The following is a 116,491-nucleotide window of genomic DNA, read 5'->3' on the forward strand; positions in this document are numbered from 1 at the left end:
TTTTTATTCTCTGCAGCATACATACAAGCGTTGATGGTTTTTCTTCTTTAGCCGTCTTATGAGGTATTATTACAGCATTGACATTCTTAGAAGATCTTTATTCTTTGCAGCATACATGCAAGCGTTGATGGCTTTTCTTCTTTAGCCGTCTTATGAGGTATTATTACAGCATTGACATTCTTAGAAGATCTTTATTCTCTGCAGCATACATGCAAGCGTTGATGGCTTTTCTTCTTTAGCCGTCTTATGAGGTATTATTACAGCATTGACATTCTTAGAAGATCTTTATTCTTTGCAGCATACATGCAAGCGTTGATAGCTTTTCTTCTTTAGCCGTCTTATGAGGTATTATTACAGCGTTGACATTCTTAGAAGATCTTTATTCTTTGCAGCATACATGCAAGCGTTGATGGCTTTTCTTCTAAAGCCGGATGTATTGTGTCCAAGCAGCGAAGACGGTTGTAGGTGATCACTTTGCTGTTAAGCGAGTATATTTTCCGGTAAGCGACCACATTTCTTGATAGAAGACCACATTTCTCGAGGCGTATGGTGTCATCGATCTCTCTATCCATCTTCGCTGATTGGATATTGAAATCAAACACTAATAATTAACAATCATCGTCATATAGTAAGTTTGATCTCCGATCTCATGAAGCTCGAGATACCTGTATTACTGAGAACAAAGTAGGCTTCTGTGGCGAATATCTGCCTCATTCAGTCATTCAGGGTTGTATTCTGGCTTACAAGTATAGACTACGAAAGGTATACCGGGTGCCTTAATTGTCTCCCCACTTATTAACTTTATTATGAATAGAGATGGAGCAATTTACTCTGGAGGATGTTTATATGACCAACAGAGTTTTTATTTTCTTCTTCGTTTTTAGTACCTTTAAAATGAGGTGTCATTTGCTAGGGGTTCGTATTTAAAAATTTTACTCACCCCCAAAATACCCTACTTGGGGGGGGGGGGGAAGTCGAAATTTTCATACATCAACAAACTGCTCAGTTGGTCATGTAAACATCCCCCAAAGTAAATTACTCCATATCTATTCATAAGAAAGTTAATGGGGGAGGGTGAGAGTTTTAAGGCACCCGATATAATAATAGTACTAAAATAATGGAGTTGAATGACACACAATATTACATTCATTTCCAAACAAACTTTGAAAGCTATAAGCAGACTTACACTCCATAAGCTCAGTTCTAACGCAGGGTCATTTTCTTCTCCAATTGTTTCACTACTTCATTCTCTTATTATCCATAAACTTTAAATATACGAAACTGGGGAATCCATTTTTTCCTTAATAACATTTTTTTTCTAGAAACATAGTCGGTATTTCATCTTCCTTTGTAAAAACATATATAACTCGCCCCCATTCTAACGGTTTTCTTTAACGAGTCTGTGTCAGAAGGTGTATTTCCAACAGACTCAAACATCAGGCAAACAATTCCATTAGCAAAGCCTGGTGTTAGCTTTCGCATACCCATATCCATAACTCCAGTAATCTCAAAAGCATTTGAAAAAATTATTTAATTCCAGACTTATTAACTTTCTTAATAGAAAAAAATACTGTATCCATATCAGTTTGATTTCAGACCTGATTCCAATATTTCATCTGCAATAACCTTCACTTTAAACAAATTGTATCTTCACCGGTCTGGTGAACACACTCTGATTTATTTGGTAACTTAAGCACAGCTTTTGATGTATTCGCTCATCGCATGTTGCTAAATAACTTGAATGATATGGGATAAGGGGTGTCGATTGGCCGTGTTTAATGTGTTTAAATAACCAGCAAGGGCAACACTTATCATTCGGACTACTCATTAGTCAAGACAGGTATACCCCAGGGCTCAGTGGCAGGACCGTTGTTTTTTCTACTTTACATGAATGATCTCCGTAAGCTTACTTAAGTGGGACTCCCACATTAACTTGGTAGTTAAGTATCTTAATTCTGCAACTTTTGCCCTGAGATAGATGACTTTCTAAATTAGTCTCCAAGGAAACTTTCAGCTTCTTCGAATCAAACGTTAGCTACGGTACAATATTCTGGGGTTTCTGCAGTGCTTACTCGTTCCGTAGGATTTTCTGCTTCCAAAGGAGGGTATTAGGAGTGTCTGATGGCTGGACCAGCGTGACAGCTGTTCATCCGATCAAGTGGTACTCTCACCCAGGCATGCTTCCTCATTTATCACACAGTAGGTTTGTGTTTAAAAACAAACATAGCTTTTAAATCCCCAGTAATAATTATAGCACTAGGCATAAGGAAAAACTCTTGGTCGATCGAGCCAGTAGGTCACTTGCCTCCTATCTATAATTGATTGCATAGACTTTGATTTCGTTTGTGTTATCAGTAAAACTAATACAAATGCAATTTTACGAATGCTTATATTATTTTAATCTAATGATGCAAAAAGCTGTTTAATGCTCAGTTCTGGAACTAGTTACTATTAAAATGGCAGATCGGGCAGAAAGGTGGTGGCAAGTAGCCTACTCGTCATTGCTTGGAGGGCAGCGATCAGTGCAACATAATGGAGGCGTAGTGACCGATTGTTAAAACGCGTTTTTTTCGGGATGATCTAGTAGAATGATAAGGATTATAAAATTTTACTTGTAAAACATTCCAAAATGTTGAAGGCTCTTGTAATTTTGATGATTATATATGAAAAGAAAGGGAATTATCCAGCTACATATTTCAGCACACGTTTCGTGTAAAATTTGTTTCACACGAAGGGATGGTTGGCCTGGCTCAAAGATATCTGACACTCCCGGTCACCGGCCACTCTCACTAGCGCCACCGGGTCACGGTCACGGTGACTACGTCACTGTGTCACTGCTACCGCCCTGTCACGGCGCCGCGCCGCTCCCGACTACTCCTGTTCCGCTGTTCCACATGCGCGGGGTGGCGCCAAGGACCGGTCCTGGAATTGGAATGCGACCGACACTGGCGCCCCGGCAGCTCCGAATGTGAGGTCAATGACATACCTTACCTGTCAGTGAGTGATACACCCCTGTCTCATCCGGTTCAAGACCGGGTTCTCGCTTGTCATCGGTTTGCAGGAATCGACACAATTCTGTTGAGTTTATAGCGCCTGATTCCTCTTTGGTGTCTCGCAACAACAATGCCACGGTACTGTAGATTAACATTGCACACCATGACGTTACTTAATGAATTACTCGAACTATCGAAATGTCGACATTCTTGGACCGAATTTATATATACAGAAATGGGAAAATAGCACAATATTTTAGTAGCTTATGTGTTAATCATTACCTTATAATTTAAGGAATATGAATCAACAATATATGCACATTTACAAGAATAAAATGACGACTGATAAATGAAGTAATTATTTCGGAAATACAAGATTGTGTAGTAAAAATAATACTGACTAAATTATAAAACAAATATAAACGAATAATATGAAAATGTGTAAATATTTAATCACATGAACATTTAGACGTCATTGGATTCATAGTAATAATATAAAATGTAAAAAACGTCTGAACTCTGCTTCAGTACTAACAATATTTACGGTATACACACAAAAAAGGGCGGAAGTGATCAATAATTAACAGTTTCTTGTACTTAATGTGTTTACTTGAACACTTCCAATAGAAGCCGGAATGATATTAGCTATTTGGGATGAGCAACATTATTAATTACAATCTACTTGACAGCCATACTCGCAGATCGATCATTTGTACTGTAACAAGCTAGTTTACTCAATATTAATAACAATGAGATACATCGAGGAATGTATCCCTCAACAGAAAATATTAGAGTAGTGAATATTGTTTCTTTTTTTGGGCCATATCTAATATCAATACGCGCAATGATGCAATAGTAATATTGAACAATTCATACGAAACGAACGAATATCGATACAAGGGTATTCGATACGTACCCCTATCGATATTCAGGTTTCCGATGTGTATCAGTGTCGCTGTGAGTGTGTACGCTAACCTCTCATTATTCAGCAACCAGGGACAAACAGTAATCACCACCATTATCACTCGAAGGAATAATATAACTCCCAAGAAAAACTAATCTGTTAGCGAGACAAACCATGGCGTAATATCCCATCAGCAAAATTGTAAAGATGGAATATACAACAGGTGTTGTGTAGTATAAAGTGATGCACTTCATTTTGTCAGGGAATAATACATAATTTACGTATACTGTAAGACTAGGTGTTTCTTTTTATGTACCTAATAAAATGTAATCACTAAATAGCGATACAACTGTATCGTATCACGAAACACTGTACCTTTCAGAACAATAATCTAAGTATTTTTTTCTGTTTGCAAAATTGGGAGGCTTTGGACTCAATCCATGATTCCTCACGGTACATTTGATTATAATGGCACATCGGTGTTAATTTCATTAGATTGTGTTTAACAAAACGTTGATATAATGTTCTAGAGCAAATTTCCACTTAGACCTTTTAATTTTCGGTAAGAACGTCTTCATGCCCTATAAAAACTCAGGAGAAAAATCAACTACGAAGCGTAATAGATCTGCTGATAATTATAGCCATTTAAAATCTGTGAAACCGCATTCTCTAGCATAGCTAAATTTGTTTACCATTTAAATTACCACATGATTTATGGTTTTCTATCCTAATCCTCTTTACAACTTAAACAGGTGTAAATTGGGAACTAATGTTTTAATGGGCTAGCCGTAAAAGTATTTTTGTCCGACATGACACCCATAATGATTTTTTCTGTTATTGTAGAGTTTAAGCAAATTTTTCAGTTTAAAATTACCGCGCCAGGATGCATATATACATACAATTAAAATATAACATATCCATATATATTTTAGTCTATCGCCGTGTTAAATAGTTATTCAAAGACATCCGTCAATATAATTGCATTTTTAAACGGACAGTTACAAAAATCTATCCAGTTCCTCATGGCAAAAATGAAGAAGGGGTCAAAAGAATAATTTTGTTTCTCAGTAACATATTTTTTCATAGTTTGGACGAATCTCCCCAACAATTAGACACGTTTAATAAAATGTTAATATCAGCGGTAGCTAAAGATTTATAGACCTTAAAAGTGGTGAAATTACAGTTGTATGCTATCTACTTCTTTGATGGGTGATATAACTATTACTTATATGCCAAAAGTTAGGTTTTAAGTGTGTCCAGGCAAGAAAAATATAGAAAATCTGAGTGAAAAATTACCATTTTCATTATTTTTTAACCCTTTTTGATGGCCCTCTCATATCTCGACCTTCGCGCCGAAACTAGCTTTAGTAATCCGATCTATTTCTTTCCTAGATTAAGAAAATTATCTCTAAAGATAAACTGGACTCTTGTCTCCTAAGAATATCTGTCCAGTCAAGTGCATTATTAAGTAAGGTGATTCTGTCAAGGCCACACGCAGCGTTAAGTGGCACAGACAAGAGGACTGAGGGAAACGTGTGGGGAAAGACAATTAATTAATTAAAAACAACATGCCAATCCCAAGATAGCTTCGGTTTACGAATGTAGAACAGCCGGGGAGTTACCGAGTACTCTAGCCAACTCGGTTTCGCTTAATCTACTGATTGTTATCTTTGTGTTAACTTTCCTTTTGCTCCTCGCTTCGGTTGTAGACAACAGGTGTAAGACTAGCTTTTTCACTGGTTTTTATTTAAGGACTTGTAGTTTGTGATGAGATCTATTACTAAACAGCTCAGCATTCTACCAAAGAACATAATGTGCTACTTATTTTTGTAAGCAACTTGAATCGTGTTTTTAAATTTAATTGATAAAACAAGATTATTTTGATAACGCATATACGCGTCACCGATAAGAAACTGGCTTTACCGAACAAAGTTTTTACCACACAATCCTCATATTGGTGCCAAGATTATATTTTGAACTGCTCCCTCATAAAGCATATTATATGTATATCTTTATGGAAATAAATGTGGTTTGATTTTATATGATTACCTCAGTGTTTCTACATTAGACACATAATTATTAGGCTGGACATTAATTTTAGTTTGCAACTTTACTAAAAAAATCAACTAAGGGATATGACCCATCAAAAATTGTGTAGAATTAAAAAATCTCTTAGGCAACGTTTTAAAACATTTCCGGAGGTTAAAACCCTTCGTTATCACCATTACGGAGAAAATGCTGCATTCCTAGTCATTTTCAGCCGCACATCACTCAACTAGTTTTATGAAATGCTTATGGGATATTTGCTCTGCGGATAGGTGACAATCCGTGTTTAATTAAAATTCAGGTAAATATTTAAAAAAGTGTACTACGTGGTTTCCACATCACAGACAACAAAATATCGGAATGATCGGTCATTGAAGGTTGCTCTTTTTAGAAGTACAAACACATTACCTTTGTGCACGGAACCTAATTGTCTCTGAGAGTAGAATTCATGATAAGATTGACTTTTTGTGCCTAACATTCTTGTTATAAGCTTTGAATAAACGTATACTCTTATGAACTTTACACATTCTTGAGATAAATTTGCGGGAAACAAACTTATTTCCATGGCTTCCTTGTAAAAATTGTTCAAATACACCAAGAACTCCTTGTGATTTTTATCAATTTTTATAATAATCATATTAATTTTCCAAGAACTCCACATCGGGTGTGCACCACCTACACCAAGCCACTCTACACAAACATAAGCACGCTGCTTTTATTCTGTTATCGTACAGCTGACGTTGCCTCAAGCATTATTTCTACGCGTAGACTAGTCAGCTGTATTAGGACAGGACAGCTGTCTGGACCTCTCTCTAGCATATCGCTCTAGATCAGGGTCAAGGTTAGATTGTGGCGCGGGCGACATCTGCAATATTGTATCTGCTGACAGAGCTGGAACCGGGCCAATTACTGTGGTTGCTCCTGCGCACAACGTAACGCAAATGACGACTATGAAGGAGCTTGTTGAAACAATCTTTAGGGGAAATTAAACCGTCCAAACTTACATACTGTTTAAATATTTTTCAACATTTTATGATTTTTATCATACGCCTGCTCGGCATTGTCAGGAACCCAGCGATGTCGTAAACAGATATACTAGAACCTATGGAGGATGACATTATTTCATATTGTACAGAAGAAAAACAACACAATACTCTGTAACCTATTTTAGCGACAAACATGTTATATACCAATACTACTCTAGCTATACCTATAGTATACGAACTACAGCTGTAACCTAGAGTAGTGCACATTTATGTACTCTAGCTAAATTATAAGGTAATGATTAACACATAAGCTACTAAAATATTGTGCTATTTTCCCATTTCTGTATATATAAATTCGGTCCAAGGATGTCGACATTTCGATAGTTCGAGTAATTCATTAAGTAACGTCATGGTGTCCAATGTTAATCTACAGTACCGTGGCATTGTTGTTGCGAGACACCAAAGAGGAATCAGGCGCTATAAACTCAACAGAATTGTGTCGATTCCTGCAAACCGATGACAAGCGAGAACCCGGTCCTTGAACCGGATGAGACAGGGGTGTATCACTCACTGACAGGTAAGGTATGTCATTGACCTCACATTCGGAGCTGCCGGGGCGCCAGTGTCGGTCGCATTCCAATTCCAGGACCGGTCCTTGGCGCCACCCCGCGCATGTGGAACAGCGGAACAGGAGTAGTCGGGAGCGGCGCGGCGCCGTGACAGGGCGGTAGCAGTGACACAGTGACGTAGTCACCGTGAACCGTGACCCGGTGGCGCTAGTGAGAGTGGCCGGTGACCGGGAGTGTCAGATATCTTTGAGCCAGGCCAACCATCCCTTCGGTGTGAAACAAATTTACACGAAACGTGTGCTGAAATATGTAGCTGGATAATTCCCTTTCTTTTCATATATAATCATCAAAATTACAAGAGAATTCAACATTTTGGAATGTTTTACAAGTAAAATTTTATAATCCTTATCATTCTACTAGATCATCCCGAAAAAACGCGTTTTAACAATCGGTCACTACGCCTCCATTATGTTTGCACTGATCGCTGCCCTTCAAGCAATGACGAGTAGGCTACTTGCCACCACCTTTCTGCCCGATCTGCCATTTTAATAGTAACTAGTTCCAGAACTGAGCATTAAAACAGCTTTTTGCATCATTAGATTAAAATAATATAAGCATTCGTAAAATTGCATTTGTATTAGTTTTACTGATAACACAAACGAAATCAAAGTCTATGCAATCAATTATAGATAGGAGGCAAGTGACCTACTGGCTCGATTCGACCAAGAGTTTTTCCTTATGCCTAGTGCTATAATTATTACTGGGGATTTAAAAGCTATGTTTGTTTTTAAACACAAAAAACTACTGTGTGATAAATGAGGAAGCATGCCTGGGTGAGAGTACCACTTGATCGGATGAACAGCTGTCACGCTGGTCCAGCCAGTCAGACACTCCTAAATACCCTCCTTTGGAAGCAGAAAATCCACGGAACGAGTAAGCACTGCAGAAACCCCAGAATATTGTACCGTAGCTAACGTTTGATTCGAAGAAGCTGAAAGTTTCCTTGGAGACTAATTTAGGAAAGTCATCTATCTCAGGGCAAAAGTTGCAGAATTAAGATACTTAACTACCAAGTTAATGTGGGAGTCCCACTTAAGTAAGCTTTCGGAGATCATTCAATGTAAAGTAGAAAAAACAACGGTCCTGCCACTGAGCCCTGGGGTATACCTGTCTTGACTAATGAGTAGTCCGAATGATAAGTGTTGCCCTTGCTGGTTATTTAAACACATTAAACACGGCCAATCGACACCCCTTATCCCATATCATTCAAGTTATTTAGCAACATGCGATGAGCGAATACATCAAAAGCTGTGCTTAAGTTACCAAATAAATCAGAGTGTGTTCACCAGACCGGTGAAGATACAATTTGTTTAAAGTGAAGGTTATTGCAGATGAAATATTGGAATCAGGTCTGAAATCCAAACTGATATGGATACAGTACTTTTTTCTATTAAGAAAGTTAATAAGTCTGGAATTAAATAATTTTTTCAAATGCTTTTGAGATTACTGGAGTTATGGATATGGGTATGCGAAAGCTAACACCAGGCTTTGCTAATGGAATTGTTTGCCTGATGTTTGAGTCTGTTGGAAATACACCTTCTGACACAGACTCGTTATAAGAAAACCGATTAGAAATGGGGGCGAGTTATATATGTTTATTACAAAAGGAAGGATAGAAATACCGAAAAAAGAGAACAATGTTGTCTAGAAAAAAAAGTGGTTAGTTAAGGAAAAAATGGATTACCCCAGTTTCGTAATATTTAAAGGTTTATGGATAATAAGAGAATGTAAAGTAGTGAAACCAATTTGGAGAAGAAAATGACCCTGCGTTAGAACTGTAGCTTAGGAGTGTAAGGTCTGCTTTATAAGCTTACAAAGTTATGTTTTGGAAATGGAAATGTAATATTGTGTGTCATTCAACTCCATTAATTTTATGTACTATTATTATAATCGGGTGCCTTAAAACTCCTCACCCTCCCCCAGATAACTTTCTTTATGAATAGATATGGAGTAATTTACCTATTGGGGGAAGTTTACATGACCAACTGAGCAGTTTTGTTGATGTATGGAAAATTTTCGACTTCCCCCCCCTCCCCACAAGTAGAGGTATTTTGGGGGTGAGTAAAATTTTTTAAATACGAACCCCTAGCAAAATGAAACACCTCGATTTATAAAGGTACCTAAAAACGAAGAAGTAAAATAAAAACTCCACATGTTGGTCATGATAAACATCCTCCAGAGTAGAATTAGGCTCCATCTCTATTCATAATAAAGTTTAATAATGGGGAGACAATTAAGGCCACCCGGTAATACCTTTCGTAGTCCTAATACTTGTAAGCCGAGAATAACAACCCTGAATGACTGAATAGAGGCAGATATTCGCCACAGAAGCCTACTTTGTTCTCAGTAATACAGGTATGCTCCGAGCTTTCATGATATCGGAGATCAAACTTACTATAATTAAAGAACAAAGAAGACGATGATTGTTAATTATTAGTAGGTTTGATTTCAATATCCAATCAGCGAAGATGGATAGAGAAGATCGATGACACCATACGACCTCGAGAAATTGTGGTCATTCTATCAAGAAATGTGGTCCCGCTTACCTGGAAAATATACGTCCGCTTAACAGCAAAGTAATCACCTACAACCGTCTTCGCTGCTTGGACACAATAACATCCGGCCTTTAGAAGAAAAAGCCATCAACGCCTTGCATGTTAATGGCTGCAAAGAATAAAGATCTTCTAAGAAATGTCAATGCCTAGTAATAATACCTCATAAGACGGCTAAAGAAGAAAAGCCATCAACTGCTTGCCCAATTTGTATGCTGCAAAGAATAAAGATCTTCCTAAGAGATGTCAATGCTTGTAATAATACCTCATAAGACGGCTAAAGAAGTAAAAGCCCATCAACCTTGGCATGTATGCTGCAAAGGAATAAAGATCTTCTAAGAATGTCCAAATGCTGTAAATAATACCTCATAAGACGGGCTAAAGAAGTAAAAACCATCAACGCTTGTATGTATGCTGCAGAAGAATAAAAATCAAACTAAGTAATGTAAATGCTGTAAAATACGAAAAGAATAAGTAATACAAACCATACACAAAGATTTAATTAATACAATGTAAATAAGAAGAATCAATAACTTCTTCGGAGCACTACTCAAATATTATATAGGATCCGGATGTTTTTTAATCACATATTATACAATAACAAATGGATACAAAACAATGAAAACATGATGATAACCTTCTAATTGCTACCAATTTGATCTTCTATACAAATGATGTGGCAACTTCATACATTGTAAAATACCCATTCTGTCAGCTAATCTTTAACATACACGAGGTAAACTGCAACGAAATCATCCGGTATTATACAGCTCGTTTTCTTTTAATTCCCTCAGAGTGGCAGGTTGAGCAAGAACAATGACGTAGATCCTCGGAAACAAAGCAATCGTTTGCAGCTATCAATAATTGAGTCGTGGGTTAAAGATAAACGTGGCACAATCACAATAACCTTCTACTTTGACTCAAATTCGCTTAATGTTTTAATTTTATTAGCACGATGCGTTTTCCAACTGCTAAAAAGAGAACTTAAAGTAAAATATGACGGAAGATTTGAATACAAAAGTAAATAGTAAAGACTCGTGATCATTAACCCCCCCCCCCACCCCCCCCCCCCCCCACCCCCCCCCCCCCCCACCCCCCCCCCCCCCCACCCCCCCCCCCCCCCACCCCCCCCCCCCCCCACCCCCCCCATGGCAAGGTGTTTTTGGTGTCTGCATGGTATACAGGGTGTTCACAAAAGGGTGTCACAAACTTCTGTGGATGATTGTATTCATTATTTCGAACAAAAAATGACATATAGACATAGGTTGAGAAATTTTTCGTTTAGCTGCTAGCTGCTATTTTGTATCTTTTACAAAACAATTATCACTACAACTAGTTAAGCTAAAGAAAGCAAATTTAACACATAGGTTTGGATAGATAACAGAAAAGTAAAATAAATTGTGTTATTTTCTTTAATATTTAAAAACTGGCGTCTGTTGAAAATGTTTAAATAAGTGAAATAACAAAAAAATATAGTTATAAAAAATGTACTAGACACCAACCATTTAAACTTTTTTTTTGTAGTAGTGTACTTTGTTTTGAGTTATAAAGCTTGTGAATATAAATAAGTTATCTTTATAATGTGCATTCATGCAATGCTAAATTACCAACTATAAGCTTCAAATTGTTTGACAAAGTTTTTTTTTTTTTTTAAGGATAGGGACCGATCTCCTTTTAAGCCTTATTCTGTCCGTCCTCATGGGCCACAGGCCTGTGCGAGGATCTTATCAAACAGAATAAAGGGGAGAGTCGATACAGTACGAGGTTGATTGTACTGATAAAAAGTGCAACGGTCACAGACAGGATTTGAACCTGCGCTATCTCTAACTCAGACCCCAAGTCCAACGACTTAGACCGCTCGGCCATCGGCACTCCATCGGCATATTAAATGATGCCAAATCTGTAAATTATTTTTTAGGATTTAAAATAATTAGCTTAGATTAAATTTAAATACAATACTTTTTTATTGCAATACTGCAAAATTTCCATGTATTAAAATATATGCAAGTATATTATTCAATTATATTGGTAACATAAAACCCTTTGTCAAATGTCAACTGACACATCAGTTCTCATGTTGCAACAAGATTAGCCTTGAACTCTTCCATCTGCAACTGCTTAGTAAAACTCAAAGAAGACAGTTTAAAAAGAATCAAGAATCTTAATTTTGTCGTTGACATAATACATATTATGTATTGACAAAGTCATATTACAGCTTGAATTAGCTACAGTCAATTTTTTTTCAATAATTTATGGCATAAAAAATTATAAATATTTGAATATATCATTAGCTAACAGGCATGGGTTTTAAGTTTTACTAGGTTATAATAAATAAATATTGCACATCAAAATAACATACATAAAAATAAATTATCACAGACAAAATAATTATTATGAAAGACAAAATAGCATAAAAACACTGAAGTTAAATAACAAAAAAACTGCACATAAAAGTTTAAATATAACATATACAACAATATTGCACCAGCTCAGAAATTTAAATGTATCACAAGTATCAATATAGGCATATAGCTATCTAAAAAATATCTATTTGTTTCAAAAGCAAAAATTCTTGAACTGAATAGACTGGGTTATTCAACAGCCATTCATACAATTTTGTTAATAAAAACTTTTGATTGTTTAAGTAATTGCTAATTTTAATATATTTATTAATTTTATTATAGATTTTGAAAAACATTTCTACGTGGCTATTGAGTGTTTTTCCTAGCCTGGAATGCGTCCTTGAAATATTACTACTATTTCTGGTGTGATAAGAATGCACATCATTTTGAAAAGATAAAAGTTCATAAATATACAAATTAATTATTGTTGGAATTTTTAATAATTGAAACAGCGGCCTGCAGTGGGCATCATCTACTGCATTTGCGAGAATACGAATAACCTTTTTTTGAATAATTAAAATCTCTTTTGTTCTACTGCAACCACCCCAGAAAATTAAGCCATATCTATAGATACTATAGAAAGATTGCAAAATAAACCATTTTTAAATATCTCATATCAACAAGGGCTTTAAGATGTCTAATCACATAGACAACTCTAGATAGCCTAATTGACACATGATCTACATGGGAATTCCATTGAAGTCTGCTATCTAAATGCATTCCAAGAAACTTGACACACGCATCTTTGGGTTGTAAATTTTGGTCAAAAGGCCTCAAAATAAAGACTAAGTGTTGGGTTTTATCAGAATTCAACTTGAAATGATTGCTTTTAAACCAGATTTCCCCCTCATTTACAGCACTGTTTATTAGATGGGAAAGTTCACCTATCATGCCAGCGGCTGCAAAAAAGGTGGTGTCATCCGCATATAAAATTGATTTAACTGGATATGAAATATTTGATGGTAAGTCATTTATTGAAATCAAAAAAGTAAGGGTCCAAGCACAGAACCTTGAGGTACTCCATGCTCCACCCTCACCCTGTTTGACCAATCTCCATTAATACAAACAAGCTGTTCTCTATTGGTTAAATATGATTCAAAAAATTGTAGGGCAGATCCTTTAATACCATAAATTCTAATTTTAACAACAATTCCTGGTGATCGACACAGTCAAAAGCCTTGCTCAGGTCACAAAAGGCGGCCAGAGCAAAAGCCTCAATCACATTTCGCACCAAGTCATCTATGGCATTTAGGGTTGACTTGCCACTACGGAAACCATACTGTGATGTGCAAAGCAGATTATTATGTTCTAAGAATTCATTAACTTGATCAAAGATAAGAAGTTCAAGCAACTTAGATATAGCAGGTACAATTGAGACTGGCCTATAGCTTTCCGGCTGGTTTTTTTTTGGACCCTTTTTGTAAATTGGGCAGACTCGAGAAATTTTCAGTCCAGCAGGGAAAACACCATTGGCTAAAATGAAAAGAAAAATGACTTTATTAGAGGCGAAGTTAGGACTATAAAGTCCTCTCTACCACTTAACCTCATAAAAATTAAACTAACATATATATGAATACATTTATAACTAAAACTTATTTATTTACACTATATATTAAATGAATCTTAAAATAAAAACAATCATCAATAATTAGTGTAACTATATACAAATTTACAATAATATCGCAAGACACACACTCGCATTCATTCAACTTGCATGCAATTGCCCTAAGTATCGCACACCAAAGCCGCCAATCGCTATACTCCCTGAGCCCCCAGCATCAAGGCCCTGACCTCCGCCCCAAAGCGAGCGCGCTTATCGATGGCTCTGATGTTCACGGGTAAAGCATTCCACAATCGACAGGCAGAAACTGTAAACGATTTGCTAAAGGTAGTTGTTCGATGAATTGGGATAGATAATAAGGATGTACCCCTCCTTGTACTTCTTTCACTTATTTCAGACATAAATCGAAAGTTGCTAAACATATGTTGAATACAAAAGTCAATTGAAGTACTATGGATGGAACTATTTGCTTTAATAAATTATTTGACATATTGTAAAAATTGCAACTATTTGAATTTTTTAATCTTTTAACTGTTTTTAAAACATCTTCTTGAGTAATTAATTTCCAAGAGAACTGAGCAGGAGTAACATTTAATTTTGACATATAACAGTGGGGTGTTATATTAGGATTAGTGGCACTTTGCCTTAGTTTTTTAACTGAGTTTATGCAGAAGTCATTAAAAATTCTTGGGGTGAGATTTCAACTCTACTATTGCTAGTATGACCTTGAGTGTCTTTTTTTTATTAAATCCTAAGCTGCCTTACACTTATTGTTACTACCTTCTATTTTTTCTCTGTAATAAGCCTGCTTGGCTTCAGACATAGCTTTTCTGTACTTTAGTTTAGAATTGGCAAGCTGTTGTTTCAAATTGGACGAAGGTGTCTCTTTCAGAATTTGACTCAAAGCAATCAAATTATTTTTTCATACATGTTAATTCTTTTGTATACCAGGGCTGTTTTTGAAAACCATCTGTTTTTGATTTTACTGGGCCAGAATATAATTTAATAAGATTGCAATAAAAATGTATTGCTGAGGTAATTTTAAAGAAAAATTTTGAAAATAAATCAGTGGTGTTGAAATTATTGCTGAATACTAGGTCCCAATCAGTACAGAGAAGCATTTCTGCCACACAACCAAATTTCCTCACAGGTAATACCATTTTAAAGAAGCCAAAAGACCTCTCCTGTATGTTGTTTGCTTCAGATACAATAAACTTAATAAGCAAATTAAATAATAGGGCATCATGATCAGAAAAAGGAAAGGAGATAACTTCACAGATCACCCTTTCAGTAGCTGGAAGTCTATTACAAAAAATATTATCCAGACAATTTTGATTTCTGGTTGGTAAATAATTCATACAGTGATAATTATGTTGTCTTAATAAATTCAAAAATGTTTTAACACTATTTTTGGTACATTTGGTAATGTCAAATTCTCCGTTAAGGTCTCCTCCCACCACAACTGTGGAGTTGTGCCACTTGGAAAGAAATAATAGTAAACACTCTAACTGTTCTAAAAAAACCGTGAGGTTGCCATCGGGTGACCTATATACGGAGACAACAATTAAGTTAAATTTATCTATGAATATCCCGGAAACTTCAAAATGCATTTAGTCACATAGGAAACCTAAATCTAGCTCTTTGGTGTTAGAAGTTAGATCATTCCTCACAAATATTAGAGAACCACCTCTTTTAAATTTTGAACGACAAAAGGAACTTATCAGAGAGTAGCCTATAGGATTTTAAAAACTAACCTCGTCATATTGTAGCCAATGCTCTGAGATGCAAACAACAGACACTTTTAGGCCAAGTAAAAAACCCTCCAATATAACAGATTTATCCTTGAGGCCTTGGACATTTAAAAACATTAAGTTCATACTGTTGTCATCTTCTTGAGTCCTTGGAACATCATCCGGAGACTGCGGTCTTAGCCTTCGGTTTGGGTTGAGCTCTGCGAGTTGTCTTCCATGGGTAAAAAATGTTCGTTTGATGAAGTCCCGTTGATGACTGCTTCTTTTCGAAGAACTCCCTTGAATTTCTTAAGCAAGCAGCCACTAGGCCATATGTCAGCGTTGAGCACTTTGTCCAGGTCCAACAGAGTGGCTTACAGTGGCATACGAGAATTTAAGTCAAGGCTGAGATCTGCAGAATCTCAGAGCGGACAGCAGTGGTACAAGAGTGTTTAACTTAAGGCCAAGGCATGTTATAACAGTGTTTAATGATCTGCAGATCTCAGAGAGTAGTTTGTAGTGGCATACGAGAACTTAAGTCAAAGCTGAGGCATGCTATGACAGGGTGTTATGATCTAAAGAATCTCAGAGTAACATACCGGTATACAAGTCAAAGTTGAGTTATGCTATGTCAGGGTTTCATAATTTGCAGAATCTCAGAGTAACATACCGGTATACAAGTCAAAGTTGAGTTATGCTATGTCAGGGTTTCATAATTTGCAGAATCTCAGAGTAACATACCGGTATACAAGTCAAAGTTGAGGTATGCTATGTCAGGGTATCATGATCTAAAGAATATCAGAGCAGACAGCAGTTGTACAAGAGTATTGAAGTTAAGGCCAACGCATGCTATTACAGTTTTTAATGATCTGAAGCAACTCATAAAGAACTTTTTGTTGTGTATGGACCCAAGATAATGAATGAAGGCATTATTTAGGAATGATTTTCGTTCTTTATAAAAATGACTGAACAAAAGTTCATGACGAAGAAATAAATAGCAGGTTATATCTGGTCATTTAATAGATTACAAAACATAATGAATTACATCAGCTCTGGACTTTCTTATGCGCTATGACCAATAAGGAGAATCTTTTAAACAGAAATATGATCGGAGGTGAAACTTGAGTCAAGAGTGTGAATCCTGATACTAAAGAACTGATAAGACAAGGCGTTACACTCCATTGCCACACAAATTAATCAAATCACGGCAAGATTTTTCTACCAGAAAGCTTATGGGAACAACATTTTGGGATTTAAAAGGAGTACTGCAGGTGGAATTTGGTATTTAATACACAATTGTAAACTACAATACTATAAAATCTATATCAAGCGACTCAAAAAAAACCCCACTGTCTGCACCACAATGTCTCTTAATGTGATATTTTTAGGCACCCATCTTATAGCCCAGATTTGGCTCTATGTGCTTTGAGGATAATGAGAAATCAAAAATGCAGTGAATGTATAGCTCAGGGTACAAGGGGGATGTTTTAACAGAAGGAATTTTAAAGTGCATAGTTGCATATTCATGGAAAGTATATTGAAAACTAAAGGAAAGTCTTAGTTTTAGAATGTATAATCTACTTTTGAGGGTTTATACAAAAAAGAAAAAAGGTTACTTTCCAAACAGTTCTCATAATAAAACCAACTCAGTTATTGGTGGTTTTTATTCTGAAAGTGATCATGAAATGTTTAGTTATAGTGTAATTACTTTATAGTTGTACATTTATGAATAACATTTTCTTGTTTTGAGCATTTCTATTTATTTCACCAATATGTACTAAAGTGAACAATGAAAAGACTTGAGGTCAAATAGTACAACCATTTCTTCATTATACTAGGAATGAACTCACAAAATAACTACGTTTATGTTGATTTAACTGTCATAAGAATCTTGAAATCAGGTATTACAACTATTTCATAATTATTGTGAAGGGATATACATACCAAACTTCGTTTCTGTTGGACTAAGGCAGTGCTTCTCAAACTTTTCATATCAAGATTTGAATAGTATTAAATACCTTTTATTTCTGTAATACCTTCCGTGACAATATCCTATCCCCTCTCATACTTAATCTCCATCCCCACCCCATCAGCTTTCCTCAATAGTTTATTTAAGACAAACAATAAAGTATTGTGACCTTATAATTCACATTGGTATCAAATTTTCCTTATGCATATTATTGTAAAACATCATAAATATCTTAAGTAAAAAATTTTTTAAACTAGATACTATGAATGGTCTTGGAAAAAAATTTGAATATGTAGAGTTTAGGGACTTTTCGAAAAATAATATGAGTGTTTTTAAGAATGTCTTGTCCAATGAAAATTGGTTGACAATGTATTTAGCTGATGTAGATAAAAAGTTTGAGGTATTTAACAGTATTTTTCAATACAACTTTAACTTAATTTTTCCTAAAAAAAAAGTAAAAAAATATCTTGGTAAAAGTAAATGCAGCTGGATTAGTGACAAATTGATTATGGAACAGAAGGATATTGTTGAGCTTACAAAACAAGCTAAACGTAGTGGTAGTGAAGATTTCATGAAATATTGTAAATTGAAAACCAAAGATTACAAAACTAAGCTAGTTAATGCTAAAAAAAACCTTTTATGACAGACAAATTAGAAACTCAGATAATATCAGTAAGAAAACATGGCAAATTATAAATAAAGAGATTGGAAAAAGTTCTAATGTCCTAAAGGGTTCTATAAATTGTATAAAAAATGATAATGATGTAATAATATCAGACCCTTTAAGCATCTCAAATTGTTTCAATAACTATTTCATAGATGTAATAGGAGATTTTAATCCAAAATACAGCTAAGGAACCACAGTCCGCAAGTCATTCAGTGCAAAATGTTCTAGATCAAAATCTTATATACAAAACCCTTTTCGGTGTAATCCGGTAGATGAAAAGGAATTAGATAGAATTATTTCATCATTAAAAAAATAAATCATCGTCGGCCATGACGAAGTTCCGCTGAAACTAATTAAGTATGTTGGTAAGTCCTTGTTGAAGCCTTTAGTTCATTTAATTAACTCGTCGCTTATAACTGGAAATTTCCCTGAAGTTTTAAAAGTGTCTAGAGTAATACCAATTTTTTAAGAAGGGAGAAAAATTTAAAATGAATAATTATCGTCCGGTATCGGTTTTACCTTCCTTGTCAAAAATTTATGAGCGAGTTATGTACAGTCGATTAGTAGATCATCTAAAAAACAATGATTTATTTGATAGGCAGCAGCATGGATTCCGTAAAGGTAAATCCATTACTTCAGCTCTGCTAGAATTTACGGAAACTATAATAGATTCTATAGACAAGGGGGACAAGTCCATAGGGGTTTTCATGGACCTGTCAAAAGCATTTGACAGTATTTCTCACCAAGTCCTTCTTGACAAACTTAAAGTCATGGGTTTATCAAACCTTTCTCTAAAACTGGTTTAGATCATACCTCTCGGACAGATCCCAGTATGTTGAGATTACGTCAAAACAAAATACTCTAGTAGTAAAACATAAATCTAGCACACTAAAAATCAAGCATGGAGTACCTCAGGGTTCTATTTTGGGACCATTGCTGTTTTTATGCTACATCCAAGGAATGCCCTCAATCTTAAACAACATTAATGGTACAAAAAGTAATTTGATCTTATATGCTGATGATTCTAACTTAATTGTGACTGCTAAAACTTATGAAAATCTGGAAATAGCCCTGTAAAGAACAATTAAAAAACCATTCAAACTTATTTTCAAAGAAATAGTCTATTTTTAAATGGCTGCAAGACTAATCAAATGATATTTTCCACTGTACAAAGTAAAGATATTTTAGAAATACCAATTTCAGTTAAAACAAACTAAAATTGAAAAAATTAATAGTATCAAATTCTTAGGACTTAATGTGGACAATAATCTTAGCTGGGATGGTCACATAAAATATTTAGCGAGCAAAATTTCATCAGGGCTCTACATCTTGAGGCGCATGTCTTTACTGTGTAGCACTGAGACATTAAAGTCAATCTACTATGCACACGTGCATTCTCATTTAGCTTACGGGTTGGCCATTTATGGTGGAACATCTAAAAAAAAATCTAGACACAATTTTGATACTTCAAAAAAAAGCACTAAGAACAATTCTAAATTTAGAAGAGAGAATCTCGGTAAAAAGAAAAATTTTCCACTTTAGAAATCCCAACAATATATGAATCAATACATTTTTAGAGTGCATTATGTGTGTAGGAAGTAATCTTGACAAACTAGATACGCGTAGTAATATTCATTCTTATCACACTAGACACCGAAACAACCTAGATTTACCCCAACACAAACTTAGTTTCTACAAAAAGAAAGCCACTTATATGGCATTAAATTTTTAAATCACCTGCCGACAAATATAAAGAGCAAAATCTATGAAAAGGGCTTCCGGTGTTTTTTAAAGAAATATTTGCTGCAACGCCCCTGCTACTCATTGGAAGAGTTTTTTTTCCTAAATCCCAATAAAAATATTTATATTTGAGATGCTTTTTGGTAAAATAATAGGACTTAGTATAATCTTAACTCAGAAATGTCATTTTTTATTTATTTGATTTAAAATAATGGCTAACTAAATTGTAGTTTAGGTTAAATACATAATTTATGTACTATTCTACATATATGACACTATTCTTTGTATGTATGTACAAACTGAATAAAGAATTGAGAATTGAGAATTGAGAATGCACTGTTACTTGTTCTTTTTTAAACTTTATTATTAGACCTGGAAGTGAACAGCTCAAAACCTCTAGAAAGGGAGTTTCCAAGTGACAACCAATGAGAACTATTGTAGAATAAAATACACAAATGGTCAGATCACATGTCCTTACAAATATTTAGCTTTTCAGTTGCGTTTTTATGTAGTTGATTGCGCCAACCATGATCTTAAGTACATCGTTCAGTTCCTTACTGAGATGGGCAGTGGCCAATGCTCCTCTATGGATCATGTACCGAGTCCAAATCGGACTGGTCTCTTTTACCCTAATGAGAGCTCGAAGCCTCTTTTTTCAATCTCCCATTTAACTGCCACCTTCACATATTCCAAACACTTTTGCCACATATAACGAAGAGCAATGATGGGAAGAGTTGATTCAACACTAATTTTCAGTTTAGCTCCATTCCACCTTCCACTTAGTACAGCGTCTGAAGTCACGACGTTGTGACACATTTGACTCCTGGAATCAACATCCATCCGAAGAGAAAAAAACAGTCTGTAACAAAGAAGCTCAAAACGAACTCTCTACATCTTTTCAACATTAGAGACACCTAACTATAAAAACATTTAATCTACATGAAGTGTTCATCAATCATTGTATCATCAATGACACATGCCACTCGATGTCATGGAGATTCATAATGTTAGAATTACCTGTAGTGGATTCCTTAATTTGTTTACAGACTAAAATATCTTCAACATAGATGTTGTTATTAATAATTCTGACATAGCATGTGAAACGGATATCTTTTACTGCCAGTAGCCTTGTCAAATTGTAGTACACTCCTTGCCCTTTAGAGATAACTTCTGATAGCTAATGTTCTTTGTTTTCTATCTGACTGTACTATTTGACAAGGGTTTAATTTGTGCTTAATAGCACATCTGGGTGGAAAGACATATTCTGTTGTCAAGGCAACATATTTTAAGAAATAGTGTTGTATGTTCCTGATTCTCTTAGCAGAACACTCTTTGTGCGATTACATAGCAATCTCTTTTGATTATACTTAATTTTGATTAATTTAAAAGTAATTATGGAACGTAGATCTATTAATAGCAATAAATAATTCAATATGACATAAACCTAGTTTAGCATGACAGCAATAATACATTTTTTTTACATGTTATTTTGTTAATCACTCACTCAACCGTGAGACCATTGGCAGGATTTCACAGCGCACATGTTGAGAACTGGCTTAAGGGTTGATAAGTCATATAGATGAAGATTGAAAGGAACAAAATGCTAATTGCTGTAGCAAAATCTGTTATTTTTTAAAAAATTTGAGTATATTTCAAAATTATTTGTTGATAGTTGTGTTTTATTTTTCATTTACTGAAAATGTTGATAGTGTTCCTCCACTGCCATTTCAAGTGTCCAACAAAAACTACTGGTAAGGTTATATTTTCTTTGAAGTATGATATTCTCAAATAGTTTATTTTCCACTATTAATATAGCCTTTGAGCAACTACAATACTATTCCTTACACCTTGCTTTACTTGCTGCTTTATCTATAATTCAACATAATAATATTACTTCATTTCACTCCAGGGTCCTAATATTTTACCGAAGGTTTTGCTATTTACAATCATAGTGACGGGACACATCTAATATGTATTACAGCTTAATTTTCACACTAACTTTTTGTATTTTCAACTGCTTTATCATGACTTATTTTTTTAAAATCTTGATATACGTTTATTTTGTTTCACAATATTATTAAGTGATATTTTGTTATGACAAATTAAAATGCATTTAAAAGCAAACTATATATACATCATTATAAAAATATGACACTGGGAAATTGAAGGAAAAAGGAAACTCCATTAAAAACCCACTTTTGAGTTGTTAAGATTTCTTTATTTTATAAACTAAAGTCAATAGTTTAACAAAAAATAAAGCGTTGATCAAGAGTTTCTTAAATACATTCTAGATACATCAATTGTGTGTCAAACACAGCCTACTTTTCGAGCTATCTTCAGGCTCATGTTTCACATTTCATTTTCTCGTGAATGATGCAATATATACACACAAGTTTTTATACAAGCTTTTACAATTAATTATACTTATATATATACTTTTGCCCACGTAAATGGTAATTCAGGTTTCCAAACAATTGACAAAAATTACGAGTAGCTAATTCAGCACTCAAGCAACAGTGTTTATGTAAAATAAATTGCTTTAAGAAACAGTTAAAATCTAATTTCGTTTGTTGTTGTATTGGAATTTGCTTCTTTAATCTTGTGCTGTAAAATTCATTTTTAAATAAAATTGTACCTAATTAATGCAAATTCCTTGACAGCACAATCTTGTTTTCTCGGAAAATTTCTAATAGTACTTGGTATACAAAGTATCTATGTAAGTTGAGAATTGAGCTTACAATCTACAAGCCAATTATCAGGAGAAAATACAAAATTGTGTATGGGTGTTTATTCACTAAATAGTTTTGTAATATTTTGATACTAAAACCTGATTTTTAAAACCTATTTAAAAAATGCAAGTTTCTAGACTGTTTCGCCTTAGTAGGTAAATAGACTTTGTATAGCAGCAAAGACATTTTCAGTTGTTCAAGCATATTTGCAAACCACTGTGTGCTTCACTTGTAAACAATCTATTTGATTTTATATATTTATGTTCTATATATTACTATATTTGTAGTAAAACTGATTAAATGAAACATTTGTTTTGCTTCTTTCTACTTTTCATACAGCAAAGGCGCAGAAAACAAATAAAGCGCAAACAAATGTTTTAACAATAAAACAAAATATAGCCGTTCTGGCCCAGAAAGTTTACAAAAAAGTTATGCTTTTTTTAACTTTTCATAAAGGTTACAAGTATATCAAAAATAAGGTGTTCACAAAAGTTAACTTTGGCTTTCAATAAATGAGAGCTAAGGGAAATAAGCCAATTTTAGCACATTGCTCTAAGGGTTAATTGTTTACTAAAATGGGAATTATTGTTCTCCAATTGGTGAACAAGTTATCCGTCTCTCATGAAAACTAACATTTTTCTGAACACAAGCAATTTCTATTTCACAAAATTTTACACAACCCAAAATAATATCTAGATCTCAAAAGGTTATTCCAAATAGACTAATGTATTTAGTTTCAAACTAAAATAATTCATTTTACTGTGAGAAATTTACATACAAAGTGGATAATGCAGTACTTGTTGAATTTTGAATATACTTATCCACAATATGTACTTGGTGAATATTTACTGAAATAGATACTTACTCATTGAAACCATCTTTAAAACATTGTTACCTGAAAGAGTGCACCAAGGCAAAACTTTAGAAACATCTAGAAACCATAAAATCTTTCTGAAAGCAAATATTTAGCTACCAGTCTTATTTTTGGCAGTTTCAAAACAGACTAAGAAGATTTTGACAACAACAAAAGTAAAGCTTTTGAGTAACAAATTACTCTTAATGAATAACCTTTTACATAGTGTTGTGACATCAATATTAGCGAATAAATAACGACTAGGCATGAGAAGCTTCCTTACTACCACTAATCATGCACAGTTGAATGATCCCTAAAGCATCAGTAATGCAATTCGGGCTAATTCAAATTTGGATACAAATCAATGTTCACCAATTCTCTCAACTTACAAAGATTAATTAATAATTAAATTAAAAATAAACGATAACATCAGTTAAGTTTGTGAATTTTTCGATACCAATCTCAGTACAACCTATGAATGATTTTATGTCGAAATAAGTCCAAACCAATGAGGGTCTTTATCACAGATGGGAAGATGATCCAAATGCTTATCTAAGCCTTCCCAATATTCGTCAATATACCAATGGTTTCATAATATTTTCAAAAGATCAACATTTTTCTTTTCGAAAATAAACAATTTATACAGACAAACTGACAACAACTAATAATCAACTTAGAAATGTAGGACATCAGTATGTCGGAACATAATCTATGAACAACAATTCATGTTCTCTGTCAAAAGTATACACATTTAAAGTTCCTGCCACCAACATAAATAGATGGGTTAAGTCATAAGCACTTAAATTTATCTTATTTAGAATAAAAATCACAAAAACAAAAACTTTCATCGGTTTGATTGTACAAACAAATTACAAAGTAGGAAGCTTAAAGCCAACATTTTGTTTACCTTAAAAGGGTGGCCACTCATCCAGGAATGAGCCGCAAATCTCGTAAAACCGGGAAAAAATCTAAATATTTTTTCTCCCACAGAACTTATAAAAGGAAATTTGAATCTGAGGCTGACATATCGGTCAGTAGAGTAATTTAGACCAAAGTACTTCAGCAATAACTAAAATTGTAGCCTCCGAAGAAGAAGGTAGCCTCAATTCCAGTCAGAAGAAGGTTGAGGTTATATATAAAGGACTGTTCTTTTGTATGGTTGTGTTAATGAGATGATGTGGTTATTTCAAATCGAATACAGAAAATGTCATTTATATAAAATGCATGTACAAATAAAAAGCATCAACATGTTCTGTGGCCTTAACCCCACAGTTAATGGTTGTGTTATTATACCATTATTGGAGTTGAAAACAAATACCAATACTTCTGCATCATTTTAATTAAAGTTTTTTCTCACAAATACAATAATCACATTTTGTTACCAGAGTCCTATGGTTACCTAACAAAGTTACTCCTAGAATGATATTGTGAGAACAATTCAATATATTGTTTCGGATGCATAATCCTGCAACTGGCTTTAAACGATTATTGGTGCATTAACTACTTTTAAAATTACACTAATCTATTTTCAATGGATTAACTATGTTGTAATATTATCCCTCACAACAAGTTTATTTTTAATTTGTTTGAAATAAAACATATGTAAATTTAAAGATAAAGATCCAAGGTTTCACATTATGCCATAAAACATTCCATAAGTACATTGTATTTTTTATTACAACATTTGAAACTTGGACGTTCACATTTCTGATTGCGATTTGTTCTCGTAATTACTGTACGAGAAATTAATACAAATTTGGAGTGGTCACCCTGTTAAGAGATTGTGACCTCATTTTTAAGAGATCACTTTTTAAGATAATTACAATTTCTTAATGAAAGTAAAACACCGGGAGAAAAGTAACTAATTCAAAAATATTAAAACTTACACTACCTAGAATACTTTTATAAATCACTACAATTTTTTTCATAATTCACTAGCTTAACTGTTAGTAGAATATAGTTTGGCTTTGCGATAAAAACTATAATAACAATTAAACCTAATAAAACAAAACAATAAAATAATTTATCATTAGAAAAAAATTTATACTTTATGATTATGTACTATAGTAAAGCTTACACATTTGCTTTGATAGCATGGTTAAAGCTGAACTGATACAAACACAAACAGTGATAAGTTATTTTTAATCAAGAACAAAACAAAAACAAATTTAACTAACTGTACACATACTTACAAAGTAATAGGAAAAGTAGAAAATAATGTCTTTATGTTACAAATAACTTCAGTCTTACTGTATTCACATTTACTTTCAACAAACTCACTTTATCAGTCCAGTCCCTTTGAAAATGAATATTTATGCTTTATAATTATGCAACATTAAAATTAAGTAGTGATGGCATAGTCTAAATAAACATTTTAATATTATATAATATAGTGAATGATTTATATTTTAAGTCCACGACCAATTACATGTAACTAATTCACTTTGTAATGTACTTATAAACTACTTTTTGAAATCAATCAAAGATATATTTGTACTAAAAGTATTATGTAAAAACGTTTATAACCGAACACGAGTTTTAATTGCTCAAGCTTGGTTTATCTAATTTGTTTGTAATTTACAGCAATAGAAGTCATATTCAGCCAATAAATTATTAACATTTTTATTTAGTAAATCAATTCACACTAAAATTCCACAGACTTTGAAATAGATAGAAGATAAGTGAACACTAAATATTTTGTGTTTAAAACGTCTGGACTGTAATTATTGATCTGATGTGATAATTTGTAAGAGAAAGTCAGATATCCTGCCCTCAGTAAGTTCTGACATATTTACATATTTACAATGTCACTAATACATGAGTCAACCTTTGTTGTTCAGCGCTGCGTGGCGACTGGACTGCTTTATTCCTATGTGGGAGGGTGAGATTTTCTTCTGATACGCAGTCGAGATCATCGTAGCACGAGCTATTAACAGAACACAAAATTACATTACCTTCCTTTCAGAAGGCAACTTTTTTTTCCAGTACAAGGAAAACAGATCATTGTTGATTATCCAACAAACAGAAGAGATATTAAAACTATTGACAATTACTGGACACAGAAAAATACAGCATGAGATACGGATTAGGTTTTATAAAATGCCAACTCATAGAAAAATAAAAGTTGGTTTTGCCTATTCTGCTTCTCTCCTGAATATACTTATTTTTTTAAACAGAAGTCTTGTTCCAATATCTGTTTTATCAGAGCCTGTTTCTGTGATAAAAATGAGTGGGCTTGTCTCTTTTTACAGTGCCTTAATAGTGTTTTTCATTTAGCAGAACTTAATTTTTGTATAATATACAATAATACACCTTTTAACACTGTTTTTAAGATTTTATTGTGTACAATGTACATTTCGAATTCAATGAATTCATCTTCAGGTACTTGTACGTTAGGGTGAAACTCATTTTACCAATTAAACATTTATTAATTAAGGTGTAGTGCTGCTGATTCTATTTTTCTTAGCAGGTCATTCATTATCAGACAAAGTAACATCTATGAGCGATTTAAAACACCAGAACTACTCAAACATTAGCAATGACAATTAACTTTGACTCATACCATCAAATGCCTGTACAAAATCTAGAGGAGCTTAAGCAACTGAGACCGTGCTTAAAACTGTGCAAAAGCTGGTATATTACCTATGTTATGGAACATATGAAATGAGGCTAAGTATTCTCAATAATAACATGAAGCTCATGAGACAATTTTCTGACAAAGCTTGTATTTTCAATAATGCATCTGGCAAGAAAATTAAAAGTGACAGGAAAAGTCTTATTATGTTGGCGGATGTAAGAATGGACAAAAACTTTCCAACAATTATATTTTGTTAGGCCGCATTATGAATAAGGTTTGTGACATGTATTTACTATGATCTTTTCTAAAGTTAGTCACAAATATTAATGCTGACTAACAGCTAATTCTAATTTAAGCCTACCCTTGTGATCAACAATAACAAAAACTTTTATGTACAGCCAAGCAAATCAGCTTTGATCCAAAACTTGTCTTATCCCATTGGGATGTGAGAAAGATGTTGCCTGTGTAAGGGAGGGAAATGACATGAAGCAAAGGGGTCCAAATTTGACTTAACACTTCGTACTATGGGCCTATACTATACATGACTCAGTGTGGCTCCCTGGGGCTTTATTCAAATTAAACTGTTGACGAGTGCAGCAAAACATACCCAAATGAGTGCGCACGGCATTTGCCGTTTGGTCCCGTATGAGGCACGGCATTTTCCGTTGCAGACTAATGACTGTCAATTCGTTCTCACTGACTTACTGTGACGTCTAGCGGAGATTTTTGGAACTTTTCAGTTGTTCCTAATAGTGTCTCTGTACAGCGTTGCTAGTCCTGTATCGTGGTGGCACCTGGTGATAATTTAAAAAACTATTTTACGGAGGCGGGACACAAGACCCACTACGCCTCCAAGGTCGCCATTTTATAAGGCCACTCCCCCAGAATAAGCCAAAGAAGCGAAAACTACTCAGGCAGTGCTATGTGTGCATGCAAACACACTACTCGAACTGGACAAAGAAGAAAAGAAACCAGCTATGAATGTTCAACATGTGGTCGCCCTTTGTATATATCCTTGTTTTGAGCAGTATCACATATTAGCAAAGTTTTAAAACGAAGATATTGCTTTTAACAATCTACGATGTATTTTTATATACATTTAAACTATAATAAACAAGTTTATTAACATTTAAAAGTTTTTTTTGTTTTACTCCCTAACAGTCTGTCACTGGTCAATGAGTCACTCAGTACGGACCGTCATAGGGGCACGGCAAATGCCGTGCGCACTCGTCAACAGGTTAAAAAATACCAGTGTTATTTCAGCAACTGTATACCATGTATAATTTTAAAGGCAGAGATATAAGTTTTTGTTAAATGTATACACATATCAAGGTTATTCGACAAGTAAAATTATTGGATAGACTTGAATATTATGTAAAATTGTAATTAAAAAAAATAATAGCTTAATAGCTATTAATAGCTTGTTACTACAAATAGCTGGCCATTCACACTTAAGAGTTTATAATAATATCCTTTGCTTCAATATATTTTATCAGCAGCTTTGTAAAAGACTTGGTAAAACATCATTAGGACAATTTTAAACACTACCAAGCAGACTGACGGAGACTGTGATCAGACTCGCTTGTAGTAAGATGAAAAATATACATATTTCTTTACTAAAACGTGATCAAAATGTCCAAAAATCAAGACATGAAAAACCAATAAACATAACCAGAAACCTTGAATCAGGAAATAACAAAACCCGAGCTGTGCTCGGGAGGTGGGTACAAAATGTTAATTGAATTACTAGAGTACTCTGTTTAGCATTAAAATAAAAAACTCTCTTTTTTATAAAAATTTTAATTTATTTTCTCCAGTTGTTTTAAAAAATCAAAACCCTTGAGATCCAAGAACAAGCACATTTATTACCTGAGTTCCGTCTACTGACTCTCGCAGCACGTGCTCCCATATCCCGGGTCTCCTTTTCTCTACGCTGCAAGATCTCCTCCATGGCAGGAGTGTAGTATTGAGGTTCCAAGGGGCTGGGACAACGGCTGTGGGACATACAAACGGTAAGTTCACAGGTATCTCTATACAAAAATATAAACAATATTGTTACAAAGTGAGCATGAATAAATTCAAAAAATAAATATTTATATTTAAAAAGTTGACATTTTCAAATAAATAAAAATTATTAAATACATTGTTGACATTTATCATTGAATACAACATGAAAACTTTGAATTTTGGTACATAAAAGTTCTTAAATCTTTAGGATCTAATATCAGCAATTTAAAAAAATAAAAATTGACCTAAAACAATAAATAAACATAAGACTTGTAATCGCTTACCACGGACAAGTCCCTGAAAATAGTCTTATGACTAGCAATAGAGAAACATAGAGATATAGTTAATGTGATAGGCAATACACATTGCTGGTGTACTTACTCGTGGTGCTATTGACATCTCATCACCTGTAAAACTGAAACAATCAGTGACGAAAGCAGAACCAGTGACCTTTACTTACCTGCCCTAAAAAGCAATTGTAACAACACGAGCAAAAACCAGTGTTTAATCCTTACAACACGACTTACCTCGGGCAAACCTAAACCTCAACACTTACCACTCTCGTAGAAACGAATAATGAAATCCAGTAGAATATCAGGCTAATGAAACAAGGGCTGAAAAATACGGAATTTGAGAAGAACTTTATCTGACATGATGTCCAAGTAAACAGCGACAGGCTAAGATAGGCAAGGTATTGAAATTATATCAACAAATTAATTCCACTGGGTTTACAATAGCAAGAGACAACACAACACATAAAAAAATACACAGCGACCAAACTAACCGTTATGAAAATGACACAAAGAAAATCACATAAAGAAGAACTACCTGACGTGCCTCGGATTCTAACCAAAATATGAATTGAGACTAGTAAATGTTAAAACCTTCTCTCCAAACCCACAAATTAACCAGAAATAATTTAGAAATGTTAGCAATAAACAATTAAACGTTGCAGATATTCAGATGAAATTGTTTGTTGATGAGAGGATGAATCTGATGCACTTACCTTGGATTGCCATTCCTGCTATCAAATTATCAGGAGAACTAAAACCAAAAACCTTTTTTAATATTTGAGAAACCAGGCAAAGAAACCATTCTAAATAAACAATAATAGTCACCTTTCTATGATAATACACTTAGAATTCATACCTTTTAAAAGTTTATAATTTTAGTTTTAACTCCATGACAGGTTTATTTGTTATAAGATCAATATTTTAATTGAAGCTAAATTCCAAACATTTTTCCATAGAAATATTTTACTGCAAGATGATTTCTATGCTTGCTCTCTCAAAACAATTGGAAGCTTCTTGGGGAAATTTAAAAATAAAAAACGTATTCACAAATAAATTTGTTTATTTGATAAATAATAATGATATAAAATTTGGATTATACCTATTAATTGTTTTATAAATACCCCAGAATCTATCAACATTAATTTACAAAGGTAAAATACAAGTGCTACTATCATAACCGCAGGCCATACCTCTCACTCTTGGCCCGTTTGCCAGACGAGGGAGCAGACTCTCTTGTGCGATCCTTCATGCGCGATATGACCTGCAGCATCGCGGGTGTTGGATTGTCCAATGGATCACTGTTTTCTGAAGTCTCTCCTCTGAAATCATAAACAAAATGTCATAATAAAGTCACAAATTCTTACTAAGAAACTCCAAGAACTGCCTACCAGTGGCACAAAAAGTGCCATGCGAACTTGTTTATATGCTGTTTATAACTTGTTTTATTGTGTGAAACACAGATTGTGAAACTCATCATGAAAACCTCACAATAAAACCACATTTATAATCAACAATACAATAAATTACAAGTAAACAATCATACGTATAACAGACATGTGGTCAAAAATTATATAACAACTAGAAAGTTGTATTGACTAACAAAACAATACTGATTGTATCACATCAGCTGGTTTACATAAAACAGTTGGTTTTGTTGTTTCCAATATCTTATCTATTTAAAAATAAATAGAATTCAAACCTTTTAACCCTCCAAGTGTTGTTCGACCAAATTTTGTCGGTTATTTTCCATCCTGTAATGTTGTTCGACAAAATTTTGTCGGTCAAACATTCCCTTGCAAATCACTTATTACAATATATTCCGGCAACGTATCGATTCGATTCATGCACCATTGGATTCGGGGAGAAAAAGCCTAAGGAATACTATAGTTTTATTCCTCTTTGTATTGTAGTTGCAACGTACCAAGTTCGTAGTTTGGAACGTAAAAGAAAACGATGCAGTTTATTGTGACTGAACGAACGTTCCAGATGCCCTGTTGAGGTCACAACTCCAGAAATCATTGAAAAAATCCAGGATATGCTGATGGATGATAGAAGAGTCAAGGTGCATGAGATTGCTAGTGCTGTGGGTATCTCGAGTGAACAGGTGTATATTTAGCACCAATATTTGGACATGAGAAAACTGTCTGCTCACGATTGACCAAAAACAAATCGAGTGAATTATTGTACTTTAAGTTTTGTTTCGTCACTGATGAAATACAGATACACCACTATACTCCTGAGACTAAAGAGTAATCTAAACAATGGGTTGCCAAGGGGGATGCACCAAGAAAAGTAAAGACTATTCCTTCGGCCAGGAAGGTTATGGCAACCATCTTTTAGGATGCACAAGGAATAAACTTCATCAACTATCTAGAAAAGAGTAAAACCATTACTGGTGAGTATTATTCATTGTTATTGGTGTTTGAAAACCAAGTTGCAACAAAAACATCTATGACTGTCCAATAAAAAAGTCCTTTTCCATCATGACAATGCACCAGCTCATACGCTGCAGATGCGGCAGCAAAACTATTGGAATTAAGAGAAAGACCTATTGGAATTTATGATTTGGAAAAATCATTCCACATCCCCCTATACCCCAACTAGACTCAGTCGGACTATTATTTGTTCCCTAATATGAAGAAATGGTTGGTGGAAAGAAGATTTCCTTCAAATGGTGAGGCGATAGCAAAAAAACAAATAGCTATTTTGCACACTTAGACAAATCATATTATTCAAAAGGGATCAACAAGCTAGAACAGTGTTGGACAAAGTGTAAAAACTTACAAGGAGACTGCGTTGAAAAATAAAAGTGTATTGAAAAAATTAAGCAGTTTTTATTTTTGCACAGACTTATCAAATGATCTTCATACATTCCTAGTCAAAAAATCCAGACTCTTTCACACAATTTTGCTGTATTATGATAAAACTGCAACAATTTCTTTTTCATTAGATATTTTTAATGACACTTTACAGCTATCAATTAAAAAAAATTATATTACACGACTTTGTATTGTTTTCAGACCAACTGTTATCCAATCCATCATTACCACCATAATTATTTGTGGTTGGGATTAGGCCTAGGCTATCATAATTGTCCCTGTCTATTACATTTTTCAGTCCCTAACTCAGCAATAACTTAAAAATCAGAAAGATAAGACACACTTGGTCGTATATTGAATTACTGACATGAACGCATCTGAAAATACACTGGTCAAGTGTCTATAACAACAAAAGCACAAAAACCAGCAGATGACAATTGTTTTCTAGCTGTCATGTATTAGTACCTGAGAACACTGTGCGATCACAACACCAACCGGAAAGCTCACAGACTGTGAAAATGAAGTAAAAGTGATGCCAGATACCATCCGATGTACAAGTTCGTAAGGGAATCCTTGTACTACTACAAAACCTGATCAAAAACTCCTGGCCGTTATTTTGCAAAATGCTTTGAAAGGTATCATACTCTGTTAAAATGCAAAACTTATTAACAGCAGGTAAGTGTCATTTTTATAGCTTTATATAGTAAATTTAAAACAAACTAGTATAACATTTAATACTGTATATACGTTTTTATATAATGTATCACTACTTTACTAAATATTTGATTTTTAATGAAAATATGCTAAAATAAATACTGACTGATGGGACAAACAGGTAAAATAGAGGACTAAGATTATAATTTTACTATCTACTGTTTTCCTTTACTCTCAGTGTTGTTTACAGAGGATATAATGAATGTCATTTTGTTTTGTACTATTTCTGTGATCACAAACGCAAAATAATACAATTAATATAACTCTAAACATTGAATCTTCTAGAACAACATTATTTATAATTTCCTAATCACTTGAGTTGCAAGTATTTGAATTAAAGAATATATTTTATTGAGTAAAGAAGGCAACAGCAACAGTTAGGTTATAACTATGGTAGAAAGAAGGCTTACCTTTACTATATTGAAAGGTTTCTCTCATCAAAAATCTACAATAAACAAACTACATAAAATTATATAGATTCCATTTCCCGTTCTGTTACATTTGTTCCATTTACCATTGTGGCTATTTTCACATTATTAAAAAAACTATCTTACCTATCTGGGCTTTGAGCTTTGTGGACTGGAGATGTGTTTTGTTGGTTATTGGCTCTATAATTCTTCTTCAGCATTTTCTCAGGATCTCCAGCCAAAACTATAGCCCAATTGAACTCATTCTTCGACCTCAACATTGGAAGCGTATTGGCAGCATTACGCGTCATCCTGTCAAGCATTAAATAACATAACATTCAACGAAGAAGCAATGCGTAACTAATTTTGGGCATAGAAAAAAGACGTAATTGTAAAATAAATCCATGTACTTGGAATATTTAAATTGACTTGATAGTTAAACACAAGATTGATGAAATATTATATTTTGAGTAGTATCACTAGTAATTCCTCCATTACATCTGGCAACACTGCACGACAACCCTGGCTTGCATTGATATGTCTTTTACTATAATAGACTGAAAACTATTCAGATCAAAAGTTGTGAAATGAAAGAAAAAAAAATAAATGTGCATACATTTAAATCTTTTATGTGCCATGGTTATTGGAAAAGTTCACAAGACGGAAATTAAAATATAGCCTTAGAAACGTGTTTAAAACACCATTACACAGTCTCGTAAAAACCAAACTACAAAATGGCACACTGGACTCAAAATCTTATGTTTACAGTACATGTTTTGTGTGTTAAACAGTACTTAGATGAGATACAAACTACTACAAGTAAGAGATTTGAGTAAAGGCTCAGTGGAAAGTTAGCAACTGCTCATTGTTACTAGTACAAAACATGACAGAAATGGGTTGGATCTAATATACGAGGGGTATCCAAAAAGTAAGTTTCCCTGTTCTGTAAAAATACGCGTACGTAACACAGCGTGCAGCTGTGGGCGGGGATATGTAGCGCGGTTCGGTTGGCAACAGGTGCGCCAGTCACTGCCCCATTGTCACGCTTCTCAGTCAGTTGCTGCCCAAACATCATGGAGACTCCACTGCGTTCTGCCGCCAGTTGCGAAGTCCGTAGTGTTATTCGTTTCTTGACCGCCAAAAACGAAACTGCCGTTGAAATTCATCGTCAGTTGTGTCAAGTGTATGGTGAACATGTTACGTCCGTTCAGATGGTCCGTCGTTGGCGTGCAATGTTTTTGGAAGGAAGAGAAAATGTTCATGACGACGAGCGTAGTGGCCGACCGGCCAATTCTCGGCAACCTGACGTCATTAATGCTGTACGAGCAGTTATTGACAATGATAAGCGAGTGACTCTCGATGAAATTATGGATAAACTGCCGTCAAGTGTTGAAGTTAGCCGGTCATCTGTGCACAATATAATGACAGAAGATCTTCAGCTTGCAAAAGTGTGTGCAAGATGGGTGCCTTGCTTATTGAGCAATGCCCATAAACAACAACGAATGGCTGCTACCCAGTCTTTCTTGCGATTGTTTGACGATGAAGATGAAAACCTTTTCAGTAGAATAGTCACTGGTGATGAAACATGGATTCACCACTCAACTCCAGAGATCAAACGCCAGAGTATGGTGTGGCAAAAAAAAGGAGAGGCAGCTCCACAAAAAACCAAAGTTTTTGAGTCGGCAGGAAAGGTAATGGCTACAGTTTTTTGGGACTGCTGTGGAGTGTTATTGATTGACTATCTTCCTCGTGGCGAAACCATAAATGCAGAAAGGTATTGTGAAGTTCTCACCAGACTTCGGCGGGCAATACAGAATAAACGGCGTGGACTTTTGTCGCGCACGGTTCTGCTTATTCAAATTAACGCCCGACCACACGCTGCTCGTGCAACAATGGAACTTTTGAGGAAATTTAAATGGGATGTTTTTGGTCATCCTCCATACTCACCAGATCTTGCGCCTAGCGATTTTCATCTGTTTCCGGAGCTGAAAAGACACCTTGGCGGTCGGCGATTTGCCAACAGCGATGACCTTCAAAATGAGGTGGATACTTGGCTTAAAAATTTGGCGGGTGAATTTTGTGATGCTGGAATAAAAAAACTACTTCCTAGATACCAAGAGTGCTTAGAAAGGAATGGTAACTATGTAGAAAAATAAGGTATGATGTAAAAAGTTGAATAAATGTGTTTCAGTTATTTTTTGAGTCTTTTTAACTTTTTCATAATTAATGGAAACTTACTTTTTGGATACCCCTCGTAATATATTGCAAAAAGTATATGTTTTCAAATAAAATTTATTTAATTTTTAATGCTTACACAAAATTAACAGAAACCAACAACTTTCTGGTGAAGTCATGTCACTTTGATCAACAATGATAAAATATGAATTAACTAGGTAATCTAAACAAATTATTGGCTGAGTGTTCACAAAACCTATCACTTGAGAATAAATGTTATTTCTGTCTGTCCGCATTATATCTCAAAAACTAACTGACCTACGATGTCTCAAAATAGAACTGACCTATAGACTTGAAATTTTGCAGGAAGCTTCATTTCTATATTAGCAACACTGAGTTTGATGATGATAGTAACCCCATGGGATTTGGCTTAGCATTAGCGAATATTTTTACATTGGACTATTGAGTAACAACAGTGGCAATGAGAAAAGCAGAATAAATTTATAAAAAAACTGTATACAATCATATAAGATTTTATACAACTGACACTTTAATTCACAGAGTAAAAAGAAAATATAATAGACTGGAGTCAACGTTAGAAGTCGGTGACAATATTTGATTTTAGTGCACTCTTGTGTTGTAATACCCTCACTGGCTTACAGGAACTTTTTTTATTTTAACACTACTATAAAACGTAACTTACTAAAAAAAAAATGTTATATACATGTGGCAAGATATCTTGAGAAAGATTTTATCTTTACACTTTGAATTTTGCATGAAACTTCGCTTCTACAGAGACAAGAATGATTTCTATGATTGTGCATGTCCAACCATGGAATAATGGTAAATGTCCGTAATCTAGTTATACTTCAAAATTTGATCTTGGCCAAGAACATGTCTGTCAAATGTCTACTTTAACCCAAATTCCAGCATATCTAAACTTCAACAACATGAAAATCATATAAAAATCTTTTGAAACAAATTTATTAGATTCTTACCTGTTTAAGTTTTTGATAACACAAGGCTCTCTAGTAGGACGTACACATTTTTTCTTGACACAAACTCCTTTGTTTTCTGGCTCATAGTCAGGTTTTCTCTGAAAAGAATCAATTTATATAACTTGTATTTCATATAAACTACAAGAAAAATTGTTAAGCATCAAAGGATGTAATATACTAATATTTTGTTTGAAAGGCACAAATTTCCAAACATGTTAGTTAAAAAGTTAGACAAACAAACTTCTGTCCAAAAGCATAACATTTTTATTTAATTACCTCAAGCAAGTTTATCTTACAAGTTTCCAATAAAAACATATTTTAATAATATTTATAGTAATCTTAAATATAAGATTATAAATTATAAGACAAAACAGATCTTGAATCTAGGCCCCTTAATATAACCATAACTATTCTAGTTGGCTGTATAAAATTATATTTTCTAAAGCAATGTTTTAGTAGGCTAAGTATACACTAGGTTCTTTAGAGATAAAACCTTTCTGTGCAAATAATATTAATTTAATAATTTTAGTTTAATATTATCATATGCTGAAATTTCAAGCACTTGGTAGTTATTTTTTTTTAATTACTACAAAATATGCTGTAAACACTTTATTTTCAGGTTTATTTTATTTATCATCCATATCTTGTTTTTCAATATATTTAATTTTAAAAGCCATAAAACGAGTCATAATAAACACTAACTAAACAACTTCGACTCTCAGAGTCCCCAAATGTAGGATATCACATAAAAGCTTAGCTGGATACCCAGAACCACATTCTACAGAAAATATTTTTTGTAATTTGTATCGATTTTCAAAATGGTTGACTATTAAATACATTTAAGTCAAATTTCATGAAAAGTAGTAAGTTGAAAAAATGTTTGGAGACAAAACTTTTAGTATTATTCAATACAGATGTATCAGTAAAAAAGTTTGCAAATTTTAATTGTTAATGACTAACATAATGTTTTAATGTGCTAATAATGGAAATCACGTTTTAAGATTAATAAAAACTGATAACATTTTTTTATGGAGTTCATAATTAAATAGGAAATAACTCAAAAATATACAATTTCTAAATAGGAAGAAATGTTTTTAAATTTATAAATGGATAATGGATATTATTATTGTGATTAAGAATTATTAAAGAAAAGTTCCAATCAACACTATAATCTAGTGAAAAAATAATAAAAAGATTAGACAAAAGAAAATCAAATTTATAATTATGAGGACTCATATTTAGAAAAATTAAAACAATTTTTATAACTTTTTAAAAGCTTTTAGGCAAACGTTATTAACAAATCTTACTTTTCTATTGCCAGACATCTTGGCATGCGAATAGAATGTGAGTTTTCCATCATCTTGGAAGCCACTCTCCCTGATCCCCTCCCTAAACAGCCTCTTGCAGTACTTGTAGTCTGGCTGAGTCTCAAATCCCAGGTTAGCCACATAGCGTAGATAATGGTGCAGAGCAGCTGTAACAATCACACCAAACTTTAACACAATACTTATTGTTTGCTTAGTAACTTAATGTTTACAAGTGAAAATTGTTTCTATACTGTTATACTTTAACCTTTCACAAAATATTTTGTTAATATAGATACTTCATTTAACCCTTCAACACATAATATGGATGTGACTATATATAACCATTAGTATGTTCTTCTAACACATGTTGAGTTGTACTATCTTGCAGCCAATTTTTAAATTATTTTGACTAAGTAACCAGTGTTTGTATATGATGTGTTTTCAATTTTTTACATTTGTATGATTTGTTTTTATAAAGGGACATCCTCCCACAAATAGTCATCATTCACATAAAAATGTTGGATTGACAAAGGAAATACATAACCTAATTTAATTGAATAGTCGGATATCAATCTGGGAGTAAAGAAATGTATAAATTAGCAATTAACTTCCCTTGGATAAATAAGTATTCCTGTTCCAACACATAACAAAATCAATAATGGTTATATGGAAAATCCCCACCCTCACACTCCATTCCATCTCACCATGCTAGGTCAGGAAGCGTAGAACATCCAATTTGTTTTAATTTTATTTACAAGAATGTTAAATTTTTATTTAAGTTTGCTCATTAGGTTTGTACATTGTGTATACATTTGGTTGTTTAGGTTACTTTATTGATTTATTACATTGTGTATACCATTGTATATAATGTGTTATTGTAATATTTTCAAAAATAAATCATATTCTATTCTAATTGACGCAATATAAGAATTAAATTGGCAACAGCTGGATTGAATATTTAGGGCCTTCAGCGAACACTAGTAGAATTTTCACAATTAACATAATAAACACATTATTTATCAGAAATGACTGATTGTACATGCCCCTCCATAGAGAAGGATGAATTAAAAACTTATCATTGGAAGCTCTTAATGTGCAATCTGTGTTGATAGATTGTGGTAATATACAATCTTACAATTATTAAATTAAATTTTGAGGTTAGTATCATAACTGAGTTTACCTGCCAATTAGTCAGAGCTTATTACAATGACGACAAAGTAAATGCATAAAAGATGCAAACTTATAAAAAGTATCTATTTTTTATTTAAACCAATTTCTATGTATTCATTATTATATTAGTTATAACCACATATGATGCTCACATAATTGGACAACTGTCAAGGTTATGAACAGTTCTCAGAAGGTTAAACAAAATCAAGTACCTGGAGGCTGGGAAGGTTTGAAACAGTTGTTGAGGAAGGAGGGTATGTTATGCATGGCCTGAGTCTTGCTGTCCTTGACCTGCTCAGGGTCAGAGTTGCCCTCCCAGGGCAGCCGGCCACACAGCCACTGGACCAGGTTGTACCCCAGGATCTCCAAGTCACCTCTCCTTGAGTGCACTGCAAATAAACAATATTCTTTATTAACAATATCATTAAGATATGTTACAGTGTTGTTAACAAAATATACTGAAGTCATCTACAGACAGCAGTCAATGTTAATTGTTAAAGTACACATTATGTCTATATTGTTGGAGGGAAACAATTATTTCCCTTTAATGGTAAAACACATATTATTGAGATACAACAATATTCTTACCATCCTACTACTGAACTTCCTACCACAAGCAAATCATAAAAGAATTTGTATCTTTGTTATACAGATATATTTCCTAAAAACATAAATCCAGATGTTTATACAACTTCCTTTTGAAGGTGTTTATCAATTGACCTACTTTAAATATTAATTTTAACATAATCTTCTGGCCATTCAAAAGCCTATCAAATATATTATTATATTTTTTACAAACTGGATAGATTAGTCAAAACTTTCTCAACCATACAGCAGGTGGGAACAATTTGTGGCATTTTACTATCAACCAAATCATATTCAACATAAAAAAGCATCTCCTTGTCATGCACAAGTAGCACATTGGAATGTTCTCAGGAACATACATATCACATATATTTTGCGTTTAATTAATTTTTGACAAAAACTTACATTACACTTACTATTTTGTCAGTCCCAGATTGGTAATAATAGGGATAACTTTATAAAACTCTTTTTCTCTTACATTTTTTAAATAATATTTACACCAACAACCATCACTATAAGCATCGTAACAAAACCGGGCAAAGACACAGAACATATACCAGGGAAAAGATTATATATCTGGAACGCAGCTTGAGAAACACTGACCAAAATTTGCTGTAGAACATTTAAGTCTGGTAGAATACTCATTATATCATTATTTATATATGTTTTATTTTTAACAAATAAAATTACAACGCCTTCACAGGTGAGGAATTTTAAAATGAATTCAACAAGTCAGAAACAAAATGAGTAAGACACAATAGTGTCAGTAACATGTCTAAAGAAACAAATGACCAAACAAGTTACCAAACTGTTAATTTTGAGACAAACATATTGAGATGTCTCAACCATATAAGAGTGGGACAAACAACCACGGATCCAACTTTCACACATTAAAAAGTGATTAAATAACTGAAGAAAAATAAAAGATAAACATGTTCCAAATAGAAATTACTCTAAATAATTTGAATGTTCTATGGTATGGTAAACACAAAATCATTTTTATATGTTGATGATACTACATTCTTAAATACTGCCGATAATGTGAATGAACTTAATTTACTATCTCAAGCCACTATAACAGATGCTGCTTCTTGGTTCAGAACAAACGGATTTTTACTTAATGAAAATAAAACTCAAAAGATGTTATTTACATTAAGAAATATGGACAGCAATAATATTGACAAGACAGGGTTTCCAGGACTAAATTTTTAGAAATCTACATTGATAATAAGTTAAGTTGGCAGGCTCATATAGATTATATATCCTCAAAATTATCAAGAGTTATATATCTTTTAAAACAATTGACAAGTTGTGTACCAAGTCACTATCTGAAAACAGCGTATTATGCTTATTTTTAATCAGTTTTTCAATATGGTTTAATTTTATTTGGCAACTGTTCTAGGATCGATGAAATTTTGATTCTTCAGAAAAAGCAATTAAGAGTTATAACAAAATCGGAAACAAAAGCTCACTGTAGACCTTTGTTCACTCAATTAGAAGTGCAAACAATCATCAATTTATATATATATATATATATATATATATATATATATATATATATATTTGATCTGATTACTTTCATTCTGAAGAATCAAGACTTGTTAAAATTTACAAATGAAATTTTGACCACAATACTCGTAATAAGAATAACGCAGTAATTGAGTATCACAGACTGATCAAATCTTTATCTAGTCACGTTGTATTGTCTGTTAAAGTGTACAATAAGGTTATTCACCTTATAAAAGAACATTCAATGAAGATATTTAAACAAAATTTTATAAGTGGTTACTCAACAATTCCTTTTATTCTTTAAATGAATTTTTTTTATGTCTGTGATCAATTTTTAAACTAAGAATTTATTTTTATACTGTGCAACTGTACTTAATTATTGATTGACGTTTTATAATAAGTGTTTGTCTAATTTTATTAATAAATAAATGTATGTTTTGTTTGTGTATGTATAAATTATATTTTTTATATTATTATTTTGATCTCTAGTTTTCATAGAGATTAAGTTTGTTAAGATTTTATTAAGCAATACATTTTTTAACTGTTTTTTATTTATTGACTTGAGATATCTTGTTGTAACTTTAATTATTCTTATATTGTTTATTTAAGTAGGTTAGTGACGTAGCAATACTGCTCAATATGAATGAATTTGTCAATGCTTTTGTAAGCCTGAACGACAATAAAACATATTCTTATTCTTATGCTTGTTTCCTAAAAAATTAAATCAGATTTAAATATAACTTCTAGTTTATTAGGATACTCCTAGCTAGTAAAGATACTCCAGGAAAATTTATATACATAATATATTATTTCAAACTACAATGCTATTTCACTTAATACATTAAAAGGAACTCATTAAATAGTTCTTAAAACCCAACTTAATCATATCACACTAACAGAAACAAAACTCAAAACAAAATATAATAACATGAAAATCTCCCTTACCACCAATATGTGCATCACGTGAGGTGAACTCGAGCGTGCCATCGTGAGCACGTCGTTCATCATGGCGGTACTCCTTGTGCCTTCCATCACGGTACAGGTAACGTGTGGCCAGCCCGTAGTCCAGCAGGTAGACAGGTGCCTGCGTGTCCAACCCCAGTAGCAGGTTGGACCCCTTGATGTCGGCATGAATGTACTCATGACAGTGGATGTACTCTAGGGCGTCAATCTGCAACAAGACAATCTTCCCTTCAATTTCCTCTTTGAAGTTAAAATTTTCAACAATTCAAAATTGACAGTGAGTGTTCAAGACAAGTATTGAGCACGGACTGGACAAGAACCAGCACCAGTCACGGTGGACTGCTATTCCAGTCCTGGAAATAACATAAATTTGAGTCTACACGGGTTCCTTGACACTTTCAATCAACGTTATAGACATCCAGGAGTCATCTTTTAGTGAATAACACAAATAAAATTAAAAGGAATATATATATATATATATATATATATATATATATATATATATATATATATATATATATATAATTACAAGGAATATATTTTAAAACTCTGTTGTTGATGTCAACATTATATATATATATATGTTGTAAAAAAGCTGAAGATATCTCAGATATCTGCAAATCGATTGTAAATTTATCCAACTACATACCTAACAAAGCTGAAATGTCTGTGCTTTCTAAAGGATTGACCTTCTCACCTACTCCTACATTCAATCATATTGACTTAGTAGCTGATGCTCTTGCTTTCGCAAGAGATGTCCGTGTCAAATTTTACTTCTCGCAAAACCAAATTCCACTTCAGTCTCATATACATGAATCGATTATGAAGTTCAAGACAAATTCTGAGTGGGAACCTCCTAACCTACCACCTGATCATCCTGTGGAACAGTATATTAACACCATAATATCAAATATAGCAAATCCCACATTTGGTGATTCACTTCCAAAAAAACAAAACCTGAGTTATAATGAAAGAAAAGCAATCACTTCATTAAAACATAATAAAAACATAGTAATTTTACCTGCAGACAAAAACAACTCGATTGTTATTCAAAATATCACTGACTATACGTTAGAGGCTGAAAGACAACTCAGTGATACTACTACATACAAATTATTGTCAAAAGATCCAACTGAACAATTTAACACAGAAATTTCTGAATTTTTGAAAATGAAAGGCCCAACTCAAAATTTGTCCGACCAAGAAATCAATCTATTAACACCAAACTCACCTAGAACTCCAGTTTTCTACACGCTACCTAAAATACATAAACCGATTCGCCCTCCGCCTGGACGACCCATTGTTTCCAGCTACGATTCACCAACAGAAAGAATTTCAAGCTTCGTTGACGCTCATCTGCAACCTTTGGCCAAATCTTTACAGTCACACATAAAGGACACCAATCACTTCATTGACAGACTTTCTGAAATACCCCAGCCCCTGGACGGTGAACTAATTTTGGCTACAGTTGACGTGGAATCATTGTACACAAATATTCCTCATGACGATGGAATAAGAACTGTAGAACATTTTTTAAATTTAAGACCTAGGAATTCAAAACCTTCTACTTCTTTTTTATCTGCCCTAGTAACCTTTATACTTACCATGAATAATTTTAGATTTAAAAACAAAAATTACTTACAAATGAAAGGAACCGCAATGGGAACCAGAATGGCACCTTCATATGCAAATTTATTTTTGGGATTTCTTGAACAAAATTTTTTAACATCTCAAAATTTAAAACCGTTAGTTTGGTTCCGATTTATTGACGACATTTTTATTATTTGGCAACATGGCATGGATAGTTTAACACATTTTATTCAACAATTAAATTCATTTTCAGTTTTAAAATTCACTTTCAATATTTCTAAAAATCTTGTTACGTTTTTAGATGTCGATGTGTTTTTAGACCAGGGACACCTAAAAACGAAAATCCATGTCAAAGATACAAATCCAATGCAATATTTACACTACTCAAGCTGCCATCCTGGTTACGTTAAAAAATCTATTCCGAAAAGTCTAACTATTAGAGCAAACAGACTCTGCTCTAATAAACATGATTATTATTGTCACACTGAAAAATTAAAAAATGTTTTTAGAAATAGAGGGTATCCTAACAAAATTGAAACAAAAAGCCTCGCTGCAAAACATGTAATTTAATAATAAGTTCAAAACATTTCTGTAGCAGCACAACGAAAAGGAATTATCCGATAATTGGTAAAATGACTTGTGAATCCAGCAATGTTATTTACCAATTGTCATGTAAAGACTGTCCGAAGGACTACATTGGTCAGACTATAACTCCATTGCACATTAGAATGAACAAAAATCGCAGCGATACAAATCTTGAAATTAAATCAAATCCTATTTCGGCCCACGCAATGGAGCATAACAAAAAATTCGATGAATGCTTTTCTCTAAAAAGTATTAACAAAATTCAGAACCCCCATAAACTTAAAATTAATTATTTAGAAATAGCTCATCAGAGGGTGCTACAAACTAAACATCCGGATGGTCTAAATTTGAGATACGGATAGCAGTATGTATAAATTACACGTTACAATTTTAATTTATAGTTTTATATTCCTTGTAATAAGCAAAATTATTTACTCTTTGTACGTAATTCAAAATTAGTTTTATTAACATATGATGTTTCTTTTGTTTATTATTTTTTGTTGATATATTTGCTTATTTACCTACTGTATATCTCTTGAAAATGTCTTATGACGAAATATAGAGAATTTTTATGTTCTTTTCTTCTATTCTTTTCTATTCTTATTGAAGATATATATATATATATATATATATATATATATATATATATATATAATTACAAGGAATTATATATATATATGTTTTACTACTTTCTCAATTTATTGAACCTCCACAATCAACCCACTACATGGCTGATGATCCAATTCTAACAATTATGGGTGAACTTTAATACAGTATATCGTTCTGGTTAGGCTCAAAGTTAGCATTCAAACTAATAACCAAAGATTATCTATTTGGTGTTTCTATTGGATCTATGGTCAGAGGATTGTCCTGTAATAGGACAGAATGAGATAAAAACATTACAAACATAATTAAATCTAAATTATTTTTTTGTAATATACATGGGAAATCAACATTTCTTATTAAATATCAATTCATGAAAGATGATTTAAATGAATTTTCATACCAAAATCTGAGATTACATAATAGTAATGAAATCAGACCTAGTTCGACTTATACTGTAAGCTTGGCTAAGTGAGAACACTGACCTTGTCTTAGACAGGATATTGTGTTTCAGTACTCTATGATATAACAGACTTCATGGTTGTTGGTGCTTGGGCACCGTGAAATCTACAGTAGCATGCATTCACTCATCTCACCTTTTGTCAAAATGAAATAGTAGCTAGTCAAATGTACACTTTATTTTCCCTTGTTATTTTCCTACACTCCGTGACTTTTCCAGCAACAAACTCCTCAAAACACAAGCATCTTTCCAAAAGCAAATTTCTTCATTCTCACACTTTTTATAACATAACTGTTGGTGAGTTTTCATTTTAACTTCTAGAGATAAGATATCAAAACAATTTTATTAGCGAATATAATTAGTTTTTCCAAAACATACCAGTCTGTGACCTTGGAATTTAGGTATCCTCTTATGTGTAATGTGCTCATGTTACTGTCACTTTCTGTTTTGACTTTGATAAATAGATTTTCAAAACACTCAGTGAGAGATTAAAAACTGTACACTTCAATAATGGTACTTCATTTAAAAAGTAATAATAACAATGTTGTTGTATTTTGAATATTTCTTGCGAACAAAAAATAATAATTTCTTAATTTTTATAACCTTTTAATGGGTTTTTAAAACTAAAATTACATTGTTTTGCTGAATTTCTTTACTGTTTTTTTAAAGCAGGTCTGGAATCAGGATTCTAGAGTTAGATATATAGCTTGTTATCAAACAAGCTATATCAACAGTTTTAGTGTCATTTTCAACAGGTTTTTTTTATTTTGTTCACCAAGTCATTTTCACTATTTGTGTCCGTGTCATCATCACACAAATGAAACCAATCATTTACCTGTGAGTTGGATATTTCCATGATACAATAACAACTAAAAATAAAACCATAAAATACTCCAGGCTGGGTGAATGCAACAACACACGGTAGCTGTCTGCCCTGGCAACTACAGCGAACTCACCAAGGTGTAGATACTCATGACAGAGGGCTAAGGAAGTGCTGATATCGAGTATAAAACGCCAAAACTACTTGTCAGATGTGCGGTTTACATAGAAATGCTTCACATGGAATTGCATAAAAACCATAAAGGGTTTATGTACTTTGAGGTACTTTTCATTTGTTCTGTTTCATCAAAAGTTTTAAAATATATTCCAACAGTTTTTTTAATTACCCATACATATTGTGTAAAAACAAAATTATCACCATTATATATTTATCCTTTAAAAGATTTTTTATGGTCCTGGTATTTTATTTAAATGATCCCTCAGATACATAGTTATCAAATTACAATTTAAGACGTTACATTCAAATTAATGGACGAATGTAAATAGGATAAAATTAACTGCAGATGACTTAATAGGTTGGTTAGATACAATTGAATATACAAAACAAACTTCTGACTAAACAAACAAACTTACTCACAGAAGGATTTTGTTTTTTTTTTTTTTTATTATTACAGTTGACAAAACGTTTTGTTGTTTTATAAGTGTTAATGGGTGTCCAAAGACACTTTTAAAGTTTCTGATATAGATATATTTCTGAATATCCTAAACAATATAGAAGTTCATTAAATATGCTGTTTTCATTGTTAACAAATTGGCATATGGTGTAAAATTAATATATGTAATCCTATTCTCTCAGTATTGTAGTTCCAATCTCGTCAATAATATCCAGTTATGCTGTGAGAAAAGGTGTACAAACTTCAACAATACACACCTCTTTCCTTTTCACGCATTTACATAGCTTTTATCACGTTATTTTGCAAAATAAAACGTACAACCAATGACATGTACTCACAATGTAGGAAGCCAGCGTGAAAGCAGTCTTGATGTGAAATCTTCTGCCATGGCGGATGAATACTTTTTCAATGTCAATACCAAACCTGGGTAAGACAAGGAAACGGTACTTCTCTCCTCCATAGTGATGCGAGCCAGTGCCCAGATAATACGGCATCCCCAGTGCTTTCATGTGACGTCTCGCAACCCACTCGTTTACTGAAATCATTGCAAGTTATTTATACTTTAATGAGGCAGACAAAATTGTCATTATGGGTAGTTATTATTTTATTAAATCAAAATATATAGTATGAGTGAATAAGGGACATAATTAACCTGAATATGAACCTGAATGAATGAATAATTAACCCTTTGACTAGTAATCCTGTAGTAAATTCAAAAGCACACTGTGTGCCGCCAACAGTAATACTGATAGTTGTGTGGGAAGCGCTATGGAGCTAGTTTTCACAATAATCTTACGTGATGATTAATCTCTCACTGGAATACATATGTGATCTAGCAGAATAGATAATAAACACTTTCCAGTAGTTTTCATCATTTCCACTCTAACAGAAAATATAATAACTTTTATGTATTATTATTCTAGGAATTAATGAATAATTCCATTTCAGGAATTATTCTATTCCTCCATAAACAGACATGAAACTTCAATAATGTTTAATTGAGTATTTTTCATAACATTTCCTACAGTAAACCAAATCACGTTAAAAAACATAATTTAAATGTTTAGTCACTGTTTAGGGCACTCTTAGAAAGAAAAAAATCCACCAGTCAAAAGGTTAAATTAAAGTGAATAAAAATGATATTTTTTCAACTTACTCATGTCCATCTGTGCAGTCCTTATATAGAAATTCTTCTCTACAAATAAAGGCCCATTGGAATGGCGTTCCTGAAAAAAATGTAGTTACACTGTTTAATTAATTACATAAACAAATTAATAGTATAAATTTTAGCTATATTTAGACTATTTCTTTCATTTAAATGTGTTAAACTTAAGATACTTTCAAGTTATATCAGATTTCTACTGCCAATGATGTTCAGAACACTGGTAATCTTCAACAATTAATTACAATGTCAACAGAATTTAACACCAACCAGTTGTCTCACTAAATGTTATTTGGTTAAAACACTCCATTCATTAGACAAGTTAAAAGAAAGTATAGATAATTGAAACCAAAATACAAACTGTACAATATAATCAAATGTTTAATGTTTTACATAAACACAATTCTTTCCTAAAACTTTACATCTTTAAAATGTTTTACAAGCTTAAACATTTTTGAAAATGTTATATTTAGACCTTTTTAACACAGCACAGAAATATTCAAAAATTAAATTAGTTCTTTAAATACAGTTATTTACCTATTTCATTATTAAAATGTTATTACTTAATTTATACTTACAACTTTAATGACATATTTGGCATCATCTTTGACTGTCTTGTTTATTTCATCAGAGGCTGAAATAAGAAAACAATATCATTAAAATAAATTAAACAAAACAAAATATTGATAAAGAAAATCCCTTCCATTGTATCTGCTGAAATTCAATAATTTCATTAATGTTTGAATTAAATATACAGTTTGCTAATATTAAGTTTATATTGAACACATACTCCAACTTACCATAAAGAAACTGTAACAAAAATATGGACCTATTATTTTAATACAAATTAGATGATCAACATATATATATATATATATATATATATATATATAATTTAAGAGGGATTTTTAGTCATATACCCTTACTTTAGACTAAAAGATACATAATGCATAAATAGGCTGAATTGAACAGGTCTCAAATTACCCAGATCTCATAAATACAATTTTTAAGATTTAGCTAGTACATTATACCAGCTTCTTCTTTCTTATTGGAATACATTACTTAATTGAAAAACAAACACTACAGGTAATCATCTAATTTTATTTCTGTGAGGCCTTTCGTTTTCAAAGAAAACATCATCATACATATAACTGAAATAAAAGTTGTCCAACAGATATAAGAGCTATCACAATTTCCTTCACTGGCAATAAAAAACAGATACAAATTTTATAATTTAGTAAAAAACATAGAAATTGAAGATGACAAATACTTGTGTCTTTTGATGTTACTTCTCTAAACTCTTAATGTACCCATGAAGACGGTGGTTCTTTTAGAGATTGGATCAATCTATACATTTAACACGTAAGAAGTTAAAGTGTACATGCTTCTCAATATTCTATGTTTGAATCAAAATTGTTTTCAATTCCAAAACTTATTGCCAAACGGATGCAACAGCAATGGGAAATCCTTTGTCTTGTTTCATTGCAAATATTTTCATGAGTCACTTCAAAACTTTAGTTAAAGAGTCTCTACAATATTTTCTTAGAATTTGGATTTATTATGTTGACGATATATTTGCAGTGTTCAACAAAAATGAAAACCTTGATAACTTTATAAATCAACTAAATACATTTTACTTCAACATTTAATTTACTCATGAAATTGAATCCAACAACTCACTTCCCTTTTTTTAGTAATAAAAAATACAATTTCAAAACGATTAGAGTTTGATATATATATACCATAAACTAACCCACATAACTTTTCTATAACAAATTAATCAAATCATCCACCAGTACAAAAACTAGCAGTTTTTGCTATTCATTGATTTAGAGATTATTAAATACTCACAAGAGATTTAAAAAAAGAACTTCAGTATATAAAAATGTTGCCATTTTTAATGGATAAAAACGGATTTAGTTGATTACATGTTTAAAAAACCTAAAAAGAAACAAGATAAAAAGTCAAAGACTGTAATTATAAAAAAATGTACAAAAATCATTAAAAAACAACATTAACATATAAAAAAAAGTAACGTGAAGAAAAATTGAATAATCCTAAAGATGCTGAAAAAATAACAATAAATAAGGTATCCATAAAAAAATGTGATGACTGCATTAATACATTGGAGAGAAAAAAAAAAGAAAAATTCATACAAGACTTAAAGAACACTGCTACCACATTAAATTCAAAAGAGAAGAAAAACTTCAGTTGCACACCACTGTATTCATATTGGGCACATTATATCAAAAGAAAAGCAAGCTAGACTTATTAAAACATGCTGACAAAACAAGATATTTGAATGCGTATCCTATTACATTATTCAAGCAAACACAGAACATTATTTACTCAGTCAAGAAGATGGGCCAATACAAAATTCCATATTGCTTTCGACGATTTCAAAAATAACTTTCAAAATTTACATAGTATAATTTCAAGTTATGATTTATCTTTATTTTACACACTACGCCACACAGGACAAATTAATATTAAAATCACATATGTCTAACTGTTATTAAAAATAAACAAATTTTCTATTGCAATTTGCCCCAAGAAGAAGATAGCCTTGCTATCGAAAGACCTCACAAAATAAAAAGCTATAAATATTCATTCTTGTGTTTTTCAATGTAGTAAATGAAATTAAGAATAACCAATACAAGCTCCATATTCAACAGCACTAAGTTACATTCTTAAAATATATTTTGTATAATCTGAAACTTATGGATTGCTGTACCTAAGTAAATCTCTCCAAAGCCACCGAGTCCAATGGAACGTCCTAGTTTCCAGGTTTTTTGCGCGGTGTCAGTCAACAACTCTCCCTCGATGATGGGATCAGGCAGGCGCACACCATTGGGTGCAATCCTCTTCTTGGGGGGCTCCGGTACAACCAACACAGCCTTCCTGGGGGCCATATCGGTCAACGGTGTGAACTGAACACTGAGAACAAGCACTGACAAGATTAGAGTGTTGTTTCACACTCCTTTTTACAAACTTTATATCTAATACATAATTTTCAACAAAATCAGGTAATAAATTGTTGCTAAATAAACTTATGGTATGGATTCTTCTTCTTTTATGGGGCGGCGTACTGCAATGCACTTAAGCCTCAAGGGCCTTTTGCGCACCTCGGAAGCACACCACGAGGCCTAACAGTCTGATTTCAGTAGTTCCACAAACCGCCGAAAACAACCTATCAGGTCCTCCTGGAAAATTCACCACCCTTGTCCAAACTACCAAAGATGGCATACCGCTCCCTTGCTATTGAAGGACAATCAAAGAGCAAGTACTTTAGATCGAAGCAGTTTAACTCATTAACCATTTCGGGACTCATTAAAAGTGCTAATTTCTCAATCTGGTTGTATTTAAATTTTCAGTTAAAGTACAGTGTTGTATACTTAAAACTAACACTTTTCATTTTGAAAAAAATAGAGAAACGCATGATTTTTATAATGATTAGACTTTAAAATATGTAGAGTAAAACAAGATATAAAACAATCATTTTTGTTACACCATTATATTTTTACTTATATTTTAATACTTAAAACAAATATAAATCCCATGTTTAGTGTATATTTGGTCATTCTAAGCAATATATGGGTCAACCTCGATTTTTCTCATATTACAATATAATGTTCCAATAGTCAATTAGAAAAGGAAATGACTAGAATTTCTTGCCGGAAAGCAGTTATAGGAAGCAGGCAACCACCAGACGGTCATATATTGCTTAGAATTACCTATTAGTGATCAGGGGCACTGACGTGATCTGGGCTTCAAATTTGGAACTACTAGAGTTAAATTTTTTTCTAAAAGAGCAAGCAGCGCGAAGCGGGCAGGCATCGTGCGTGATCTGGGTATATACTGAATTAATTTCAGTCCGCGTGGCGTTATCTTGGCGTTATCAGTCACTGGCGGCCGGTCCTCATCAGTTGCTATCGTGATGTGCAGCCATTCGGATGTTAATCCTTTTTTGTGTAATTCGTGCGAGTTTACGTTAGCGTCATTTATAGTTTGTTCTGAGGATAGTGTAACTTTAAGAAATTTTTTGTACGACCACGGAGTTTTACCACGTAATAAAACATGTCCGAGTTGCGGAGGTCAAATAACCTTAAATGAAACGGATCACGTGTTTCGATGTTGGAACAGGATAGAAAAGACTGATCGTAACCGGAAGAAAGTGAAAGTCCAGTGCAAAAAGTATGTGTCTCAGTATAAATTAACTTTTTTCGAAAACCATAATCTCACAACGCAAACAGTGTGTCGATTTGTGGCTTATTGGGTGTTATTAAAACCACCACGACATGACCTGCTAAGACATGAACTCGACCTGTCTCATGTTGCTGTAGTAGATTGGAGTAGCTATCTCAGAGAAGTTTGTGTGATTATTCTAGTTGAAAAATCAGAACCTATTGGAAGGGTGGGCAAAACAGTACAGATTGACGAGGCAAAAATCGGTAAACGTAAATATAATCGCGGCCATATTATTGAAGGGAATTGGGTTTTCGCTGGTATTGAGCGTGAAACAAAACGTTGTTTTTTCGTTCCTGTACCAACACGCGGCCAAGAAACATTGTTACCTATAATACAAAAGTACGTGTTGCCGGGAACAACAGTAATCAGTGATTGTTGGAAAAGCTATAATTGTTTACAATATAACAATTACCAACATCTTACTGTTAACCACAGTTACAATTTCATTGATCCCGATACCGGCGCACACACCCAAACCATAGAACGTTTGTGGCGGGAAGTTAGAGGCAATATCCCAAGGTACGGCAACAGAAAACATCATCTTGTTGGACATTTAGCTGAGTTTATGTTTAAAAGAAAATATTCAGATTATAAAACTAGAGTACACAACATCTTTTGGGCAATTTCACATGTCTACAACGGTGTCACAACGTACGGTGACCGCTGTGAACAACAACCCATTGAGCCAGACTCCAACTCCGACGTTGACGACTATTAAGGTTAGTTGTTGGTTTTACTTTGCTTTCCGGCATGTAATTATGTGTATAAAATTGTTTTACATACATTACCTACATTATATTGTAATATGCAATAACAATTTATCAGTAATTTTTAATAAAAAAAAAGGATCACGCACGATGCCTGCTTGCTCTTTTAGAAAAAAAATTAACTCAAGTAGTTCCAAATTTGAAGCCCAGATCACGTCAGTGCCCCTGATCACTAATAGGTAATTCTAAGCAATATATTTATTTATTTTTCAGTTTTACATGACAGCTACAGGACATGATATAGCACAAACAAAGTACAAAACCTTCAATTATTCCCAAAACAGCCATACTAACTAAAATTAATGCACTCTTAATATGAACTTTACATAACAAACTAAACTAAACTAAACTGCTGGCAGTTACACAAATTAATATTTAAATTTCTTTACACAACATAAATAAATTAACTCTAGAATTAGGCTCATCTTATTTTGGTAGCTCTTTGATGTTCAGCAATGTATGAACTTAGAAGTATTGCTTTAGAAGTAGACTCATGTATGTCAGTATCATCAGTTTCTTCAAAGTCATTGTCTCCGACAAATGGTAAGGGGTCACATACTTTAGACAAACCAACTAACGATTTTATAACTTCGAGTGTCATATTTTTGCTTAGTAACACAATAAGTACATGTTTTATTATCGATTTTATAATTTTGTAACTAGAACAATTTATAATTGAGCACATAATTTGCATTACTAATTCCTTAATATGTTTTTTCTCAGAAGGAATGACAGTGAATAAAGCAAGATGAATGTCCTTAACAACTATTTTAACAATATGTGACACATATGTTGTCAATGTTACAGTTGATGTATTTTTAAGTTTTACTGTTGACTATCTCATGACAAACCAATAAATATGGTACCATACTCATGCAATTCCACTGTATTAAAACTGCATTTATTGTAGCCCAACTAAAATCTGTTACTACACGACTACATATTGGCCACTGATTATTGTTAATAAGGAACTGTTTGTAGTGCAGTAGCCAAAAACCAATACTTGCTGCTGTGTGTGAACTACTTATAAATTCACTAGCAGGGAGAACATTGTCTAAAATTCTGAAAACCAGTGCATAGTACAATACTCTTTTCTTTTCACCTTTGGTGGGCTCATAACGCACAACTGTACCAGTAGCATCTAAATGCATTAGTGGATCATTGTCGAGATCGTTGGCGGCTAGAGCCTCGGACTTTACTTTTCTAAATACAGAGCAAGACTTGGCATCCTGTATGTTGTTTAATAACAATCCATCTACATATGCACCCTGCATACAATCCAAACGAACAGATTTTGGGTTTTTCATTAAGAGTGTATTTTTTATTTTGTCTCTATAAATTCCACTAAGCTCTCTAGTCTTCTTCTGATTGTGGATACAAGAAGCTACAGATGTATAAACCTTAAATTGAACATCGTCTGAATTTACAACTTTCAAACACATTAACTTGAATGTTGTGTCATTATTGTGACCACAATAAGCATATATAGATAAAATGGTGTTGTTTTCTCTTTTACAATAGTTAACATTACGCACAGCCTTTACTAATGTGGAAAAACTTTTTTGATATAACGCTAGGATACACTGTTGATATTAATCTTCCTTTATCATCCTTCATGGCTGACCAAGTCTGAGAATCTATCAAGAAACTTCCAATTAGCTTATTACAGTTTTTAAAGATTCGTTTTGTTTTTGGAAGTGATTTGTTTAGTTTTAAATCTTCCTCTTTTTCAATCTTAAAATTAACTGTTACCGGTAATTTATCTTCTAGATCTGATTTCATGTCGAGTAATCTAGGTTTGTTGTTTTCAATTTCTAAACAGACTTTGTTTAACTCTTTGTTTGGATTAATCTTAACGTTGTTTGTCTTATTTTCATATTTAAAAGGACAAGGTGTGCTTTTAGGACTCGCTTCACAATGATTTACACTATTTTGAATTGAAGTATCTGGCAACGTGGTACTAAAATGTAGTACATTGTTGCCTTCCAAGGTAAAATGATTGCAATCATAAGAACTAACTGATTTTTCAAGCTCATGATACGAATTACATGATCCTGCAAACTTGACACTTCACTGTACTGTTATCCATATGACTTTAAAATTTATGTTGACATATTGTTTACTGTTACTTTTAGTAATTTATAACATATTGACGCCTTTGTATTTCTCTACGAAATTCCAAATAAAGAAAAAAATGATTGTTTCCTTGCTCACCTGCATTTGGCTCTACATTAGACGAAATGTTATTTTTCTGTCTGACTATGTTACACTTTATTTCATCTATATGTTTTCTAATGAATCTTATGAAATTATTTCTATGTTTTTTTGAGTCGACAATTTGCAGAGAATTAAAAATCTCTCCAACACATTTTTTCGCTTCCTCAGTATTGCCATTACATGTGCAAATATCTTCTACGCCAACATTATTCAAGATCAGTTTTCCAGTTATTACACTTATTTTCTCATTAACTGGTGTTTGTCTCACATGAGCAACTGATTTACGTATATTATTAAGTTCCTCCCACATTTTGTATATGTATATATATATAAACCTTGTTACCAATGTAATGATAGACTTGTAAATGTACTAAAAATGTATTGTACTTGAGTTCGATTTGTGACAGATACAGGTCTATTGTTATATTTTACATCTCAAACCTAAAACAATCATAAAAGATGTACACTAAAATTAAAACGCATTAATAATTTTGTTAAATATTCTCCATGTCCAATATAAAAGTGCTTAATGGAAATTGAAATTTTCTTTTTAGCCTACTAGAAAGTTTGGTAATTATTTACTTTAGTCACTTTAAACTTTTAGCCAAAATTTCACCTTAAAGTAAGAAAATAAATGTATAGGATACTAGTACAGTAGATATAAAAGGTAGGAAAACCTAAATAAGGGTAGGGTACGATAAGCGATATAATCAATCGATACTGATAAATTATTTTGAACAATTAATTATTTCAAATAATCAATACCAACAGCTGTGAACACTTTCAAATAATAGACTACACGTAAGGTAATATTTCAATTTTACATAAGTACAATTTTAAACAGCAGTCAGTTTTAGAAAACCATACATCATTGCTTTGAAAGAACACCATTATTTAACCATTATTTAAAGATAAAAAAGAAATTCCTTAAATTATTCTATTTAACATTTTTTAACTAAGAACCATTTGAAGCACAATTATTAAAAAACAACTGTAAAAGTAAGAACAAAAATTACAATTTTACATTTCAATATAAATCTACAAGAATCTAAATTGAGTTTTAAGAACAACAATTACATTTTAAAAAGCAACTATATTATATATGCTTAACTGAACCAAACATCGTCTTGTTACTTTTTACTTAATCTGCAAAGTTAATTTCTTTGCTGGCGTTGCATATAACAACTTACTGAAAAAAGCAAGTTGTTTGAGTTTTACTTTTGTACAACTAATAAAGCCAAAATAATAAAGAATTACAACTTTTCATTCAATATGATATCAAAACTCCGATATTTGTATATTTCTTCCGATATCACGATAATATTGGATAACTTATATATCGATATCAATATAGGACATATCGAAACAATAGTATCGATATATATTGATATCGATAATATCGCAACACCCCTAAGTCTCCCGTTCTTACAAATAAAAAGCTCAACAGGCTTAGTCTTCATTACTACTAATATGACGGTTAATGCATGCAATTTTCTGTTAAAGTGGCTACAATATGTATGCGAGGATTAACCTAAATAGGCTCTACCATTTTCCAGGTGAATTGATTTAATAGATTAGATTTTTAGCACATAACGTGTACAACCGATGCCATCCATAGCTTAGTTTTTGTAAAATAGGTGTAGCTCCGAAAATAGGTGCGGCCTAAGAATGAGGCTTGTATTTTAGTATAGTAGACCATGTAGTGAATGTGTACAGAAAGTTTTATCAAAATTAGCTTGTACGTTTTTGAGGTATGGCCATCCATAGATTGGTTTTTGACAGCACTTGTCCTGTAAAATAGGTGTGGCTCCGAAAATAGGCGCGGCCTAAGAATGAGGTTTGTATTTTAGTATAGTAGACCATGTAGTGAATGTGTACAGAAAGTTTTATCAAAATTGGCTCGTACGTTTTTGAGATATAGCCATCCATTGATTGGTTTTTGACAGCACATAGACTGTAAAATAGGTGTGGCTCCGAAAATAGGTGCGGCCTAAGAATGAGGCTTGTATTTTAGTATAGTAGACCATGTAGTGAATGTGTACAGAAATTTTTATCAAAATTGGCTCGTAAGTCTTTGAGATATAGCCATCCATAAACTGGTTTTAGTCAGCACTTGGCCTGTAAATTCGATGTGGCTCCGAAAATAGGCGCGGCCTAAGAATGAGGCTTGTATTTTAGTATAGTAGACCATGTAGTGAGTGTGTACAGAAAGTTTTATGAAAATTGCCTCGTACGTTTTTGAGTTATAGCCATCCATAAATTGGTTTTAGTCAGCACTTGGCCTGTAAAATCGATTTGGCTCCGAAAATAGGCGCGGCCTAAGAATGAGGCTTGTATTTTAGTATAGTAGACCATGTAGTGAATGTGTACAGAAAGTTTTATCAAAATTGGCTCGTACGTTTTTGAGATATAGCCATCCATAGATTGGTTTTTGACAGCACATAGACTGTAAAATAGGTGTGGCTCCGAAAATAGGCGTGGCCTAAGAATGAGGCTTATATTTTAGTATAGTAGACTATGTAGTGAATGTGTACAGAAAGATTTATCAAAATTGGCTCGTACGTTTTTGAGGTAAGGCCATCCATAGGTTGGTTTTTGACAGCACATAGACTGTAAAATAGGTGTGGCTCCGAAAATAGGCGTGGCCTATAAATGAGGCTTGTATTTTAGTATAGTAGACCATGTAGTGAATGTGTACAGAAAGCTTTATCAAAATTGGCTCCTACGTTTTTGAGGTATGGCCATCCATAGATTGGTTTTTGTCAGCACTTGGCCTGTAAAATCGATGTGGTTCCGAAAATAGGCGTGGCCTAAGAATGAGGCTTGTATTTTAGTATAGTAAACCATGTAGTGAATGTGTTCAGAAAGTTTTCTCAAAATTGGCTTGTATGTTGTTTAGGTATGGCCAATGGCCATCCATAGGTTGGTTTTTGACAGCACATAGACTGTAAAATAGGTGTGGCTCCGAAAATAAGCGCGGCCTAAGAATGAGGCTTGTATTTTAGTATAGTAGACCATGTAGTGAATGTGGAGAGAAAGTTTTATCAAAATTGGCTTGTACGTTTTTGAGGTATGGCCATCCATAGATTGGTTTTTGGCAGCACATAGACTGTAAAATAGGTGTGGCTCCGAAAATAGGCACGGCCTAAGAACGAGGCTTGTATTTTAGTATAGTAGACCATGTAGTGAATGTGTATAGAAAGCTTTATCAACATTGGCTCGTACGTTTTTGAGATATAGCCATCCATAAATTGGTTTTAGTCAGCACATAGACTGTAAAATCGACGAGACTCCGAAAATAGGCGCGGCCTAAGAATGAGGCTTGTATTTTAGTATAGTAGACCATGTAGTGAATGTGTACAGAAAGTTTTATCAAAATTGGCTTGTACGTTTTTGAGGTATGGCCATCCATAGAATGATTTTGTCAGCACTTGGCGTGTAAAATCGATGTGGTTCCGAAAATAGGCGTGGCCTAAGAATGAGGCTTATATTTTAGTATAGTAGACTATGTAGTGAATGTGTACAGAAAGATTTATCAAAATTGGCTTGTACGTTTTTGAGATATAGCCATCCATAGATTGGTTTTTGTCAGCACTTGGCTTATAAAGTTAATGTGGCTCCGGGAATAGGCGTGGCCTAAGAATGAGGCTTGTATTTTAGTATAGTAGACCATGTAGTGAATGTGGAGAGAAGGTTTTATCAAAATTGGCTCCTACGTTTTTGAGGTATGGCCATCCATAGATTGGTTTTTGATAGCACTTGTCCTGTAAAATAGGTGTAGCTCCGAAAATAGGCGCGGCCTAAGAATGAGGCTTGTATTTTAGTATAGTAAACCATGTAGTGAATGTGTTCCAGAAAGTTTTATCAAAATTGGCTGGTACGTTGTTTAGGTATGGCCATCCATAGGTTGGTTTTTGACAGCACATAGACTGAAAAATAGGTGTGGCTCCGTAAATAGGCACGGCCTAAGAATGAGGCTTGTATTTTAGTATAGTAGAACACGTTGTGAATGTGTTCAGAAAGTTTTCTCAAAATTGGCTTGTATGTTGTTTAGGTATGGCCAATGGCCATCCATAGGTTGGTTTTTGACAGCACATAGACTGTAAAATAGGTGTGGCTCCGAAAATAGGCGCGGCCTAAGAATGAGGCTTGTATTTTAGTATAGTAGACCATGTAGTGAATGTGGAGAGAAAGTTTTATCAAAATTGGCTTGTACGTTTTTGAGGTATGGCCATCCATAGATTGGTTTTTGGCAGCACATAGACTGTAAAATAGGTGTGGCTTCGAAAATAGGCGCAGCCTAAGAATGAGGCTTGTATTTTAGTATAGTAGACCATGTAGTGAATGTGTATAGAAAGCTTTATCAACATTGGCTCGTACGTTTTTAAGGTATGGGACCTTTTATATGGTTTCTCAAAACTTGCCTTTTAATTGAGTGTAGTCTTGAAAATTGCCGCTATAAAAGGAGATTATTATCATAAAAGTAGTGATAATATATATTATCACGTTATTAATTAAATATATATTTTGTATGGTTTTAGTTGATGAACTAGGTTAGGATTCATTTAGGAACTAGTTCCTGGTACTCGTTCTTTTTATGGATGGAATCTATGGCCAGTTTCACGTCGGCCACTTTATCTTAATTTCTAAATGTTCATTAATTATTATCTGTAAATAAATTAACTGAAATAAACTTAATTGATGAGAAAAACTATAAATAAAATAGGCCTAGTTTAAAATAAAACCTAGGATATACAGATTTTGTTAAACATTACAGATAAATTTGCATCTAACATGACAGCGCCTCAGCTGTTGTCAACTATTCGCATAAAGCCTGGACCTGGAATAGGCCTAGTTTATAACACAAGACAGCAAATAATTAAAACCCAACAAAATTGGTGTTGACTTGTAGAGTTGTTCTTCTTCTATATGGCCATACGTAAATAGATCACAGAATGTTTAGGCTACTTTTACACTAGCGAAGTAAACAAACGCTTACATAATATAGGCCAGATATCTGCCTCTTCTAGGATTAACATTAAAACTATATATTAGATTTCAGTTAATCCTAATCAACTCTTCATAATATTAAACAGAAATAATATTATTGTGACTGGGGTACCCTACTACCATTGATTCTACAATAGGATTATCAAAAAATATAGAAAATAGATCAGTAAAACTATTCACATTGATTCAAAATTGAATTGGGGAACCCATATTGATCTTGTTTGCAGGAAAATTTCTAGAGTGAGCTATCTTATCTGGAAATAAGTAAGTGATATTGTTTCAACTAAATACCTTAGAATAGCATAATATCTCAGGCTTTTTCAGTAACATTTAAGCTATGACTTCCTTTTGTGGGGACATTCCTCTTTAGTCAGGGACATTGTATTGATTTAAAAAAAATGTAATTCACACAATGTATTGGGCTGGCCCTGTGAAGCATTGTTGACTCTTGTTTATTTATACTTAAAATGTGAACTTATGGTGAACTTGTATATTTTCAGTACAGTGATGTACATAAAAAACAACTTAGCTGAATTTGTCATCAGATAAAATATACATAGGCTAAGCCTAGTCATAATAAACATGGAAAAAACAAAATTTGACATCCCAATGCATAGATGAACAGAGATTGCCAAATCACACAAACCGTATTGTATACACTTTTTTAATAATTACCCCTATTTGCTAGAACTGCGCATAGTATAGGCTAAGTATGTTTAGGTCTAGAATGTACAGCTGATTGCTTAAAAATCCATTTTACTCTATAAAAGAATTCGTTGGCTGTGAGATTACTGTTGATTTTAATTAGATTAATATTGTTTTACTGTTGATTTTAATTAGGCTAATAGTTTCAGTGTTAATTTTAATTAGGCTAATATAGGCTAGGCCTATATATGGGTACGGTCCAATAAGCGGACCCGGTTTTTTATATCGAAGAATATAATCATCGATACCTAATATTCGCATATCGAATCATAGACTATCAATCGATATAAAAGTAATAATAACAATCATATGTTTAAATTAAAATGTGAACTTAATGATAACAAATAATAAATGAACATAACCAAATTCAGGGAAACTCATAACTTTAACTAAATGAAACAGAACGAAAACGTCTTTACTAAAGTTGTGTCCACCATTACCTTCTTTTTTTGCATCTGAAGACGACCATGTTAGCTCCTCTGACAGTTACATTTGTTACCTTTCCACAAATATCACATAATGGATTCTTAGGTAATAACCCAACATCCTGAAGCCATAAAAAACATATTTTATCGTCTTTTAAAGCAATTTCGTGAAGCTTCCTAAGATTGACGGCCATTTTAATACACAATGTTACGTGAAATTTAAAATATTACCTTGTATTATTTGAAAGTGTTTACAGCTGTTCATATAGATTATTCAAGTTGTTAAAAATAATTCATCAGTATCGATTGATTATATCGATGGTTATGATTAAGTAATATCGTTTGCCAATTTCGATATAAAAAACCGGGTCCGCTTATTGGACCGTACCCCTATATATTTTAATTTTTACATTTATGGACAAAACCTATTTCATTAAGTATGATCAATGGTTAATAGACTATTTGACTAAAATACATCATATAATCCTATTCCTATGAACAGATAGACTAGGTTACTGAAATATTATCAATAGGTACATAAACTAACTCAATCCCAGCTGAAATTGATAAGTTACCTAATTTAGCCTTGAGAAGCAAAATGGTTTTTACATTCAAATATATGTTTTTAATGAAATGAAATAACTCTTAGCTAAATAAAGAAAAAACTAGGACTAGTTGCCAAATCAATCCAATGGACCCGTGAACTTTCACTCTAATGTAGCCTAGGACACTCTAAAGGGTTATCTCATTGAAATGGGTTATTCCCATAAAAACAAATACAACTTAAAGAAGCTTACATGAGTTATTAATGTAACAAAAAGGTTCACTAAGTTTAGTCCAATCAGTGTAACAAAATAGAAAAGAAACAGAGGCAAATTACAGTCTCCTCAAGTTTTACCCTGTCTTACACTAAAAATCAATAACTTTTACTTACAATTCAACAAAATGTATCTCATAAGTAACAACTCGTAGCGCAAAGAAGATAAAACACTGTTATTTTACTAAACTTTTAAGTTTCTGAAATTCAATATAAGCTTTTGACACCAATAATAATAAACGTATAATACTTCACCGGAAAACAAAACAACTTTCTTTCAATCCGTCTGTACTACAAAATGGCTGCTGTGTCTGTCTAGTCAACTAGCAATAACCGCCAAAGAAGTACGGACTGCGGACTTGCTGTTCTACAGTTCTATTGATCTAGGTGGTATTCAGGTGTAGTCTGCCTGCATAACGTTACGAGCTCCTCCAGTTTGTTTTCAATAGGGTGATCGTGACAGGCGGAGAGAAAAAGTGGGGATGGAGGGGCCCCTCCTGCCAACTAGAGATAGCCCGCGTATTAGAATAGTGGAATAAGCAGTCCGCGCGTTCTCGCTGTTTGACAACATAATGTCTTTTATTTTTTTTAAAAATAAAAGATGTTGTAGGTGTTGTACAGACAAATGTTTTTATGTCTGACATGGAAGAAACCTTTTACAATGCCTGGGAAAAGGTCATGGGTCCAGCGCAAGTAAGATTATTTTGTACATGGCATGTTACTAAGAGCGTGGAAAAATGGAAAAAGAATTTAAACAAAATACAGTTTAAAAGAAAAGAAAGATGCTACTTTTAAAATTTTGCAAAACTTTGCTACAAGAAAGGGACATAAATACTTTTCATACCCTACTGGAAGGAGCCTTAAAAAAGTTTGATAGTGAACAAGATACTTCTGTCTTCGGCAACTATTTCAAAGATTATTACGTAAAAAACCACCGTTTTAAGCTTTGGGCGTATTGTTACCGCATGAATGCTGGCATAAACACAAATATGTCTATAGAGAGCTTCAATAAAGTGTTGAAATATTTTTATTTGGAAGGAAAAAAAGTGCAAAGACTGGATAAAACCTTATTTGCTTTACTAAACCTGATTAGGGACAAACTTTTTGACAGCCTAATAAAATTGGAAAAAGGTAAAGTAGTTACAAAAACTAAAAATTCTACGTAGACGCCATAAAAGAAAAGTTATGGATTGCCGACTTTAACATCATTGCATTGGAAAATGAATGGCAAGTGTTTATCTTCTAAAGCACAAGAATTTTATTCAGTGAAAAAAGTTAAAGAATGCAACTGTTGTGTACTTTTTGTGCCTACATTGTAATTCCTGTTTTTTCATGAATACATATGCTCGTGTATGGACAATAGTATAAAAAACAACATGTGCAAGCATATCCATTTGGTGGCTCGCTCACTCTGTAGCAAAACCGATGACTCACCTTTGGAAATGTATGAGACTGGGGAATTGAAAAATAGACATCGATGATAATACAAATTTAAAAGAGGAAGTATTAAAGGAAAATTTCATGTGACAAAATCAACACTCCTAATGACGAGGCCCGCACAAAGAGAATATACGACAAAAATGACATCCTGATGCAATATATGACAAGAAAAACAACTACTTCAGACCAAAAAGAATATATTGATAAACATTTTACACAAAATGTTAACTACACTAGAGGCAATGGCCACTACTGCGCAGATACCAGTTAAGGTAAGTCCAATCACTTTATGACCAGTTTTAATTAAACCACTATTTATTGTTTAGTAGTAAAATTTAAATTGAATTAAAATTTAAAACAAGTAATAGTAGCTCAAAACTATGCCACGGAAAATTCTGTCAAATTTATCGAATTTATGTTTTAGGAAGAAGAGTGTAACAGGCAACCAGGTAATAGCAATATTACCAAACAAAGGAGTTATGTTTCCACGAAAGAAGAAAAAAAAATCCTCGCAGAGAAGCCTCACAGAGGAGAAAAAGTTGGAGATTTGCCTGGACTTAAGCCTTCTGAGTAACAATGGCAGACTTCAATAAATTGTATAAATTTGTATAATTGTATCATAAATCTGTACAGTAATATAATATAATTAGGATAATTTTGTATTTATTAATTATGTCACGTGCTATGTTAGGTATTTAAGTCAGGTAGTTGTCATTGATTTTGTCATATTTCTATAATTATGTTTTTGGTTAAGTAATTATTAATTTATTTACTACAAATTAAGGACTCCACATTATAATATGTTGCTTTTGTCCTATTAATTTTGAATATATTCCAATATCACAAAAAGATAACTGGATATGGTTATAATTTATATTTATGGCATTTTATGTATACTGAATTAGCTTTAGACTTTGAAAATTATTTAATGTGTTTTTTATTCAAATTTGTTTTATTAAAGCTTTAGTTTAAATGGGTAGATTTATCGTATTTGAATTTATTTGTTAATTTCATTTGCTTGAGTGTTGTTTTCTTTTGTTTTTCTAAGAAAGTTGGAGCCTCTACACAGGCAGTTCCTTGCCTTTTGAGGTCCTATTTTGTTTTCTTGAATTTTGTTTATTGATGTACCCTAGCTGTATTAAAATAAAAAAAGACATGTTCATATTTCTTTAATAAAAAGTAACATTGTTTTATTTTTATTCTCATGTAAATTGTGTCTACAACTAAGGAGCAATGTTTGTGTTTGTGCTTAAGGTATAAATGATGTTTATATAATTTTACTATTGTACATATTTTCAAGAAAATAAATAATTTTTCTATTCTATTCTAGATTATGACATTTTATTCGTTGTGCACCATCTCACATTTTGTAAAGTATCTTTGGAGTTATAAAGAAAAGTTCAATATTAATATAATTAATTCTATATAATTTCTATGTTTTGCAGATATGTTCGGATATAAAACGACTCATTAATTCGGATATAAAACGACTCATTAATTCGGATATAAAACGACTCATTAATTCGTAAGATAATAGAAATCAGAACCGTTCCGAACTGAGGTCGCTTATCAGCCGCATGTACAGGGTTTGTCAGGAATGTTCGGGATTTATCGGTAACTGCTCGGCTCTGCCCCCACTCTTTCTCTCCGCCTGTCACGATCACCCCATTGAAAACAAACTGGAGGAGCTCGTGCATAACGTTCTGTTCTAATCAAGGAAAAGTCAAGCAGGGAGTTGAATTTTATTGTTCTACTCCAAAGACAACCGAATAAAAGTTATATTCGTTTGATCAAAATACAGTGATTTAACTCTCTATAAAGATTCAAATATATTTTGGCCAAGTAAAAGGCTTAGTCAAGCACATAGCAAAACAAATGTAAATTATTTATAAAAACATAAAATATAAAAAAGATTATTTATTTATATCTCAATAGATATTAAATAAAACTAACATTATCTGTGTTTTATTTCATTACTGAGTCAGTCATTGACTAAGAAGAACATCGAAGGTTTTTATTTTAGTTATTATTACCGTCCTGATAGTTCGATGTAATTCTCAGTTTTTAGGAAAACATTATCTTTCTAAAGAGTATATCTAAAGATTTGACATGTGTGTCTCTAAAAGCCAAATAAAGGAGGTTAGTTAATATTTAATATTAACGACTATCACTACTTCTTGTTACATACCAATTAATTGAAAATATCGATCTCACGGCCTGAATATAGTATATTTACGAATATAAAATATATTTAGCCCTCACAAGGAGTATTCTGAATACATGAGAGCATAAGTTATCACTCACAATTTGGCCCAGGTATTATGGCCAAACCGATTGGTTTGGGTGTAGTAGTTGATTAATATGGGAGACAAATAGCGCCAACAATCCAGCTTTAAGTTAAAAGTTGAATAACAATATTACAAAATCAGATAAGAGAAAGAAAATTTCTAAGATAAATTATTTTTATCACAACAAAGGCTTGGGTGCAAAAAATACATAAATGTAAAAAAAACTGTCATCTAGGGTAAGACAGAAACTACTCTTGTCCAAACTGCACTTTTTCCTGACCCATAAATTAGTTAAAGCTCTAGACTTCATGACAGGAATGTTTCACAGTTATCTGAGGAAAGAGTGGCCGAAGCCAGTCTTTTACTAAACGAAATTCCTCACACAAAATCCAATCTTAATAAGGAGAAACTAGTTACGTAACTATGGTGTGGAGTTAATTAATGTGATTGTTTTATTGAGCTCTGGTTCACCATTCTCTTATAGTAGTGTCTGAAATCTGAAACTGCCACAGACTAAAATATGGAGTCATATTTCTTCTTAAGAAATCCAGAAAAGTTAGCGACGATGAATCTCAAAATAAACTTTACATCGTTTCAACGTCAGAAAAGACACTGTTGTAACTAATCAACATATCGTATAAAGCCAAAATTATGGAAACTCTGAATGCTGGCAAATACACATACACCTTAATAAATAAAGATTCGACCGATGGATTTAAGCACAAAATAGCTAACACCCTTCACAGATATAAAGATCATGTTTAGACTAATTTAGACCAAAATTAACTCCTTAACGTTCCAAAATTCCACACATGTATGGCTTTCCCAAAATTCAAATTGGCATTTCTCTCTGGCTCTGCGCGTATGTTACAAAACATCAAAATAAAGAAACAAAGATCAGACCTTTAAAATACGATATTTGCTTGACTCGAAATTAAGATTAACATCGGTAAAATTGGATAACATTATACATGAAAGTTATTAAAAAAAAGAATACTCTTGAAGCACTCTCACATTATTTTTACACTTTATGCCTTGAAAATATATTAAGAAGAAATGGGGCTACAAAACTAAGGTAGAAAAATTAGTAAATAAATAAACATAGAGCATTTGTAATAGAAAAATACAAAATATAAGAATTAAAAAAATAATAACAAAACGTTGATTTTTTTTTAAATCTTTGGATGGTTTATTGTCCGTACTCGGAAACTACCAGGGGTGGCGAAAACATAAATAAAAAAAAAACAGTAGCAGTCGTGGGACTGCCGATAGAAGTGAAAACGGAACTATTAAGTTGAGAGTAATTAAAACTATATGCAAAAATTATATGAAATTTTTTATGTTTTATTTATTAGTTACATATGATGGGTTAAACAAATCATGAACAAAATATAAATACAAAGTGGTTGAAAAAATAATTAATATACAATTATCTTAACAATATCTTAATAAAAAAGTACTGTAAGTATTAAAGAATATTATTTTAATGAAAAAAAGTTCAATGCAATCATTATACTTGTTGTAATTGCTCAATATTAATAGTTAGTTAAACATACTCGTAGAATACAAGTGAGTAAACACCGAGTGAACAACAGTGAGTTGAACACCGTTGTAAATAATACAGTTATTGCTACGGATAAAGTATATAATTGCAATAACAATTAAACCCACAATATTTTTAAAACTAATAAATTAGTTACATTAACTTGGTTCTTTCGTAAAGGTATTTTTATTGCACAATAAACTAATTTATTGAGTTAATACGGTATCAGTGAGCCAATGCGCCAACTACAGTTCCGGCAGAAACGTTCACTCATCACTTCATACGCTACTACAGGCTAAACTAAACTTCCAATAAAAAAATGATAAATTACAAAAAAATATTCATCTATTTTCACACAACTTTCTCGCTGACAAATTTTGTCTGACCAAAAAATAAAAAAAATCCTCGCTTACTACTTTTTTCTTGTAATTGTAAACGCTATGTAAAATGTAAACAATAATCAAAATTATTTCGAAATTTTTTTAATATTTAAAAATGTAACCAATAGATTGCCAATATTAAGAGCTTTAATTTGACGCATCTTACAGAATTGTACGACATTGGCTTCACTTTTAAATCGCGAGAGGAAGCCGTAAAGGTCACTGATTTTCGCAGTCTGTTTTCATACTCCGCCGGGACAGTTTTTAACACAGCGAGACTGACTTTTTCATGCAGGTTAGTAGTCCGCGGCCAAGTCTACGGTTAAAAAACACAGCGAGACTGACTTTTTCATGCAGGTTAGTATCATTAGCATGTCGGTGACGCGAACCGAGGATTTTACCCTCTACCAAAACGCTCAACGCGCCTAAAGAAGTTTTCACTTCAAAAACTGGACACTAAACTAAGTAATAAATACTAACCAATGCAACCAGGTGTCGAAAGGGGTTCACTTCCCTACCTGTAAATAAAAATAAATAAGAATTTAGGGCCTCTGCTGTATAACTGGTTAGAGGTTCTTTATGCATTCATAACATCCTATAACAGCAATCAGCTAAAATCTCATGAAATATCGGTTTCAAAAAAATACGGTATTCTTATGTTTGATAGGTGGACCGGCTGATTGACAAAGACGCGTTTTGTTGTCGTGTGCCGCAGTTAGAAAGTTTTGAGTTAGAAGAACGACCAATCCTTGCGTATAGAACAAGGTCTAGAGTGGCTCTGCAGATGTGAAGTGCGAGAAGAAACGAGATGAAGGTGGCAGTGAAGAGAATAAGTAAAATAAGTAAATAAATATAAGGGATGTTATAAAACTTTTGACTACGTTTTGGCTTCGTTTAAATTTTTCTTTGATGCAAGAGTGAATATTTTTACAACTATGGACATTTTTGTAATTTTAAATTTGTAATAATCTTTATGTTTGATGTGTTTAAACGTTTGAACAAAATACTCAATTCTGACAAGGGAAACTGAAGTTGGTTTTTAGCTATTTTGAAATTAGGCTATTTGATACAAGTAAGTCAATACATCATGTGTTATGCCAATTAATTTAATGTACCTACTTTAATAGGCTATGATACTTCTTTTATAATGTTCAGGGCTGCAGTATAGTTGTGGCCACAACAAATTATGAATTAGAAATATCCTACTTAACCCTTTAAGGAGTATGGGCGTCATATGACGTCTTCCATTGATAGTCTAAAATGAGTAATGGATAAAATCCAAAAAATACCAAAAGGAGTAAAAAATTAAAATCTCTTAAAAATGTTTATTTACATTTGAAAGCCTAATAACGTGTTCTACAAGTCAATATTTCAGTACTGTACTTTTCAAAGTTAAATGTCTTATTTCCTCACTAAGGCAGACTAAATCAGTATTGTCTGCCATTTGGACAACAGTAACGAACTAGATGGTTGTCTAACAAATATGTCACTCTCACAAGATAAATATGGCCACAGTAAGCAGTAGGCCTATACAAGGAATGGCTAGTATAATGTGGCGGGATATTCTGACAGCAAAGCGATGCGCACGCGATACGACCATGAGTCGGTGGCTTCTACCAGGTGTCTAGTGCGATCTGGTGTTAAAATCAGATTAAAAGAGAATGTGAGCACAAACATGATAGTTAAGTATGTTGCCAATAGATGGAACCACTTTACAGACTAATCTACCTAAAGGCAATCAGTAATAGCAATGCATTTATGATAATACAAAAATACAGAGGCTAAACGTCATATGATGTCCGTACTCCTTTGGGCCACTATAAGAATATACGTCATATGACATCCTTACTCATTGTGTAGCATTTACACGTACTCCTTAAAGGGTTAAACCATGAATACAAAAAGTTTCTAATTATAGTTATTTACAATTGCCAGTTCTTTTTCATTTATTAGCCTAAATAATAATATTTTTTTAAATTCATTAAAATAAAGTATATTCATTCGGTAGGTTACGATAAGCGGACCCGGTTTTTATATCGAAATTGGTAAACGATACTCAAACTCAAACTCAAAAATCTTTATTTTTACAGTTTTTCAACCATACAATAGTGTCAACCAAAAGTAATACTACTTAATCATAACCATCGATATAATCAATTGATATTGATTAATTATTTTGAATAATTAACTTAAATAATCTATATCAACAGCTGTAAACACTTTCAAATAATACGCATAAAGGTAATATTTCAATTTTACATAAGTAAAATTTGATTATTAAAAATGGCAGTCAATTTTAAAATACACAACATTGCTTTGAAAGATGATAAGACATGTTTTACGTGGATTCAACATGTTGAACTACCCAAAAAACCGAGATTGTGAAATTTGTGGGAAAGAAACAACTGTAACTGTGAGAGGAGCAAATATGGTCTTCAGTTTTCCTAATTTTGGTTATAATAATTTGTTTCATCACTGTAAATATTAAATTCATATGTTAATTTAAAACATGTGATTGTTATTGAGGACTATAAATACTTTTATATCGATTGATAGTCTAGGATTTGAGATGCGAATATTAGGTATCGATGGTTACATTCTTCGATATAAAAAACCAGGTCCGCTTATCGTACCCTACCCTATTCATTTGCATGGTATTTGAATAATGGCCACAATACAATGGCAATATAGCAGTGTGAATCTGCCCATAGATTCCATCCATAGATAGAACAAATCATCTGACACAAATCTTAACCTGGTTCATGAACTATCCCTAACCTAGGGGTAGACTTTAATAAGCGGCCTACACTTGTTATTCAGTTGTTTTTATCGAATGGTTCCATGGGCTACAGTATAATAAGAGGCCACAGTATAATAAGAGGCCACCATCACAATAGAATCATATTTGTGATTATCTAAACTATAAAACCAAAAATGTTGACACAAATTACGTTTTATAAAAACTATCTATGTTCTTTATCTTGTACCGTCATTATAGTAAATATATATTTTTACTTTGGAGCTAATACTTTATAAATCAATCAACTTTTCGGAAATACTTGATTTATTCCGAATTAAAGTTCACCCAAATAAGGTTAATTTAGAAATGAATTATATTGCCAATTTTATTGTTCTGGACCCATCTTCTGTTCCTTTTCGACAATATAATTTTCCTGAAAATAAAACATACTGACCTGTGCGGCGGGCTAATGTTTATAGAGTTCTCAAATTTCACATTTCGTATTTTAATTTTAATTTGGAAATATGCACCATCTAAGAAAAACCCAGCTATCTTTATTTTTAAAAACAAATTTACCCAGGATCTATACATCGTTATTATCTCCGATAAGCATTTAACATCAGTATGTTCAATCATACTGGCCAGTCCTTTCTTTACTAATGAGTCATAAATACTTTCACTTATCAGGTTCACTTGCAATAATACTTTATGATATGTACCCTTACCAACACTTTTACAACGGGCAGGGTTATTGCAGCTTGGGCACATTCGGACCTTTTTACATTTACACAGGAAGCACTCACAATATTCCTATCTCCTGCCCTCATTGTTCTTGACCTTTTCTACTATAACTATAATTATTTTATACCCCCTTTCAGATTATTAGCACTGGCCCTAATATTTAATTTCAAAAGGGACCTCAACATTTTTCTAACATTCAGGACGGTGTCGTTTTCAAAAGCATTTCAACCCCTAAAATTTTATTTCAAAGATTAATTCCTTTTTGAGCAACAGATTCACATGCGCTAGCTCCATTTTATTTTTAAAATAATTTTACTTAAAATAAATCAAATATTCTAAAATCACAATACTGTTCTAAGTCCTAAGTCTTACACACTACACAAGATTATGCAGGTTTATACACAATTTTCAAGTTTATACAAGCCTTACACAAGTCTTATACAAGTTATACACACTTGTAGGAATCCGACAAGTTGATGCAAGTTCACAAAGTTCTTTCCTGTAAGTAACCCGTCGTACAAGTTTAATGCTCAAAAAGAAATAGCAGATTGGCGCAAATTATGTACCGTTATTATAGTACATATATTATTTTACTTTGGAGCTAATACTTTATAAATCAAAACAACTTTTCGGAAATACTTGATTTATTCCGAATTAAAGTTCACCCAAATATTTAACAAAGTTTACAAACTTTAGATTTGATTTTCTTCAAAAACTTCTCACAATCGGTCAAATCTAATTAAGAGTCTGATCAAAATAAAAATGAAACTAAAAATATATACTTCTCCAAAATGGTTTAAATTAACAAAATAACACAAAAATTGATATTTACGATCAAAATCTAATTGACAATACTTCAGAAATTGAATTAATTCACAGACTCTGTAATATGGGAAACTTTAGAAATTTAATCACAACAGTATAAAAATAAAAGATATTAACTAAACGCTAGTACGGGACTTACTACTTTGAAGACTATGGAGGCTGATAGGAAAACTAATACACACTAAAGAAAATTAATAACTTGATTTAAATTACACCCGATAAAAAGAATTACTCTATATCCCAAACTAGAGGATTAGAGGAAGAACTACTGCTTCTCAACTGGACGTCTGCACCCTGTCGTCGACACTCCAACCCTGCCCCCTCTCTCTCAAACCAACCGGATCGGGAACGTATCACCGTAGACATCTCGATCAGCTGTTTTACTTGTCTCGAACCAACAAACAATGTCCATGCACCGCGTCTAGTTAACAAAAGAGCCTACTTCCTACCGCGATTCAGCAAAAATAATTACAACTACGGTACAATCTATAAAATGTAACAAACAAACCAGTTTAACATTTAGTTACTTTTTACTGTTTTTAAGGATATACTATGATTCTATTGTGGTTGTGGCCTCGTATTATACTGCAGCCATAGTAATTTTAATGTATGTAAGCAATAACCAGCAAGATGTAACTAATATTTATTTTGAGACACTTTTAAAATGGCGATGAATGAGGAAAATATGTGAGATATTTGTCACAAGTGACGAGATTTGTTTACGTGGCTTCAACATGTAGGTTTGGATCCTGGTAATCCGTAGGGAGAATCTTTCCTCCATTTCACAAAAGCGGTTACTCATTGATATATAGCTAGGCAAGTTAATTATATTGTAAGGTTTCCTTGATACCTAAGTCTAGGCCATAGTTGGTTTTGTTGTTGTTTTGTAACATTAGTGTTAAATTTGAGTTTTTTTTAGTTATAATGTACGAGATTCTTCTTGTTTCTGTATTTTATTAAAACTTATTGTGTACATTTTGTACATATCGAAGTTGGATAATATATCAAATTGTCCAATGAAAAGAACCAAATGAGTGTATGCCGCTTATTAAAGTCTACCCTAACATATTTCCTGAACTACTACGAACCTAGTCCCTGAACCAGTTCATTAAAAAACTAAATTCATTTTGTTATTTGAAGAACAAATACAAAACAAAATCTATAGAATCTACTTAACTGACATTCTAAAACTACAAATACCGGGTTTTTCATGAACAAAGTATACTCAATGCCACAAGCCAATTGCAGAAAAAAACAAATCTATAATTGACTGTACCTCAAAATCGTACCAGCGGATTTTGATAAAACTTTCTATACACATTCAATACATGGTCTACTGTATTGTATTTCAACCCTCATTTTTAGGCCGTGCCTATTGTTGGTGATTTATCAATTTGACATGTCAAATACTGAAAAACTACATCTATGGATGGCCTTACCTCAAAAACGTACTAGTCGATTTAAATAAAACTTTATATACACATTCAATACATGGTCTACTCTACTACAATATGACCCTCATTCTTAGGCCAGACCTATTTTCGGAACCTAACCGATTTTTTACAGGTTATGTGCTGACAAAACAAATCGTTGGAAGGCCGTACCTCAAAAATGTATTAGCCGATTTTGATAACAATTTGTATACAAATTATCAATATTAATAAAGCATTATGCAGTTAAAACACTGCCTAGGCTACAAGCCCTCCTACTGACCATCAACTAGAGTCAGAGTCGATGTGCTGTGAATGTCTTTACCACATGGAGCTCATATGGTGGTTACGAGAAAATATTGTAAAATTAACAAATTTGTAAACAGACTGAGTACAATCATTTGTCATTTTGGTATTATCCGGAGGCCACTCCTTCACTATGTACTACTTGTTATTACTGGTGTAAATAGGTTAGATTAGGTTATCATAAATACATGACTATTAGTACTAAAGTTACAATTAACATTTATGAGTGCTCACATGATCTGAGCTTGAATTTGTGTATTATCTCAAGTGATGTTTTTATTTTTTCGCTATAAGTGCAAGAAGGCACCATTGAAGCCTGTACTGATGCTCTGGGGCATTAAGGATTGCTACTTCCCGCTCTGAGATCACGTGTCAGATTGTCCTCTGTGATCCTACAATATTAAAACTGTCTACCTCTGGGCTGTAAAGAATTTTTTTGGTATGATTTTCTGTCTCTTGACAGGACATCTCAAGAATTAAATGAGCTGTATATTGACATTTTTCTGAATATTTTATTGAAAAACATTTAACAAAAGGTTCCTACAATAGCCCACAAGTCGATATATGAATTTATGAAAATTACAACCATCCTCCTGGCTCCCTAAGGTTTTAATGCTTGTCAATTTTAAATGGTTTGTACTGTCGAAAAAGTTAATGAAGATACTATTGATTATTAACATCTTTCCAGTGATATCCTGTGACTAAAAATTTCTTCATGTCCTACGTCTGTTCATTTTTGCTCATTAACCCTCCAACTAACTATATAGTAAATTTTATACTGGCAAGTTCATTTCGACCTATTCACAAGGTTTATATATGTTTTGCCAAAGTGTGTAGAATTTGAATATTAAACTGGAAAAAATGTTGGAATTCTTACAATATAATATACCGTATATTAAGCATTTCTCAACGTTAAATGTAGTACATTTTTAAAATTTACAAAAAATTCACAAGGTAACAAATGCTCTAGAGCTTCTTTAATAAATTCAGTCTATATATTTTGTAGGTAATACAAAAATTAGTATAATTAATAAATTGGAAGTTGAGGGAAAATTGGTATGTATGAACCAATAGAAATAGCTCAAACTATTCGTACCTGACTTTTTTTAGCGAATGTAAAGTTTTTTCTCTTCATTGAGTTCATAGAAAGCTATTGCAATGAAAAAGTTCTAAAAAATTCTGTCTCCAGTCCAGACAGTCTTGGTCAATACTTAACACTTATATGACTATATGAATGTGTTAGAATTAGACCATATGTATGTTTGCTGATGATCGAGAATGCATTGAATGACTATATGAATGTGTTAGACCATGTATGTTTGCTGATGATTGAGAATGCATTGAATGAGATAGAATGATTGTGATGCAGTGTACGCTTGCTACTGGATGGAGTTGCACGCTTCAACTTATGAGAGGTTTTCTGCACATTCTCAAAGCCGACACAGCAAGTATTCAGTCAGTGGGAAGTATGTAGTTTTTAATTCATAGGAATTAATCACTTGATAACAGGTTATGTTATTATCTTTCCAAATCTATTGTCAGATTTTTGCTTGTATGTCTACCATGGATTAATTTTCTCAATTCTGTTGCAGAATGGTGTGCGAAAAGTGTGAGAAGAAACTGGGAAAGGTTATAACACCTGATCCTTGGAAAAGTGGAGCAAGAAATACTGTTGAGAGTGGTGGTAGGAAAGTTGGAGAAAATAAAGCCCTGACGGCTAGCAAAAATCGGTTTAACCCTTACACCTCCAAATTTGAAACTTGTAAAATATGCAGACAGAAGGTGCACCAAGTGGGGTCACACTATTGCCAGCCCTGTGCTTACAAAAAAGGCATTTGTGCTATGTGTGGAAAGAAACTATTAAATACTAAACTGTATAAACAGTCATCTGCATGAAGTGAGTTATTGTATAGCTCGACAAGTAATATCAATGAACTTTTGTTGAGTACTTCCATTGAAATAAAAGTGTTAAGTTTATCAGTAAATAATTATATTGAAATTTATTTGTATATAGGTCTGTGTACAACTGAAAGTACTTATTAATAACCATATATATGTATACATGTACAATGATATGTTTGATAATTTTGTAAATAAAGTTTCACTTTAAGTATAAATTTTTACTAATTTTTTTATAGATAGAACTAATCCTTTCAGGTTACATTTTAGCAGCCGTATGTTTTTGGGAACAGTTCTATTTAGAGTATTTTCAGTGTTCTTCCAAACATTTTTGGATAAATTTCAAAACATTGAATTTTGATGTCTTGTGAGTGTTAGTATGTATATATACTGTATGTGTATGTTTTTTTTTTTGTTTTTTTGTTTTTTTTTTTTTTTTTTTTTTTTTAAAGGAGAGGCCGATCCCCTTTTAAGCCTTATTCTGTCCGCCCTCATGGGCCACTGGCCTGTGCGAGGATCTTATCAAACAGAATAAGGGGGGGAGAGTCGATACAATACAAGGTCAATGGTACTGATAAAAAGTGCAATGGTCACAGACAGGATTTGAACCTGCGTTATCTCTAACTCAGACCCAAAGTCCAACGACTTAGACCGCTCGCCCATCGGCACTCCCAATATATAATATACAGGGTGTCAATTAAGTCTGGAACCTCTTTTTTAATTTTTGAACCACAATAGAAAGAAATACCAAAGTTCACATGTGCTTACTGGTGATAGTAACGCACACATCTGCCCAATTACCGACCGGGATAATCCCTTTGGGGGACGGTCCACAAGGAGTCAGACAAAATTCTTAAATAGCAGCATAGGTCAAGTTTGGTATCAAATTAAAGGTCTTACTTAGCAGAGTACAATGCCGCAAACCGGACTTCAAAAGGTGGATTCATTCAGTAGTTATAGCTATTTGAATTTTAAAACAATTGAACAATGTAAATTATTAAGTATTACAAGTAAACACCAATTTTTAAGTACCTGTGATCAAAGTAAGTGTTCAAAATGTTCCCCTCCCATCATCTGACAATGTAGTAATCGAAGCCAGGAATCAATAATTATTACCAATAACACAACTACTGTTAGAATGTGAAAGTGGCAGATAGAGTCATACACAGCATCCACAGAAACTTAATGTTTGGGCAGGTATTACAGGAAATCAAATTATGGGCCCATTATTTATCAATGGTAATTTAAATGGTGACTTGTATCTAGCAATGCTCCAAAATGAGATAATTCCTGAACTACAAGCTGCTCTTGGTCGACAATTTCAAAGAATTTATTTCCAACAAGATAGCGCGCCACCACACTTTGCTCTCCTTGTTAGAGAATACTTGGATACAATATTCCTTCGCAGATGGATTGGAAGACATGGTGCAGTAGAGTGGCCTGCTCGTTCCCCTGATTTATCTCCGCTGGATTTTTTTCTTTGGGGATATCTCAAAGATAAAGTTTATCGTACTAAGCCTCGAGATTTGGGGCACCTAAGAAATCTCATAGTCCAAGAAGCTCAAGATATTCCTCGTGACTACCTTCAAAATGCAGTGGATGGCTTTTACAACCGCCTAGGACGTTGCCAGACGATGGGAGGGGAACATTTTGAACACTTACTTTGATCACAGGTACTTTAAAAATTGGTGTTTACTTGTAATACTTAATAATTTACATTGTTCAATTGTTTTAAAATTCTATAACAGCTATAACTACTGAATGAATCCACCTTTTGAAGTCCGGTTTGCGGCATTGTACTCTGCTAAGTAAGACCTTTAATTTGATACCAAACTTGACCTATGCTGCTATTTAAGAATTTTGTCTGACTCCTTGTGGACCGTCCCCCAAAGGGATTATCCGGTCGGTAATTGGGCAGATGTGTGCGTTACTATCACCAGTAAGCGCGTGTGAACTTTGGTATTTTTTTATATTGTGGTTTAAAAATTAAAAAAGAGGTTCCAGACTTAATTGACACCCTGTATATATGTGTGTGTGTGTGCGTGCGCGCACGCGCTCATGCGTCAACGTGTGTGTGTGTTAAAGGAGATTGGACATTCCTTTACCTTCTAACGATCAAGCAAGAAAGAAAATGTTCTTTTCTCTTAAATAAATTAGATTCGAAAATAAGAAGAGATTTTAAATCTTGGTAAACATTACTGCGAAACTAGCAAATCATTATTATAACAAGGATATCAATAGTCTCCAAAATGTATAACCTCGGCCCTATGATAAAAAATAAACGTAAATAAAAAACCACATTAAAAATTTAACAATAGTGAAGTATACAAATTAAAATGCAATGAATGTCTTAACCACTATATTGGACAAACTTGATCCATCAAATTCAAAATATGCTGACCATTTAATAATGCTTGTGATACATACACAAATATCGAAAACCATCTTGAAATTCTTCACATAATATGCAAGAAAAGGTATCTATTGTCGGTTAGTGATGAGCTGCTCCTGATATAAACCAGCCAGACATATCCCTCCTGGGGTTGTTCTCTATGTAATAGTCTCGATCCTTCTACTAGATGAGCAACTTATAACTCTAGTTTAACATGTTGACTGCAGTGGATGTACATTAATACTATCCCAGCTCCTATAAGTCTAAAACTTGACTCGTCACTGTGAAGGTGTAAAACAATAATAAGAAAATCAACGATGTACAGAGTTCTTATGGAATAAGTTCTTATGGATTCATAATAGTTTCACTATTGGTTAAATATTTACAAGAAACTTGTCTTAACACTCACTATAAAAAAATTAACAGTTCAATTTGGTGATATTTAAATTTTAGTGTTTGATTTGAGAACTTTATAAAAACAAGCTTAGAATAAATATACAGTAAGACTATGTTACAGACGAGTAAAGAATTTGCAATATTATATTAAATCAATTCAAATTAATGTCATTATGTTTATATCTAAAATTTCCTAATTTACAAATTTATTAATAATTACTATGTACTTTACTCCTAGATGTTCAGTTGAATTTAAGGGACTTTAAATAATTACTGGTTGTTTTATTACTAAAATATTCTTAATTACTTGACTAATGATATATAACTATTTCTGCTCACATAATTTGAAGATGATTTATACTAACATTTTCCACTCCTGAAAACACATATCATAGGGCCTACAGCACCCTACGTCCGCGACCCGTATTTTTAGAACTCTTAATAGCATCCCTGTTCTCCAGCATCTTCTTGAAGACTCCTTGGCTATGCCTATGCTACCAGAACCAACATACTCTCATTGATAATTGACATAACTCATCAATATGATTGATCAATAACAAGATAAGTCTGGAGGTAGCTATAGGAGGTGGAGAAATTCAAATAATTCTTTAATGCATTGTAAGGATAATGCATGCACATATAGGTTAATTTACAGGGAAACAAAAAATCTGCCAAACTTGATAGTTTCAGGGTCTAAGATATTTAATGTCTGTGAGAAGTGCATGATTAAAAGATTATGTTTCTTTGAAGAGTTCTGGGAAAGGTAAGCTGCGTGTGTTTGTCTGTAGTTGGTGAGAATAAAGAGTTGTGCTGTGGAAAAGAAGATGATATAAATGATGGAACTGTTGTACAAGTTATATCTGAAAAAGTGTTTTTTCAGATATAAAATAATGTACTTTTTTCAGAAATAAAAAGTGAACTTTTAAATGTTGAAGAAAAAGTAGATTTCACATGTAGGATCCAATGGATCCTCTGTATTTTGTGAGATATTAAAGGCTTTTGACTGTGTATGTAGACCAGGGGTCTGCAACCTTTTTATACCTATGGGCAGCATCTTCAAGATGGCATGGTTTAAAAGGGCAGCAATATACAGGTTCATCTGAAGGGTGGTGGGGGGAAGGAGAAAGTTCAGTGAGCAGGGTATAGTCAGTTCTAAGAACATAGGGAACCCAGCCAATCTACTACTTTCTCTCTCTGGACTACTGCACCTTGAGGAACTTAGGTTTTTAGCTGTGACTAATACAACTTTTAACAAGAGCACAGCGCCACGCCTCTTACTATACTCAAGCATCTTTAGTTCGTAATTATTCTGTTTAGGGCTAAACCTACTATTAACAAATGAAATCTTTTATATAAACATGTTTATGCTTTGATAGTTGTATAGATGTAGATTAATTCAAACTGATACTAATATTGATGATGTCAATTTTGTACCGGTTATCTCAAAACATGATGTCTGTGCAGTGCCGCGCATATGCTCATCAAAGAGTTGTCGAGCTGTATTGTTAGTGAGTCTCTCTTACACTACATTGTTGCTAGACTGGCGCTCTTTGTTGTAATGTGCTGTGGTTGATTGAATAATAAATGTCTTAATGAGGCTCGCATAAACTTAAAATTTATACAAATTACTATCAAATTTATATTTTACCGGTTGTGTGGTGCGGGCCGCATTACATTGCTTCAAGGGCCACAGGTTACCGACCCCTGGTGTATCTATGGCATTAGGAAAAGGAAAGGAATGATTGACATTGTATCTTTTAAAAAGTAAACTTAGAGTACTTTATAGTTACTCATCTGGCACCTCACATTATTCTGGCTCTTCCATTAAGTGTATTCCTCTGGGGTCTGTACTTTTCTTTCAAAATGTAAATGACCTCCCAATGCTTCAGTTTCTCTCGTTGCAAACTGCATGACTTTGACTTTAACAGACATAAACCTGCATGCTCTGAGGCAGGTGAGTGGTTTAGGTCGAATGGGTTGTTAAATCACTATAAAAGTCAGTGAATTAACATTTCAATAAATTCAGACGTAATATAAATTCAAATCATGACATCAGTGGCATTTTCAAAATTTACTGGACAACAATTTATAATGAAGAGACCACATTTCATTTCTTTCAGGCAAACTAATCTCTGGATATTTTGATTTAAGAACAATTTCTGCTGTTACAAGTTTAGAAACAATGTTAAAGCTGTCTACTATGCATATGTTCATTCGCACCAGTGGTGAGGGAGGATGTTTGGGGAATTCTGTGAACTCGCTCAAAATTCAAAATAGGATAGTGAGCTATGTTTTCAGCTGGTCTGTCATCACAGCTTTAAAATGTTGACTCACTTCAATTAATTAAAATATATAATTTACTTTATTCTTTAGAGAAAATGCTAACAGATTTTAAAAAGTCAAACCACTCATCAGTACCAGCTCAGACATGAAATTTTGCACTATCCTATTCTTTGATTAACCCATTATGAGAAGGGAGCGTACTACTCAGTTTTCAGAATATACAAGTCCTCTCAGGCTTAAACAAGAATTAAACTTGAAAGTTTTCAGATTGTGCACTTACGACAGTATCTGATGTCTAGGGCTTACTACACAGAAGCAGAGATTTTTGAAGATTTTGATTGAATTGGTGTTATTTTTAACTAGCGTATTGTTATGTTTTATCATGGCATGTCACATGTTTACTTAAGTACGGATTGAATATTGTAAACTGTATGACAACTCATTTTGAGTCACTCTTAGTTCACTCAACAGTCCCTGGCAACTCAGCTAGTCATTATGTCATGTCTGCTTTTGTAACGTATTTAACCATCAATCAGGAGTTAACCTCAACAAAATAATACCCATGTGCTCCTAATTAACTAAACCCAAATAGGAATTGAAATTACCAATGAACCTCATTACGTGACAAACTTATAAAGTAGTCATAAAGATACCCATAAAGTTCTAAAAAATGTAGAAAACTAACAATACTTCTAAGTATCGTACAGAAGACAATTTTCAATTTGCAAGAATAAAGATTTGCTTTTACATCACAGAAGAGAGCAGTTCTTTCAAAAAATGTTGTTACAAGTCTAAATGTTCTTTTACATGTATAACAGTCTTAATATATATTTGCACATACATTTTTTCATATTTAGTTGTTTTTTTTAGAATAAAACTAATATATATATATATATATATATATATATGTATATAAATATTGGTAATAGAAGAGTGAATATATTAAATAGCATATATTACTTTTTATATCCGTTAGAAATTTTTAAGTGCTTTTTCATTTAATTCGTAGTTAGAAAATAATTTTTATTCCGGATTATTTTACTTTACTGTTTAGAAGTTTATTCCAGCAATAATAAATGTTTACATTTATTATATAAATGGAAAGTGTAGATTCTACACCATGGGATAAGAATATTGGTTTATAAAATCCTCTTTTCATTTTAATATACTTTTTAGTATACTTTTTCATTAAATATCAATATGAATGTAGGAACTGTTTTACCTAACTTTCTCTATTTTTTAAATTTTTATTTTTTTGTATTCTTTTTTGTAAGACAAAATTGCATTTGGCTAATAGAATACAATTTTATAATTACTACAGTATACCACACGTTGGTCTTGTATGTAAAATAATATCTTATATTGATCTATCAAATTATTTTATTTTTTGTCATGTTGTTACTTTTTTATCAATGTTTAAAAACTGCTTGGCAGTGTACAAGTTAGTAAATGGGTATTCATTATGGATGAGAGTTCCTTGAAATTGATTTAAATTTATAAATAAGTGTCATTTTGGTTTTTGTTATGAAACTAATTATGTAACAGTCTCGCACAAATGTATGGCCGTGATTTTAAACCTTTATAGATTGATACTAACTAATGAATTTATCCAACCCATGTGTGATAATTCTTGTCTCTGTTTTAAGTTTAGTTTAAATTACGGCAATTACATATTCACCATTGTTTTTTTGCAATTTTACAGTTTACTATAATATGTCAGACAGTTTTCGAACTAATGTGTGAAGAAACATAAACATGGGCATATACACTAAGGCAAATTTTGCAAACTGTCCCAATTCACTAATAATATTTATGATTAGTTTTAATTCCCTAAAATAAAATTATGCTTAACTTGCAAGCCACCCAGCTTGCTAACTTTGTACTCTTTGTACTCCATTTTCAAAGATATGAATGAACAGATATTGTCTCTGTTCACTATATATCATCTAATTTCTTGGGCTCAATATAGGAATTATACTTATATCTACATACCTAATCAATATCATATTCTTCTTCAATGAAAAACTTGTCATGAATAAAAAATTATTTGCAGGCAATAATGACCCAATCGCGGCTTAGCAATCTTGGTATATTAGCCATCGAACATGGGGCAATACAAAATATAAATTTCAATTAAGTTATTGCCGAGTTTGCAGCTGTCAAAGCTAGAAAGAAGAAATTTTAATTGTATAACAATTCCTTTTCTGTCATTTATTTTTGTTTTGCTATTTTTTCAATATTATAAATAATAAATGATCCATGGCCTTTATCATATAAAATTTACTGCTTTTTACTTTGGATGGGGTGACACCACCAACTTCCGCACCGGGTGCCACCCAAGGTAGTTACGCCACTGCTTGGGATGCAAACCCTTTTTGAATTTTGTGCACATAAATGTTGATTTTCTTGTCTTTGTGTTGGCTGTACTACAAATACAGCAGTTCTTCTCGCTAACATTTGAGAAGTTTTTCAAAATTGATGTCAGCATTTGTATCTCCTCCAAGACCTCTAACAGGACGCCTCAGTGTTACATTTGTTAAGACAGCCAAATTTGGTCTACACTCTTGTTGTAAAAGCCACTTTCATATCCTACTGTAATAAAATCTTGTATATTTATATATATATTAAAAAAATACAATATAAAAAAAATTTTGATTTATTAAAATTAAAACTTAAAAAAGTTGAAGAAAAAGATAAAAAAAAAATATATATATATATATATATATAATAAACATTTTATTTATTTATAAACGTATGGTTTTACTATAAAACCATGATTCTGATTATATATACGTATATATATGGTATACCATAATCATGGTTTTTTATGTAAAACTATACATTTACAAATAAATAAAATGTTTATTTTTTTAATTTTTTGTAACATCCAGTTACCGGATGTTGGCACTTTATGTATAGTTTTTTAGAAAGACCATGTCATGAGGTTACTTTCTTGGTCAGTAAGACTTTTCTTACATTCGTTAGGTCTTATGATACTCCATTGTATCAGTATATTTTATATTACAAGATAGTGTTCAATGGTGGTGTATGTCCCCTTATGACCTGATAGATCTCTATCCAAGGTCCATTGCTGTGGGTAAATAAAATAATTAAAACACAACATAACAAGTTAAAAATAATAAAATTTTTATTTTGAGCCGTTAAAATAAATTTTATAACAGTAAGAGTGATTGTATAAGAGTGATACAATTCTATATACACTGACTATTAAAGTTATCTACGTGATACAGGTACAATATGTAAACTTTTAAACAAAAATTATTTATTTTATATATTTAAACCCTATCTTAGTCCGTAATTACAAGTTAACATTAAAAATAAATGGAATTGCTTCCCGTAGGGAACAAAGTAAGTGAATTAATATGATAGCCAAAAAAAAATTAAATATTTGATTTTGTTATTTTCATAGTAAAAGGTATTGTCTAACAATAATATAATTCTTAAATTTATGAATTAGGTACTAGATAAATATCTAAAAATAATAATGAAGAAAATAAAAAATAGCACCAGAGTAAAATAGGATAAATATAAATTTCAACCATTACATAACAATACAAATGGCTGTATGGTGGGAATGATCAGTAACACGTATGTGTGGTAAAAATACTGGAATGCCCTAAATTTATTTGTGGTATACACAAGAAATACATTTCACTGTTTCTGCAGTAGTAAAGTATACAGTTTTACTAATTATTTACTTAATAGCACGAAAACAACAGAATTGAACAAAAGATTATATAAAGCTACGCTTATTTTGATTAGTTGTGAACAATTCTGAGAAGTGTTCCGCTTCAAAATTATATTAAAAAATACAGAAAGAAATAAAATCAAGTGAACCTCCTCTTCCCTTAAATCCTATCCTATATACAATATAATACAAAACAAAAGTTTGTTATAACGTAACAAATTTAACATGTAATAGACTTAATTTACAATTAATAATACTAAAAACAGTGTGATTGAGCACTGTTAATGGCTATCTTCTGGCACATAAGTACTTTTTACTGTCAGTCAGATAACTCTTAAAATATTACGAACAAACTTAACTCTATAATACCATCACAGAACAGTTTGTGTAAGCACCTCTGAAAATATCCAATTCTACAAAATTTTTGGTTAAATGCATAACGTTTGTAGTCTTAAATTTTGAGGAGCTTAGTCTTACGACTGGCATTTACTTCTGGGAATCCAAGACGATATGTGTGATGCTGTTTTCCCCCCCCTGAACCATTCGTATGTCTTTTGTCATTAGCCGGAGAAACATTAAGTGAAGAAAAACTGACATAATTTTCTCTTTTTGTTTTCCTCTGGGTCGGTTCTGGTACTGCCCTAATAGGGATACGAGATCCCCCGGCCCTGATGGACGTTACACTGACATTGCTTCTAGCTGGTTTGGCAACTTGTGTCGTTTTATTTTGACTAATGTCAATCAAAATCGGCTCTGGGGAGGACTTCATGGCTAGGATTTGCTCGTCTGACATGTTTTCATTAGAGAATATCAGTGTTCCTGGTGGTCTCAAATCCTTGATGGTCATTGAGAGGTCACCTTGTAAAATCGGATCGAGACTGTTCGGCTGACTCAATGACACTTGGTTTACCTCTGTCATCATTGTATCAGACAGATTTGCCAAGCTCGGCAATGAGTTCATGTCATCGGACTGGTTAGAGTTGATAACACTCACCTCAGATCGTCTGGTGGAACCACTAAAAGGGTTGCTAGTAAAGGTAGAGAAAGGCTTGTGGATGCTGTTTGTCATGAAAGATGACATTTCTGGAATGTTTTTTGGAAATATGTCATCTCTGCCAATTAATTCACTCTGACCATTTTCAAGAAATCCTTGCGGACCATCTTTGTTTGCAGTGACCACTTGAATTTCAGTGATGTAAGTCGGTATGGGGGAGGTTGGCAATTCTGGAGGTATGTCGTCTTCATCCTCTGTATTGTTCCCATTGATGGCTGTTACGAATTGATCTGTCGTGGTCTCGGGGACGCTGAGGTCCCAGCTGCAGCGACTGACGTGAACTCCACTCAGGCCTGAGGCTGGTCCACTCAGTCCAGAGGTTGGACTCACAGGAGGGCTGGGGGATGATTTACTAGTATTTACTTGTGATTCAAAAAGAAGGTGGCATAAAAAAATCATGTTTCATTGGAGTTGAACTGATCATCATTTGTAGAGAAGGTTCTGGAGTCGAGAGACCACTCACTCCTTGGTCTGAATCTTCATCAGATATATGTTCATTCAACTGAACAGCATCTTCTAGCCTACCAAAATCAGAGGAATGTTTTAATCTTGTATGGACTGCAGAATCTATTCTTGCTTCTTTACTGTATGTCATTCCACCATCATCTGAGAATTCTTCTTGAGGAGGTAACGGAGCTTTTCTTTTCTTTCCTCCACCAGGAGTTCCATCTGCGAGGTCCAGTGATACTGCCCGTTCCAGGACGACTATTGGCTGATCATTGCCAATTCTAGACAAATCCCCCAGTGATGCTGCTTTTCTACTTTTTTCAGAATCAGGAGCGTGATGAACTGTAATATGAGATGAATTCAGCTCAATAGTAGTACCACTCTTATCTCCTTGTTCTGAGTCTGTATCTACTGAATCCATACTGTTGTTCTTCTCTGACAAACTATCTTTGCTATCGACTTCATCAGTTTCTGATGGTGCTTTCAGTGTCTCCAAATCTTCCTCAGATTTTGTTGGTGGTGGCGGAGGAGCTTTCCGTTTATTCTTCTTTTGACTAGCGATGTCTCCTTCATTAGAGCTTTCCCCACTGATTACTATCCTTCCTGCCTCTATCAGCATCTTTAAATAAATCAGAAACTGGTCTATCCCAACTCTTACCATCTTCAATGACTGATTTTCTGTTACTTCTTGCAGCAATTCCTGCTTTTTGGACTTCTTCTGGTATATCTTGGGCTTCACCAGAAGAAAATGCCTCAGGTTTGTCGACGAAGATTTCTTGGTTTTTTATTACTGTTATTGTTTCAACTTTTGAATCGACTGTTCCAGTTTCCTCAGGTACCTCATTTCGTTTTGGCAGTGGCTCCTCTTCACCTTCTTTTTCAAGCTTTAATCCGGCATGGTGAAGTTTTTCTTTCAAATTATTATATCCTTTCACCAATAAAGATTTTACATTTGTTTCTTTTAGACCAGGAGAAGGTGTGTTTTTTCTGGTGCCTTCCCCTTGGCTCATTTTATCATCACGACTATCAGACAAATCAATTTCATCGAAATCACTAATAGTATGTTTAATTAGAGGTATAGGGGATTTCCTTGTTTTGGTTAATGTATTTGAGGGTGATTTTTCAGGTTTTGTTAGTGTACTGGAAGGAGAGTTCTTACTCACTGTCAATACTTGACCACTTTCAATTACAGAGTTTCTGGCATTCTGAGACTTCTCAGCTTCAATCCTCAAGGTTTCTGAGTTCGTTGTTGGAGGTAAAACTCTTACACCAACCTTCTGCATTTTTTCGATCGGAGATGTATCGATGATCGCTGGCTTTGACAGGTCTCCATTACTCAGATCTGCGATGGAAGATTCGTTTCCCCATTTGGAAGGGTTAGTTTTATTGATCTGAAAATAAAAAATAATAATCATTATTGAAATATTATGCTATTCTGCAATTGGTAGCCAAGATGGAAAAGTACTATTGTAATAAATTGAGTTCCTAAAACAACTGCCTATATGTTTGAGTACATAGAATGACCCATATAAAAGTTAATAACTACAATTTCAATTGGAACAATTATAGGGGGGGGGGGGTTTGTTAAATCCCTACAAGCATTAATAAAATTATTTGTTTATAGTTTGTCATTGACAGTAGATAATTTGAAAGGATGATAGGATTTCGGACATTTGGCATCGTTATTATGTTGCAGAAATAGAACATTATGTTTCGAGAACTAAAATTCATGATTTTCTTCAGGTACTAAAACATGTAAAACGTAAAGTTAAGCATGCACAAAAGAGAAGAACAAATCAATACATGGTGATGAACTTAAGGTCAAACTTGGCAACAAAACAAATTTTATGTCAAACAATCAAGGATGAACTGGAATTAAAAAATAGCTAGAAAAGTCAAGAATTATTAATCTACATGAAAGGGAGGGATTTTTGCAGTGATGTAGTGTATGAACTCTCTTGGAGGAAAGTGCAAAGTAATTTTGTTATGTACATTATCATGCATATATTATATGTAGATTATCAATACATTTTTCCAAAATAAATTTTCATCATGTTACACAACAAAACTTTGCACTATTCTCACAGTTTTGAAATAAAAGCTCATCAATACCAATTGTTGAAATCTAGAAACATTGTTCATTATTTTTTGGGTGGGGGAAAGCTTATCTTATATTTGAGTTAACATTTAGCATCAGAAGCAAGATGTCATATGCAAAGTCTGATGTCTGTACCTTAATCAGATCAGAGATGGAGTGGCTTCGATAGAAGGGATGGCAGATACGCTCCGCAGGACTGACAGAGGCTCGCTTGTTGCGAAGCAATGTTGCGGGCCGTGACGATGAACCGTTCTCCACCTCTAACTGGACCTCGTATGGAGATGCATAGCTCAGGATAGTAAGGGCATCCTCAAACACCATGTGGCGAAAACTGATCCTGATGCTCTCAATTCGGTCACCTGCCAGCACAAAAGACACCTCTTAGATTGCTAGTTATGGGCACAAAAGATACCTCTTAGATTGCTAGTTATGGGCACAAGAGATACCTCTTAGATTGCTAGTTATGACTACCATGATAGTTTTCACTCTTCTAATCATGTCAAATATGGCTTTGAAATCTGTTGCAATACAGTAAAATTTGTTTTAGTTCAGTTTATAGTTAATTAAATGTTGTTTAATTTATCACATATTTAAACTCAGTTAAAATTGGAAAGATTTTATATGAGAGTGTATTAAAAAGTTATAGCAACAAGACCAATGATGACCACCAAAGCCGACAATTAAATCAGTTCTTATAGGGATGGCTTTATATTTTTGAACCAATGCAGATTGAACTGAACACAGTGATACTGCACATAAATATTTATACTTTTTTATGCAAATCTCTTTTTTCTTCTTATCAGAGTAGCAGCAATCAAAAGTGGAGCATAATGTTTCATTCATTCAATTAGTTACACTGTATAACCCCAATATTGACAATGGATTTAGAAACAATATAAAGTGTAATTTTGTATGGATTGAACCGTTTAAGATTAAATTTGTGGAATTGTGTTCTAATAGAGACTTTTAATTTGATGTACTCCTCAACCTATTTTCATCTAAGATTTTCGTCTTACTGCTTGTGAGTTGCATATAATTACCTGAATATATACAGAGTGTTCACAAAAGCAAGCATGACCACTTTATAGATTTGCTTGCACAAGCCGAAAACAACAAATAACTGTTACATCTCAACTGTGACATGTTTGGTGCTCCCGCCTATTCGTTGACGGATTTTTGTTGAAAAAAGTACTGTTGAAATTATTATAAAACTAGCAAAATAATTCTTATCTCGTAAAATTTTGATAACCTATGTAAAACAGCTGATGCCTTTCAAAAGACAAAATGTTTGATACTCCTGACTTGTGCAAGCCTACTTTGAAAGTGGTCATGCTCGCTTATTCATGGACGGATTTTGTTGAAATAAGTACAATTAGAATTGTAATAAAAATGTTAAAAATAGATGGTATCCAGTACGTTTTTTTTAAACCTATTCTGGTCATTTTGTTATTTGATTTAAAACATTTCCAACTGGTGCTATGTTGTTAACATTATAGAAAATAACACTATTATTTTTTTTTTATTGTTCTTTATTTGTTCAAACCTACTCACCTAATTTAGTTTCTTTCGCTTCACTATTTTTAAAGATAATAATTTCTTAATAAAAAATAAAAAATGGCGGTTAGCAGCTAAACGAAACATTTCTCGACCTATGTTTACATGACATTTTTGTTTGAAATTATGAGTACTATCACCCACAGAAGTTTATGGATATGTGTATATATATATATATATATATATATATATATATATAATATATATCAAGACATACAAACACACAGTGAAAAATGTACCGCTTTTTTTTATTTTCTGCTCATAACAATATCGTGTTTGTATCCTATAAGGTTACACCCAAAATTTAAAAAGTAAAGAGAATTTTGCCGACCTTACAAAGATTTAAAAAATTCTGATTACAAATTTAAATTGGTGAATTTGGTAAGTAGTAGTGTGAACTTAAGTGAAACAAAATAGATGATATCTGCCTACCTGGAACAATACGACCGGACTCCGAGGCAGGTCCCCGATGGAGAACGTCCTTGACGAAGATGCCATCTCTCATGTTGCCACAGATGTTGAAGCCAAGCCCTGTGAAGTCGTGGCTTCGCAACGGCACCACTGTCATCAGCGGCTGCTGTACACGGAGTGACCACAGAATTGAAGTTTGCACGCAAACATAACCATATGAATGCAAATTAAGTATAGCACCAAAACGGTAAGAACTATTTAAATGTAATTTGGAGTTTAGATTTCATTGGTAAGCATGAATTTATTCTATCATGGGTTATGAAAAACGTTAAATAAACAACGTAAAAAATATAACAACTTCAAGTTCTCTGTATTTTTGTTAAGTAGACGAGCTGCAGAAGTAAAATGACTGATTTTGCATAAATTTAAGATTGTTAGGCTAGTAATGAACTCTTGTAGCAAGTGAATAGTCTATTCTCAACCCACAATGGACATTAATCTCGAATTTAGCTGTTGTTAACAATTGCCTATCAGTTCTAATCAGACTCTGACAACTTTCTAGAGAAGGTACTCTTTACACTAACTGAAGATACTGTTTTTAATATGTGACAATGTAAACATATTTCTATTACATATAAAAAATGTGTGTGTAAGTGTTTTAACGTATGTACTTATAGTAATGTTTAGATTAATATTAACTAGAGAGATATTTTGGAATTGATTCATTATTAAGTTTTCATCATGACAAATGAAAATTCTAAATTCAGTTTATGAAACAATAATATCTATGCAAATTTCAATGTTGAATATATTTTCAACTTATTTTGGGACTTTAGTTCCAATGAAAAATCATCCTCCTTTCACCAACAAAGTATTCTCAACTCCACAAATGTTTGAGTATAAAGTATCATCTGAGAATCAAGGACATAGCCGGAAAGAGAATCCAAGGGGTCCGGACCCCCCCAAATTTTTAATTGTTTCAATTACTTTTTTAGTAAACAACAACTATTATTATTTAAATAACTCAGTATTATTGACATGTAATGCTGAAAGATCGTCCTCAACAAAGAAACGGGTCAAGAACTTTGTAAGTAGCAAAATGGGGCCTTACTCTCTGTCCACTACGGAAAAATGTTGTTGTCTTGATCCCCCCCCCCCCAAAAATTTTTTTCCTGGCTATGTTCTTGCTGGGAATATGAATGTTAGCCAAAGTTGGAGGACTTTTAAAATTGATCATTCTCTAACCAACCACACAAGTTTTGACTTACAGAACTATATTATCATTTTTGAGCATCTACAAAACCATGAAGAGAGAGCTTAACAGCATGAGATCCTCTAATGAGAAAATGTGAAACTTCTGGTAGATATCAAACATAGTAGGGCTATTTCAAGATTGTCTATTCTATTATTATCATAGTCTCTTTACTACTGGTATAAAATTAGAAATTAACTATTTTATAAAATGAGTTTACATTGATTTAACACAGTACGGTATTTTTAACTACATTTTTACATGATTATACATATTAACAATAATTAATTATTAGCTACACTTATCATGTAATTTGAAAAATACAATATTGATTTTCTTATCAGTAGCATCATACTTATCAGGTTATGTATTACAAAATAATTTATTATTCCTATTTTTATATTATACACTCACAAGACATATAAAATTGACTTGTGATCCTTCAGTGAACATTAATGATTTGATGTATTTCATTTTTATATTGAACTGATAGCTATAGTATTCACTGTATTTTGTTTTTCTGGATACATTTACAATACAGACCTGTGCTTTAATTTAACCCGTAGGCCAAACACAAACACATTAATCAATTTAAACTAAGTGTTAAATTGTTTACTATTTGAATGAGTAAGATTTACCTTAACTCATTTTAAAGAAGACTGTGTACTTTTAAGGTCACTCCAAAACATACAATTCCTAAAAAAACTTCCCTAATATGAACATTTGAAAATAACCCCGTATTATGTGTATATATACATATTTTTAACTTTGCTACTTTGTTATTGATCAATTTTGTTATGTTTAGCTTTTTTAAAACCAAATTTGGACAGTATGTTTGAAAGAAAAATGTTTGTGATAGGATCTATCTAGTAACAGTTAACCAAGCACCATGGATAGAGATGATGGATGAACTCTCATTTGACCTTTTTGGTTCCAAATCAATACAGTTCTTCCTTGTGCCAAAGAGAACATCTGTACCAAGTTTCAAGTCTCTAGGATTATTCATCACACATACAGACAAAACACAAGAGGATTATAAGAATATCCTGTTTGGCCGCTTAATAAATACTTGCTAACATTTGTAGGACAATTAAAAAGAAACTAATTGAAAATAAAACTAAAAAAGTTAGTCTGAGGTTATAAAGTATTATACTTTTTTTTATGTTTATCCAGATTAAATACTGGACATTTTCCACCAAACTTTATTAGGAGTGAAAACTCGGTGACATATTAGCTCTGACAGTCAGGAAAAATTCTTTATTCTAAACATATTTTAAAATATCTTGTAGTAAATGATGTGCACATTGTGACCTTGACAGTGGCAATGATGCAACTCGACAGATATACCGGTGAGCTAGTTTGGTATGCAGAGAGAAGGTAATATAGCAATACTCACGCCCACGTAGGAGTCGTCGTCCAGAGCCCGCGGCTTGCCCGCCACAGCTAGACCACTCAGCGGTGCCCAGTTCTGCCATCTCAGCTGCTGTTAAACAGTTCACAATGTCTAGGTCTTAGTATATTCTTGTAGAACAGCAGTCAGACAAATGCCTTCACTACTGTGGCTCGTAACATCTGAATATTACAAAGGCGTCTGAATTGTTATGACAGTGATGATTTATCTGGATATGTTAAATTTTCATTCGTTTCAATCCAACAGCAACACAGTAGACCCTCACTAATCCGACACAATTCAGACTTACCCATGTATCGGATTAGTCAAAAAGCTGGATTACTGCAGTTCAAATGAAAAACACGTTTAAATTACACAATAGAATGTAATGTTACTTAAAATGTAAATTCTTACCATAAAAGAAGTACAATAGAGTCTTTAAAAACGTATAGTGCAGTAGTTTTAATTACAGTATGTATTTACATTATCGTATATTTTTATTAAGCTTACGTGCAGTATTGTACGTTAAAAAGATTGTATTATAAAATTGAAATGAAAGATTAAAAAATTAAACAAAGGCCCACATCAGTTTCAAAATATTAAGAAGGCATTACAAAACTGTCTATATTTCTTTGCTCTCTTAGATATAACAGACTTTCTCAAAACATTGTCATAAAGCCTTTTTTTTAAACCAAAGAAAGATGTCTTGTGCTGCTTCTCAATTTCCCTCAGCCCACTTTGGATTGGCATTGATCGTAAAATTAACGCCTACGATGACAGATAGCTATTACCCTCTCTCTCTCTCTCTCTCTCACACACACACACACACATCAACAAGCATTGACTATGCTCGTCGGCAACATTGCTTGTTACCAACGATATAAGCATTCCCGGACTGTCTTTGTCTACTAGCTGGATTACTGGGGGGAAGGGACTGGCGTTAGGGTCGGATTATTGAGGACTACTGTATATTAGTGTTTATTTGCCAAATGGTAAAATTGAGAATAATCCAAGAATGACGTTTAAGCCCAAGATTATTTACAGATTGAAGTACCTTGGTTTGTATTGTTTCTGATGATTTCACATACAATCATATTTATTCCATAAATATTCTAATGATTTGCCAACTAAACAAATACTGATCAATTGAGATACATTCAAATAGGTACCTATAACCTATTGGCACAATAGGTTATAGTACAACATTTGGTTACTCTGTACTCCAATTATTATTCATCAATAATAACTATTTGTCTTAATATAAATTCAATACAATATGTGTTTAAGTTTAGTTTCAGCTAATTACGTGTGGTAGAATTCATTTGGTTGTCAGTGAGTTTTTTACGATTATACCTTGTTTTCGATGTTGTGTTCCTACAAAAATACGAGTAACATAGTAAACAAAGCTATACAAGCTCATCTTTTCTAAGCTGCCATTCAACGTTTAGTGTCTCATTTGTTATTCTGGAGAAGTTGTAACAACACTTCTAATAAGCTCAACGAACCCAAAAATTACAGGCAGTAGCCACCGAGGTGTATGCTCGGAATAAATTTTGAGGTACTAAACAGATTACAAGTACAGCCCAAGCCAATTACATCAATCTTGATTCTAAATATGGTGCTATGAAACGTGCAGATCTAGAATAAATATTCTTCTGAATCCAGAACCATTTGTTTAAATTATCTGAACATTCACCTATCCATGATTGTAATAATTACCAAAACATGATTCAAGACCATACATTTGTAATTTCTTTTGGCCAACATTACAACAGAGGCTCGTGATGAATCGCTCAAACTGAATTTTTTCACAATAAACGAGTTAAGGAAATTGCAGCCTTTTTATGATAAGACAGGCATGAATTGTCCACATGTGCCAAAGGTCTATGATAGATAAATATTGTTCTTCACACGCCCGTTTATGGCGTTATGTCAACTTTACATGGCCGACTTCTATTCCTGGTTATATTCCGATTATATGCTGATGGCGAGGAATAATGGCACAACTCGCGAATTCAACGTCACTGCTACCTTAACGAGGCATTAACAGTTTCACTCAATTGTTAGATTGATTGCTCAATTCTATTACTTGCACACGAACAATTTTCTCACCCAGACAGTCTCTTCTACCGCCACTAATTAGATATACAGGGGTCCTGAAAAGTCTTGAAACGGTGTAATATCTTCTGTACTACGTAAACCTACACATAAAACATAAAAACTTTGTACAGGTGGCATAAGGCTTAAAAAACTGTACGTTTTGATGCAGTCAGTAGATGCTCTTTCACAACCTCAGATAGTCATCACGACTCGTAAGTAAAATCTTAAAATATAAGCATAGCTCGATGTACTGTTTTAATGGTCTTAACTAGTTGATCGTCATTGCCGCAAATTTGACCTTAAAAAGGTTAATCCTAAACAAAATGGCGGCGCTCGAAAGGGTTCAATACTGATCTCACGTGCAAACTTCAAGAATGGAAACTTAATTTTATTGTAAACCAATATCACATGAAGCTACAAAACTTCTACATATATGATTACACCGCATAAAAGCTTTACAGCAACTCTCCTGAATTGTCCTGCTGGAACTGAATTTACAGTTTACTTTTGAAAACATTTGAAACCACCACTATCTTGTAACAGATAATAAAACTTTTGAAGTGCGGTTTTGCGGCTTACTTCTTTGCTTGGCTAGCTCTTTAAAATGATTGTGCATATCAAAACTAAGCTTACATTAAAGATTTTTCTACTGGACTCCTCGTGAACCGTTCCCGTGGAAGAATATCAGGACGTTGAATACATATTAGAGTAGGTGTTTACCGACCTAAGGCTCCACCTTATGGGCCATCCCCCTGAGGTGCTGAAGAGATACTGACAGCATCAAAGGCAGTTCTATTTTATGCCCTATGTCACTGTACAAAGTACGTTTACGAATACAGAAGATATTAGACCGTTTTAAAGATTTTTCAGCGCCCCTCAAAAAATACCCTTTTAGAAACAATACAGTCTACAACCCTTCACGCCAAGCTTATCAGATAATCTGATAAGCTGTACTGATATTTGATTATGTAACTGTATGTGAGCAGATATTGCACCCAATGCATCTGTAGCCCACTTCAAACGTTATGGTTGCACGCTATTTTGTAGCGAACGAAAGAAACATTAGTTATAAGTATGTTGCAGAAAAAAGTCTTGAATATATTGAGTTAAACTCTGAAAATAATAAAATACGCCCAAACATTTTTAAATGTAATTCTAAAAAATGACTTCAAGACTAAAAGAACAGAATGCACTACTCTAAACAATAGATTTAGTACGGTACGGTAATAGATCCTAAAGCGTGACCGAACAGAAATAATAAATGTACCGAACAAAAATTTTTAATTACCAGTTTGGATACAAATGTAATAAGTTATTCTCTTTAAGAACATACAAATTATTGTAAACTAACCTTGTTGCTATCCTCTTTGGTTCCTGTTCGCCCAATCGGAGTTCCCTCTGAAAAAAATAAAACACAACGTAAAATTATTGCTATTATCTCCAGTAGTTACTGAATATATAGAACACCAACTAAGTGGATATTTGATAAACCCCATTTAAGCAAATTTATCTTGTGATACAATAAACTAGGTGATCTGCAATTAAAATAACATAAATCAAGTTGGTTAGATTGAGCTGACCTGCGATAGCATTTGTGATTGTGTGAGAAAAAGTTGTAGCTTGATGAATGTACAGTATTATTTTTGTATACATTGAAAATTCAAGCTTACGAACTGTTATCGTCCCACGATAACTTTTGGTTGAAATTTATCCAAACCCAATATGGCAAGAGTGGTTTATTTTGTAAAATGGTTTTTTGGACCTATAGGACTTCCGCTCTCTTGTTACAAAGAAAGCCGAAAAACTATCGGAATTAAGATATAAATTCCGATATAAGATGATAAATGTGATAACACCGAAGAACATTGACGCTAAACTTTGCTTTAAATCCATCTAACCACAAGGCGTCGTCTACAATTTTGTTGTGTAAGAAAGAGATTTTTTCATTGGAGCTCCACACCCTTTCAATCCGATTAGCCCATTAACGAAAACTTTAACCAGGGACGTAACCTATTCCCTCGGGGAATTCTAATAGAAAGAAACGATATGAAATGCAAACAAATATCGGATTCGCACAGGAAATTTCAATGGTTTTGTACAAAGGAAGAGATGTTTTACATAGAGAAATAAATGTTTAAATAGAGAAAGATAATGTTTGGGAGAGTTGGTAAAACCAGCTGACTTGGCTACGAGGGAAATGGTGACTAACCGCAGATACTCAAGGTGTATTGGAAAGTAGTCCTTGCCATAGAGAGTGATTAAAACATATGGTTCGACTAAAAAAATAAGGAAATATAGTTTTAAAATTATATAATATAAGGCTTACTTCTAAAATTTTGCAACACATAAGTAATTTATTAACAGTTAATGAAGTTTCTTACTTTTCAAATATATGTTTATGCTTTTAATAATGTGGTTTTTATAAACATTCATAATCATAATTAAACATCTAACATTTCAAGTTTCACACCATCTTAAAACGTTTTTAAGCAATTATAATGTTTTGAATATATTTCTGTTTTAGTCGATTGCGGCTTTCAGTCAGTATATGTTAAATCGATACATCGGTTAAGCATCGAAAAGAATTCTCAGTTATGACCCCCCCCCCCCCCACCCCCCCCCCCCCCCACCCCCCCCCCCCCCCACCCCCCCCCCCCCCCACCCCCCCCCCCCCCCACCCCCCCCCCCCCCCACCCCCAAACAAAAACAACAATGTTTGTTCCTTAATGATGAGATAAATTGAGAAAACAAGAATTAACTGTAAAATAAATTTTGTTTGTAAATAAAAATATAATGTTTTATTACGTTGTATTATTTTTAAATAAAAATTTACATCAAATGTTCGAAAATAAATGAAGCAAACATTTTCCCATTATTGTTTTACTAATCATCGAAATGCAGTTTTTTTGTTTTATTAATTTCTAACTTGGTAACGCACGAATAACAGGTGATCAAAAAATGGTATTCTGTACTGTTACGTTTGAACTGTGTATTTAGTGGTGTTTTGCAAGCTACAGCAGGAGATCGGGTTCTGTGAATCGTGTTATTAAATGCAATTTTTTCTGTGAGTTATAATTCAGATTGTTTTATTCAGCGAAAAAATACCATACTTATTTTACATCAGAGGAATACGCTGATATGGATTTATTTTGGGTTGGGTTACTGTAATGGTAATGCTAGAGCTGCTGTAGAAGAATATGAACTACCGTTACCCTAATAGGAGGATTCCAGATACCAAAACAATTTCAGGAACTTTTCCGTACTCTTTCGGGAAACAGGATCACTACCAAGTACTAGAACCAATTATGAACGAGCTGTCCAACTTTGATGATGATATTGTTATTAATGCTGTTCATCGCAGTTCAGGTGTAAGTACACGACGTATTTCTAGGCGGATAGGAGTTTCGCAGTCAACGGTGTGGAATTCACTTAATCGAAACAAATTTTATCCGTTTTCATAAACAAAAGGGTTTCAACATCTACAGCTAGGGGATGGTCCGCTTCACTTGGAGTTTTTGCAACTTTTTGAATATTAATAATCAACTCTACAAGCGTATTTTGTTTTACGGATGAGGCACAATTCACTCGGGATGGTGTCAATAACTTGCACAATGAACACTCATGGGCAGAAGAAAATCCACATAAGGTAGTGGAACAGAACTTTTCAACGCCGATTTAGCATCAATGTCTGGTGTGGCCTTTTGCACAATCGGCTGATTGGACCTTTCATATTACCTGGACACCTAAATGCTGAGTTTTATTTGCATTTCCTTCAAGAAGAGTTGCCGCAGCTGTTAGAGAATGTTCCTTTACATCTCAGACAAAATTTGTACTTCCAGCATGACGGAGCACCTCCCCACTTTTCACGTGCCGTTTCTGCTTACTTAAATCAATACAATTTCCTGGAAACTGGATTGGTCGTGGAGGGCCTCACCCTTGGCCACCAAGATCACCAGATCTATCTCCATTGGATTATTTGCATCTAGGGATGGATGAAAGACATTGTATACAAGACAAAAGTGAATTCTCGTGATGAATTAATTGCCCGTATTATGGATTCGGCTGTGCAGATACAGGGAAGTCCTGAAAAATTAAGAAACGCAAACAAAAGCAATACACAAATGTGCTGCAAAATGTATTGATAATGATGGCCTCATTTTTCGAACATCTATTATAATAAAAGGTGCGTACGGTTGGCCCAACCTGATTAATTTTGCTTAAAACTAGTAATGTATTTATACTGAATAAAATCGATTTTTTGGTACTTATTTCTGTTTTATTTTATACTTTGATTATATCAATTTTCTCAGAATTAAATTCTCTACAATTAATTTTTGTTGATTTTATGTATTTATTACCAATTTAACAAAGTTATTGTACATCAAACTTAAAAAAAACATTGTTTCGTGCCCCAATTTTTTGCATTTAACCCTGAATCCCTCAAAAACTACTACAGATACAGTTCTGAAACCTATTTTATTAGCTTTATCTGGTAAAAATACATAAGAATCCACGATATTTCTTACTTAATTAACCTTTTCAAAAGTTCAGTATGGCTTTATTTTATTCTTTACCCAGGAATTCAGGCGAAATCTTTCGCTTAGCTGTAACTCGCTAAACAAAGCGTTTTCGGACCTATGTTTTATATAACATTTTTTTCATTATTTTTACTAGTACAATGTGCTGTAGAAGTGGGGGGAGAACTTCATGAATCACCCTGTATATTTTTAAACTTGCTTTATGGACTAAAGCGATGGAAATAAGATAATGTACTTTGAATATATAAGAACACACATTCCTCTAGGGCATGAACAGTGCTAAAACAAAAAGTTTACAATACAGCAGTTTAGACCAGCTAAGTGGCACATCTTAGAACTATACAAAATGTAATGATACAATTAAGGAATAAAGAATAAAATATGTAGTACAGGTATTTATATCAGAGGTATTCCTCATTTCAATTTACATACCTTGAAAATAGTTACTTTACATTCAAAAGGTTTTGGCTTGGATATGGACAAATACAGAATCTTTTTTGTTCAGTCTTATGTAAAAAATAAATTGTGACATTAAATCTTTGGTTGCAAACTTCTGACAAATTTTGTAAATATTCTACGTATTAAATAGTATGGTTTGTGAAAAAACCATAGGCGGAAAGACAAGCTGAATTTTGCTGTTATTTTTTTTAGTTCCAAAAATTATGATTAACATGTCTAAACTTATTATGTGTAAAATTACATTTTGTTTCTATTTTAATTCAACTTCAAAAAATATTATTGAAACAACACTCTACTCATCTTAGATACATTTGCGGTTCTATTAAACATAAAAAACTTTTTTCATTATAAATAATGTTAAATCTTTTGGTTACTACTTCCGTATTCCCGTGTTACATGTAGCTGTTAATTCAAGTACACTTTCTTTATTTACCATTGAAACACTTTTGTTTTACGTTAGACATCTGTATTCAGGTATAGCCTTGAAAAATTGTTTAGTTGAAAATGTGTTTCTAGATTTCACTGATCTTGAATTTTTAGTCCTGTTAAAAAGAACCTGAACAATTTATGTGTCCATCTCTTGTTTAGTTATATATACCGTATGCACATATTCCTTAATTACAATTCCAATAGAACCTAAAAACCTTATTTATCAAAAATATGTAAATTTAAAAAAGTAAACATTTATTAAAAATATTATCCTAATTAAACCCCTACCATAAGCCAGTTGAGGTCAAAGGTTGGACATGCTAGCATAATCAGCTATTCCACACATAACATGATTATACTTCATCCTTCCAATGTCCATGGATGGGGAATGGCTAGTATATATACTTGTGAATTAATTAATCATAAATGCTGCAATATTACAAATTAAACTGTAAACATTTTTAACAGAAACAGACACAAACTTTATTCTATACACATTGTGCTTGAGATTAATCAAACCCACTAAGTATGTTACCAACTATGAATTAAAATTTTACATACCTTGAATGTAACAAAAACTAAACTGGGAAAAGAAGCAGATATACTTTGTTTGAAGCTTGTGTTTGTCAATGGAAGGATTGTGAAAGGATCAGGAATATTCCTGACATTAGCCACTGTTCAGTCATACAATACAATCAGTAACACTATGTTTCGAGATCTACAATCTGATCTCTTCATCGGAAAATGACTACACTAATGCATGACTAGAGTTTAGGATAGAGTAAATATCACAAAGTGGTTAACAAGTAACTCACCAACGACGAACTCCTGCAATACGTTTTTACAGGATTAAAATCAAAGTCTGTATTATCTTCCATCGGCATAAGGATAACAAACAACACAACACTTCTAAAAACATTACAATTCCTTACACTTATAAAGACTTGTTAAGCTGTATTCCTTCATATTAACCTGTTATTTCATTTGTAATCAAAACTTTTATATATTACAAAAAACGAATGCAACTCTTCAAACATATAATACTATTATATGTAGAGTACATTTAGATGTAGGTTATATTTTAATTATAAATTTAGTTTATAGGTATTTTGAAGAAGTAATTTTTTATTTCCCGTCTTTTGTAATGGTGCAGTCAGACCTGGCAAGATTTAGGAAATTATAACTCCATTATATTAATTTACCGTTATGTATTGATGTATGTATGTAGCCTGTAAGAAAATGAGAAAATAAATCATTCTTTATTCTTTATTACCTTTTACAAAATAATGTCCTTCAAGTATACCAATTATATTATTTTTTATATGAATTACGTGAAATGACTTATTACCATTGTTTATCATCATCTCTTAGAAGGCTCTGTATAAATCTTACTACAAGTTGTCGGCCGAATCACAAATTGCTTAACGAGTAACTCACTGCCTCAAACTCATATTTTTCTACCGGATTAGGCACCGCTTCTAAAACCATACTACACACACATCTTTTCCCTAAGGAAACTAATACAAATAAAATATTCAAAACATATTAAAAACTGATTAATTAAGAAATAGAGCTATTCATTTCAATAAATTGTAGTATGAATATTTTATCGATTCTTTTTGAAACTATTTAGGCAGTTTGTCCACATTGCAAGTACTAAAATACCAATCAAAAGCATTTATAAGACTTTGATTGTTAAATTATATTAGAATAATTCACACTTCAGACACCTAAAAGGATTAAATCATTCCATTTTTCAAATAGTTATTATGCACAAAATCAAATAACTAATTACTTAAACTGGTTAATACAACATTAATGCTCTTTACCATGATATTGTACTTATTGCTACAGCAAACACTAAAACACTCAAAAAGTAAATTTTAGAATATGTCATTAAAAGACTCACGGCTTTAGTTGGAAGCCTGATCAACACACTTCAACGAGATAATGTTCATTCGCAAAGTTCACTTGCCAAGCCTTTACATTCATAACCACAGTCCTCAAGTTGATAATGCAATACGTTTCTACAGGATTAAAATCAAAGTCTGCTTTATCTTCCATCGTCCTAAGAATAAGAAACAACACAAATATTCTAACAATATTATAATTCCATAGACTCATGAAGAGTGTTTAAGCTATATTCTTTCTTATGAACCAGTTATTTCATTTTTAATCAAAACTTTTATATATTATAAAATACAAATACTACTCTTTAAACATATAATGCTATTACCTTTTACAGAATAATGTCCTTGAAGTATACCAATTATATTATTTTTTATCATATATGTATGAATTACGTGAAATTAATTATTATCATTGTTTATCATCATCTCTTGGAAGGCTCTGTATAAATCTTAAAACAACAAGTTGTCGGCTGAACCACAAATTGCTTACGAGTAACTCACTGCTGCCTCAAATGACTTCAGATTCATATCTTAATCCATCACGTGTTGGCTCAATCACAGACTGGGAATCTCGTTGTTTCGAGTGACCAGGTAATTAATGCACTAGTACTCCAAATCTTGACAAAAAACAAAAGAAGACACACAACCAACAACAAAAATTTACATTTTTTACTTCAGACGTAAGTTGATGAATTTAAATAATACTGTATATTAAATAAATACTGACTAATAAAGAATTTTTCAAAGACTAATAATAAGGATTTTTAACTATGTAAAACTTTCAATTCTATTATTGTCTCAACTGTAATTTACCTCATTTAATATAGGAAGCAGTAATCTCCAGGATTTCGTGATATCGTTTAATTGCAGAGTTCAAATAACCACTGATCAAGTATCCCCTTATCCACATATGCCGTTAAGGACTTGCCACTCGATTTACACAGTCACTGGGGCCAATACTTATGACTCCCACAGCCGTTTTCAACCATACTATAAACCCTCCATTCCTAAGAAACAAAGAGAGAGATGCCAATTCCAATCCAAATTATCAATTGATTAAAGTCATAATAAATAGCGCTTTAAAATAAATGTATTGGTAGTTTTAATGTTTAATTTTTAAAACTTTTATCTGAACCTGTGACGTGCAAATATTTTATACTTCTATATTCTGCGTTATATGTAGAAGTTTAGTGACAAATAATTTACCTCCAGTAATACTACTTTGCTTACAAGATCCCACACTTTTCTTAATTCCTCACGTAATAGGCTGGAGTAAAGAAAGTACAGTAAGAACTCCCTTCAGTCGTGACTCCCCATACCTTCGCAGTTGGCAGTAATATATCCAATCCTGACAAGTAACAAACCAAGACACACAACAAACAAAAACTTTTTGCAAATAAAAGGTTAAACAAGAATTAATTAGTAAGTACTGTATAGCTAACAAATAATTTATAGTACAATTATTAAATTGTACCTCTTTCTATATAGCTGGCACCCTCCTCAATTCCATGACAACTGATTATGTTGGGCTCCGACAAGCACGATACAAGAATCTCCGTACCCGTTAATTAAAACTTGCAGTGTCATATGAATTTCAAATCACTTGGGCACATACATATGAATCTCGCAGTATCAGACAGTTCATTTAAATCACACTACAACCTCCACACCTAAGAAACAAACAACGAGATGCCAGTTCCACAATAATTTTTCCATTGATTATTCTCAAATATATATATATATACACTTTAAAATCTTTTTATTGGTAGTTTTAATATTATTACCAAACATTTCTATTCTGATATTTATATAAACATGTGCTTATATTTTATACCTCTATTATATAAGTCTTGTGAATAAATCATTTACCTCCGATATTTCTACCTCGATTATCGGCCCCATCGTTTTCTAAATTCCTCGTGTAGTAAGCTCAATATAAAGTAGGTACGGCAGGAACTCCACAAATCGCGGTTAGATATCTATTCCTGACAAATAACAAAACAACACGAACAACCAACAACTACATTGTGAAAATATTAATTTCTATATTCTAATTCATATATGTATAAGTTCTGTGACATAAATCATTTACCTCTAGTTATCTTTGAATAAAAGGTCCAATATTTCTCTTATTTCCTCAAAAAGTGATACAGCAGGAATTTATTGCCTCAAATGAATGCAGGCAGCATGAATCGTAGGTAAGTTTCTGATCCTAACAAAAGTGGCAAAACAAGACGCACAACCAATACAAGTACAGACATTGTAAAGAATTATATTAATACCAAAATTCTACGGAATGTAGGTAGTTGAAATATTGTCATCTCTACTATACCTCATCATCCTCTTATTAAATAGCTGGTAGTAATTTCCTGGGTTTCGCGACATCAGTTTATAGGTTCCAACACGCACTCCACAGGTCTGGATAGTCGTAGGATAATTGTAAATCACATCCTCAAACTCATATTTTTCTACCGGATTAGGCACCGCTTCTAAAACCATACTACACACACATCTTTTCCCTAAGGAAACTAATACAAATAAAATATTCAAAACATATTAAAAACTGATTAATTAAGAAATAGAGCTATTCATTTCAATAAATTGTAGTATGAATATTTTATCGATTCTTTTTGAAACTATTTAGGCAGTTTGTCCACATTGCAAGTACTAAAATACCAATCAAAAGCATTTATAAGACTTTGATTGTTAAATTATATTAGAATAATTCACACTTCAGACACCTAAAAGGATTAAATCATTCCATTTTTCAAATAGTTATTATGCACAAAATCAAATAACTAATTACTTAAACTGGTTAATACAACATTAATGCTCTTTACCATGATATTGTACTTATTGCTACAGCAAACACTAAAACACTCAAAAAGTAAATTTTAGAATATGTCATTAAAAGACTCACGGCTTTAGTTGGAAGCCTGATCAACACACTTCAACGAGATAATGTTCATTCGCAAAGTTCACTTGCCAAGCCTTTACATTCATAACCACAGTCCTCAAGTTGATAATGCAATACGTTTCTACAGGATTAAAATCAAAGTCTGCTTTATCTTCCATCGTCCTAAGAATAAGAAACAACACAAATATTCTAACAATATTATAATTCCATAGACTCATGAAGAGTGTTTAAGCTATATTCTTTCTTATGAACCAGTTATTTCATTTTTAATCAAAACTTTTATATATTATAAAATACAAATACTACTCTTTAAACATATAATGCTATTACCTTTTACAGAATAATGTCCTTGAAGTATACCAATTATATTATTTTTTATCATATATGTATGAATTACGTGAAATTAATTATTATCATTGTTTATCATCATCTCTTGGAAGGCTCTGTATAAATCTTAAAACAACAAGTTGTCGGCTGAACCACAAATTGCTTACGAGTAACTCACTGCTGCCTCAAATGACTTCAGATTCATATCTTAATCCATCACGTGTTGGCTCAATCACAGACTGGGAATCTCGTTGTTTCGAGTGACCAGGTAATTAATGCACTAGTACTCCAAATCTTGACAAAAAACAAAAGAAGACACACAACCAACAACAAAAATTTACATTTTTTACTTCAGACGTAAGTTGATGAATTTAAATAATACTGTATATTAAATAAATACTGACTAATAAAGAATTTTTCAAAGACTAATAATAAGGATTTTTAACTATGTAAAACTTTCAATTCTATTATTGTCTCAACTGTAATTTACCTCATTTAATATAGGAAGCAGTAATCTCCAGGATTTCGTGATATCGTTTAATTGCAGAGTTCAAATAACCACTGATCAAGTATCCCCTTATCCACATATGCCGTTAAGGACTTGCCACTCGATTTACACAGTCACTGGGGCCAATACTTATGACTCCCACAGCCGTTTTCAACCATACTATAAACCCTCCATTCCTAAGAAACAAAGAGAGAGATGCCAATTCCAATCCAAATTATCAATTGATTAAAGTCATAATAAATAGCGCTTTAAAATAAATGTATTGGTAGTTTTAATGTTTAATTTTTAAAACTTTTATCTGAACCTGTGACGTGCAAATATTTTATACTTCTATATTCTGCGATATATATGTAGAAGTTTAGTGACAAATAATTTACCTCCAGTAATACTACTTTGCTTACAAGATCCCACACTTTTCTTAAGGGGAGCATGTACCTTTTTGGCACCAAAATATCGATTTTTTTGAAACATATCATAAAAAATACTATGTTTTATGCCCTTTTCAAAAATATATAACACTCTATATTTGAGAGGTTTAGAAATATGTGTAAAATGTGTTTTTAAGAAATGTATGCACGCTTTTTTCAGCTGACAACATGGCGCGCTATGGATTGTTAGTGTCAGAATGTATTATATACATATTACTTGCTCCAATTGTATGATTATTAAGTTTTTCCCCCTTTAGGTTGGTAGCACTGCTTGCTTTAGATGCATTTGAAGGATGTAAGTCATCTGTAACTTACCTAACCTACAACTATTGATATTATTGTTTATTGTTTATGTTTACTAACAGTGTTTGTCAGTGTAATTCTATTTTGTGTGGTGCCAGTGATCAAAACTTTGGACTCTTAGTGTGTATTTATTATATAAATAAAGTGATATTATTGTGTATTAGCCATGCCTAGAGTGAAAAGGTTCAATAAACAGTCTTACAGAGGTAACCAATTTCGTAAAAATATCAAGTGAACTAGGACTAAGTGCGCTTCTCCAGGTACAAGTGAATCTAATAGGCCTAGGCCTAAACAATCATCTAGTTCTAAGAAGATTAATGATTCAAAGTTGCCTAAATTTAGTGATTATGACATAAACAATGTAAATATTATAATAGATTTACAACAGATTTCTGGCCTAATAAAATCTTTCACTGCATGTAAATATTGTAGTAGTTTCTGACTGCATTGACATAAGCCTAGATGAAGACTTCAAGTGTGGAATAGTACATCGTGTAAATATTTTGTTGCAATGTATGTAAACATACTGACTCAGTAATAAGCTCCAAATGTGTTAGAAATATGGTATGAGTTGAATCTAAGATATGTTTATGCTCTACGTTCAATCGGCAAAGGCCTAGATTTTCTTGGTAGGGTATTTTCTGCTGTGATGAATATCGCTCCACCAAACAGCCGAATTGAAAAAATATAATAAAAAACTGCTTACTGCTGTAAACAGAGGTAAGTGAATGTTCACTTAGACAGGCAGCTGATGAAGTTCGTAGCCTAAATGATGATTGTCGTGATATAGAGCAGCCGCTTTTGACGGTACCTGGCAGAAGCGAGGCTTCACCTCTGTGAACGGCGTAATGACAGCAACATCCTTCGATACAGGAAAGGTTATGGACTTTGAGTGTTTCAGCAAATATTGTAATAAATGTGTCAGAAAACCTCTAAGCCATGACAAAACCCTATTGAAACAGCACAAAAATTCTGGTACTCTTGTTTGGCAAATTTTTCAGGTACAAGTGGTGGAATGGAGGTGGCGGGAGCTCTGACTCTTTGTCGCCGCTCTGAGGCTAAACTCAATGTGCGATACACAAAATACCTTGGAGATGGGGACTCTAAGGGTTTACTCATGTTTGTGGCAAACAATCCCTATGGTGATGATGTTTGTTAGAAAAACTTGAATGTGTAGGCCATATTCAGAAGCGACTAGGAACAAGACTGCGGCGATTGAAGAGGGATAAAAAAGGAATCAAATTGAAGGATGGTAAAGGGACTTGGAGGACAAGGTAGGTTGACTGATGTAGAGATAGATCAACTTACAACGTTTTTTTATGGGATGGCAATAAGGAATAAATTTGGAAGATGTTGAAAAAAATGAAAGAGAGCAATATGGGCTACGTTCTATCACAAATTATCGACTGACGCAAAACCTCAGCACGAACTATGCCCGCCTGGGATTGAGTCTTGGTGGCAAATACAGACAAGCTCAGGCAAATAATAAGCTAGATGATTTTTCAAACATACAAACTCATTGCCTGAATCTATTATGGAAGAAATAAAACCAATCTATAAGGATTTATCAGCCCCAGCCCTACTAAAGAGGTGTCTGCACGGTAAAACACAGAACCCTAATAAAAGCATCAATAGCGTAATTTGGAATAGGCTACCCAAGACCACATTTGTTGGCATTCAGACATTAAAATTAGGGGTTTGTGATGCATAGTTCTTAGTTTTAATGAAGGAGCAATGGCCAAAGTGAATGTTTTGGAACGATTATGCATCCAACCAGGACGCTTTATGGTTGAAGGCCTTCAACAAATCGATTCCAATAGGGTTAATTAATGTTAAAAAAGCTGACAAAGAAGTCCAAGAAGAAAATAAAAAGAAGAGGATAAAAAGAAGGATAGGAAAAAAGAGTAAAAATGAAGAAGATGATTACTGTCCAGGTGGATTTTTAAAGTGATTATGTGTTTTGAAGTGTAACTAAAACTTTAAAGCTGTTTTTAAAAACCGAAAGTACCGTTTTGTGACATTTCGGAACACGTTGTGAAACAATTATTAGACTTACAGACTTCAATTTTACACACTTATTGCAGACTAGTTTTGGTGAGTAGATTCATGCTTTTTTATCAATATATATTATGTTTTTTATAATTTTAAAAAATATTGTATTTACATAATTTAAAAAAAACAAATTTTGTTAAATTGCTACCACGATAATTTTTTTGTTTATTGAGATATTAAAAAAAAAAGGCATGAAAATATAAAGCTGTTAATATAGAACAAAAAACCCTAAAGTTTAAAGTCAATATGTCTAATAGTTTAGGAGATAATGGTACCGACATGTTGCAGTGTACTCCCCATTTAAATAAAATGGGGACCCGAAAAAGGTACATGCTCCCCTTAATTCCTCACGTAATAGGCTGGAGTAAAGAAAGTACAGTAAGAACTCCCTTCAGTCGTGACTCCCCATACCTTCGCAGTTGGCAGTAATATATCCAATCCTGACAAGTAACAAACCAAGACACACAACAAACAAAAACTTTTTGCAAATAAAAGGTTAAACAAGAATTAATTGTAAGTACTGTATAGCTAACAAATATATTATAGTACAATTATTAAATTGTACCTCTTTCTATATAGCTGGCACCCTCCTCAATTCCATGACAACTGATTATGTTGGGCTCCGACAAGCACGATACAAGAATCTCCGTACCCGTTAATTAAAACTTGCAGTGTCATATGAATTTCAAATCACTTGGGCACATACATATGAATCTCGCAGTATCAGACAGTTCATTTAAATCACACTACAACCTCCACACCTAAGAAACAAACAACGAGATGCCAGTTCCACAATAATTTTTCCATTGATTATTCTCAAATATATATATATACACTTTAAAATCTTTTTATTGGTAGTTTTAATATTATTACCAAACATTTCTATTCTGATATTTATATAAACATGTGCTTATATTTTATACCTCTATTATATAAGTCTTGTGAATAAATCATTTACCTCCGATATTTCTACCTCGATTATCGGCCCCATCGTTTTCTAAATTCCTCGTGTAGTAAGCTCAATATAAAGTAGGTACGGCAGGAACTCCACAAATCGCGGTTAGATATCTATTCCTGACAAATAACAAAACAACACGAACAACCAACAACTACATTGTGAAAATATTAATTTCTATATTCTAATTCATATATGTATAAGTTCTGTGACATAAATCATTTACCTCTAGTTATCTTTGAATAAAAGGTCCAATATTTCTCTTATTTCCTCAAAAAGTGATACAGCAGGAATTTATTGCCTCAAATGAATGCAGGCAGCATGAATCGTAGGTAAGTTTCTGATCCTAACAAAAGTGGCAAAACAAGACGCACAACCAATACAAGTACAGACATTGTAAAGAATTATATTAATACCAAAATTCTACGGAATGTAGGTAGTTGAAATATTGTCATCTCTACTATACCTCATCATCCTCTTATTAAATAGCTGGTAGTAATTTCCTGGGTTTCGCGACATCAGTTTATAGGTTCCAACACGCACTCCACAGGTCTGGATAGTCGTAGGATAATTGTAAATCACATCCTCAAACTCATATTTTTCTACCGGATTAGGCACCGCTTCTAAAACCATACTACACACACATCTTTTCCCTAAGGAAACTAATACAAATAAAATATTCAAAACATATTAAAAACTGATTAATTAAGAAATAGAGCTATTCATTTCAATAAATTGTAGTATGAATATTTTATCGATTCTTTTTGAAACTATTTAGGCAGTTTGTCCACATTGCAAGTACTAAAATACCAATCAAAAGCATTTATAAGACTTTGATTGTTAAATTATATTAGAATAATTCACACTTCAGACACCTAAAAGGATTAAATCATTCCATTTTTCAAATAGTTATTATGCACAAAATCAAATAACTAATTACTTAAACTGGTTAATACAACATTAATGCTCTTTACCATGATATTGTACTTATTGCTACAGCAAACACTAAAACACTCAAAAAGTAAATTTTAGAATATGTCATTAAAAGACTCACGGCTTTAGTTGGAAGCCTGATCAACACACTTCAACGAGATAATGTTCATTCGCAAAGTTCACTTGCCAAGCCTTTACATTCATAACCACAGTCCTCAAGTTGATAATGCAATACGTTTCTACAGGATTAAAATCAAAGTCTGCTTTATATTCCATCGTCCTAAGAATAAGAAACAACACAAATATTCTAACAATATTATAATTCCATAGACTCATGAAGAGTGTTTAAGCTATATTCTTTCTTATGAACCAGTTATTTCATTTTTAATCAAAACTTTTATATATTATAAAATACAAATACTACTCTTTAAACATATAATGCTATTACCTTTTACAGAATAATGTCCTTGAAGTATACCAATTATATTATCTTTTATCATATATGTATGAATTACGTGAAATTAATTATTATCATTGTTTATCATCATCTCTTGGAAGGCTCTGTATAAATCTTAAAACAACAAGTTGTCGGCTGAACCACAAATTGCTTACGAGTAACTCACTGCTGCCTCAAATGACTTCAGATTCATATCTTAATCCATCACGTGTTGGCTCAATCACAGACTGGGAATCTCGTTGTTTCGAGTGACCAGGTAATTAATGCACTAGTACTCCAAATCTTGACAAAAAACAAAAGAAGACACACAACCAACAACAAAAATTTACATTTTTTACTTCAGACGTAAGTTGATGAATTTAAATAATACTGTATATTAAATAAATACTGACTAATAAAGAATTTTTCAAAGACTAATAATAAGGATTTTTAACTATGTAAAACTTTCAATTCTATTATTGTCTCAACTGTAATTTACCTCATTTAATATAGGAAGCAGTAATCTCCAGGATTTCGTGATATCGTTTAATTGCAGAGTTCAAATAACCACTGATCAAGTATCCCCTTATCCACATATGCCGTTAAGGACTTGCCACTCGATTTACACAGTCACTGGGGCCAATACTTATGACTCCCACAGCCGTTTTCAACCATACTATAAACCCTCCATTCCTAAGAAACAAAGAGAGAGATGCCAATTCCAATCCAAATTATCAATTGATTAAAGTCATAATAAATAGCGCTTTAAAATAAATGTATTGGTAGTTTTAATGTTTAATTTTTTAAACTTTTATCTGAACCTGTGACGTGCTAATATTTTATACTTCTATATTCTGCGTTATATGTAGAAGTTTAGTGACAAATAATTTACCTCCAGTAATACTACTTTGCTTACAAGATCCCACACTTTTCTTAATTCCTCACGTAATAGGCTGGAGTAAAGAAAGTACAGTAAGAACTCCCTTCAGTCGTGACTCCCCATACCTTCGCAGTTGGCAGTAATATATCCAATCCTGACAAGTAACAAACCAAGACACACAACAAACAAAAACTTTTTGCAAATAAAAGGTTAAACAAGAATTAATTAGTAAGTACTGTATAGCTAACAAATAATTTATAGTACAATTATTAAATTGTACCTCTTTCTATATAGCTGGCACCCTCCTCAATTCCATGACAACTGATTATGTTGGGCTCCGACAAGCACGATACAAGAATCTCCGTACCCGTTAATTAAAACTTGCAGTGTCATATGAATTTCAAATCACTTGGGCACATACATATGAATCTCGCAGTATCAGACAGTTCATTTAAATCACACTACAACCTCCACACCTAAGAAACAAACAACGAGATGCCAGTTCCACAATAATTTTTCCATTGATTATTCTCAAATATATATATATATACACTTTAAAATCTTTTTATTGGTAGTTTTAATATTATTACCAAACATTTCTATTCTGATATTTATATAAACATGTGCTTATATTTTATACCTCTATTATATAAGTCTTGTGAATAAATCATTTACCTCCGATATTTCTACCTCGATTATCGGCCCCATCGTTTTCTAAATTCCTCGTGTAGTAAGCTCAATATAAAGTAGGTACGGCAGGAACTCCACAAATCGCGGTTAGATATCTATTCCTGACAAATAACAAAACAACACGAACAACCAACAACTACATTGTGAAAATATTAATTTCTATATTCTAATTCATATATGTATAAGTTCTGTGACATAAATCATTTACCTCTAGTTATCTTTGAATAAAAGGTCCAATATTTCTCTTATTTCCTCAAAAAGTGATACAGCAGGAATTTATTGCCTCAAATGAATGCAGGCAGCATGAATCGTAGGTAAGTTTCTGATCCTAACAAAAGTGGCAAAACAAGACGCACAACCAATACAAGTACAGACATTGTAAAGAATTATATTAATACCAAAATTCTACGGAATGTAGGTAGTTGAAATATTGTCATCTCTACTATACCTCATCATCCTCTTATTAAATAGCTGGTAGTAATTTCCTGGGTTTCGCGACATCAGTTTATAGGTTCCAACACGCACTCCACAGGTCTGGATAGTCGTAGGATAATTGTAAATCACATCCTCAAACTCATATTTTTCTACCGGATTAGGCACCGCTTCTAAAACCATACTACACACACATCTTTTCCCTAAGGAAACTAATACAAATAAAATATTCAAAACATATTAAAAACTGATTAATTAAGAAATAGAGCTATTCATTTCAATAAATTGTAGTATGAATATTTTATCGATTCTTTTTGAAACTATTTAGGCAGTTTGTCCACATTGCAAGTACTAAAATACCAATCAAAAGCATTTATAAGACTTTGATTGTTAAATTATATTAGAATAATTCACACTTCAGACACCTAAAAGGATTAAATCATTCCATTTTTCAAATAGTTATTATGCACAAAATCAAATAACTAATTACTTAAACTGGTTAATACAACATTAATGCTCTTTACCATGATATTGTACTTATTGCTACAGCAAACACTAAAACACTCAAAAAGTAAATTTTAGAATATGTCATTAAAAGACTCACGGCTTTAGTTGGAAGCCTGATCAACACACTTCAACGAGATAATGTTCATTCGCAAAGTTCACTTGCCAAGCCTTTACATTCATAACCACAGTCCTCAAGTTGATAATGCAATACGTTTCTACAGGATTAAAATCAAAGTCTGCTTTATATTCCATCGTCCTAAGAATAAGAAACAACACAAATATTCTAACAATATTATAATTCCATAGACTCATGAAGAGTGTTTAAGCTATATTCTTTCTTATGAACCAGTTATTTCATTTTTAATCAAAACTTTTATATATTATAAAATACAAATACTACTCTTTAAACATATAATGCTATTACCTTTTACAGAATAATGTCCTTGAAGTATACCAATTATATTATCTTTTATCATATATGTATGAATTACGTGAAATTAATTATTATCATTGTTTATCATCATCTCTTGGAAGGCTCTGTATAAATCTTAAAACAACAAGTTGTCGGCTGAACCACAAATTGCTTACGAGTAACTCACTGCTGCCTCAAATGACTTCAGATTCATATCTTAATCCATCACGTGTTGGCTCAATCACAGACTGGGAATCTCGTTGTTTCGAGTGACCAGGTAATTAATGCACTAGTACTCCAAATCTTGACAAAAAACAAAAGAAGACACACAACCAACAACAAAAATTTACATTTTTTACTTCAGACGTAAGTTGATGAATTTAAATAATACTGTATATTAAATAAATACTGACTAATAAAGAATTTTTCAAAGACTAATAATAAGGATTTTTAACTATGTAAAACTTTCAATTCTATTATTGTCTCAACTGTAATTTACCTCATTTAATATAGGAAGCAGTAATCTCCAGGATTTCGTGATATCGTTTAATTGCAGAGTTCAAATAACCACTGATCAAGTATCCCCTTATCCACATATGCCGTTAAGGACTTGCCACTCGATTTACACAGTCACTGGGGCCAATACTTATGACTCCCACAGCCGTTTTCAACCATACTATAAACCCTCCATTCCTAAGAAACAAAGAGAGAGATGCCAATTCCAATCCAAATTATCAATTGATTAAAGTCATAATAAATAGCGCTTTAAAATAAATGTATTGGTAGTTTTAATGTTTAATTTTTAAAACTTTTATCTGAACCTGTGACGTGCTAATATTTTATACTTCTATATTCTGCGTTATATGTAGAAGTTTAGTGACAAATAATTTACCTCCAGTAATACTACTTTGCTTACAAGATCCCACACTTTTCTTAATTCCTCACGTAATAGGCTGGAGTAAAGAAAGTACAGTAAGAACTCCCTTCAGTCGTGACTCCCCATACCTTCGCAGTTGGCAGTAATATATCCAATCCTGACAAGTAACAAACCAAGACACACAACAAACAAAAACTTTTTGCAAATAAAAGGTTAAACAAGAATTAATTAGTAAGTACTGTATAGCTAACAAATAATTTATAGTACAATTATTAAATTGTACCTCTTTCTATATAGCTGGCACCCTCCTCAATTCCATGACAACTGATTATGTTGGGCTCCGACAAGCACGATACAAGAATCTCCGTACCCGTTAATTAAAACTTGCAGTGTCATATGAATTTCAAATCACTTGGGCACATACATATGAATCTCGCAGTATCAGACAGTTCATTTAAATCACACTACAACCTCCACACCTAAGAAACAAACAACGAGATGCCAGTTCCACAATAATTTTTCCATTGATTATTCTCAAATATATATATATATACACTTTAAAATCTTTTTATTGGTAGTTTTAATATTATTACCAAACATTTCTATTCTGATATTTATATAAACATGTGCTTATATTTTATACCTCTATTATATAAGTCTTGTGAATAAATCATTTACCTCCGATATTTCTACCTCGATTATCGGCCCCATCGTTTTCTAAATTCCTCGTGTAGTAAGCTCAATATAAAGTAGGTACGGCAGGAACTCCACAAATCGCGGTTTAGATATCTATTCCTGACAAATAACAAAACAACACGAACAACCAACAACTACATTGTGAAAATATTAATTTCTATATTCTAATTCATATATGTATAAGTTCTGTGACATAAATCATTTACCTCTAGTTATCTTTGAATAAAAGGTCCAATATTTCTCTTATTTCCTCAAAAAGTTATACAGCAGGAATTTATTGCCTCAAATGAATGCAGGCAGCATGAATCGTAGGTAAGTTTCTGATCCTAACAAAAGTGGCAAAACAAGACGCACAACCAATACAAGTACAGACATTGTAAAGAATTATATTAATACCAAAATTCTACGGAATGTAGGTAGTTGAAATATTGTCATCTCTACTATACCTCATCATCCTCTTATTAAATAGCTGGTAGTAATTTCCTGGGTTTCGCGACATCAGTTTATAGGTTCCAACACGCACTCCACAGGTCTGGATAGTCGTAGGATAATTGTAAATCACATCCTCAAACTCATATTTTTCTACCGGATTAGGCACCGCTTCTAAAACCATACTACACACACATCTTTTCCCTAAGGAAACTAATACAAATAAAATATTCAAAACATATTAAAAACTGATTAATTAAGAAATAGAGCTATTCATTTCAATAAATTGTAGTATGAATATTTTATCGATTCTTTTTGAAACTATTTAGGCAGTTTGTCCACATTGCAAGTACTAAAATACCAATCA

General features: G+C 32.8%; 3 protein-coding genes across 3 annotated transcripts; 1 reads left to right on the plus strand and 2 right to left on the minus strand.

Annotated features, from left to right (window-relative positions):
• Nucleotides 1–22,375: 22,375 nt before the first annotated feature.
• LOC124364690 (serine/threonine-protein kinase VRK1-like) lies at nucleotides 22,376–62,659 on the minus strand. Its single transcript, XM_046820358.1, has 13 exons — nucleotides 62,446–62,659; nucleotides 50,874–51,076; nucleotides 48,718–48,773; nucleotides 48,134–48,203; nucleotides 47,316–47,512; nucleotides 42,268–42,493; nucleotides 39,441–39,617; nucleotides 38,059–38,225; nucleotides 36,752–36,849; nucleotides 33,726–33,890; nucleotides 30,829–30,957; nucleotides 29,208–29,332; nucleotides 22,376–26,687 (listed from the first exon to the last, which is right to left on the minus strand). Exons 2-13 carry the CDS (start codon nucleotides 51,049–51,051, stop codon nucleotides 26,584–26,586), a joined length of 1,692 nt encoding a protein of 563 aa, XP_046676314.1. The 5' UTR covers nucleotides 51,052–51,076; nucleotides 62,446–62,659; the 3' UTR covers nucleotides 22,376–26,583.
• Nucleotides 62,660–68,770: 6,111 nt separating this feature from the next.
• LOC124364691 (cysteine-rich PDZ-binding protein-like) lies at nucleotides 68,771–76,138 on the plus strand. Its single transcript, XM_046820359.1, has 2 exons — nucleotides 68,771–69,051; nucleotides 75,614–76,138. The coding sequence occupies exon 2, from the start codon at nucleotides 75,615–75,617 to the stop codon at nucleotides 75,915–75,917; it is 303 nt and encodes a 100-aa protein (XP_046676315.1). The 5' UTR covers nucleotides 68,771–69,051; nucleotide 75,614; the 3' UTR covers nucleotides 75,918–76,138.
• Nucleotides 76,139–85,151: 9,013 nt separating this feature from the next.
• On the minus strand, nucleotides 85,152–104,244 carry LOC124365503. Its single transcript, XM_046821487.1, is given in 9 exon segments — nucleotides 85,152–86,091; nucleotides 86,141–86,793; nucleotides 86,795–87,592; nucleotides 88,435–88,658; nucleotides 90,286–90,430; nucleotides 92,913–92,999; nucleotides 96,358–96,437; nucleotides 101,248–101,260; nucleotides 104,212–104,244. Coding segments are annotated over 9 exon segments (2,973 nt in total).
• Between the last annotated feature and the right edge of the window lie 12,247 nt (nucleotides 104,245–116,491).

This window comes from Homalodisca vitripennis, chromosome 6 (genome assembly GCF_021130785.1).
Source record: "Homalodisca vitripennis isolate AUS2020 chromosome 6, UT_GWSS_2.1, whole genome shotgun sequence".
NCBI lineage: Eukaryota > Metazoa > Arthropoda > Insecta > Hemiptera > Cicadellidae > Homalodisca > Homalodisca vitripennis.

Bases quoted from the DNA above. Each gene is read 5' to 3' on its own strand.
- LOC124364690 (XM_046820358.1), bottom strand. From the start codon at position 51,051: ATGGCCCCCAGGAAGGCTGTGTTGGTTGTACCGGAGCCCCCCAAGAAG. The intron at 48,774-50,873 runs GTACAGCAATCC...TTCTTATTTCAG, and splicing joins CTTTGGAGAGATTTACTTAG to CCTCTGATGAAATAAACAAG. The intron at 42,494-47,315 runs GTGAGTACATGT...GTCTTGTTGCAG, and splicing joins TCACGCTGGCTTCCTACATT to ATTGACGCCCTAGAGTACAT.
- LOC124364691 (XM_046820359.1), top strand. From the start codon at position 75,615: ATGGTGTGCGAAAAGTGTGAGAAGAAACTGGGAAAGGTTATAACACCT.